This window comes from Nesoenas mayeri (assembly GCF_963082525.1).
Source record: "Nesoenas mayeri genome assembly, chromosome: 11".
Classification (NCBI taxonomy): Eukaryota; Metazoa; Chordata; class Aves; order Columbiformes; family Columbidae; genus Nesoenas; species Nesoenas mayeri.
In genome coordinates, this window is record NC_137563.1 from 7,020,783 (window position 1) to 7,163,063 (window position 142,281).

Below are 142,281 nucleotides of genomic sequence, written 5' to 3' on the forward strand. Positions count from 1 at the left end.
TTGGGTTCCAATTTTCATTATCTTTAGTGTGTGTGTATTTATATATAAAGATAATCCTTTATTAATCTTTTGAACAGAACAGTTTTTGTTCATTCAGCAAAAGTACTGTCTGAATATTCATTATCAGCACCTGATACAGTAGCCAGAAGCACAATATCTTAATAACTGGAGTTTAAGGGAAAAAATGCAGTTCTTTAAGTCCCTGTGTTAAGTTTTTGTTCATGTTAGGATTCTAAATTATTCAAACATTTTACTTTATCTCCTACACAGACAAACTCATGTTCCCTATACACTTTTTCTTCCAGAGTGTTCTATGGTCTCCTTTATTTTATACAATAGGTCAGAGTGTTTGAATGTACTGTTTAATACCGGTAACCTGTGTGCCTTGTTACAAGAAAATTTTAGATAATTTCCCAATTAAATGCATTTTCTTTTGACCTATTGCTTCTACTTAAGTCTAACATTTGGTGTCTTGATGGTCAATATTCTGTTTTATGGAAAGGTTTTAAAGGTATAGTGAAGATGAGTAAGAGGTGAAGTAGAATGTAATATATATTATTCCTCTTGCCGTTGTTAATAAAAATAGTCAAGAACAAGACATGATGGGGAAAATACAAAGAATAATGATGCAATTATACCTGCATATGCAAAACTACATGCTTGCTCTTTCTCTTGAAATTCACAGACCTCTGCTTTATGTTCTCTTTCCCCTCTGTGGACTGGGTTAGTTAATGGCAGTTACATTTTCCAAGTACTGACATACATGTTCATTCCTAAATTCATTTCATATGTTTCCAAATCCTTAGGACAACATTCCATTTAGACATACCAAGAAAAAACATGGAGTGACTGCACTGACCTAAATGTAATTACTCAGCACTGAATTAAAGGCACAGGACATCTGGAGTAACAAGAAGACATCAAAATCCCAGCTTTTGTTAGTAATCCAAATGTTTCTAGACCTCAAGACGCATTTGTAAAGAGAGGTAATAACTTCTTGTTAAATCCACTATTAAATCTTGCTACAAATCAGTAATCTTTTGGGCTCATCGAGCCTTGTTTGTATCTTCTGCTGGGTGAAATTGCAATGAAAGGTGCAGTCAGGTTTGCCACGGCAGTGATGGAGCGCTGCGGGTGTCTCACCCAAGATGTCTGGTGTTCCCTCTGCTGCTTTCATTGTGCAAAAAGCCACCACCTCATTTTGCAACAGGGCTGTACTGACAGGGTTTCCTCGGGCTGCTCCCATTTTCTCACCAGTTCACCTTCTAATACTCATCTTTGACTAAATATATATATCTATATAAAACGATGCACTGTGAATGATTTCAAGCTGAGACAAGATTATCACTGTCAATGGCTCTGTCGGAGAGAAAGAGTTTTTGTTTCAGCATGCGAATCTGTTGCCTGCAACACTTAAAGCTGCTAATTCTGGAGTTTAGATGTCTGACATGCATGAAACTGTTCCCGGCCTGAGGCTGGTGAGCTCTCCTGGCTGGATAAAGCTCCAGCAGGAGCCAGTTTATAGCAAATCGACCACAGGCAGAAAATATAAAAGCTCCTGGGAAACATCAGTCTGACACAGCAGCTATTTCTGTTCGGGTGACATTCTAATCCAAGTGTGTCCCTGATTCAGTACCACTACATCAAAAATTGATTGGACTCCACATATAACAACTGTTGACAAATATGAGGAAGTTTGTTTTGAGCTACAAATATAAGGGGTCTTCTCTTTTATGTGTATGGTATATTACAACAGGGTGATTCAGGGCTTTATCAGACTGTCTATACATTTTTTTTTAAATGTATACACTTTTAAGATTTCAGAAAAAAAAAGGCATGGTTTCTTATCATTGTATGTGGCAATTTGCTGAATAATGCATCATTTTGTCAACTATTATATAGCAATCAATAAAATGCCCTATGGTGCTACCTGCACGCAAGAGACAAGAATGAAGATCGTTATGGAAACAGGCTTGGAACTTGATTGAAATAAAAATCCCAGTTTTATACTTGGATTTCAGGAGGCCTGGGTTGTTTTTCTTTTCATTCTAGAGTAGCTGTAATTCATCTTGTTCAATCTGAGTGAAATTCATCATTTTTGCAAGGCTAATATGAAGCCCCTGTGCTTCCAAACCTCCAAGGAGATTTACCAAGAAAGTCAGCTTGCTGTTCTGCTCGTCATCTCAACTTTCCAAAGTCTTCAATTTGGAGTTAGTAGAAAATAAAAATTAGAGCCTATAGGTTGTTTTGGGGTTTTCTTTGTCCTTGATTTTGATGTGTGAACACATTATTTGTGTCATGTCTCTTTTCCCTTTTCTGATCCTATTGCTCAAACACTGAAGCAATCACGCTTTACTGGCTCATGTGTGCAGCAAATAAATGTCAAGGATGGACAGATGAATGCTTTTGGAAAATGAACTCTTAATCTTTGCAAGGAAGTAATCATGCTAGAACTTCAAATTATCTGAGTTTTAAAATATTATTAATTTCATTGCCTAGATATTCTAAAAACGGTGTTTTTTTTTTTCCCCCAGCTACATTTAAAATCCACATATTCTGAAGGTTTTGTTTAAAGGTTATAAAATGTTATTTTCTGACTCTTTACATACCAATTGTGTGATGTATTGGAAAACAGAACAATATCTTTATTTTGAAACATAAGGTTCCGTATAGCTCTCTTAATCTTGCCATACTTTCTTTTTTTACAGACTCTTGATAAAACAACGACCATCTCCCAGCTCAGCAGAACACTCCTGTGACTCTGCAGAGCGTGCTTACAGCCAGAATGGTAAGTTAAAGAACACTGTTTGCAGCTACCACCTTTTCAAAAGAGATTTTAAACCCTACTAATATGTGTAATCCTTGCACATTTCTAGTCCTGCAAGTTTCCAAGCAGCGAACGTCACCAGTACAGAGAAGTTTAAGAGTGTAAATCAAGTCACAGAACCTGCCTGTGCATCCTGTGGCTACAGGTATTAAAGTTCCTGGGAAGGTGCACATTAGTTTCTTACTTGCTTTCAAAGGTGATTTCATTAATAAGCAAAGTTGCATCATTCTTTTTCATGTAAGGAGATGTATAATACCTCGTTAGCACTTGAATAAATTCTAGTGTCTAACTCGGTACAGGCAAAATGGTCAATCAGTGGGTTTTTTTTTCCTACCATGTCCCAGTCCTCTTATAAAAGTTTGCCAAGCCAAGCAGAATAGTTTGTTACTTACAAGGTGACCTTAAAGAAAACCCAGATAATTTCAGTGGCAGAGGTTAAAAAAGGGGAAAAGAAACAGATTAATTGTTCCAAGCTCCAGTGGCTTACTAGAAGAAGCAATTAAACATATTATTAAACAATCAGCCAAATTCTTTAAGTTCAAAACAGTCTAAAATTTCAAACTGCTGTAAGTTTTCATCAACATAAGGGCTATGGTATCTTTTCCACTTTTTCTATACCTCTAAGACTGCCATTTAAGGCAATTGCTATATGTTAAATGTTGAGCCAACACAGCATAAGTACCTTGGCTGAGACAGTTACTATTCCTTACAGTTAAGATGGCAACCAGGGATAGTTTGAGATGATCTGTAATAACAGCAAAGAGCTTCAAATTTCAAAGCTCCTTAAGAAAAGTGGACTTGATTTCTCAAGAAAAATTTATGCATGTTCCTTAGTCAAGTTAATATAAAACACAATAATTAATCTTCTCACTAGGCAATAGTTACTGGGTTTTTATTTGCCTTATTGTATGCAGGTACTCAAGCAAAACTGAAATAGGGAGGTGAGTAGGTTGTTCATGAGCTCTTAGATCTAAAATTTGAGCTCAGGCCACAAGATCACGTGTACAGAAACAATACTGATTTTTTTGATGTATTGTGACCGACAAGTTAAAAATTTGCTTAAGCAAAACAGTTAAATCCAACAGAAGATGTTGGTTCCATTTCTTACTTCCATTACATCTTTATACTTCCATTATTAACTTATTTTTCTTTGCAAAGAGGAATAAAAAGAGCTGAATATTGGTTAAAATTGCTTCATTTTCAATAAAATGAAAAAGCTCTGGAGCTTGGCTTGGCAGACTGAAAGATTTTTTTCTTTACCATATGTTTGTGACACTGGTAAGAACTTGTTTCCAATTTTTCTGGGTAATAAATCTTTTTCTTTCTGCTCACAAGGTTCATTGTTGTAAACATGAGCACCATGAAAGTGCTAGCAAAATCACCATATTAACATAACATTAGTTTTCAGTGTTATATCCAAGAAACAAAAAGGGCATAAGTAGAAGTTCTGTGTGTGTGTAGATGTGTTTGCAATTATCCATTACAGGCTGGCACAAAATTCTGGATTTGTATTCCAGTTCCAGACCCAGAGCAGAATGAATAGCACGAGCCAACTGCTAGAACCGGTTTTTACCTTTGCGGCTGTTGTTGCATGTAAAAAAGCTTTAGGTAGGATCAATAATCACCTTTACCAGCCACACAGAAGCTGGTTGCACACTTAGAAGAACTGTGTCTTTAATTACATTTGTCTGTTGAGGTAACTCTGTGTCACTGGTATGAGAAGTTCGGATGCCGCACTCTTACATCTTTGTGCACGCTGCTTCAAAATCCCAGGTTTTCAGAAGTGTAAGGGAAGGTGATTTGGATCTGCCGCAAAATTGCTGTGATTTTTAATAGTGAATTCATGAGGAAGGACAAAAAAGAAAAGCAGATTGTTTTAGTAACATACTAAAAGTTACTTACAAGCATAGAAAATAGAACTATACTTTATTCAGGGCAAAGTGATGATTTCTGTGAACACCCGGTTTGGAGGAAGTTAAATGCCTACCACAAACCAGCGTGCTGTGTTCAAAGGGCATTTGGTATCCTGTTTGCATATTCTCTATCAAAATAATCCAAACTATTCTGTTTGACTTAGGGCCTAGAAAACTGTTACTGGTTTCTCCTGAAAAGTGATAGAGTTTTGGTTGAGGAAAAGTTTGGTGACATTGTGCATCTTAATATTGTTTCAGCTCCTGTTTTCCACTTGAAAAGGCAGATACAATACTTGACTATTTTGGCAAATATTAGTGTCAGATTTCTGGCCTTTCCTTTATATTTGTGTCTCCAAAGAGCTGGATGCTACATTGACACCTCATGTATTGCCAACAACGAGCTGCTTCACCAATTTTTTGGTATCCTCTGGCACAGAGGGCATATTGAGGCAAGCAGGGAAGGGACACTGCCCTGGGAAATTAGTGCACTTTTGTGTGTCATCCCTAAGGGATAATAACAACATTTATGGGAGCTGGGGAAGAAGGAGAAAAGGTTGTAGAAGGAAATAGTTTGGGTGAATACCAGAAAGTGAGGTTGTGTGCCTCTATCTGGAATTCTAGACACAGATGCAGTCACAGAAAATAGTTGCCAAATTAGTAATGGAAACATTAAGTTGTCCCACTATTATCAGACATGTGGTTCATAAAACGTGGCTGAAGTATTTGGTCTGATACACAAAGCAAGAAAACATGTTCTCTAAACCAGAAGAAATAAACTGTATGGAGGAATTTGCAGTTGTGTAGAAATGCTGAATTTAGGAGGGAAAAAAGGGGTAACTGCAGAGACAGTGGGAACGAGAATTTTGTGTTTAAACAGAGCTGACCATGGGAGATAAAAATGTGAAAAAGGAGACGAGCACTGTTCTCCTGTCTCATTAGGAAAGAAGAATGCAAACACGTTGTTACTGGTAGGTGAACAGTAAAGTTGTCTGACAAATGCCATGTACTTAAGTTCACATACATTCAATTCACTTGAAGCCAAGAAACAGAAGAGGTAATGAATACTTGTGTAAGCTTTTTCAGAGCTGCTTTAGGCCTTGGTGGCCAGCAAGCAGTCAAAACAGCAACACTGAATATGTTTAATGAGGATATTAGACTTCCAGTATTTTTTTTTTTATGACAGGCAGCAGCAATACAGTAAGAGGAATAATCTATTGTACTAGACAATATGATATAGTTAGAGAAAAATCAAGATCGGGTAACAGTTTGATCACAGAGGTTAGGTCTTGTTCAGTTACAATCTTAAACTCTTCTGGCTGGAATCACACTACTCTTACAAAGTGCAATCATCTTTTGAACGCCTGACCTCCTTCCTTCTTTTCATGTGGTTATTGCCAGTGATCGCACTTTATATATTTTTCTAGAAATGTACTTGTATTCCGGGAAAAAAACAATACAAAGGCTGGAAATTGAACTTCTCATCTTGGTCCTTGCTGTTCAGTCATACCTTGCAGTGTCAGCTGAAAATACTGACATAAGTGCTTTTGCTGTGCCCTACTTTTATCTAGTTTCTGCCTTTTCCTTGGTTGCCTTTCCACTTTCTACGCTGTTGGTAGTTTTCCGAGGAGGACATCATCTGGGTTCTGTCCATACAAACACCTTTATGTCGTGTTACGTGTGAGTAGTTACGCTGAGAGCAAGAGGATTAGTTGAGCCTTTGCAGGGATCTGAATGGGAAATGGAGTTGCAGAACAGGCTTTCTGCTCTCTGGAGTCTCTGCAGACCAGAACTTCAATTCTTCTTTTTTTTTTCTTCTTCTTTTTGCCCTCTTCCAGTGAGAGACGGGATCTGCGGTTTTCCTCCACTATTGATTCCTTAGCTGGAGGCTCCTATCCTGTGGTAGCTTTCTGCAGGCCACCACCACCCCTTCTCTGAAGCTACAAGCCAGTGAGTGAACTTGTGCCTTCCTCCCCTGCTCTCCTGTGTAGGGAGGTCAGCTTTTCTCTATATTTTTAAAGGAAATACATCTCTTGGCTCAAAATAATTTATTCTCGAGGACACTAATGAGTGATTCTGTTCAGTTGACCACCTACTTCTGAATTTCAGAACCCAGCTCAGGAGGTCGCTGCTAAAGTCCAACTGCATGATTTCAGTGCCAGACCAGCTCCTGAAACCTTCTATCATCATGTCAAGCATTGCTGGTTTAATTGCTGCCATAACTACCTATGCTATCAGTGTAAAAAAGGAAAAACAGGACACAGACAAAACTGTGCTTTCAATGGAATAAGCTGTGCAAATAAAAGGAGAAAGGCACGCATATCATTCAAAGTGACTGCTGAAGTATGTAAGTATTAATTATGCTGTTCTGTCAGGTTTGCTGGGTGTGTGTCTTGCAGAGGAACATCGTAACTGACTGGCTGAGGACAGGCCTTTCTGACAGTGACAGAGAATGTGGGACATGCCTCTCTGTCCTGCTATCTGAAGTGGTTTCTGTGGCAGCAGTCAAAATAGGAGACGGTGTCCTGGTGAGGTTGGCATACAAGACAGTTTCTATGGTGTTGGCTAAAAAAAGCACTGTACTTAGTTTTATTTGGGTGTCTGTGGTGTTTTTGAGATGCGCTAATGAGGACTGGGCTTGATGCTGCAGACAGAGGTCCTGTGGTCACTCTTTCCACCAGCAGGGTTTAGGAGCAGGTTGAGAATGTACAAGGCAGAGAAGCCCCGGGCAGCCCAGGACAACACAACAAGGGGTTTTGTGGCACCACTTCCCATGGTGAGGTGGAGCTGATGCCCAGGCCTGGCTGCTGGGTGAGCTACTGCACATCAAGGGCTAATGAGAACCGAGAGTCCTTTTGTGGGAATGGCAGCGAACTGGGCAGTTAGGTGTGCCAATTTAGGAGGTTTTAACCTCACTGTAGACCAGTGCAGGCTGAGGGATGAGAGTTCTGAAGCGTGGGCTGGAAGGTGGTGCTCAGACCAAGACGGGGTCACGGCTGATATGAGGCGGGGTGGAGCTGGGGAAGAGGTGTCTGCCCGACCCAACACCGCCGGCGTGCTGCCCCCGCCGCCCTCCTGCTGCTGAGGGGACACTTGGGAGGGCGGGGCGGGGCGCGAGAAGGCGGGCAGGAGCCAATGGGGAGCGGCCGGCGCCGCTCGCCAATACTCGGCGGCGGAGGAGCGGCGGAGCGCTCAGCCAATGGGAAGCCGCGGCCGCCGTGCGGGGTGGGGAGGTCGAAGGAGGGCGCGGCCAATGGCAGCGGTGCGCGCGCTCGGGTGGGCGTGGCGGGACCAATGGGGAGCGGCGCGGGGCGCGCGCGCAGCCGCGGGCGGGGCGTAGTGTGTGTGTGTTGGGGGGGAGGGTGGGGGGTGCGCCGTGCGCCGTAGGTAGGGGGGCCGGCGCGCGGGCCCGCCCCTTCCTCGCCGCAGTGAGTAGTGAGCGGGCGGCCATGTTGTGCGGGGGGAGGGGAGGAAGGAGTTGAGAGGAGACGGGAGAGACTCTCTCACACACGGCACAAGATGGCCGGGGAAGCAGCCACTGCTGCTGCCGGGCTCCCGGGTGCCTTCCCCGCCGCTCGGAGCGGGGAGGCCCGGCGAGCGCTCCGGGTGCCGGTCTCGGGGGCCAAGTCGGGCCCGGCACTCTGGGGGTTCTGGGGCGACGGAGGGCGGCGAGCCGGGCTGCCGCGCGGGGCTGCCGACGGGCGGAGGGCAATGGCGCCGGGCTCCGGAGCTCTGCCCGCGCCTCTCCGCCGCCAGGCGGGCGCGGGGCCGCCCTCCGCCGCGGCCAAGGCGAGGAGGGGGAGCAGCGCCCCGTTCTCAGGGTCCCCGTTGCCTGCCGAGGGGCTGCTCTTCGCCGGGTAAGTGCCTGAGTCCCCTCGCGTCTCATTGTCCTTTGTCCTTGGGAGGAAAAACAAAATGTCCTTGGAGCCGGGAGGGGGAGGGGGCGCCTGCCTCTCCCTGCTGCCCCCCCCTTGCCCCCGCTGCCTCAGGGGGGTCTCGGGGACCCCCGTGTGTCTCCGTCACCCCGTTCGGATGAGGGGAGAGCCGCGCGGTTTCGAGGAGGGAGCGGCGGGAGAAGCGGTGCCGCCGCGGGAGCCCCAGCTCGGCGGCCGCCCCGGTGACACCGCTCGGCTCCCGGGCTGCAGAGCGCTCCCCCTCCCCCCTGCCCCTGCAGCACCGAGGGGGCTCCACTCACCCCGGCCCCCCAAAACGCAGCAAGGAGGATGGGGGCAGCGCCAGGCGGGTTCCCCAATGCAGCAGTGGGGAAGGGGGGGGCTGCAGACCTGCTCCCCTCCGGTGCAGCAGGGAAGGGGGGCATCTGCAAACCAGCTTGTAACTCCAATGCAGCAGTGGAGGGAGGGGGGAGAGGTGAAGACTCTACTACATCACCAGTTAAATGTTTAGCCCCAAGTCCGTATCTGTTTAAAGAGCATTTGTTGCCCATTGCTGCTCGGATGGGGATATGTTTTCGTAGTTTGTTAAGAACAAAGACGCCATGTCCTTTTCTCTTAAAAATAAAACTTGGTCCTTTTTTTTTTTTTTTTTTTGGGGTGTTGGCTTTTAACTCTTTCTAAACCAGTAAGAAAAAAACAGGCTGCGGATGAGACAGCTTAGTACTTTACTGAAACAATAGATAGAAATTTATTTCGCTTGAAAAACAGCAGTTCAGGTGCAGAACTTTAAAGAAAACTCTGAAGAATTACGTGCAATATGATTTTGCAATTAAAACGGCAATACAAAAACTTACAAGCATTAAAAAAACAAAGCTCGGTCATGCCAAGTCTACAGTTTAAAGTTGGCAAAATACAGTTATGATTTAGACGACACTACGAGAAGAAAAGGTAGTTACTTAAGTACGAATCACACGATAAGGAAACGAATGAGTTTGTGTGTCACATATAAAGCTTTCAAAAAGCATTTATCGGGTGTCAGTTTTGATTTTCGTGTTCAGTTTATGCATTTTTGCAGGGAGCTTGGAATTATTTCTGTTTAGGTAGCATTTTTATCGTTGTTTTGATGTTTAATAATTTAGAAGTTGTACAACACCTATTGCAGGACTTTCTGAAAATGCCAGTTTAAATGGAATGGCTGATGTTTGCATTGACTCGCATTCTGCAATTACCAGTTTAAGAGTAAAATTGTAATTCCAAATATGTAAAAAGTCACTGTAGTAAAGAAAGAGATAAATATTAAGGACTTCAGTTTTAATTGGAGACTATGTGTAGTCATATTTGTTGGATTTATCCTGCTTGTACAGGATTATAAAACTCTGCAGGTTTTAAATTTTGCAATTGGAGGTAAATCTACGTTTTTTGGTACTTTCCTCTGCAAATACAAATCCATCATTACAACAATGAAAGTTGGCTTTTTGTGGAAATATAAATACAAGTTTCAGCAACCATTGGACTTCAGTCACATTTATGGAAAGGGCTCGGTATCTTTATTTTAGATTTGGATTATGGTGGTTTTATAACCCCAGCAACAGTTCTGCAGTGTAGAACATGTTCTGACATACACACTTTTCTGAAAAGAAAGTTCTAGCTTTAGGTGGGTGTCTACTGTATTTCTTCTTTTTTTTTTTTTTAAATATAAGGGGTTAGTTTTTTAAATAGCTTTTAACTTGCTTTAGCCTCTGAAAATAAAACAGCAGTTAAGTGTCTCTGAAAAGAAGTTGCTTGTATTCTTAACATATTTTATTTCATTGTTCTGCATTTATATATATATATAAGGTGTAGGAATTTTAATTTATAGTTGCTATCTTTTAATTTTTTTTTTAATTACCCACGTATTTACAGAATGATTCCAGACTTGTCCTAGGGTATCAAATAAATGGTGATAAATATAACTGCTGTAAAATGTAATGTTAAGCGTTTTCACCAAGGGCAAGAAAAGTTGGTTAGAGGTAGGGCAAATATGGTGTTCCTTGTGTTAAAGAGCATAGTTTGGGCTCTGAGTAAAGGTAGAGAAGCTGAAGGTTTTGTAACTATTCTGAAGGACAAAAAGATGTCTTTTGGAGGAATCGACTAACTTATGACTAAAAATGCAGAGAAGCTGATAACAGAAGCCATTTTAAAATTACTTTCCTCTCACTAGAGGTTTTATTTAATTTTGCATAGCATTTTTTAAAGACTTTATTGTGAAAAAAAGTATGAGGAATAAGAGGTATTGTATGATAAATTGCTCTTAAGAGAAAAAAGTCTTAAATAGGTTTGACTAAGTCATTCACAATTGAAGTAATGGGAGACAGGAGACTGCAGTTATTCATGTAAAAATATAGATCATGCATGTTGAATGTCAGTCACTCTTCAGTATTTTTCTTCAGCCAAGTATGTACAGCCACCCGTACTTTTATTTTTAGAGTTCAGTTATAAAGATACGGTTACTGCTATCAGAAGTTTTCCAAACTTAATAATTACCTAAAGATCAATAAGGTTCGAGCATCTGACTTGTTCTGCTTTTCTAAAGCAAAATGCTGAAAATTTTCATACTTTCTTTTTTAGGTAGAATTCCGTGAACAATACCTTATTTCCTGACTGGCTTCCAGAAGAATTGTTCGTACGTTATTTTCTTAGGTAAGAGTGGTTATAACTTGTGGTAGTATGCTCATTTCCTTGTTATTTCTGTGATCTTGGGGTTTGCCTTTTTAATACTGTGCAGACGAGAGAAAAAAAAAAAAAATCTCATTTTTAAATTGGAGGGGACGCATTTTATAAATTATCTGGACTTCAAAGTTTGTTTGTTTTTTCATATATGGGTAGACTGCCTTAAAATAATGTGATGTTAGTGCTGCTACTTCTGTATAAATTTTAGTTTATTAAGGCTATTTAGTAAGTGGATTTTTTTTCATATATGTATATACATTCATATGCATTGTGTTTGGTGGGAAATTACAGTATTTTTGTGTAAACCTAGAAGTTCTTTATGTCCCATTTTGCTAGTGGAAATGTGAATTGAACCTTAAAAAATGTTTGTTTTTTCTACTTAATAACTTTGTAACATTAATGCTTGGGGATATTGTAGAATTTGAATGTGAGAATAATAACCCTAGACTTCAGGAGTTCATACACAAGGAGATTTTTTGGGCCTGTTTCTCATTTTTTGAGACCTGAAGGCTAGTGCTTGGCAAGGATAGAATATTACGGTTTTGTACCGTAGGTGAAATTTGTATTAATTGTAAGATACCTTATGTGTTTTGAAAAAGTTTATATCAGTTGAGAACATTAGAACTGTATGTAAAATCTGTATGTGCCTTATGCCTTTGTTTTCAGACAAACCTGTTTTTGTGTGTATGTTGGTTTTTTTTTTTCTTTAAAGGCTATTACTGGATATTGTTCTTGCTTCCAAAAATTCAGATGGCTGGTTGGATAAAAGACCTTGAGCAAAATGCTGTACTGTGCGTACCAGGTATGTTACACTGCATTAGTGTTTGTTTTGTTTTGTTTTTTTTAAATTATCCTGTAAATATATTTTAGCAAAATAAACATTGAATATTTAAACTACGATGTTTTACCTTGTTGAATTTTCTTTCAAGTTTTAGTGCATTTAAAAACTGTTAGCATGTACTAAATACAGTAATGTTAATATCTCGTTACACATCATGTAAGATTTTTATGGTCACTCATAAATAAGACTTTTTTTTAAGAATCTGAAATGATCGTGTCAGCACATCGTAAAATAAAGCTGTGCTAATGAGGATTGTCATAGCCACTAAGGACATTCAGTCTAATAAAACTTCAGAAACGTTCTTCCTTCAGTTCAAGGTATTAGTTCATTAGCAAGTGACACTCATAAGCTTTTCCATTCCAATAAATTGTTTTTTTACAACCAACTTAAAAATACTCTTTTCAGTCTAAATTTTACTCTAATAGGCTAAACCTGCACCGAGTTGTTACGAAGTACCTTGCTGTTCCTTGCAGTATAAACAAATAAGCTTACTTTTGTTTTTACACTTTAAGGTTCTGCATTTAGAGACAGAGTAATACGTTACAATTGAGTTATGCTTTCACCACTGTGTAATTAAAAGTTGGGGATCTCCTTTGCCTGTATTAACTAGTTGCTTTTCACAGCTTACCATGCTAATGTACTTGAGTACATTCAGGACCTCAAAGCGTAAGGTGTCTTCATGAAGACGTGTATCGTGAATCTCAAAAGTAATCTTGATAGTTGGTTTTTTAAAATTACATAGTTTATCATGATAATTTAGAATACAGATCTTGTGAACCCGCTACCTGAGTGCAACTGTTCTGTTTGGCTGGGATGAAGGCTTCAGTGTGTTCATGAGAGAAGTCATATACAAATTTTGCACAAGCTTTTCAAAAATGTCTCTTTAAGTTGTAAAAAGTGCTTTATCTGCAGTAAGGCACTGCTGATGTGCAAGACAAAATCTAGATAATATTTATAGGTACTAGACATGTACTGTACACCCTGGATGTCTTGCAGCAAAACACAACTAACGAACAAGGTTGTTAGGTACATTCTAGAACTTCATTGTGTAACTGTCTGATATGAAGTCTGAGAATCAGAAGTCGTGATCGGTACCTTGAGAAGAACAACAGAACGTATTTGAAATCCCCCATGAATTTTCAATTTAGAGAATTAAAATCACCAGATATTGCACAGTTTATTGCGAAAAGACAAGACTAGCCTTATTCACATAAAATTCTCATAGTAATTGTGGGGCTGAATGTGTCAAACTGAAGACTTGTATTCCTAATATGAAATCTTTAAATGTCTACAGCTGCAAATTTTAATTGACCTGCTCTTAATAAAAAAACCCGAAAAACCAGTACTCAAGAGCAGAGTGATCTTGATTGACCTGACCGTTTAATGATGAATATGAAATTGAGTACTGTGATCTCAGTGGTCTTACATATTTCCTGTATCGTCATGATGCTGTTTGTGCTGAATAGGTATTATAATAAAAACAGTTTTAAATGACCCTTGTTACTGTTGTGAGCTCTTCAGAACTGCCTTTTCTGGTAAGAACAACATGTTTTCATCTAGTAAATGTCAGCTTGATCTTTAGAATAGGTAGACCTCAGTAGGCTAGGTGCGCACTGCTGGGGAGTTGAGGAGAGTTCCAAGTTTATGACCACCGTGCAGCACGCTGAGGATTGATGTGGTCAGAAGAACGCTCTTATTAACTATGGTGATATAAAGCCATGTTAAATAGTCTCGTAAAATTAATTCGTAGCATTGACAGCTTATATGGAAAAACATGGATATGGTGATATGCATATAGTTTAGTTTATCCCAAGGAAGAATCTGATGTCAAGTGAATAGCTTTAAAGCGCCTGGCCTCATGTCATCCTGTAGAAGGAGATACACTCTCCTGAATCTTAGGGCTAGCAGTGCCAGTATTCTGGTGAAGGAGTCAAGGACCTATGATGCAAGGCATGTTTTTTGTAGGCATAGGCTGTGCTGTACTTAAGACATCTCATTCTATAGTTAAAAAAAAATATAAGCCACAACTGTAAGACTACCTAAGGAAAAAAAAAAAGTAAATCCATGTGTTTACTTTAAATTGGGCATTATTTTTTTAAAATCACGTGGCCTACAGCAATTACTGTGAGTAGTCTGATTAAAACATTTTTTAGCTTGACACCTGTTAAATGAATTGAATGTTAAATAGGAAATACAAGTGTTAATCTGAAAGGCTAACTTTTTTTCAGCTGAAACTTGTATTTACCAGCTTTACAGTTCATGGCTTTTGGCGTAAGCCTTCAGTTTTTGTGATGCATTCAGTGTTTTGGGAGAAAATGTCTTTCGTATACTAAAATTTGAAAACTCAAAATATAGTGGTATATTTGAAAAAGGTAGAAAAATTATCCCTGGTGTGATCACATGAATGAAGTGTAATACGTTATTAACATCTTGGTGCTGTTCTTACAAAACTCTTTGGTTCATCCATTCACTTCAGAGTAGAGAAGTCTTAGTACTAGTATGTGACACCACCCGGACATGTATTAGATTCCTCTGGCAAAATTTTGCTGAAGTCAAAAGAGCACATTCTGGTTGAGTCTTAAGTTTTTCAGTAGAGGAAGCTGTTCCTCTGTGGTTATACAAAGCCATATTAAATATCCACATTAAAGTTTTTGTGAAATTACCATAAGTGGATGCTAACTCTAGAATTAAAGAAAACAGGAACCAACTTGAATGCAGATGATGTTTAACTGTGCTGTAAATTACTACAAAACGCAGAGAGCTGTAAGCTGAGAATCTTTCCATCATTAACTTTAGTCTTTGAAATCATAGTTTCCATGTGGCTTTTTTTTGTTGTTTTTTGAGTGAAATGGTACATATAGGACAGAAAAAGATGTAAAGGGCATGAGTAACCCTCTTTGCCTAGTTCATGTCTTACACTTTGCGTGACTGGTAGATGCCTCTTTGATCATCAAGTCCAGCACCCATGTTGCATTTCCTCTATGGAGTGCCTGCCCACCATTTTGGACTTCAGTTTTGTGCTTCCATTTAATAGCAGCTGTTGGATCACATTTTAAATGCATATTTTCAACCTCTAAATTTCACGTTCGTTTGGATATTCTGCATGATTGTGCCAGTTTACTACTATAATTTTTTTACCTTTTCTCATTTCTAAAGTAATCTTTTTCCATATTAGTCATTTCAAGTAAATTACATGAACAAAGAAATTAAAGTTCTATTCATCACAGCTTGCTTTCTACACATCTGAGCAGTAGCTATCAGTTTGAAGAGGAGAATTTAGAAGACTGTAGATAGTTCTGCACAATATGATGTCACTGAATAGATTCATTAATTTGTACATATTTGAGGCCCTATTCCGATATAAGTACATTCTGAGGTTAGGTGAATAACTTGTATGCCTCATGATCCCAGATGACTTTATGCACTTGAAATGTACAATTAAAAAAAAACGGGGATTCATGACCTGTTTTGAGTCCTATTTTAATCTCACTACATCTGCTTAAGGTGGTTTTGATTGAACGTTTATTGATGTGGATTGCCAATAAGCATTTTCAAATTTAGGCGTTGCCCATATACCGGTAACTTTGAGATACAAAGCAAATAACTTCATATGAACTTATTAAATAATTTCACTGCATCTGATACCACCTCTTAGTAAAATGTATTTGAATTGTTTGTATGCGAAGGGCAGATCAATTGCTTTCAGCATACTTCCTTTTGATGTCTGATCTTTTTCAACAATTTCAAGAAAGTTGTGGGGTTTTTTTGCGTTGTTTCTCAAGGGATTTGCGTACAGGAACGGATCTGAATTTGAGTGGTTTGCACAGGTTCTTGGATAACAGGTTGCCTAGAGATACTTAATGTTTTTTATAAAGTGTTTTGTACTGTATGCTGTGTTTTGCTGGGAATTTGTTTTGTTTTGTTTTCATTTGAGGATAGGGCTTTTTTAATAGTCTTAGGCTAGTGCTCTAGTCTTTATTTTTCAATTTTCTTTTTATACAAGTGTTTAATATATAATTTTCCCTACAGATATGTTGAATTGATTTGCTCACTGTAAGCAAAATAACTTCTCTTGGTTGAAGCACTGGTAAGTTGCTATTCCTAATAACATTTACTTTTTAGCTTTAAAACAAACAAAAGTACTAGCACACATGGCTATAATGTTTAATTTGGTGAAGTTTTTGGCTGAGTACATCCTGAGGTTCTTTCAAGTGTGTCTGTGTGTGCGTGTGTGTTTCTAGAAGAGTCAGTTAGAAGGACACAGGAACATTCTTGCTGGGCTCTTGGGAAATGAAGCTGTACTTGGATAGTACTGTCAACCTGTCTTGCTGGAGAACAGCTTTTGTATCTAACTGTAGTTCTTTGGTCTTCTGCTTCTGTGATTGGAGTCCATATATTGTTGAGAACTATTAAATCATAGACTTGCTTGTTCAAAAGGGCTTGGTGTACAAATGTCTGTCTCTACAGATAATTACTACACACAATTTGGATAACAAATAGTGTGGACAGTATCATGGCAGGAAGAACTTGTTTTACAACCAATTGATGTTGTCCTTTTGTGCCTCTGTCAGGATCAGTGAGGGTCTATGAGCAGATAGTAACTGTCTTCTGTTCTATGATTGTTCCGTTTCTGTTCTTCATTCACAAAGCTTCAGCTCTGCAGGCAATGGCATGTAATGGTGATACAGTTTCCTGTATTAAACGGCTAGCTGGTAGACTTAATTTGGGAACCATTCCTCATATAGTCAAAACGCAAAATTGGCAGACTTGAGTAGAAAAATTCATTTGGTTCTGTGCTGGATGAACATGAGGATAAAATTTTATCCCGTTTCCTTTACTAAAAGAATTTGGTTTTGATGACCTTTTTGTCTCTAGCACATTCCATGACTCTCTTGGGAGTTGTCTCTGGAAAGTCCAAAGTCCTCCTGATATCCTGTCTGCTTAACATTCAGATTCCTTACTTATACGTTTTTGATTAGGGATCCATTGCATTTTATGTACATGATTAACTTTTTTTTAGTGGGAAGCTCTATTCCTGTAGGTCTATACTTTGGAATAGATGCTTTAAGAGACAGTTTCTTGGAGACAGTTCTTTCAATATGACGTGCTACCGGATTGAGTAATGCCTGCCTTAGATTGCAGACAGCTTGAGAAAATGCTGTTCCAAGGTGCAAATATCGCCTTGCATCAGTGGATAGATGATGATTACTGATTTTTACCTGTCCAGCGGTGATGTGTGTTTGCAGACACATGCAGCTGCGCTCACCTTGTACAAACTGCCATCTAAGCTGCCTTCAGGTGGTAGAAAAGCAGTTACTCCCAGTTTGTACTGCAGAGTTCCCATGCTTGCTTCTGATCTACTCATGATGTAGAGACCAGTGTAGGTCTCTTTTGAAAGTAAACAGGAGTGTGTGAGGGTAAGGTGCAAACCTCACCAGGCCATGTTATCCTAGCCTTGTGCTCCCTTTTGGTATGTTTCATTTTGAACCAATTTTTCAGTCCTGAGGCAAAAGAGTAGAATTTATGAACTTTGAGGAATTCAGTTCTTATTGTGTGTTCACGTGCTCAGTTTTGATGATCTTTGATTAGTGCTTTATTGCTTCTACTGCTGTGTTCTGTAAATTTTACTACTTGGTTCTTTCAGAAGTCTTAAATTACTTTTCACGTTACAGATGTGTAAACCAGCCTATTTCTTACTATGTTAGGAGGAAATGTTACTCCTTTCAGCTATTCCTCAGAACTTCCTATGCTGTCCACTGTTACCTTTTTCCCCAGTCACTTGCTATAATCTCTAAACACTTGACCCATGTTCCATTTTTATATTAATTTTTATCTGTTTCTACATCTTTGTGTTTTTTCTGTTTTCTCTCCTGGGTTTTTAAGTTAGCCGTTGTTGGATCTGGTTTCTTGAGCAGGAATTTGGCTTTTCAGTTACATACTAATTCTTTTGCCCTTCTCTGTTTTATAATCCTTATCTAAAGGAAGGGATGAACATGAAACTCTTTGACTGAAAAAGAGTTGCTGTCAAAAGAAGTTGCCTCGAAATATGTTTTTAAAAACATCCAAATGTATGGATCTTGAAAGATGTAATGTTACCCTCTCTGGTTAACATAGATAACGTTTAGTTGAAGCACTGATTTTTATTTATTTCTTTTTAATAGAAGGGAGGAAATACTTGAAAACACCAGGAACTTTATTGAAGTTGGCATACTTTGCATTAATGCAATAAATTTATTATTTAAAAGTAATACCCACAACAGAGTGCATCTGTGAATAAAGTCAGATCTTACCTGAAATTAATCTATGAGAAACCTGGTAAACAGCATTTCTTAGATAAAAATACCTGATCATACATGACTTACGCTTTTACTGCTGTGCTTACTGCATATCTGATAGCAGTGAAAGTGTATTTAGGACTGCCCAGAGAACTTAGATACTTTTAAAAATTAGATAAAACATCATTATGAACTTTAGATTTCAGTGAAGGGCACGTGTGCTTTTTCCTCTAGTGTAAAAGTTACCAGAAGCATGTCTTTGAGAATAAAATCTTGCTTTAATGAACTTTGAAGTGTAGAACTTCAGATTTGCTTTGCTCGAACCTCATTCTGTCCATGCTTCCTTCCAACAGAGGGAGCTGAAAATTCCCTGGCCTTGCAGTTATGTCACCTTTAAGTTTAAGCCTCAGAGTGTGAGAGATTTCACTCTGGAAAACTTTGTAAATGTCTTGGTGTCTCACACAGTCTCATATTGAAAAACTGCAAGGTTTCAGTAGACATGAAATTGCTCAGGCCATGGTTTTGGCCATGAGGGATGTCTTTTATTGCTGTGATCTAGTAATAGTGCAACAAGTAAGGAATTACAAAAAAGAAAAAAAACTGAAGAGAAAAACTTTGTAAACTCATGTTTCCAAACTGTTGCCTTAAGCCTTGGGGCGAGGTTGGGAATAGTTTGCCTCTGTTGATAGTGTCAATGTACTGCAAGAGCTTTGAAGGCAACTTTGAAACTACTACATGATTATTCAGGTACCTCATTTATCATGACCAGAACACTGTGTTTGGAAACAATTACAGTAAAAAGTGGATAATAATGTTTGCAAAACAGGATGATGCCTGACTGGTGGTATAGAAGGAATTAAGTACTCATGCTATCTAGTAAAATAATGTGAGCTATTCAATAGCTACCTTAAGTGTAGGATCACTGCATATGTCTTGGTGGAGAAGGAGTATATTTTTGCAACATTATTGAAGCTTCTTAGCAAAAAGTGCCTTAATTCATAAGTAAACAAATGCTGTGAAGTCTTAAAGCAAATGTAGATTTCACATGAAAAATAGTACAGATTGCTATTAATATTTTGGCCATTACTGTGGCATCTTTTTGATGTATGAATAACTTTTAGAACAAGGGCTGTTGTAGCACGTTCTTAATTATAATGTATCATCAGTTCTGTTTACTGTTAATTAATTTACAAGGTCAAGAGAAGAGTTTAAAATGAATGTGGTGGGGTTACTTGCAAAGTTTTTGGTACAGCCAAATGTAGGTGAACCTAATAGGGAAACTTGCCCTTAAATTGCTTTTGGCAGATCTCATTAGCGTCCAAGGCGGAAAGCTAACCCAACTGAAAGGGGCCTTTCAAGGTTGACTAATATGTAACTAAATTATGTTTTTGAAAGATGGGTAAAGCTGATGCCAGTAATTAAATTTACTTACGTTTCTTATGAAAACTATAAAAAATATTTTAAAGGTCTTATTTATAGGGTTTCCACTCCACTCATGTTAGTACTTCTGGATATTTGATAGTGACAATAATGGAAAGCTTTGTGGTGTTTTATTTTTCATATCTTGGTACCTCAGTCAAGGCATTAGCATTAAAAAATACAAGAAGTTTTAATTTTTCTTCAGGTGCCCAAATGGATTTGAAATTAGGATTGTATACCAATAAGGATTGGGGAGGGCAAAAAAACCCAAACCAACAAACCCACAAACAAATAAAATCTCCAAACTTTCTTCAGTTGAGTGTGGGGAAGAACATCTTGCAAAATATTCAATTCCTGTCTTAACTGAGGAGTTGAATGCTTGAAAAAAAAGAACTTCTGCAAACTTCAGTGTTCAGTTTCTGGTTCTGAAAATGTGAAGATCCCATAATTAAATACTACTACAGCTACACATGTTGCACAATGCAAAGCAAAGTGAATTTCCAGATCCTGCATTCCACTTCTATGTGCTGTACTTACCTGCCACTGCCATTGTATTTAAAGCAAGGAAGTCTATAGAGAAATGTAGAACAGGACATATGGGCAGTTGTCAAAGTCAAACTGAGGTTTGTTGCGCTGGTGCCATCGCTGTTTGCTTTGCTGTAAGTGGTGGTTTTGAAATAGGGATGGGGAACGTGGGATGTTGAGGCAGAGACCACTAGATGGCTCCACTGATTTTTGCTGTACTGTGGGTAATTTCTGCTTCACTTGTGAGAATCTGGCCAGGGTTATTGGGGAACAACAGTGGTGGAGTTGGCTTTTAGACTAAAATGAGGTTAGAGCTATATAAATGCAGAATAAATTGATGTTAGAGTGTAGATACTCAAAACCATAAAGACATTTTAAAACTTTTTTGTATGTCAATCTCTTCTGCAGTTAGCTTTGGTTTAAAATGAAGTTCTTAACACTTACTAACTTCCTGTGCTCCATTTTTGCATGTTAGGAGAAGTAGTTTGTTTTGTTGTGGGTTTTGTTTTCTTTTTAAAAATATATGAGCTTGTTTTTCTTGGAAGAAAATATAAAGATGGGGACATTCACTTCTTATCTATCCATGTGGAAGTCATTTGATTAGTTTGGTTTGTCACTCACCTGTGGGCTTGGTTGCTGTTACATGAAGAGTCAAGTTGGAATATGGATCAGGAGTAGTATGGTCGCCTTGCTAAAGGCAGCTAATGTGACTTGTTACCATTTCATCTGACTTCTCACATGTCCTTTCCACCACTAACTAAACCAGTCACTCTGTTTCTAAGTGTGTGCTTGCTGTTGCACTGTATGTCTTTCATGAGCTGGAAAACTAGGTTAAGATGGTGCAATGTCTCGTCTCCAATCACCATCTGAATATAGGAAACCAGTTTTCATGCCTGTTACATTGGTTTTGATGCATCTATGCCTTTGAAGAAAGGAGCATAGACAGTAGTTAAAAAAATGTAGCTTTATTATAATAAACTTGGTTTTCCACTAAGCAGTGTCAGCTCTAGTAGATGGGTCAGTCCAATAAAGATGGTTGCCAGAGCAAATTTGTCAGATTTCTCACTATTGGTTTCTCTACTGTTTTAACACTATGGAGAAATTTCAAATGGAATTTATGGAGCCTGAAAAGGTTCCTGAACTTCTAATAATTTCTCCTCTACTTCTTTTTAGGTTTTGTTAACATTTATCTTTTTGACTTTTGACTGATGATTTGACCTGGTTTGTTCATGGTAAAAGTAGATGTTCTGGAATGTGTAATACAGAATGAAGCATCAGTTATATGTTTAAACTATCTTCAAGGTACAGTAGTTGATTGTCTTAGTTTAAAGATATGATCTGTATTCCAACAGCATTTTTCTTTTAATTTTCCATAAAGAATCCAGTGAGATGAAGAGTGTCAAAAGGAGTCTACGAATGAGACACCAGGATGGCAGTTCCACTGTTGATTGAGAGGTTGAGGAAATGGACTAATGCATGAGTGCTGTGATATGTCTGTCCAAGACAAGGATGTTAAAACGTGGACTCTCGTGTTACTAAACCAGAGAAGATCTGGGTTGTGATCATCCTATCAAAATGGACTTTGCATTTGAATTAATCAGGGGATTGTATCAGTGTCTATCCAATGAGGGATCTGTTTGAGGACTGGGTGACAAAATTTTGCTCTGGGTTTGTGTATGCATAACAGGCAGATTCATTTGGTAAGAGATCTGTTGCTACCCCTTTGTAGAAAAATGTAATGTTTTTTTAAGTGACTTAATAAACGGTTTTGGTTTCTTCCACACTTTGTCTTTGTCCTTTCTGGCTGAATATTTTTTCTATTGTGTTGATATTTAAGTGGGTTACATTTTTGGTTACTATTAAAGTGAGAAATACTTTAGCTGCTAAGCACTAAAGGCAAGGTAAAATTTTGTGCTATATTCGATTTTAAATGTGGTTTTCATTTGCAAATTATCTTCACTTTACCATGACTTCGAATGAATTTTTATTTGCTGGTTTGTTCATTCAGGTGCTTAATATTAGGGGGTTTTCAGTACTTGGCCTATTGTCAGGGTACTTCTGCTGAACTTTCTGAAGTTATTTTAAGATGAAATTGATATCAGTTGAAGGCTGAGCAAATATGACAATAAAGGAGTGCTTGAATGTTTTGTGTAACTTTTTTAGATATGCTTCTTCAGTTGTATGTGGGTACAGAAACTTCTCAACAGATTTCCTGGACAGCACACTTCCTAAACACTCTATTCTGCCTTAAAATTGTTCTGTACATGTGTTCAATCTATTTCACCACTATTTAATGTAGACTTGGCTGCATGATACTGTACCATGTATTTGATGAGAAAAAATGGAGTTATTTTTGATATTGCTACAGATGTTATATTAACCTTTACAAATGAATTTTAAAATGGTTCTAATGTTCGAAAACCAATTTCCTTTCAAGTTCCTTGTGGATCAGATAGTTAAACTGTAGCCACCTTCCTGTCTATGTTTCACATGAAAATCATAGTTTTCTTTGTTTCATGCTGGAGGGCCAGGATGACAAACCTGATGATGAGATAATCTGAGTATTTTGTTTTAAACCCAACAAAAACTGAACAAAACCCTGTTGCATGTTTATTTGGCTTGCTCAGACTTCTTTGTAAATACCCATTTTTACCATGATGAATTGTTGGTACCTGTTTAGTCCAGCTATTTTGTTGATGCGCGCTTGCTTGCTCAGGTTTGGTTTTGCCATGTGTTGTATGGTGGAGTTGGATCCTGGGACAACCTAAAGGGATCTCCATTGAGATGGGTGGATTTCCTTGGTGTTGCCCAAAATTGCTTGGAATGGTCTTGCATTTTGTTTTCTTATAGTTGAGGTATAAGGGATCTTCTGTAAATAATCGGTAAAGTTGAATTCTCTAAAATAGACTGTGGCCACAGAGTGCATCTACTCCAGCTTCTTGGTGTGGAAGGTTGTTGGAGGTTGTTGGAGGATGTGAGTAGCAAGTGTGTGGAGCAGTTGATGAGGACTATCTTGGTTCTGCTGGTAGAAGCCGCTGTTCCCAGGCTGTTGGGATGCTGTGCCATGGATGTCCCCATAGGAGCCCAAACTCACCCATTACCTCCTTCCCCCCCTGCAGTCCCCCAGGGTCTCATTCCACTGTCATGTTGTGATGCTTATGAATGTGCAAGATGTCCTTGCACTTTATAGGGGGTTGTTGCTTGTGGGAGGACAACTGGTAGTAGATGGAATACAAGAGGTTGGGGGATGCTTGGATCTCCTCCATGGTCTGTCTTCTCAGTACTAGGATGTTGTATTTGAGATGTCGCTTGATTTCCAGTTCTACAGCTTGGCTGTTGTGCAGCTTTAAAATTAATTTGTTGTGTTAAAATCTGTTAACAAACATGAATGGGTTAAGAATGGGAATTCAAAATAACCCTTTTAGCGGTGTCAGACTCATTTTATGGTAGTGCCTTCGCAAAACTGATGAAAATGGTGCAGCTTTTGGATTTTTGGTTTTGGGGAAGACCAGTAGGGAGGCGCTGTCGAGCTGGTGGGGCTGGTCAGCAACACAGGGCTCTCCTCGGAGCGCCTGACGCTCTTCTCCCAAGCTTTAAGTGCCACTGTTGGGTGACGAATGGAGGAGCTATTGTCTGGGGATACTGCCACCAACCCCCAAAAAAGCTACCCCTTGGGTGGGGTGAGCCCCAAGGTGGGTTGGTGGTGGCTGCATGGCTGTCAGCTCCACTTCCATTCTTTCAAAATGGCTTTAACAGCACCACTTCCTGTCCAGGGAGGAAGTAATTTTAGCCCAGGCACTGAAATATTTAACAAATCTTTAAAACAAAAGGCACAAATTCCATTTCTTTCTGGTTTCAAAAGGGTGTCTGAGCCACATGGGGTTAAGGTGCCCCTTCAGCTGGGGTAGTTGGAAGAAGCCAGGGCTGTGGGGGGTAGCAGGCACCCTTTAGGTGGAGGCTATCTCTTTTTTTGGTAGAAATGAAGGGGTGGGTCTATGGTACATCACCTGAGTTGTGGGGTAAATGTAGAGAGTGTCAATCAAAGGCAGAGCTCAGAGCTGGGAAGGAGCTCTAGATGGCGGCTGTGCCTTAGAGAGAGCGCGCTCAGCTCCCTGCCTTCCCCAACACTTTACGCAACTTTCCCTAACTTTTGGGCAGCCTCAGGGGGCCCCCACAGCCCCTTGCCTCTCCTAGGCACCGATCGGGGGCCGAGCAGACCTTTTTCGGGCAGAAAAGCAGCTTTTGAGGGCTCCCTTTTCGTGCCTTGCTGGAAAGAAGAAGCCGTGGAGAGAGCCCAGGTCGTTGTTTTTCCAGCTTAGAAGCCATGGCGTACCTCCATTTTTGTGCGCTCTCCTAATGAGCTTTTTCCCCCGGACATTTTTGGTACTAATTATCGCTTCTTCTGCTTTATCGACAACATATTTTTGGGATTAGAAGATATATTTTTTTTTCATTCTCTGAAATTTGTATTTTATTGTTATAACGCTAAATATTTTGGATCTAATGTTTTTCCACTACCCGAAACTAATATCGACTTGGTCCTGGCGGCGGTGCATGGATCAGGTAGGTGAGCAATTAATAATAATAATTTTTAGATTTCTGCCGTTTTTAGCACTTTGATTTTTGACCGATTTGAGCCGTATTGAGATGACGCAATAAGATACAGAGATTATTTCCATTCAGTGTTACTTTGGGAAAGTTTGCAGGATGCTCCTCTACTGTGTTTATTCTCGGATTTTTCTTCTAAAACGATTATTTGTTTTAAATCTTCGTTTTGCCGTGTTGATCAGTGTTGTATATTGTTATAACAATATCATTGCAGCGTCAGGACTTTGTTCCTGATAATGAAAGCCCGTGAAATGAACTGGGACCTTACCTTTCTTTCAACTTTTGACAGTAAATACCTGGGCACAGGACTTCAAAGCACACAGACACCCCCTGATCCCCTCTTAATATTTAAGAATAAAAAGATGATGAGAAATAAGGACAAAAGCCAAGGAGAGGAGGGTTCAGTCCACAGCAATGCATCGAGGTATGATCTATCAACTTACTTTTTTTTTTTTTGGTAAAACCTGTGAATACCCTGTTTACTTTGACAGCCTTGGGTTACTGTCGGTGCTTAATACAAAACATTTTACTGATTTTGCTTCCTTTTTAAGGAATGACCTTGAGATTGTTAGCATGCCACACCCTAATTTTTTTTTGGTAGCAATTTCTGAAAGTTGTGTTGTGACTTTAGGGCCCATGTCATAGTCAAAAGGTACTGTACCTTTATTCAGGGGAGCCCTTTCCTCTGTATTATGTTTTTCCAGCTTTTGAATTTCAGTTTTTAGGTTTTTTGTGCTGTGAAAAATGACCTTGTCGGTTTAGCCATTGCTGCATTGCACCATTTTACATACAAGGCAAATTTTTCTTTGAAGAATCTCAGAAGTCTAAACTTTAACTGAGGGCCATACAGAAGCCTGGTGTAGTAGTAAATTATAGTAAATAGACACAAGAAAAAGTTACATGAATGAAAAAAAGCTCATTTTAAAATATAAACTGGAAAGTGTCTGTTTGTCTGATACCCCTTACTTCAAATTTTATTTGAGCTTGTAGAACTTTTATACTGTTTAGGTATTTTAGAATATTTTTATACAATTTAACCAGACTTTCTCTTGCTGGTGATAGCATTTCGTATCACAAAATACACACTGGGTCTGTTAACAAGATGCTCCAAATGCTTTGCTTGTTTGTTTCATGTATTTTTGCTCAGAGTGTTTTTATTTACTTTTCTCAAGTGTTGAGATTCTTTACAGATTTTTAGAAGCTTAACCTTGATATGGGAAAAGTATGAAATATTGGAAATGCTTGTTTGCTAGGAATGCAGAAGTATAATTACTGAATTGCTCATTTTGTATTTGAAGGGTCGGCTTTTTCAAAAATTGGAAATTTAAACTATATGCATTTTTGTTTTCTGGTTTGTACATACACTTGATTTTTGCATTTTGTTAATTTTAATTGAATCGTGGCCTGTTTATTTTTCTCTGGTGTTGTTTTCAGTAATTTTTAACCAATATGAATAAAAAAGAATTCTGAACTGTCTGTTGTATCACATGTGCTCTATGTGATGTTTGCAGGTGTTTGAATAGTATTCTTGATGCCAAATATTTAACCTGCCTTAAACACATGAACTTGAAATACTGTGGGAGTATATATAATTAAATTACTGTAACCTGGTAGCATAAAACTTGGATGGTATTCTGGATGTATTAAAATTACAGTCAAATTTTAAATCCTAAAATGGATATGGGTAAGTTTGTTTAATTTGAAATTATTATTAACTAAATTAGCCTCAGGGACTGTTGAGGCATTAAATATAGCACCTATACAGGGCTTTTATAATAATGCAGTTTAAAAACACATCAGATTTTCAAACCATGCTATCTTTATATTAGTGTAAATGCTGCACACAAGATATTGCTTTAGAAATCGATTGAAAAAATTACTATTCAGCTCAAGTCCTTGTGCTATTTTAAAAGTACATATTATCAACGAGAGCAATAATAGGTATGATTTGTTCAGGAAATCTAAATTAAGGTATTTTATCGACGTTATAAATATTATGCTAAATAGGAGATGAAATTGGAGACAACCAGCAGTAGTTCCACAGAAAGACCTTTGGGGTTTTTGTCCTCAGGGGTATTACATTTGCATAGTGTCTCATGTGTGCTTTTGGTCTTTCCATTGAAAGGTTATTTACTGTAATTGATCAATTTACATGTAACACCTGTTGTGTGAGGTTTTCCTTTCTCCCCCTTCACAGTTTTGTTTTGGTTTTTTTCCTCAAAATACACTTGCTGTGGGTAACATCCACTCACCTGAAGTGTGGGAACAATCGAGTGCAGGATATTTGTAAGTGAGCCCTGTCGAGCTTATTTTTGAGCTGTGAGTCAGACGAATGTCGTAAAATGGGCTTTACTTCCTGAGGTTGACTTGAAGTTGTAGGGGAAATGATTTCTAGGAAGTAAAGCCACCACTTTGCTTTCCTGTAGCCCACAAAGGTGCTGATGTCTGCACTTCATGTGCTGCTGCGCAGCTTTCTCCTCCCCAGGTGTGGGACCAGCTCGGCATCCCTGGGAACACGTGAAGTCCTATCACATAAACATGGAGACAGGTGGAAAAGGTGGATGTGGCCGGTGCCACTTACCTGGGCTGGAGAAGCACAAATGCAAGAATAAAGGTGTTAAAGAAAAATACAATTCATATACAGCTCCTTAGTGTCCTGGCTGGGAAATTTGTTTGGAATTGACTCCTACATTTCCAGGCCTAAGGAAGTGCAAAGGTGTATGCTGAATAAACAAAAAATACCTGAGAATTATCCCAAAATGCTTATTCTTAAGGAGGGAAATGGTGTTAACTCTTTACAGTTTGTAAGCTGAGGAGTGTACCTGGTGCCTTTCTGTAGATTGAACAGCAACACCTGCCCTTTGTGTATTGATGGTAAATCCTTCCACACTTGGAGCTGAGTGATTTCATGTGACTTTCTCCACCTGGGATAAAAGTTGGAGATGCTGCAGTTACTAATACCCACCACCTGCCTATCTGGGACTTGCATTAAATAACAACCAAAACCCTGGTGTGTTTTCTAGCATCCTCTTTGCTGCGTTTCTGAAAAGCGGGTGGTATGAGAGGGTCACATCCATGGTGCAACCCAAATGTGGACTTAAGTGGCCAGAGGCAGGCTGGGGTCCCCCTGGGGTCCCCCAGTGAGTTTTGTAGGGGATGGCAAGTAACACATGGTGGATACGTTGTTCCTCTTGTTTCCCTGGCCTGCAACTGTTGTTTTTGCACCTCTCTTAGTGCCTTGGTGTGGAAATGGTTTCTGCTACAGAAGCTGTGCATCTGTATCCAGCTCTTGGTTTCTCTAGTACTAAAGCATTATTTTTGTGGGGAGGAAAAGAAGGGGGTTTCAGTGGGTTAGATCGCGGAGCCGTCAGTGTGGGGTCTGAAATGGGGTTGTTGCTCGGTGGCCACCTCAGAGTGCTCTGCAGCGTGCGCCGCAGCCTTGGTGGAGCAGAACACCCTCGTTTTACGTGGCAGCCATTTTATGAAGATGTAGTTACATACGAAAGAGGATTTGCAGGGAGGGGAGCAGGGAAACGAAGGTGTTAAACACAATCTGCCCTCCTTGGCTGCTGATAAAAGCAAGGGACATCCCTTTGTTGTTTCGGCAGCGCTCGGGAAGCCCCGATTCCCCGCAAAACGCGCAGGGAAAGCCGCCCCGCCTGGCATTTTGGTGCGGGTCCAGTTCAGTCACAAAATGGCTGTTCCTTTGTGCCGCAGAGCTGACAGGCATACTGCATTGCACTGGGTGTACGCTGGGAACAGCAGGAAGTTGCTGGTGGGGAGTTCAAAGGCCACCGTGTGCGGCTGGGGCCGGGCATTGGCTGCGCCGGGCGGGGACGGGCGGGGGCAGAGCTGCGCATGCGCGGAGCGGCGCGGCGGCCCCGGGCAGCGCCGCCCAGCGCGGGGGCCCGGGCTGTGCGGGGCGGGCTGGGCGGACCGGGGGCAGCGCGGCCGCCGTCCCTCGCTTCCTCACATCTGGCGGGCGCGGGCTTTCATTTTATCCGTATTATTCTTATTGTTAATAGTTCAGGCTATTTTGAGAAGCAAGTTACTTGAAAAGGAGCAGGGCTATTTTTGGTGTGCTGTGTTTTTTTTTTTAAAAAAATTTTATTTTTTCTTTTAACTTTGAAAAGAATTGCAGAATACTGTAATATTCCTGGAACATCTGGCCTTTTTTTTTTTTTTAATAGCATTATGTCTTTCAGCATCCTTAAACCACTACACCCCTTGCCTTCAACGTGCGTTTTGCAACTGGTTTTCTTTGACCTGAGTGGAAACGTTAAACATAATTATTAAAATGCTTCTGACTATGGTTTCCAGCTTTTCATCCAGGCTGATGGGTTATTTTTCAGCTGTTGCGGCCATCTTGTATGTACCGAGTCTTTCAGTTTCATTTGCGCTGCTGAATTCTTTAACATGGATTTTTCTTTTTCGCTCCTTTTTTAAACTAACCCTTTATGAAACTGTCCGGAGGCTTTTTATTGAAAAGGGAAAAAACGCTTGATCAGTTAGGAACACAAAAGGAATAACGTGCAAGGAATTCACATGCATAATGATGTAATCTGTGTGCAGCACAAAGGAGATTGTTCTTGTTTTGCTTTGTTACTTCTGTTTCACATTACCCTCTCCAAGGAAATGTCTCATCTAATTACTAATGCACGATTCTGAGGCTTTCAACTTCTCTGTTTCCTGTCTCGTGATTGCTGCCAGGAGTGGAGACAATATACGGTGCTATAAAAAAACCACTGCGTTGAGCTGAAATTGAATCTCTTGATTGTTCTTGTTAGTTAGACATCTTAAACCAATTAATGGGATTTTACATGTTCTCTAAATGCATGAGCGTTTTGCTGAATACAAACGGACTAAAGAGCTCACCTGGGTGATGGGGTAACCCTGCCAAGACGCTGCTGTGTGCAGCAGGCACGTGTGTGCACACAGGCTCCCACAGCTCTGCCTCAGCTCCTTGGTGCCTGCAGCCAAGGGAAGCTGGCGTGGTTGAGATGGCAGATTAGAGCCTGTTCCGCTTTCTCTTGGGTTGATGTTTCACCTGCTGTACTTGAGGGCAACAGTTGCCCTTATCTGCACCTTCCCCCATTTCCTAGATGAGCTGAAGTCAAAGTCTCCCACGGCTCGGGGAAGAATAACACGGTGTGCCACAGGGTCACTTCTGAGAACATGGGATCTCATCTGTGTGTGTCTTGGGAGCAGCGTGGCTGGCCGCACGTGGGCTACAATAATACATTTTGCAGTAAAACAAGCGATTCTGCTCTTAGCTTCATGTTAAACCTTTGAGAGGGCTCAGAGGAAGGGTCAGGAAGGCAGTGATGTTTATTTTTAATCTCTTCAACTTGATATAGGGAGAAACCAGTCTTTGTTTTCGTGTTTCAGCCCTTGTTTTATAAAGCTGTTCATGCAATTAGCAGGTTACTGATTTGCTAAGCCTGTCTCTGAGGAATTTTTATACCGGCATGTCTCTTTATTCAGGCTTATCACAGCCAGTTTTAAGGAGCAGATGAGGATGCCAGTGCCAGATGCAGTGAGGTCAGCGCTGTGGTTAAGTACCTGAGACTGTGAGCAGGCGTGTAGGGGTGGAACTGAAGCTTCTGGTACCATGGCCTTGCTTCTTTTGAACTCGAAATGGTTACAGTAAACTTACTTTGGGTGGATTTGACAGCTTATGCTGAAGTGGCATCTCCTGACATACAACCTGGAGGTGTCTATATCCACTGTATCTCCTTTTGTGTTGCAGACAACAGTTCCGGCAGGAATTGCAGTGTTGAATTAGGCTGTTAAGTTTGCCCCCAGCTGAAATCCAGCTCAGAAAGATGGCGATGATGGAGAAAGGCTGTTCTGCGTTATCTCTTCTCTCCTTCAAGGAAAATAAATACAAACAGAACAGCACTGGGGGAGGGGAAGGCCTGGATTACCCTAATTAGATATAAGCAGCCTTCTAGCAAAGGCTGTAGTGTTCTACTGATATGGTGTCTAACACAAATTTTTCTGGTGTATTTTTATTAAAAGACGTGTGCTAAAATGCTTTTTGAAGATGTTCTTTCAACAGGTGGTGGTGCGCTCATAAAGTCTGCCTTTATATCCTGTAAAGTATCCTTGAAATGAAAGCAAAGAAAAGACTAGATGAAAAAAATCACATCGAGTGACTTGCAGTGAAGTCTGTTGTGCTCTTAATGCCTCATTTTCTGGGAATAGGGAGCGTCTTTTGGGTATAATCAGAAGCAAAATGTGGACGAGTCTTTCCAAATATGCAGCAGCTCTTGCTACATCGCTGCTTGTGCAGCACTGTTGCTAAATTATAATTTTCAATATACAAATGGCTTTATATTTACCTGTGGGCTGAGGTAATCGATGCTGTGTTTTTCTGGCCTTGACTTCTAAGGTTAAAACAATAAAAGCTTTGAAACAGTGATCTCAGATTCCCATCTGGTATTGTGCTGGTAACGCTCGCATGGCCTTTGGTCTTGGCAGGACTTGTGTGCAGCGTGTTTGCCAAGCTCCGGCTGCTTCCCAGGCAGATGCTGAACACTTCATTGCCCATGAGCCTTTACCCTGGTATGAACAAGCGTGTTGCAATGTCAAGAATCCACTGACTCCAGAACAACTGGCTCCTTAGGAAAAAAATGTGTTGTAACTATTTATGTTTCTTGCCAGTTTTATTGCTAGGTATGGATGACTTAATAGAATTGCTAATGTATTAATTATAGGAGTAGTCTGCATCTCTTTCATGGGGAGGAACCTCTGTTCTTAACAAGAGTTGTCACTAGTTGAGAGCTTTGAATGCCATGTGCTGTCTGTAAAACGGAGGCTTAATGATGAGCCTTAAATCTCTCGGTTAAAAACAGCTTTTAACAGTCACTTGGAATAAAGCCCTCAGGCCAGGTCAGGCTCCCCTCTTCTCAACTGCAGGTCAGCTGGAACCAGAAGGGAATTTGTGTACTTTCATGTTCTTGTTAATGATTTTGCATCCATAATTTCCATATTGCTGCATTTCTTTAATCTGTTAGGTCTTAAATGAAGTTTGCAAATGATAAGGGAGAAAAAACAACCACCCTTTCAGTACAAATTTAAACCAAAATTGCTGGTGTGTACTCCAGTCCCCCCCCCCGCCCCCATGCATCTATACACCCTTTACAAAAAGTGGGATGCTGCCTTTGTGCTGCACTGAGCTGTGGCCTGACTGTCCCCTGCTGTGACAAAGCCGGGGTGGCAGAGGGACAGGGCGAGTTAACCCCTGCCACCCCCTCAGGCTCCTTCACTGTGGAGTGCGAGGGGGTTCTGGGCAGTGGGTGCTGGCAGGAGCCACCCAGGTCCCCTCACGAGTGGTGGATGTGAAGCCCCAAAACCTCCCTGCCCTCCTGGGGAGAACAGGCCCCTCTCAAAGCCTGAGAACCTCGCTTGTCCTTCCCTTTCTGTGCAGGGAAGGGGGAGGATGTTGCCTTTGGAGATTCTCAATGGTGCTCCTTAATCAAGTGGACAGGTTTTGACTCCTTTTGTCCCTCTGCTGGTTTTCTTTTCTTTTTTTCCTTTCTTTTCCCACTAAACATCCCAAGCATTTTCAGCCTCTGGCTCAAAGATCAGAGAGCAAGACAGCCAGCTCTCCCAATCATGAATGAACTGCTCGTTTTGCTTGCTTATGCAAGCGTAATGTGGTGTCTTTGTAGTGCAGAAAGGAAAAAAACCAACTCTTTTAGAAAAGACTTGTCATTCAAGATAGCCTGTACAGAGAGCCACAGTAAGGGATATTATTTAGCTCACTGTGTGCTCAGGATTCCTTTGCCTTTGGCATTTGGGAGTCCAGTGCTGGGGCAAGTAGCAGTGGCCAGAATGTGTGTGAAGGTTTTTCCCTTTGCCTTCTCCCCTTCCCTTCCTTTGAGCCAGGCTGGAAACCTCCATGACCCAATTCAGATGGTTATTTAGATAGGATACCTGCTGAGTGCATAATCCCTCCCTTGTTATAGTCGCACCATGGCCCTGTTGTGCCTAGTGCTGTGTAAATGTAATTAACACCCAGCTTCTGCAAGCAAGGTTTGCAGTCACATGTGGAAAATATGTATATTCTCCCTGCTAACTCTTCTCACTTGCCTATTTAAGAAAAGTCGCCATCACAGAAAGGAGATTGGGGAAATATTTTTCTTTTTTATTTTCTTTTTTGAAGGATGTGTTGATTATCTGTTACCCTGTAACCTTGGGAGTGTTTGTTGTGCCCAGAGTTGGCCAAATTATATCACGAGTATTCAAAGTTGTTCGGAACTCGCTTTTAAACAGTATGAAGAGCCTGGCTATGTGTAGTATATTCTAGTTGAAGTTCTTGCTTTGAGAGAGATCATTGTTAGAAATATGTACTGTGCGTGGCTGCCAATAGTAGAGTAACCGGAATATTTTTCTTCCCTCCCTTCCCCCCATTTCCACTTTTGCCTGCAGGAAATAAGTTGGGACAAGCTTTGTCACCGACTGACCCTTTCTCATCACTTACCACTCAGAAAATCTTTGCCTTGTGAGACAGGAAAGCACCAATCACTCTTTTTAATAGACTATCAGAATAAAATATAGGGAACTCAAAAAGCGAGGAATGAATTTGTCTTCAGTATCACAATCTGAGTGTCACTTGGCTCTCCTGCAAGCTCTGTGTACTGTATATATGGCTTTAGTTATGCCTACTATAGCATTTACTCATGTTTATTTCCCAAGGCAAAGGGATAGGTCCCATGAAGTTCTCAGTCCTCTGTGGTCCCACCCGTTTATCAAATCTTATCCCCTCTTCATCAGATGGTCTATAGCCAGAACCAGTCTTGCGTTTCTTTTCCTGGCTTGTTTAGCCTAGAGGTGGAATTTAAAGTGGTTTGGTTCTGTTTTACAGCTACTGTGTGACTTGGGTGCATGCCTCAACATTAACTTGACAGTGCTTGTTTTTATTTGCAATATATGTAGACATTTCATATATGTTTATATATAATAATAGGGAGTACAACATGTATGGATCAAATATTCAAAGGAAATGTTTAACCGCAACATGGTACCCCGTTGAGTTGGTGCGTTAGCATCTTCTGTGGTTTGTCACCGTCTCTTTGTGTGTACAGCAGTTTGTGTGTAGGTCACTATGGGAAGACACATCTGTTTAAATAGTTTTAAACTGGTGGGCTGCACTGGCTTTGCTGATCTGGACTTGGGAGTAAATCTAGGGCTGGTGCTGCCGGTGGACGGGTGAGGCTGGCAGCCCTTGCTAGAGAGCTGCGGGGGCTGAGGAGCCTCTTTTACTGGTAGAGCTGGATCTAACGGACACACCTGGTCTGGAGAAGACATCCCAGCCCCTTCAAAGAGTCACATCTTGGCTGCCGACGGCTGTGCCATGAATCGGCAGTGCCGTATGGCGCCAGGTCTGGTGGGCTGCCTGATGGTTCCAGCGCATGACCCTGCTCCTGTCCGTTTAAGGGTTGCCATGGAATTGGAATGTTTGGGCTGCTCACAGACAGTTGGCTCGGCTCTGCCAGAGAGGGATCCTGAGGACACAGGGGTGGCCAAACTGAGCAGCTGGCTCACACCTGGCTTGCTGCTGCCCCAAAATTGGGGTCATGCTTGCCCCTTTTGTCTTCGACAACTTGTCTGTGCTACCCAAGGTAGTGTACTTGTACTGTTCCTGGTTCCTGCAAAGGCTTGGTCCTGATCTTACTCGCTAAGCCAGCAGAGAACTATTTTGCTGTTTCTCTGGACAAGTCTTGGTGTGTTATCAAGTTCAAGTGGATCATGGAGGAGCCCAGCACCAGTGCTGGTGTGACCACCAGGTGAGTACTGGGAACGTGGGTTGTTGTGATGAACGCATAACGGTTAGGTGTAGGTTTGCTGGAGGGGAACAATAAACTTGGTTTCTGATATTATCCAGCCCCAGGATTTAGTGCCAAAGACCTTTTTGAGCCTGTACGGGGTAGTTTTGCTGGTGCTGAGTCCCTGCTGAGTTTGCGATGCCCAGTGGAACATTGCTGTTTAAATTCAAACTTGTTTAGATTAAAAATGTTCATGACAGTTCTTAAAGCTAGGAGGAGCTTGGCTTGTGGGAGGGTCTTGGGTCATTAATCCTCCTTTATCCCCCTGGCTGAATTCCTGTTCTGCCCACCAAAAACCAAATTTTGAAGGCTGGGGCAGGATGGTCCCAGTTAGAGCCATTTCCTTGTCAGCTCTTGGTTCTAGAAACGTGTATCAGGTCATATTTTTCAGCTTGTCTTGCACCTTCTGGAAATACATCTACTGTTAGTACTTGTTAAGAGCTTAGGAAATGATTTGTTGCTGTTAGCAAAGATGATCCCCTATAAAATGAAGTCATATGTGAAATATTAAATGCTGAGGCAGGAGGCTTCAGGCACGCTCTAATTGCCTTGTAAACTTAGATGCCTGATTGTAAATGGTCTTATCGCTGCCGTTCAGCTACTTATTTCTTGGAAGGAACATACCCTTCTTGGTAAGGGATGATGTGGTTTTCTTCCTCCTCAAGTCAGAAGCAGGCTCTTAATTAAAACAGAATCATAGCCTCAAGTATTTCTTAGAAACCAAGAGAATGTATTTGGCCAAGTCTTAGCAGATCTCAATTTTTAGAGGAATTTCTCACTTCAGGGGAGTTACCAGCGGTCCAACTGGAGGTTTCTTGATGTTCATGGGTGTTTCTCTGCTGAATTTGGAGAGGGGTGACCTGGTTGAATTGTGATTTTTGCGACAGCTAATTATAGCTTATCCCGCACTTATAGTTTAATTGAAAGTAGGTCTGGTTTAGATGTTAACTTAGGGGTATTAAAGCAGGGCGTATCCAAAAATAGCTTCTGAAAAGAGGACTTAAATATCCAGTTACATACAGCGTAAGGTCTGACTTGACCTATAATACTGCTAATCCTTTATACGCTACTGCAGGTAGAAATGCTTCCTGATTGTCTCAGTGATAGGTAGAAAGGATTACTTTATTGAATTAGCCTTCCATTATCTTTTTTAATTCTATCAATGTAGAAATAAAGACAAACACATATCCTTTTGCCTTGATAACAGGTGGTTTATTAAAATATAATTACTTAATAAAACAACAAAGAAATATTTATTTTAAAATAATAATATATTTATTTTAAAAGAATTACTGAACACAGTTCACATCTTGAAAAACAGAATTATAGTGTCCAGATGATGTTGTGGATAAAGCATATGAATTATGGCTATTGATGTGTGCAGAAGGGTGGTGCCCCTGTGTTCTTGGAATAAAGCTTAGGGCCTGGAGAAACAAAAAGTTCCAGAGTGGGAAGAGGCCAGTAATTGCTGTTCTGCCTTTAAACAAATACTCCCAAAGCTGTCTGGCCTCAGTCTAGCCTGGGTTGTTATAATTTCTTCCAGCTATTGCTAATAAATCTAATTGAAGAAAAGTGTCTTCCTCTCTTGCGCGTCCCCATGGAACATGGGACGCCAACATGACTCAACCAGAGCCTGATGCTGTCACTTCCCATTGTGACAGCAGAGGTCTGGATGCCTCCACGTCCCATTCTTTTGCGGAGGTCGAGTCCCCGTCCCCGTGGGAGGCTTTGTGGGACGGCGTCCCGCCGAGACCTGCCCGTGGAAACCGGCTGTCCCCAGAGCTGCTGGCGCATTGTTTCCTCGAGTGGTGTGGCAATGCTTCCTAATAAATTCCCTTGGTTTTCTTGAAAAACTCTTGAAAACTCTCCAGCGGAGAGAGGTTTCATCGCTTGCTCTAAGTAGACTCAGTCTCAAAGTGATGTGGTTGAGCAGGGCAATGGGAGCAGATGTCAGTGCATCCATGGCCGTGCTCGATAGGAGTTGGCGGGGAGAGCTGTGGAGGTGGCAGGCGAGCGGGGGCCATGGCGGCTGGCAGCAGGGTGTAGCTGGAGAGCACGGCCATGGAGGGCCAGGCTGGAGAAACGGCACTGGAAGTTGCAGCAAAGGGAGAGGAACGGCCAGGCGGCAGCAGGGTGTAGCGAGACGGCTGTGCCTTTGGTTGCGGTTGGGAGCAGGACACGCAGGAGTGACCGGACAGCCTGGAAGGGTGGTAGTTCAACCCGAACTTCCAGCCCTGCGAGGAGGGAGCGATGCGATACCCGTCCTCTTCAAAACGAAGCTGGGACAATGAAACCAGCAACCGTCTGCGACATCTCGCCCCGCTCTCCGTGCTGGAAAGGCTCCGATTCTGTTACTTCAGCCTTAGAAATTCTCTCTTGCTCCCGTGTCGTTTCTCCCTGTGCCTACTACGCTCCCCCATGTCAGGACTTGGTGAACAGGCCCAGAGCAGCAACCGCCACCGCCCGCGAATCGCAAGATGGTGGTGAAGGAGGGATGGCTGTAAAATGGCGGCCGGGAGCCCGGCCGAGCGCCGCGGGATGAATGGAGCCGCTTCCCGTCCCGCGGCGCTCGGCTGCCGCCCTCTGCCCGCTCCCTGGGGGACGGCAGCCGGGCGGGCGGAGCGGGACAGGCCGGAGCGGAGCGGCCGGGGCCGGGCGGGCGGAGCGGGACAGGCCGGAGCGGAGCGGCCGGGGCCGGGCGGGCGGAGCGGGACAGGCCGGAGCGGAGCGGCCGGGGCCGGGCGGGCGGAGCGGGACAGGCCGGAGCGGGACATGCCGGAGCGGAGCGGGACAGGCCGGAGCGGAGGGGCCGGGCAGCCCCGGGCTGGGCAGGCGGCAGCGGCGCTGCTGGTGCATGGGCCCAGCCCCCTGAGATTTCACCAAAAGAGCTTTTATCTGAGACCAGAAAACTTACTTCATGGTGTAAATTTTCCCTGGTTGCATGTGGTTATACCTATGAATATCAGCTGAGTCTGCAGTGATCCCAGCTCTATAGCATGCGTTGTTTTCTGTAGATTTGTATGTAATTGTACACATGCTTTTGCCTTTTTGTCTTTGTATTATTTATTTATTGCATTGTGAAGTCTGAGCAGAGCCTTTGATGTATCATCTTACTTCAGTATTTTTGTACAAAAGGAAAAAAAATTAAAATCTGGTTTCTCTCTGCAAGGTTTTCCTGACTCGTTTCCTTCTGTGATATTTGCAGTGTGCCCTTAAATATTACAAAATCACTGAACTACGGATCAAGAGTGGAAAAAGCTGCTCACTTGTTCAAAACTTTGTAGTATGCCACACTGCGTTTTGGTTTGTGACAGTGGGATTTGTGCTGCTGCCTTACTAATGTGTATGTTACATGTTGTAATGAGTTTTCAGTTTTCTTTAATTGGATTTTAAACAAAAAATAGATGTTGAAGTGATTGAACAAAAGTATTTGAGTGTTTTGGCTACCAAAAATAGTTTGGCCTCTCATTGTTTTCTCGAGGGCCCTACATTTAATTTAATATTTTAGATATTAACCCATTATAATGTAAAAAATAAATAAATATGCCTATGTGATGTTCTGTTCTCTCGTTATTGGCTATTTGGGAAACGCAGTCTGCACAGCATTGCTGCAATCCTTTAAACAAGAACTGCCCCAGCCATGTGCCTGTATAAACCCCTTTCTGCTGCTTTTTTGCTGAATTTATTTGTTTTGCAAGAAACATGGTATTTACTATACTATACAGTATTATGTATACAATGTTTAATGCTGGTCTCTTTCAGAAATTGGATGTCAGGTTTTTGAAGCACTGGCCATACCTAGGATGTAGTGGAGAGCCATGCTGGAGTACTGATTATCTTGCTATAGCAGGATGGTTTCTGGACACTCCAGCTCCAAATATTGATTATTCTTGCTCACTCTGAGCAAGCAGAACCTGTGCTGCTGGTATTGATAATGCTTCTCTTCATGGTGCCACCACTCTTTGTGTTCTGGCTGATGAGCTGGAGATACTGGACAGTGATTTTTGAGGCCACACTCTCACCCATGTGTTCAGTGCCTGTCCTGGGACAGAACTGCTGCTGCTTCAATATGCTGGTGCAAGGTGTTTGTTTGGGACCTGCACGGTTCACACTTGCATTTAGGCTATTCCAAACCTATCGTTGTAGGCGCAGGTTTGCTCGCTGCATATTTCAAAGCTGTGACAGTACAGTTAAAATATAATCTCTTATTTCTTTACCATCAGTCACTCGGCATCCGAAGAAGCCTCTGGCTCTGACTCTGCAAGCCAGTCTGAGAGCGAGCAGGGCAGCGAGTCAAACAGCAGCTCGGAGTCCTCTGAAAGTCAGTCTGAATCCGAAAGTGAATCCACGGGTTCAAAATCTCAGCAGACCCCTCCTGAAACCAAAGAAAAACCAGCCTCTAAGAAGGAAAGGATAGCAGATGTTAAAAAGGTATTGCCCTCACTGCTCTGCACAGCCGTGTTACCTCTGTACCCACCACCAAAGGGCAGACAGCAGGCTTTAACGAAGCCAGCTTCATCTTCCCTGCCACTTTGCACATTGACCAGGCAGCCTCCGGCTTCTGATGGCTAAGTTGCTCGTTGGCTGTTTGGTTTGTCTGTTTGTGCCCTGCTGGTGTCATCCTTATGAGCAGGAGCTTGTGTGTGTTTGACAGGACAACCCTTTGGGCACCACATAGGTACCGATGGGGCTGATGGGTGCATTTGGGGGCAGGTGCTTGTCATCAGTACATGATTCTCACTTCATCCTCTGCTTTTGCACTCCTCTCTCCTGTATCTCCTCTCAGCAATAGTGAAGTTTCCCTATGTGATGTATAATCAGGAAAATCCTTGTCTGGCATTTGGGCTGCTTTGGTTTGTTTCCATCAATGTCTTCCTCTTTGAAAATAAAAAAGGAAAAAAAAAAAAAAAGGAGCAGCAGGAGAAAAGCTATTTAACTTTTATTATTTATTAGGTCCAGAATAGTGGTTCTTTGCTGTGGTTTGTTTGTTTTTTTCTGAAGCTTCCCAGCCACCCTTTAGCAATATTCCCCCCAAAATAGCCAGCTTTGCCTTCTACCTGTTGCTACACAGGAGGTGAAGGGATTGCAGGTGTCTAATGCATGTGGTGTCCCTCTGGTTGGTGAGCACCTCCCCAGTGCAGGAGCTGTGCCTTGGGCACCTGCTTTACACAGGGGATGGAGGTACCTGAGTAACAGTGTAGTGTGAGGTGAGAAAGAGGACCCAAAATACCCATTTGGAGACAGGACCTGGGTGACCTGAGTTTACGTGGAGGGAGGAAAATCAGGTTAGGTCAGTTTGTTTGTGGTGTGTAACTATCCTGTTTTTCTTAGCCGTGGTTTGCACTTCACACAGCTTGCTCCTGAGAGTGAGTTTTGTGGAGAAAGTTGCTTGGTACGTAAAGGCTGAGAATGAAAGGCAGTGCTTTCAGCCTGCCCTCCCCACACACCTGCGAGGGAGAAGCGGAGGGTTTTGTTACTGGCTTCTCCATCTCACAAATCTCTAGGCTGCCGGCTCAGGTTGTGGCTAAATCTCCTGACTGGCAGGGAATGATGCATTCCTAAGGCAGTTGTGGTAACACAATATTCAAATTCCTGTTTTATTGTTGATAGGTGGGGACTGAAGGAAGATTTCTCTTCCTCTGTGGGCTTCTAAGAGCATGTCCCTAACAATGAACATTGAAATTATCCTATGCGGGAGCGATATGTAGGGTGATAATTAGAATGGATGAAACATGACAAGGTCAGGGCACTCTCTAATAAGGAAGCCTCTCCCTTCCCTAATTTCTCTGTTAATGGGTCTTTTCCTTAACGAAGCCTGACCTAGGCGTGTTGATACCTGTTCCCCTTGATTATCCAATGCAATTAGTTATGATATTGTTGTTTACTTTGTATTTCTGTCTAGATACACCCGTGAAGGTGAGGTTAATTTGCATTAATAAGATTTGTCATGGGAGCTGATCCCTCATCCAAAAACTATGCCATTTAAAAGATGAAAAGACAAGTTCTTCATACGGTTTGGGAATTATTTTGAGTTTTTCTTTCATGTGCATTTATCTCTCTGTATTCGCATGCCCAACAGATATACACCTTCATAATCTGTCCATTTCAGTGTCGTTCCATTACCACTTTACCAATAGCAGAAAAATTGCTCAGCTGCAGCCTTGTATTCATCACACCCTCAATCCCAAGTCGCTGCTGCATCTGGCAGTATATTTTTAATTTGTTTTTCTCCTGCCAGTGGTTTGCAGAGACATTTGAGAACTGGAGGGAGAGAGAAGCAGGAGGAGAATGAATAGGTTTAGAAAACTGTTAGAGAATGAGTTCTGCTGAGGTAGAGAAGGGATTGTTGGTGTGGGTGTTTGCAAGGTGTGTTGGTGATTTGTGTCTGCCCTGTGAATCTCTTGGTGTCACCAGCACAGCTCTGCATTCATGTCCCTCAGGGCATCAGTTCTTGTCTCCCACTTCTCCTCCTGTCCATCCCACAACAAACACATGTTGTTATACAGTGTATTTACACTATATAGGATCTAGTTGCAGCAAATAGGGCACATCCATTCCCAGCAGATGACTCTGCACATCCTCATGTCCTGCGCTGCCAAACTGCGTTCACATCAGTGCATTCAGGAGGAGAAATGGCAGCACCACCGCCTTGCCTTGCCGAAGGACAGGGTGCCCTGGTCCATTTGCCATCCAGGCTGGGCCACAAAATTCAATTTTGAAGTTGCTGCTGATGACATCTCATCACTGAGCTTTTCAGGCAGTCGGTGGGGTGTTTCCTATGGAAAGGAATTGTGGTGGAAGCTGTTAGTGGCAGTGAATTGTCCTTTTTGAGTTGGTAGGTTCATTTATTCCATGTGCAAAGTGTTGTCTCCTGATCTTCAGCACCATAGCTTGCAGAGGCTGCTATCTGAGTGCTCTGTCCTTCAGCCTGAGTGACCTGGAGAGTAATTTGTACCCTGGCAGAAAGATGGCCCACTGTAAAGATAGTGCTGAGATTAAAACACGCTACTTTAGACTGGTATCAAATATCCCAAATTACTCATAATCCTCTTCAGCCAGTTTTTTTTAAGGTGTTCACCCACTGATTGCTAATTCCCTAATGGTTTTATGTTTTGTAAAAACATCCAACATCAAACTTCTCTAAAATGTCAGAAATAATTGGGGTGAAGCAGGCCTTCTGATGGTCTGTTTATTTTGCAGATGTGGGAAGAATATCCTGATGTTTATGGGGTTAGGAGGTCAAACCGAAGCAGACAAGAACCATCGCGATTTAATATAAAAGATGAGGTAAGAAAAAAAAAGAACCAAGGATGAGGGATTATTGAACATACAAAACCAACCAAACCCAAAGAGCAAAGGCAGGTCTTGTCTGCATTGCCTTGTAAACACCAAGTTCCAGCTTGGTGCCTGGATGTTGGAGCTCAGAAAAGGTCTTGGTCCTGCAGTTGGATCCACTTGACTGGAGACCTCAAGTTGGTGGGACCCTGCTTGGGCTGAGGTCTGCGGGCAGTGGTCTGAGTGCTGGAATGGGGCATAACGCAAGTCATGCCCTGCAGTAGAAACATCCTGGAGAGAATGACACTGTGTAAAACAAACCAACCACACGCACACACACAAACAAAACCAGAAAAAAACAACCCAAACCAAACACCAAACCAAAACCAAACACAAGTCCAACCAGGAATAAAGGAAACTTCCCAGAAACACCACAACAACAAAGCAGTCATTGTTACTCATCCTGGAATGCTGATAAATGCATTTGTGTGTGTTCAGCTTTATGAACCATCACTTCTCTTTGGTTGAATATTGGGGAATCTTTTATGCTTCAGCTGGAGATGACAGTGGTCAGAGCCTGGCAGACAGACCTTCCAGTTGTTCAGAATAATGTTTGTTTGTCTGAAGATTAGCTGCTTCCTTCGTTTACATCTAACGGGCTTTCTGTATAGAGCTTTTCATCTGCAGGTCTTCAGGAGGGCTGAGTAGTTACAGAGAAGAAAAGCAGGGAGAGGCTTAGACTGAAAGTAAAGCTTGGGGCTTAGGGCTAAGTACAGAACCATGCAGTTGAGAATGTGAAGATAAGTAGCCACGTTTGCAGCAGAACAGGAGCCCAGTGGTGCTATTTGTGTTTCACTGCCGAAATGCGCATTTGGATGCTCGAGAGGTCTGAGTCGTGCAGCAAACGTGGGTCTCCAGCTCCTTGCTCTGGTGCGTTATTGAGGCTTTTGGCACCCTCGGTGCCACCACCTGTGCTCCCAGACTCCTGTGCTGGATGTCCCGCAGAGCAGCAGGTTAGGAAGAGGCTTGGGGCACGTCATTGACTTAGCTTTTGTTTTCCTTTTCAAGTTCGGCAAAGCCCAGGCTCGCTGGCCGCCTCTCTGTGCGATGCCCCGGCGTGCACTGTGCTGGCAATGCCACACAGCCCTCCACTGCAGACCCCAGTGTCCTGTTAGGGGCTCAGGTAAGTCCCATCTTTTTTTGTTTTACAATATTACGTGGTTTTGCAAATGTTGTTTTCTTTTTCAATATCTTTATTTCCTACTACTTAAGGTATTATAAAGTTAAAAAAAAATCTGAGATGTGAAAACTTTGCTATACCACAGAATATTGTAAAAAAAAAAACAACAATCCTTCAAATGACCCCCCTGTGGCTTTTGTGAAAAAGAAAACCAAAATTAACAAAATTAGACTACCCCCTTCCCCACTCTCTCCCTGAAGCAACGCTGACTGGTCCCTATACGACAACTCTCACCTGCAGCAGAGTCCGATGGAGGGTGTGACGTGCCAGGAGCACAGAGCTGGGGCCTCGCAGAGAGCAGGAGGACGTGGAAAGTCTCATTTTTGGAAGACCTAAATGCCAAAAGAGAGGAAATAGTGTAGCTGGGGCTTGCATGGTGCTGAGCACTCCTTGCTGCTGCTGGAGCTGGCAGAAGCCCAAGGCGCTTGACACCTCTTCAGATTGCTTTTTGCCTTTACAGGGCTAGTCCTATCGCCAGTGATCTGCTCTTGTCACTTGCTGCTGCTTGGGACTTCCAGCATAGAGTCTAGGGGCTTTTAATTGCCTTTTTCCCTAACGCTTCTCTGCAGTATTAGCACACAGCATCGCCCAGGCAGCGCGACAGGCTCAGAGAGCAGAACCAGCGTCAGCTACGGCACCTCCCCGTGTGCTGCCCCAGGACTCACCCTGCTGTGGGGAAATGATGCGTAGGTGGAGGAGGTTCAGTTTTTGGGGCACTGTTCAATCACTGGTCTGTCCTCTGAGACCAGCAGCTTGGGCCGGGTTATTTCTGTGTTGGAAATTCTTACCTTCTGGGAACTGCCCAGAGGTCAGCGAGCACCTTGTGCAGGTCTCCGAGATGCTGTCAGGGAGGGTGACAACTTGTGATCGATACTGAGGTGTGGGCTGAAAGATCAGGAAGCGAAAGTGCGGTTTTGCATAGGGGTACAGAGCTGCTCCGAGGACTAGAGCTGTCTCCAGGAATAAGAGCACATGTGAGTATTTCAGTAAAAACAGTACTTGCCCCACGCGTTTTCTTTGCAGTTAATAAGTCAGCTTCAGGTTTCCACCAAGGGAAGTGAGACATGCAGAGCCAGGTGCCTTTCAGAGTGTTCTGGGGCTGTCAAAAAATGAATGTGCCCAAAACAGATACAATATTTTTGCTGTAAAGAGGATGGTTTGAGATCGGAGTTAGTAATAAATGGCACGGTGCGTCTTTTCTGTGAGACAGACCACAGGTCATGCACCAGAGATCTTCCCAAAATACAGTTGGTTTTATTATTGAAAAAAAATCTGCTCATTTGCATTTTGATGAATGCCTTGCCTCACATCATTGCTGAAAGTTCAAATGCTGCTGGTGTCACTGGGAGGGAGAACTTCAGTGGACATAGTAAACTAACCTGGCAAGCTGAGATTCTCCAGCTTTTCTGGAGCACTAGAGCTTGGCCACTGTTAAGCCTGGAATGACCAAATCCTCACTTTGCCTTTCACCTGCAATATTTTTTGCCTCTGTTTAAGAAAGCCTTCATCTCTCCTAGTAGGCAGCATGAGCTTGGGAGTCTCACCTGAACCGTGCCAGTGGCCCTGGGTCTGTGTCTCCTGCCCCGGGCTCACAGTGAGGACACTCGTGGGCAATCTGTAGGACCAGAACTTCAAACCTGCTGCTTAGTGCTACGTACGCAGCATCATACAGCACTGTTCCACAGCAAAAAGAGTATAATTAATCTAGTAAAAACCTGTGGGAGAGAGAAGGAATAAATTAGATGGGAAGACTCAGTGAGACATGGAGAGGGAAGTCTGATCCCTTCAGCTGGAGGTGGGGAAAGTGAGTTGTAAGAGGCCAGTTCCCAGTCCAGTTGGAAACAGTGGTGCAGGAATTAAGTTGGACATGTTTATAGCGTTTGATCGGGGAAGGGGGATCCAGAGCATGCGAGTAACCTGTCCCCTCAGCCACAGCAGCAGCCCCGAGGGGCAGCCTGAGCCCAGCAGAGTTTTGCCAGTGCTGATACTGGAGCTCCTATAAAAAAGGGTTGTGCAGCTGGCATCTCTTGGTGGGCTGACAAAAACCCTGGTGAGGGCTGGAGATGGATTTTTTCAGCTTACCTTGTGGCATTCAGGGAGGTGATGTTACTAAAATCGAAGTTGCATGCAATGCCGGACTGCTCTGTGTCCCGAGGACGGTTTGTGGCAGGCTGGATGGGACCTCAGGGGCACACTCAGGGCCTGGCGTGCTCCCAGCTCCCTGGTTATCATCAGCCCAGGCATTTACCACCAGCCAGACTCTGTGGGTTGGTGTTGATAATGGGGTGTCTCAGCACAAGCTCTGTTTGTGCTGCAGAGCCACAAATCTCACCCTGGGGTTGGTTTGAGCAGTGCAGTGGAGGGTTTTGCAGCTGGGTCCTGAAATGTGGATTTAAGCGGAATTAAAAGGTTGCTGAAACATGCTTACACTTAAAGTATATATATATATGTGTATATATATATACACATATATATTATTTATGCATAAAATGGTCGAAAGCAAAGCTGGAGCCTGGCAGCTGAGGGTCAGGATGCCAGGAGGAGCTGGTAAGAGGAAAACGGGTGGGTGGAAGGCGGGGGCCAGAGAACCCGAGTCCCTGGTGGGCGCAGACACGGCGCTTCCCGGCACTAGGGAGGATGTGGGAGCACAAGGCGGGCGGATGACTCAGGCTGGGACTGGCTGTGTCAGAGGAGACAGAGCTGGGCTTGACGCGCATCCAAAAAAGACAATGGTGTCTTTGAAAAAATGTAACCGAAGGCAGCTCAATTGCAGTCACAAGTTGATTTTTTTCAAGGCTGAAAGAGATGAGGAAAAGAGTAGTTGTTAGAAATGAGTATCAGCTTTATAGAGACAGCAACAGAGCAGAGGAAGAGTAGAGGCATCAGGAAAACGGGCACTAGGAACTTGGAAAGCGGGATTTTGGTAAAGAAGTGGAGTTAATTTCAAAGAGCCAGAAGTTTTATTTGGTCTTCTCCAAATCTGATCTTTTCTGACATAGAGCAGAAGAAAAATCCACCTTTCTTGTGGCTTGCCATAGGACAGCAAAAAGCAAGTGTGTGTTGAGGGGCAGCTCTCAAAAAACACACCAAAATTGGGCAACATGCTTGAGAAAGTGGGTAAGAGATTAAAAGAGGAAAAGAAAACTGAGGACTTCTAAACTTTGCTATGTCGAAACTGAAATCTGTGCAAGGCTTGGCTTATGTCGCAAGAGTAGGCAGGGCTCACCAAGGTGTTCACCACTCACTTGCTTCCTGGACGCTTGGTCTGTGAGACAGAGGTTTGTTGCAGGGCTGTGAAACAGGTGGATGAACATGCATTTGTAGTGAGATATGGTGCCAAAAGATGTTATTGTGTCAGTGAAATTCAGCAAAGCTTTTAGTCTAACGTGACATCCGGTATTTCAGTATATTTTAATGGAAACACTGATGCAGGCAAGAACCAGATTTCTCTTGGTGGAAGGGAGGCTGGAAAGTGGAAATAAAGGATGCAGAAAGAAAGCGGTGGGGTGGGCCAGGGCTCTCCAGAGCCTCGACTTCTTCATGTTGCAGCTCACACCATTTCACGAAATTCTTGTGTGAACAGCTCTAGGCTGTAAGCTTTGTGAGCTGTAGGGTGGTGTGTGTACCGGGAGATGCGAACTAAGATACGTGTGAGATGGACAGACTTCACCTAGAGCCAAAGCTGAATCCTGCAGCAGAAGGCAGTATGAAATGGAATATGACCAGTAAATGTGTAGATCAAGCAGTCTTGGAGGCTACTTCTGTCATTTTAGTGCTCCTTTGGAAATCTCACATTGGTTTCTTCAGTTTTCTCCCTGCTGATTTGTGTTTTCTGGGGCAAGTGTATAAGGTGAAGTCATCTGTTGGTTGAGGGGTGTTATTTGTGTGGTAATTTGTTTTTCTGAAAATTAGCTTGTGTACAACGCACCTAAAGACATATATATATATATTTTAGCTATCTTGGTCTGTAGGAGTTAATGACACCCACATTTAAAATAGTACATCAAGCGGTTAGAATATCTCTAGATATATTTAGCCAGAGAGACCTCACTGGTGGAAGCTGGGGATGAGGGGGAAGGAAAGCAGCAGCGCACGGTCTGCGCCAGGCAGGTCCTCAGCGACTCAGGAAGGCAACGAAGCTCTTGTGAGGAGAATATTGTATTTTTAGAAGAATTTCCTGCCTTACAGGAAGCCTCTCTAATGAAGGCAGAGATCATAACGCATTTGTGTGGCTGCGAAAGTTTCTGCAGTCACAGAAACTAAGCTTGAATGCCCCCAAATATTGCAGGATTGCTGCTGAAATAGCAAGTATGGACACTCACAAATGTACATTCAGCCACTGCACTTTCAGTTAAGAATTTTGTAAAAAGGCTGAGCTGTGGCACTGTGGCAGGACCTGGAAGTGCTGCCCAAAAAGCCCAAATTCCCGGTGCTGTTTTCTGGAGCGCCAGGCAGGAGCGATGCTCACCTTGCACCACAGGCAGGGGCAGCAGCAGCGGGAATTTGGGCTTTTTTTGGGCTCTCTGGAGTACGTTTTGGCTGCAACACTGGGCAATATGAGGTTTGGTGCATTAAATTCCCCCTGTGGTTTTGTAATTCATGGGGTTTCACACACACTGCAGGTCTGTCTGGCCACTGTCCCCGCTGAGACAGCATCTCCCAGGGGTTGGAGGTTGATGCTGTGGGGTACGTGGGTCACAACCTTCTTCATCCCAAGCTCAGGGGCTCCAGAACAGATGTTGTAGTAGATCTCTCCAGCCTTTCTGCAGACTTATAGTATCTTATGCTGAGAGCACAGCGGCATTAACCCTGCAGCCGGGGAGCTGGCTGCTCTTTTGCAGCTCCATCCCACCAAAGCGTCCTTCCAGCGCAGACCACGTGCATGCCTTTCTGTTGCGTCCTTGAGGAGACAGTCCAGAGTGAAGCCTACAACCTGATTTTCTTTCTTTTCAATTGAAGGCAAGTAGTGAATCTGAAAATGAGAGCCCAAAAAGAAGAGGCCAGAAGCAAATGAAAAGAACGTAAGTTTCTAGGGAAAGGGTTGTGAATGGACGTGCTTTGTGGTGTCTTATTTTTCAGAACAGTAGTATTGGATTGTTTGATAGGCACTGTCAACACAGCTTGTAGAATAAATTATTTTACATTTCCGTTAGTAATACTTCAGATTATTAAAATTGAAGTGTGAATATGGGTCTACAGATGAATGCAATTTCCAAGCTTTTATTTTGTTTATATTTTCCCACTTTGCCTGTGACAGAATCTGAACAAATCAGGTTCACTTTCTGTTGTCAGTCTTCTCCATCAGGTTACTTACTCTCCTTCAGAGATTCTTAAAACAGTTTAATCCCGGCTCGTCTCCCCTTTTTGATTGATAGAGAGTAAAATACCAAAGCATTATCATATTTTTTTCTTTCATAACCCTCTACTACAAAAAAAGACCTTCCCTAAAGGATGTTCTGGATGTCTGATCACCATAAGTGAGTTCACTTACAGTCATATTTTACTGCCTTTTTCCACCTAATAAGTACCTTTTAGTTTTTCCATACACTGGAGGGAACTACAAGCTGCTGGATGGAGAAAACTTAAAATGCAGCCAGCTGATCCAGCTCCTTTTCTCGTCTTTCATGTCTTTTAATGTTTCATTCAGTTGTACCCACCAGTGCAGAACAGGAGGGGAGGTAATAAAGCTCAGGGAGGACTGTGGTAGTACACACATCTCATGGGCAAGGGGAATAATCCATCCTCTCCTTGGAGAGGGGAAAAGCTCCTTCAAAGTGCATTTAACAGCCGTAGCTTTGCTCCAAATTGCCCACAGAGAACCTGCCTCCTTCCACTAATGGTACAGCATGATTTGGCTTCACACTTGGCAACTTTAATTGCCTGAATTTAGATGACAGGAGACTTCTTGCTCCATTTTCTGGGCTCCAAGGAGCTCGTGTAGCTGTGCATGTTGGGGCTTGTGCTCTGCAAGTGAAAGCGAGCACTTCTCAAGATTTTTTTCCAGCTCATTTCAGCAATGCAGAAATGGATGTGAAAAAGAAATAAATGGAAGCACTTGCCCACCTGGTTGTAAGAAGTACAGCTCTGCCACAAGAACTGTTGTAGTATATGTTAAGAGCCACTGTTGCTCTAGATATACATGAACTAAAACCCAGGTGACGGATGTGTCTTGCTAAAAGCAGAGAATCACACCAGAAAATCCCCCCTGCATTGCACTGAACAACCAAGAGTGCAGTTTTGAACTTTTTCTCCTATTTATAGCTTGCTAGTATTAACCAAGATGACTTGGATGTCTGCTTAGCCAAGTATGTGTGTTGAAATATGATCGCCCTTCATGACCTACGTTTCTGACCATAGAAATAAATGGAAGAGAGAGGTCTCTGGTGAAGAAGAGGATGAAGATGGAGGGGAGCAAGGCACTAGTGGAGACAGTGAGCCTGAAGCGAAGAAAGTTAAAGCAAGAAGACCTGCCCAAAGGAGGTAAGGAGTGGTTGCTTCAGTCTGTCCCTTTTCTGCATATGTTCTTTCTGCCTGTGCTAGGCGGGGAGGTGATCTCTATTTGTTGCTAAAGAATGTTTGCAATATTACGCTTGTTTACAACCTAGTAAACCTAGCACCTAGTTACTCTCTTGTCTACCCATTTCATGCTCCGGTGAGTGATGCAGTGGTTTCCATGGTAGTTAGAGCTGACTAAATCCCTAGGAGTCTAATATTTGAGATTTATGGTTTCTTAAAGACTTAATAAAACTGATGTTTATGTAAAACATGCTGTACTATGGCTTTCTATTAATTCTGATTTTAGAACAGTGGCCAAAACCAATGTTAAAAAGCCTCACAAAACCCAGCGTGGGAAGAAGAGAAAGAAACCGGACTCAACTGAAGAAGATGATGATGATGAAGACGATGAGACCCCTAAGAGACAAACTCGACGAAGAGCAGCCAAAAATGTCAGGTATCAAGAACTGGGGTGTTGCTTGATGATGGGAGCTGGCTGGGGAAGAGGGGGACACTAGAGGACCTAACTCCCTGTGTGATCCTGCAGAGAGATTCTCCACTGCCCTGAAGATGCCTGTTGGCTGAGATGTGGGGTTTTTAAGAGGTCCATGCTTCAAACATTTGGGTTTTCTTATCTTGTTTTGCTGTCTGTAGAGGAAGGAATATTTACTAGTCACTCCTAGAGAAACACGAGGAAGTTTGCATAATGTTCCTAAAGCACTCTCCAATAAGATTAAGAATTACAAAAAATACCTAAAGGAGTAAGAGGGAGCAGCTGTGCTAGATTGGACCAGTTGTCTTGAGAGTGGCTGATAGGGGATGCATTGAGACAGAACATTGAGACGTGGTGGAGATAAAGCATTATCCGTTCCCCGAGGTACCTTCACACCTTCTGGCAGTCCTAATAAGGGACTTGCAAAGAGCCACCCAAAGAATAATTTTTGGTGGTTAAATGTTCATCAAAGATGAGGAGTGTATTTCCTAGTGCAGCATAGGCACCCATGCAGCCTTTTGGTGCTTTGCAGCCTCTGTTGTTGAACATAAAATAATCTTTCACTCGACAGAGGAGACTTTCTTTGTTGGTGATGGTGTCGCTTCTGCTGCGGGGATTGTTCCACCTCCTTATGAAGAATCTGGTGTCAGCCATGGTCAGAAAAAACTATATGGACAAGACAGAGTGTTAGTCTGATGAAGTGTAGCTATCTGAGTGTCTCAGGGAAAAATTCTGAATGACTAACTTAACAAATGCATGTGCTGAACATGCACAGAACTTCAGGATAAATGCACACCATCCTGTGTGTTCCTGGACTGAGTAGAGTTTTTTGTTGATTTGGTTTTGATCTCATTCAGTTACAAAGAAGATGATGATTTTGAGACGGATTCTGATGACCTGATAGAGATGACTGGAGAAGGAGCTGATGAACAGCAAGACAACAGTGAAACTATTGAGAAAGTCCTGGACATCAGACTTGGGAAAAAAGGAGGTGCGTAGTTCTGGAAAAAGCCTTTGTTTCTGATGCCAATCATGTGCACTCGCAGCTTCTCTTGAGTTTCTGCAACTTCTAAGTAGGGCCAAGGGTTGTTTCATTGCTCTTCACCCTTTTGTCTCTGCCTCTTATTTATGTCTTCTAGCACCTTTTGTAAAATCTAGCATTGAAAAACCTAAAATGTGAATCTTATGTGTTTGGCAGCTTTCATTTAATGTGCATGTACTTCAGAGATGTAGTCACTGTTCTGCAATTCTTGCTTTTCTCTTTTTTGAAATATAAAATAGATCTTCCAGTAGAGTCAGTTTTTGTAGCTCCATTGACAAAAGCCATAATGAAAATAAAACTGATGTTTTGTTCTCATAGCCTTACAAAAGTGTTTTTGTAAAACTGAATAGCTGTCAACATTCTCAAGAGACCTTTGAATTATACTTAAAGAAAAAGCATTTATGAGAGATTTTAAAAGATTCTGTTATATGGAAAAGTGTTGTGTCTCTGCCTTATTGGGCTGCAGAATCTGTAGGATATTCTTGTGCTGTCACAAAAGATCTATTAGAAAAATAACTTTCTGCTCTAATGCAGTTCATGTCCAGTGCTTGATAACAAAGGTACCAACCACAGCCTGATTTCTTTTGCAGCCACTGGTGCTTCCACCACCGTGTATGCGACTGAAGCCAATGGCAACCCCAGCGCCGACTTTGATCCTGAAAAGGATGAGGGAGAAGTTCAGTACCTGATCAAATGGAAAGGCTGGTCGTACATCCACAGCACATGGGAGAGCGAGGAATCCCTGCAGCAGCAGAAAGTGAAGGGCCTCAAAAAGCTGGAAAACTTCAAGAAAAAGGAGGAGGAGATCAAGCAATGGTACGCTTTACTTCAGCCAGTGATTTGGCCTTGAGCGATTCTGTTTTAAGCAGAGGTTTGCAGAGTGGTGACTGAAAACATTTGATTTATTCTTGCAAAGCATATTTCATCCAAAGCAACTGTTTTCAGTGCACAACACTCACGTCTCTCTTTGCCTACTGATGAACATCGCCCCTCATAGAAATTATGTCTGTGGAGGAAGAGGCATGAAATCCACAATATTACCACTTGCAGGCTTAAGAATGGGGTAGCTGACAGCAAATAAATGGTGAACAGATTCACCTGGCGCAAGAGGTGACATGAAGGCTTGCAGCCTTATTAACCCGGGTTAAATATGGGTTGTCTGTGTGCAGGATTTTGCATCAATTTATGTCTGACCTCCACAGGAACTATAAGGGAGCTGTGGTGTGTTTCCAAAGTAGTAAGACTGGAGTAGCAGCTTCTGTCTCTGATTCTGGTTTTGAGGCTGATTCTTGCAGCAGAACAAGGCGTCATTTGACAGGGAGACAGTATCAACATTTATGACATTTGCTTCTCAGTAGTGATTGATAATTATAGGAAGCTTTAAGAAACATGTCATATAAGCAGTAGTCTGCCTCAGTGACTTGTCTGAATGACAAAACTGTATAGGAAAGTAGAATTTCCATATGTGGCCTCCGTGAGTGTTGTGACAGAAGCATTACAGTGTTTTTTTTGTTTTGGATTATTTTGCATCTAGGTTGGGCAAGGTATCGCCTGAAGATGTAGAATATTTCAACTGCCAACAAGAGCTAGCTTCAGAGCTGAACAAACAGTATCAAATAGTGGAGAGAGTAATTGGTAAGTGAAAACGTTTATGGATTTCTATTTACAAGCCACACATAATACAAATCGATCACTGTCCTTGCCTGGAGTATGGGATGATACACTGGTTTCCAAGGGCATGTTGGAATTGCTGCTGCTGACGTTCTTTGACTTCAGCCCTTTGGATGCGAGGTGTTTGCATCCAAAGCAGCAGTACAGGCCTGGCTGTTGTGAGAACCACTTTCCATGAAGTGGCTGAGGATGTGGTTAGGCTGCAAGGCAGCTCAGGGCTTAGATTTTCATGATTATTTATTAAAAATAAAAAACAAGACTTGCTGAGCACTTCAGTAGTATTATGATCATATTAGTCAGAGGCGCTGGCATCCAGTTGTTTTGGGAATTGGCTTGGAGAGCTGTTTAACCTACTTTTCTACAATTCCTACAAAAGTGAGTGGCAGGGACAGCCCTCCTGCGCTGCTCCCCCTGCTGGCTGCCAGCCCTCCAAAACCTTCCTCCCCTTCTCTCTCCAACCACAGCCATGAAGACCAGCAAGTCTGCGACGGGACATTCAGATTTCCCAGGTAAAGGAGCATTTTTTTGATCCCTCTTAAGCTTTTCCTACCAGCCAAGACCTGTCTTGTGGTTGTACGGGTGGTTCAAACTCCCCTTGTGAGCCACGCTCGTGGTTCAGCCACAGAACCACAGTTGCTGAGGTTTGGGCTTTTTTTGCATATTTTGCAGCAAACAGTCGCAAAACATCCTCGAATGACCCTGAGTACCTGTGTAAATGGATGGGGCTGCCCTATGCCGAGTGCAGCTGGGAGGATGAGGCTCTGATAAGCAAGAAATTTCAGCACTGCATTGACAGCTTCAACAATCGTAACAACTCCAAAACGATTCCTACCCGGGACTGCAAGGTTTGTTTGCTTCTCTTCTCTCAAGCTGCTGGGCTTCTCCAGACTGGGTGATGACACAAAAAAGTGGGAATGTGAAGTTTTGTCGGGATAAATGTCAGAGAACGTTTTCCCATGCTCCCACCAGTGTTTGGATGGTTGTTTGCTGCACTTGTAATGTACTTTATGCAGAGGTGTGAACCCCTTTTGTTCTCATTTACTCTGTGCACTGTGAGAATGTTATTTCTCCCTGGGGAGTGGGAGGCTTAATTAATCCTTGCAAAGTGCTTCCTCCTCAGAAGGTGCTGCAGCAGAAATGCAAAGTTTTAATATCAGTTGGATGAAAAAACAGCACACCTGGGAAAAGAGGAAACCTGCAAGACGCTGATGTAGTAGAGGAAAGAGACAGAGATAATGGGTGAAAAAACAAGTGGAGAAAAATGAAGGTGGAGCTGGTTCCATCTAGTATGCATTATGTACAACTAACAGCATTCCTGGGGGGATTCACAGCCCTGGTCATCAGAACCAGAGGACAGCAGGCAAACCACGACACTGTGGGGTGGCTCTGAACTGCAGACATGAGCACTGGCTAGGAAAACATGGATGGACTTAAACCAATGAACAGATATACATTCATTGTTGAATTTTTAACCTTACTTTGTCTTTTTCTTCATTGGGCTAACAGCATCTTCTTTTCCAGGTTTTAAAGCAGAGACCGAGGTTTGTTACCTTGAAGAAACAACCTTCTTACATTGGCAGTGAGAACCTGGAGCTGCGGGATTACCAGCTGGAAGGCCTCAACTGGCTCGCTCACTCATGGTGCAAGTACGTACAGATTTGTTTTATCTCCTGATTTTTGGCCCAGTGATATGTGGCCCTCTTGTTTTCAAATGAGGCCTCTACCTGTCCTGTTTCTGCAGCTTGAAGGATTTCAAATATTGTCATGCCCAGTTCCTTCGTTGCCGATACTGCAAGCAGGAACTATCTGGAGCATGAACTTAAGAAACTATGTGTGAAAAAAAAAAAGGTTGTTCCCTGTCTGGGCATGTTCGCATGCTGGACTTGGCTGCTGTGTGAGCCTAGAGCATATCAGCCTTAATTTTCCATTGTCCTAACTGGAAAAAGAGTTTTTAGCTTGGCGTGCTTACACACTTGTTCAGTTCTTTGAGAAATGTCCTCAAATGAGCCCACTTGCTCCCCTCTCCCTTTGCCTTTGTACTTGCTTGCCAATTTGGGGTGATCAAATTCCTTTGCTGTTCCTTTTTGCAAGTTATTGTGCCACACACAGGCCAGATGTCCCCAGGATCCACTTGGAAGCATTCAGATACATGTATTTACAGTGCCCCCTCTCTGCCCTGCCGCAGGTTGCTGTTTGTGCTGGTGCACAGTCAATTCGTAGTGGCAGAAACGGGCTTTTTGACAAGATTTATGTTTCTCTCTTCTTTTTCAGGAACAACAGTGTGATTCTGGCTGATGAAATGGGGCTGGGCAAGACGATTCAGACAATATCGTTCCTGTCATACCTCTTCCATCAGCACCAGCTCTATGGCCCTTTCCTGGTGGTGGTGCCCCTGTCGACTCTGACCTCGTGGCAGAGAGAATTTGAAGTGTGGGCACCCGAGATCAACGTGGTGGTTTACATCGGAGACCTCATGAGCAGGAACATGGTGTGTAATCAGAAAGCAAGGGATGTGGGGCTGAGTAGAAACGGTGGGTGCAGAGCAGGACCTGCTGTGTAATGTGTGAGATACAGTCTGCTGGAGAGGCTGGGGAACAGTGCTGGCAGCACTGTGGGCAGCCAGAGCTGCTGTAGCTGAGCACTTGGGTATAATTCACTGCTGCGGGGACTTTTCTACCTTATTTCTCCCCTTAGAGTGAGCACAGGGGTGCTGGCTTCCCTCAGAGAGTCTGGAAACCACTTCTGCACTAGGCTGAAGCATGCTGCAGTAAGGTTTACAGCAGTGCGAAAGTGCTGAACTCCTCTGTTCTGAATTATTCAGGCAATGAGGCACACAAGTGTTGAGTCTAGTGGTGTCAGCAGTGAGGGAGATGATGCATTTGTTTGGCAGATGACAGTGTTGTCACCACAGCAAGTTGTTTGACCTTGTTTTGTTATCTGTGCAAGGGCTGCTGAACCATGTGTGCACTAAAACAATCTGGTCCTTGGGCACCCTGAGCTCATCAGGTGGCACCTTGAACTACAGGGGTTTGGACTTGGTCAGAGTCTCTGGCTATAGCTACATTAAAATAACAACTGTTAACTCTTTCCTTGCAATAACATTGGTTGAAGTTAACTTTTGCCTTCTCTCACAGATACGTGAATATGAGTGGATCCATTCTCAGTCTAAAAGGTTGAAATTCAATGCACTTATCACAACATATGAGATCCTTCTCAAGGATAAGGTGAGTAATGGTCCAATTATTATTTTTATTTAGGATTTTTCTCTCTTGAAAGGGAGAAGCCAGCCCCCAACTGGTGGGTTTGCCCTCTCTTTCCTGTGTGGTGATGGAGATCGTGTAGCTACTATTTGGTTTTGTTTGACAGTGATGCAGAGGGAATGCGAAACACCCATTGCAGTGTCTTCACTCTTGTACTATGGCAGTTGTGTTGTTCTTTATACTTGTAAGACACCAGGCAGGGCAGTAGTTGGGTTTTACCTGGTTTAATTTAGGCTAGTTAAAAGGACAAAACATTACACTAAACCGCAGTGTTAGGAATATCTGGATTTTTACACTTAGAAGAAATCAGTCTCCTTAGGAAATGCTTATCAGCCCTGTCAGTGCATCACTGAGTCACAGCAGAAAACAAGAAGCTTACTACTAATGAAAAAAAATAATCAAAGCTCTCAGCTTAAGTGCTACAGCAGCGCCCAGGGGCGTGGGGAAAGGAGGAGCAGGAGGCTGGGGGAGGACTGTGTTTTCAGGTTAAAGCAAAAATGGATTAAAATAGGTGTACTTGCTAGAAGACCATTCAGATATGGCAGGAGCGCTCTACAGCAGGGCTAATTTTCACCTTTCCTTTCTGAGGAGGCAAAATGACTGTAGGCATCTTGATCCTAAGGTTTTGTTAACAAAAAAGTCTTGTGAACCCAGCTCCCTTGGTGGTGGGTTGGGCACCGGGGCTGGGGCAGGACACCCTATGATGCTTTCTGTGCAAGGTGGTGGGGCTTGCCTGACCCAGCATCTCCTTGGGACCTGTTTGGTTTTTATTCTTCTTTTCCTCCAGGCTGTTTTGGGAAGTATTAACTGGGCCTTTCTAGGCGTGGATGAAGCCCATCGTTTGAAAAATGATGACTCTTTGCTGTACAAAACGTTGATTGATTTTAAGTCCAACCACAGGCTGCTGATCACTGGCACCCCACTTCAAAATTCACTCAAAGAGCTCTGGTCCCTGCTGCATTTCATCATGCCGGAGAAGTAAGTCTCCTTTTGGTCCTTCAAAAAGCACGTCTGTGTGTCCGTTCTTGTCTGTGAAATAGGTTTGAGGGAGTACAGAATGACAGAAATCCCTGAATGAAATCCCTAAATTAAACTCAGTGGACTTAAAGCAATGAAAGGGAAACAAATATTGGTGGGGAAAATCAGAGGTTAAATGACTGTGTTGGTATTTCTGGCAGCCAATTGAATGGGGAAACCTAATACGTGCCTTCTAAATATCTTTGCTGTCTTAGAGCCATCTCTAAAAAAAGCTAAACTTGTTTTAAACCATCATCTCAACCATTTCTGAGGTTTCCAGTACATTGTGGTTCAACCACCCTCGCCAAACATTTTGTGGCAGTCTCTGGGAGTATTGCTCAAGGATGGTGCTGTCTAGCTGATGGTTCGCCTGTCCACATTATCACAAATGCTTTGTTTTCTTTGAAACAAAATGGGCTATGTGTATTGCTAAGGCTGAGACAAGCATGTCCCAAGGCTCACTAAAACGATGTTTGACTGCAAAAAGGGCTGTCCCCCAAATTCATTTTGTTGGATTATAGAGTGAAGGAGATGTTTGAGGTGTCCCCAATGGAGGAGAAGAGCGGATCTTAGCAATCCAAAAGAAACTTCAGAGCAGAGTAAAACACAGTCCAGTTGTCAAAGCTTTGCCTAGAGGAGCGCACTGTGGAAAGTTCAGAAACTGCTGCCAGGAGACAGCAGAGCAGAATACTGGAAACCCTGGGATTTTGGGTCCTGGGAGTCAGTGTGGAGCTCAAAGATAATGTTAGGAAGGCACCTAAGCCCAGAGAGCTTCAAGTTTTACCACCAGTCTGTTTGGTTAGCCAGAGCAGAGTGAACCTTTGATCCTCCAGTGTATCTCCATCATGATCTTCTCTCCATATCCAGCAGATGATGTTTGGTGTGATAAGACAAAAGGTAATGACCCCGCTCTGCTCCTCGTTTCTGTTGCTAGGTTTGAGTTCTGGGAGGATTTTGAAGAGGATCACGGGAAAGGTAGAGAGAATGGCTACCAGAGCCTTCACAAAGTCCTGGAGCCGTTTCTCCTACGCAGAGTGAAGAAGGATGTAGAGAAATCTTTGCCAGCCAAAGTGGAGCAGATCCTCCGGGTGGAAATGTCTGCTTTGCAGAAACAGTATTACAAGTGAGTAATTTATTATGTTACTGGGAGTGCCAATAGAAACGGGCATGTTTTTCTGTGTGGGAATGTGTTTCAGTGTACTCTGTCCTTCATAACACAATGTGACAGCCATCGGTGTAGCACCAGGGGCTTCATGGTAGGAATTTGAGTTACAGTTTTGTGGTATCTTTTCCTCTAAAAAAGCACCTCCAGTAGCCTGGAGATGCATTTTTGAAGTGATGCAATTCAACTGGCCAGCTTTGCAGGACAAGGGCTGTGTCTTTCTTGAGGGAATAAAGCTCTCCACAAAATTGTGATGCTGTTTAATGTTCACCTGTAATAATATCTAGAGGAAAGTAATATCAGGGTTTCTAGTGAGGAAACAGCAGTATCCTGAAGAAGGGAAGAGAGTAGACTGATGCCATAACGAGATATCTCTGAAGGTTTTGTGTGGGAACAGCAGGATGTGCAGTTCCAGCTAAAGGGCCTTGGACAGATTATACAGAAGTATGTTTCTAATGGGTGTAAGAAGTGATAGCCCAGGCCAGTGAGAATGATATCTTGGGTCGGAAAACCACCCCCATATGTACGACGTGTGAATGTTGGGCCTGAGTGTGTGAATGAGTGGGTCAGAACGGCGCCCACAAGATACGCATGGGAACGTGACTGAAAACAGTCACAGCATGAGTGTGGTGTGTTTAGAATAACATTTTTTGAAAAAACTGTCTAACCTCTTGGTCCAGCCCTATATCTGTAAACCTATAAATTGAGAACTGTTGATGAAAGAGAGCTCAGCTTTGCCTGGCCCTGTTCTTGCTGCTAACGAGAACTCTGTGCCTTTGTGTCTCTGTCTGCTCTGTATGAATTGCTCTTGTTGCCACAGTTTTGTTCCTCCCAGGCTCCTGTGTGCCCACTTCACACTGTGAAATTACCTGAACTTTTTATTTTCCTGCCTGCAGGTGGATTTTGACAAGAAACTATAAAGCTCTTTCGAAGGGAACGAGGGGGAGCACGTCTGGTTTCCTGAACATTGTGATGGAGTTGAAAAAGTGCTGCAACCATTGCTACCTTATCAAACCTCCCGAGGAAAACGAGAGAGAGAATGGCCTTGAGACCCTGCAGGTGGGCAGTGTCTTTGGTTACCACTGGTTTTCCTTAATTTTCCCATTTCTCCTGTCCTCACACCAAGATAAGATCTGATGAAGCTTTAGCTTCTGCTGCTCCTCTGTTAAAAATAGTTCTCACAGCTGAGCTGCTGAATCTCCCGCCCTCTCCTTCCACTGTGGGCAACATTTTCTGGCCATCTAGAGTGGGAGGTGCGTGTAATAGAACATCTATTTTGGATTATTCATTTTTTTGTGTGGCCTCTGGTGTGTAAATCCAGATGATTTGATTAGAGATATCCAGGAGAAGCATGGCTCCAACAGAACCAGATCTCTGTGTGTCTGTGCAGTGTGCCTAAGGTAAGGTTGGAAAGCATCAGCTAGAATGATGGTTACTTCTTCAGTCTCTGATCAGGAGCAGTGGAAAGCTAATTCTCTTGGACAAGCTGCTGACCAGGCTGCGGGACAGAGGCAACAGAGTGCTAATCTTCTCCCAGATGGTGAGGATGCTGGACATCTTGGCAGAGTACCTGACTATCAAACACTACCCTTTTCAGGTGAGAAACAGCAGCGTGGAAAGCAGTTGGGTTCATTTGAAAATTCAAGAAAATGCAGAGGGAGCCTGGGCAATGGGACTCACTGAGTTTCCCAGAGACTGGTGGCTGGGATCACAGGTTACGCTCACTGAAACACACTGGAGGGAACTGGGAAGTCCCTTCATGCCAGCGTGGCCTCATCGCCACAAAACGGCTCCTCTGACAGCCCCCTGCTTGGGGCTGTGTCCTGTGACAGACCCTGAGGAGAGGACAGCGAGCACGGACACCCTGGCTGGGAGCCTGTAACGGGAGCTGCGCTGTCACCCGCCGTGTGACTGAGCATTCCCCTAGCCTGTGGGCTAAAGCAGGCCAGTTATTTTTAATTGGCGGCTATTTTTAATGATTAAATGCTGCAGGCAGGGAAAAGGGGCTGTAGGGCTCCCAGAACTTGGATGCAGCAGTTCCACAGGGCTCCTTCTTTCGTTTATCATTATTGTTGATTTTTCCAGCGCTTGGACGGCTCGATCAAAGGGGAGATCCGAAAGCAGGCGCTGGACCACTTCAACGCTGACGGCTCCGAGGTACCGCAGTGGGGCCGTCCCGCACAGGAGGGGCCGGGGGGGCTGCCCAAAGTTAATGGATGTGATTGCCAACAGGGGATTAGTTCAGTTCATTTATTTTTACAGGAACCCAGATACTTTTAAAGACACAGATATAGCAGGTTTTGCAATTAGCCGTATTGCTTATTTTTAAATCCCTCGTCGAAAGAACAGTCTCCAGAAAGTCCCAAAGATGCTGGGAAGAGTCAGAATTTAACAATTCTCCCCCTGTGGTCTGGGGAATGAAGTGGTTGCTAAATGATTCCTCTGGTCTGAAGCTGGTTTTGGATATGAAGTGGCAGAGGCAAAAGGAGGATTTTAAGTGTCGGCAGGCGGTGAAGTCTGGTGTTGGAGGAGAACGTCTCCAGCGTAATAGGAGAGGGTGTCTCAAGCCTCTCGTCTGGGCTTGCTGACTCACAGTGACTGGTGTGAGGCACTTGTTTTGTGCCACAGTCAGCCCAGTCTTGAGAAATACGCGTCCTCGCTCCAGAGGCCTGGACTGGGGAGGAATCGTGGCTGACCCAGGAGATACAGCCAGGTGCTTCATGGCAGTGGGAAAGGTAACAAATAAAGATGAGGAGGAGACAGCAGAGTGGGTGGGAAAGGAGCAGGAGTGTCCACAGAAGCTGCCCTTTCCCCTCTCCTGGGCTCATCCACGGGGGCTCAGTCATCCTGGCTCTAACCTGGCACCCCGTGCCCTCGGGCCGTGGCTCAGATAGTCTGTTAGCTGCTGATCTCACTCCCTGCAGGCTTCAGACAACAGAAAGCATGTGTTCACCTGCTGCCTTTGTAGGAGTTTGGTGGGCAGTGGGGTCTGACCTTCAAAAGTGACTCCGTGGTGCCCTTGCCCTGAGCTGTTTGAGTTTGCTCTCCAAGAACAATGCGTGCCAGGCCCATCTTGGAACAGCACAGCTTTCACCCCTGCCAGCACAGCCGCACCTTCTGCTTCTGCTTAGAGACAGTGGTGTGTGGGGAGGAAATCCTATTCCTGCTTTCCTAAGGAGCATGAGTGCAGCAGAGCCCTCCCTACATCTTGCATAGCTTTAAAGTCACCACTGCTATTTTGTGTCCGCAGTCACAGGCTGGTGTAACTCATGGATGCTTTGCTTCTTTCTCCCAGGACTTCTGTTTCTTGTTGTCAACACGAGCTGGAGGGCTGGGAATTAATCTGGCCTCTGCTGATACTGTTGTTATCTTTGACTCGGATTGGAACCCTCAAAATGATCTTCAGGCTCAGGCTCGGGCTCACCGGATCGGACAAAAGAAGCAGGTCAGAGGAGTGACCCTGGGTTGTTTTCTCTTTTGCTTCAGTGTGTACATCTAAATGGGCTCCCACCTCTCCAGAGCTTCTGAAAACATGGTCTTTTTGCCCCCAGTCCTGTGCCAGAAAGTACTGCCAACCCAAGGGAAGCTCATTTAAAAGCCAGGAAACAAAATATCAGCTCAAATTTGCCAAATGCCAGGTCTTTCTGTTGGCTTTGGGTTCTGGAATGGTTCAAAACCAAGAACCCAACCAGTGGCATCACCATTCTCAGCCTCGTGAGTTCTGTTCTTTCTTGCCCTGAAAAACTTAGGAAGTAGAACATCCATCTTAACTAGGGTTTTATTAAGTATGTGAAAAGTTTGATGCTAGTTTGGATTTCAAGTGATTGTTTCGCAAGATTTTTATTCTGTGCTTAGGCACACTGCAAGATCTGTGTTAACCAGCCTCATTTTAACTGGTTCCCCTGAAATATAAAAAGAATGTGCTTGTTTTTCCTCTAAAACCCCACATCTGTACATGAAGAGACAATGTCAGCAGACTAGTATTCTGTGAAACAACTGAGGGCTGCTCTATAAGCAGAGCATGTTCAGCTCCAGGAGACAGCTCTGTTCTCTTCTTGCCGTTCAGGTGAATATTTACCGCCTGGTCACAAAGGGTACGGTAGAGGAGGAGATCATCGAGAGGGCCAAGAAGAAAATGGTGCTGGATCATCTGGTGATCCAGCGTATGGACACTACTGGACGAACTGTTCTGGACAACAACTCTGGACGATCCAAGTAAGTGATCATGTCAGGAGACAGAGATGTCTGGTATAGCATGTGGCACAGCCAGCTTCACCTGCTGGTATTTCCCAATATTTATTGGATAGGGTATGGGGCAGAAGGCTAATAAGTAATAGCGGCATCCACTGATCTGGCTTATGCAACTGTTAATTTCGACACATAGGATAAAGATGGTTAGAAATAAAACCCATAATTTTAGTGTATTACCTGTTTTTCCTTCTGTGTTCCTCCCAGAAATCATCCTGGTCTAGGGAACTTGGTGGTAGAAGAGCTGCAGTGACCTCAGACTCCCCCCATTTTTCCCCTACTTTACAGTAGTTGTCAGTACTAGTGCAGGAAAGAGAAGAATGAATAAAAAAGCTTTTTTATAGTGCTGGGTAGAAAACTTACTTCTTGCTTTAATTAGGAAAAACTTTGGAATGTTTTTGTGCTGTAGCAGTGCTGACTTAACAGCTCAAAACACATTTTCCTTCTCATTTCTTCTTGCAGCTCAAATCCTTTCAACAAAGAGGAGCTGACAGCTATTCTGAAGTTTGGAGCTGAAGATCTCTTCAAGGAGCTTGAAGGGGAAGAGTCAGAGCCTCAGGTAGTTTGGAATTGAAATCACGGAGCTGCTTGTTGACTGCATGGGGGACTGTGTGTGTTTCTTTGTGTTTGGCCTTTGTGTGAGAGCAGGTGAGTGATAAGTGCATGAGTGAGTCTGGAGAAGCTGCAGTAGGAGAGTTCTGGGGTTGGGGGATCAGGAGGTTGAGGAGAGCCTTGTTTAAATAGTAATGGTCACTACGAGAGTCCCTTGGCTCCAGAGAATTCATTAGCTGGTTACAGCACAGCCTGCTGAAGGCTCCACTCCCTGCCTCCTCTGAGCACGTCTCAGCATCCTTTTTGGGTTATTCTCACAGGAAGGCAGGAGTCAGCACAGGGAAGTCGAATAGGCCACTCTCTTCTGCCTCAGTGCATTGTTGCTTGACAGTTTAGTGCTTTGACCCATTCTCTTAATGGTCAGAGTAGCAGTGCTTATCCTGAGGGAATCCACAGTTAATACTGCTTGGAAATTTGCCCTGATGTTCCTTTTCTACTGTCCTATCACCCTTATTTATACTTTTTTTGTACCACTTGAGATAGTTCATCCCTGCCCTCAGTGATGACACCCTGCAGATATTTGCACTTTATTTAGCTCCTGTCAGCACAGTGCGTGTTAGTCTGTTCTCAAAACCTCTCTATTTCCCGCTGTGCTCGGCACCCTCCACTTCATTGCTCTTTCTTTCTGACTGGTAGGAGATGGACATTGATGAGATTTTGCGTCTGGCTGAAACACGAGAGAACGAAGTGTCCACCAGTGCCACCGACGAGCTTCTCTCCCAGTTCAAGGTATGGACCCCCAGGCTCTGTAGTGGGGTGTGGGAATGTGGCTCCCCACATCTTGCCACGGTGGTAAGGTCAGGAACAATCAGGACAAATCAGGCCTGGTGAGAGGTGACCTGTACAAAGCAATCTGGGTTTGATAGCTGGGGAGATATATGGGTATTAATTTCATTTCAAGTAAGTGCTTTTGAAGGCTGTGAATAAAATGCAGAATTTACCAAATTTGGAAACAAACCCAATAACTTAGAGAGGCTCAGCAGTACTTCTTAAACTGCACGTACTTCCTCAAAAGCTGTTAGCCAAAGATGTGGCAAGGAACCAGGAATGTAGTGACATAGGGATCAATTATAAAGTAGTTATGGAAATGTTGGCAGAATTCCTATGGGGAAGGAGTTGAGGCTTAGCAGACAGCTCTGGGATATTCCTGCCAGGAAAGGGAATTTCTAAAAGTGTTTCTTTGCTTATAAAAGGTGGCCAACTTTGCAACCATGGAGGATGAAGAGCCAGAGCTGGATGAGCGGTCCCAGAAGGACTGGGATGATATTATTCCAGAGGAGCAGAGGAAAAAGGTGGAGGAGGAAGAAAGACAGAAAGAGTTGGAGGAAATCTATATGCTGCCTCGAATTCGGAGCTCGACTAAAAAGGTACAGCCTGTCTCGAGGAGCTGAGAAGCTGGAGGCGAGAGCTGGCAAATGAAACACTCAAGGGAAGCCTTCTTGGCATCTGAGTGCTTCTTTCCCTCCTCCAAAGCTGGTCAGGAGTAAAGCACAGAGGCAGCACATGAACCTCTTGTTGGCATCGTGCATCGGGCCCGTGGTTTGTAATGCAGTGTGAGGGCTCTTCGTGGATCTGGTACGACTTGTCTTAGCAGAAAAAATAAAGAGAACATGTAGTGAGCACAGGGCAAAATATCCAACTGTATAATGCAGATTTTACTGCAGTTTATACCGTTTTGTGGCTGTTTCTCTTCTTTGGGTTCTCTAGCTCCCTGGGCTGCTTTTGCTTAAATGTGTCTCTTGCAGGCAAAAGAGATGGCATCTTCCCAAGTTATTTTTTAGGTGAAGGGATCTACCCCAATCCAACAGAAAACAGACTGTACAAGGAAACTGTTCTGGGATATGGGACTTTAAGGGGTTATGAACTGTTCTCTGGGATAAGCTGGGGAAAACCATTAAAGTGAAAACTAGAGAGAAGGATAATTCATGTTGGTTGATTCCAGATTTCTGAGGAGCCCTGTTGTTTGAAACAGCTTAAGAGACTGTGGCACAAAACCACGGTAATCAACGTGTTTTAATGGATCTTATACCTTAGTAAATCAGAATGCAGTTGTGAAACTGTTCTCTAGAAGGCTCTAAAGGGAAGACCACCACCAGAGCCTTAGATAGCTGGAAACTGCAAGGGTGTGCAGCCTCTTTGAGTTGGTTACTTGGGCTTCTGCATCTTCAGTAAGAGACACCAAGATGTTTTACAGTCTGGACATGAGATAGTGTCAGTGCTTGGGAGGGACAGAAAAGGTTGGCAGATTAGCGGTTGTTAACTGTACTGTTTTTTTTCTGGTGCATACAGGCTCAGACAAATGACAGTGAATCAGATGCAGAAACTAAGAGAAGGCTCCAGAGATCATCTGGATCAGAAAGCGAGACTGATGATACTGATGACGAGAAGAGACCAAAGCGCAGGGGGCGTCCTCGGAGTGTTAGAAAAGATACCGTGGAAGGATTTACTGATGCTGAAATCAGGAGGTCAGTGCTGTGCACAAGAGACAGTTCAGAAAACAAATATAGAAATTCCATGCAGGTGAAGAAAACCACAGCCAGGAGGCTGTAAGCACGTCAGTGGTTTAGCTGGGGCTGGTTCACTGGGCCAGCTTTTGCACCTTTGTAGAATTCAGTTTGCTCCCAGCTGATGACCTTAACACTCAGGTCCTTGCAAAATGGACTGGATTGTCTTTAGTTAGGCTGCAGCGAAGCAGTTACCTTCCCAAATTAATCCCTCTGGTAACTGCCCTTCCTGGAACAAGTGGATCAAACTAATTCCAAATTACATGTGAGGTCTTAGGTGCCATGAGACACAGAGCTGGAGAAGCCAAGGACTCTGGCCTTCCTGACGGTTTTTTGGCAGCTGTTCTGCTGACTTAAGCTTTAAGTGAAAGCCAAACTCTGGCAAACTAACCCCATGAGAAGCACCAGTCCAGCTGATCCCAGCAGTTGTGTATCCTCTTCTGCACTGTGTCCCTGAAGTCAGCTGGGGGCTGAACTCCAGAGCATTATTTTCTTCTCATATCTCCTAACTCTTGAGCCTTTCCCAAAGATCTTTGTCTTATGGCTCTGCCCAGATGTTCAGCTGAAGGTGGAAAAGAGAGGGTTGTGAGTTTTCCTTGACTTTCTCTGGATCTGAGTTGATGTATTTTTAATACAGGAGATGGTCAGGCTTTTCAGATTGTGCTAGCTGCCCCATATCCAGGCTGAAACCATAGAGAAGGAAAGAGGGGTTGTGATGTGAACTATAGCAGCCATTTAGCTTATTGTGATGCAGCAGAAGGAAGCTGAAAGAGCACAAGATGGAGAAAAAAAAAAGGAAAAAATAACTCATATTAAAAATAATCTGTAGTTGAAGCCATTGGGTCTGCTCCCAGCACAAGGCACTGTTCAACTGCAGCAACGGTGTCTGACTCTTGCCCTAAAGTCGTGTGTTAGCCATGGCAGTGATTTTCACAATAAAAATAAGACATAAAAATAAATAGCAATCCCTGTCTGAAAACCTCAGTGATGGATTGCACCACATTTGGCTTTTCTGTTATGGGTTGTTACACTTATAGCCTGAGCATTAAAATTACAAATGACATTGATTTAATGCATCTTTTCTTCTTGGAAAAATGAAGTTAATAATTACCAACATGTTGTGAGCCAATGCTTTCTTTCAAATTTATTTTTTTACACTACACTTACAACTTTCCTCTTCTTTTTTCCTCATCTGTCAAACATGCAAGATTCATAATAATGCTGTGGTGTTCTCCAACCAAAGTCACAAAACTCTTTGTGGAGGCTAATGAATTAGGCTTCCCACTCCTGAGTGATGCTTAACTAATCAGTGTGGAATGCAAGGTTGATAATGTGGCAGGCTGTAATTAATATATTCAAGCGTATTTGTGATATTGGATTAGCTTTTTTGGTGGTTGGTTTAATTTGTTGGTTTTTTTTTCTTTGCTTAGGTTTATCAAGGCTTACAAGAAGTTTGGACTGCCTCTTGAACGGTAAGTCCTAACCTGGCCCTGCTCCAGAGCGTTATCGCGGGGAGACATCATATTTCTAAGCACAGACATACACTGTGGGTGTTGGACACAACCTCCGCGGATGGCACAAAGCCTCGCCGTCATCTGATCAGTAACCCAAGCGCTGCCATACAATCCCTCACATCTCAGTTGATGGGCATAGATGAACGCTGGCCAAAAAGCAACTTAGAGCAGCGGTGACGCTGGGCCGTACACAGCATCATCGTCCTGGCAGAGCCTGGCCCTTGGGGCATTTCCACTCTGCCTAGAAAGGAGAGGGAGCAGCTGCCCAAAGCGCTTGCCAAGTTTCTCTGTGCATATTAGCTTCAAGACTGAATTCAGAGCATCTTTCTCTCGCTGTTGTATCCCTCCTGAAGGGAAGGAGAGCTGCACACAGTGTCCTTGAGCGTGGGCCTGCAGAGCCGCTCTATGAGATGGGCACATGTGCGGGGTCTGGAGAGCTGTGCCCCTTCACTGAGGTCTCAGAGCCGAAGCAGGGATGCCTGCATGTGATAAATGACTGTTTTTTCAGCTGGTTGTACTCTTCTGTTGTGAAACACAAGGCTTGTGTGTGGGCCTTAACGTTACTAACTTCAGCCAAGCTAAAGGGACAGCAGATGGCAGCTTTGGACCATCAGAGGAGGTTAATATGGAACTGGGAAGGCACAGAGAGTGCCTGTTGTGCCCAACCTTAGACAGTTCTCACCTTTGCTTTAATAGTAAAATATCCAAAGGATTTGAACAGTTAAACTGCATCTGCACTGTTCTGCAGCTGTTAAATCTCAAAGAAGACTGTGTTGTTTCCTGCACAAACTCAACTCTTGGAGGTTTCATATGTTCATAAATATACAGCGTTGACTAACAAAAGCTATGAAACAACTGCTCGGGAAGCGTCTGAGAGCAGATATGCTGTATCAAATCCAAAACTTGCAATTCTTTTTTCCCCTTTCCCAGGCTGGAGTGTATTGCCCGGGATGCTGAGCTGGTGGATAAGTCTGTGGCTGATCTGAAACGACTAGGGGAACTCATCCACAACAGCTGTGTGTCAGCAATGCAAGAATACGAGGAGCAGCTGAAAGAAAATCCAGGTGAAGGTAAGCAAGATGACTTTCAATAGTCCCTTCCAACTCAAACTATTCTATGATTTTGTGTGTGGCTGTTCTGTGCTGTTGGTTTGGAGATAAAGGGGACTGGGCTGGATTTCCTGCTGGGTCTCTGCCTGTTGCAGCTGAACAAAACTACTAAAGCAACAGCATCGGTGTACTTGGATGTGTTTTTAAGAAAATGATAGAGAGCTGTTTGCATTGCAGATCTAAGTGAGCTACTGAAAAAAACTTATATTTTGGGCCTGCTTTAGCAGACAGCCTTATGTTTAAATAAGAGGTTGCAGAGGTTGTGTCTAGACATTTTTCCTGAGACACTTCTTTTCATAAGAGTTCACTTAGTTGCTGTGTTTTATTGTTGAGCAGGGAAAGGACCTGGAAAAAGAAGAGGCCCTACTATCAAAATTTCTGGTGTCCAAGTCAATGTGAAATCAATCATCCAACATGAAGAAGAGTTTGAAATGCTGCATAAATCCATTCCCGCAGATCCTGAAGAAAGGAAGAAGTGAGTTTGGCTAAGTAGGCAATGCGAAAAGAGGCTCAGGGAATTTGGATTTTGTAGTGGAAAGAGAATAGCCTAGATATGTGGATTTGCTTTATCCTCCGCAGCATTAAAAGTAGCTCATGTTTGAAATGCCTTCAGGTACCGCCTGACGTGCCGTGTCAAAGCTGCCCATTTTGATGTAGACTGGGGAGTGGAGGAGGATTCTCGCTTGTTAGTGGGAATTTACGAACACGGTTATGGAAACTGGGAGCTAATTAAAACAGATCCGGAATTGAAGTTATCTGATAAGGTAGGTCACTTTGCTTGTTGCTTGCATTGGGTCCATTGCAGTGATCATAGAGAGTATGTTTGATTTACTCCAGAAACAGAGGCTTACGTTTGTAACCACTCCAAAAATAATAAGAAATAATACTGAGGAAAACAATGACCTCCACAGAATGTTGCATGCTTGATGGAAAGCAGAGTTGTGTTATTTGATTGGCAGTAAATTTTCTCTGAATATTACCATATGAGCCACATTGAAATGATGCAGGAAGAAAATGGTAATGCTGACGTGTGTGGTTACATGCACAATATAGAGGGTGCATTGCATAATTGTGACTCGATATTTCCTTGAGCATCTCACAAGAAGCTGAGTCTGAATTTCTGTGTGGAAATAATATTTCACAGATTTCAAACTGCTTATGTCAAGACGGGTCTGTGTTAGCTTTGAGGGTCTAGTTACATGACTGGCTATGGCAGCGAAGCCAACTGGAGAACCTCCATCTGGTTCCTCTGTTCCTCAGTCATTCCCATCAGAACTGTTTCTGGGGGCCGCATTGAAATAATCCAGGCTAAAAACAAGCTGCCGTCTGTTGTGTCAGCACAATGGAAGGAGAGCGAACTGCAGCACAGGGCCGAGGAACATCACGAATCTCTACACCAGCTTTGCTGCCAATATGTTACATTCCCGTGACATCCCCATTAGTGTTTTTAGCAAAGATTGGGCTGTGGCTGAGAGCCCTCCTATGTGGAGGTCAGAAGAGCATTTTACAATGGAAACAATTGCCTGAGACAGGCCACCCAATTTCCAATGAAGTATAAAGATAACCTAGTTGGCAACTGATACTCCCTCCACAAAGTGGCACCTTGCAGCTGCCTTTTCCCCTAAAAATTCTGCATCTGTATCATGGCCGTAGCAATGTCTCAGGTTAGCAGAGGGACCAGCCTGCTGTGACAAGGCTGTCACAAACAGATCTGATGTGTCAAGGAGAGTGGAATCAGTTTTGCAAGTCAAGGTCCCAAATATAGTTTGCAAAGGTTTGTTTTTCTTCTTTTTGCTCACCTACAAGAAAGATCATAGAGAATGTAGAGAGCTGCCTTCTGCAAGAGGCCAAGGGGAGGGATGCTTGCTACGAGCTTCGCTTTTGGCTACACAGGGAGAGTCTGTGTGGGACCTGCAAGAAATGCTTGAGCCTTCTTGTTCCCCCAGAAGATGCAGCATCTCCAACCCTTTGGTGGGCCTGAAAGGACTGTTACTAGTGTGTATCTCTCTTGTCAAACTTTGGTAGGTTCATGTGGGTGTATTTTTTTTCCCCTTCTTTGTCAAAGATTCTGCCTGTTGAGACAGATAAGAAACCTCAGGGAAAACAGCTCCAGACCCGAGTTGATTATCTACTGAAACTGTTGAAGAAAGATCTGGACAAGAAAGAAAACATGAAAGATGGGGAAGAGGTGAGTTGTGGCTTCTGGATTCTGGGGGTTTTGGGATGAGAGGTTGGCTGATGGCCGGAGACAGTCTGTGCTCCCAGGTCACTGAATATCATCTATGTGAAAGAACAGGGACTTATCTGTTGTCTGATTGCATTGTGATACTTTAATGATAATTATTAAGGGACAGGTAATTATTACACTTACTGAAGGACTCAGGCTCATGCGAGATGTTCAGGAGATGTATGTCTCCAGGAAGAAGCTGTAGCTCTTTGCTTGCCCTGACTTTTTCTGTTTTTTCACCAGGGCAAGCTGAAGAAGAGGAAACCACGAGTAAAGAAAGAGAACAAGGCGCCCAAAGTCAAAGATGAGCATGGGAATGAACTGTCTTCTCCTCGGCACTCTGACAACCAGTCAGAAGAAGGTGAAGTCAAGGTGAGTCAACTTGGTGGGTAACGGCTCTTCCAGGTCTCTCTAAGTGATGTTGCTACTGCAGAAACTCAATTTGAGAAGCACCCCTAGCAAACGCCCTGTGGAACTGGGGAGAGCTACATGGTGCTTCTCACAGGAGATTGGCAAACTCACAAAAACATATATACAGCTCTCGGGGTGAAACAAGGACCTTTACCAGTCGCACTTTTAGTACTTTAAGTGTTTTGGGAGATCCTAGAATGGCCACACACATCCACATATTGACTTGGAGGAAAGGTTGTCTCAGGACAAAGCCTGTTGCCCTTATACAGGAGAGAAAGAAGAATTGTTTCCCTCTCCTTGTCAGTACGTCAGCCAGTGGTGAAGATGGAGTTCACCAAGGTCATGCTGTTGCTTAGAAAACCTTCTGTCTTTGAGTGGTTTGGCTTGTAGTCTAAGGGTTTTTGTTCCTGTGCTGATCAGTATCTACCTTAGGGGCTGAGTGTTCTTGAGCGTGGCTGGCATAGGAAAGCAGCACATCTAGTTTGCCAGCTTGTTACAGATTGGGGCTCATCTATTTTTTATATCCTTTTGTCAAGGTTTGGGTGGATTGCAGCTGGTTAAGCAGGGCTTGCTCTCTGCTTAAGAAGGTGTGAGGGCAAACTTGGATGGAGCTCATAAATTGCCTGCATTTTTTTTTGAAGAAAGTGTACATGAGGTGAGGGACTTCGGTCTGACTGTGCCATGACTGACTTTCTAGGAGGATGGCTTGGATAAGAGCCCTGTGAAGAAGAAACAGAAGAAGAAAGAGAACAAAGAGAACAAGGAAAAACAGACAACAACTAAGAAAGAAAAGGAAAGCGATAAAGAGAAAAAGAAGACAAAAGACAAGAAAGAGAAGGTATGTGGTAACTCTCAGGAGTGGTTTAAGAGCTAGGGAGTTCTCTGAGCAGAAGGGCAAGCTATGAGACTTATGATTCATTAAAAGCCCTATGTGAAGAGACATCAATGGAGCACTGTGGGGTGAGGTGGTATCCCTTTTTCAGCCCTCCTGAATTCTTTTTCTGAAGAATTGCAGCAAAAAGTGGAAAAGGCAATGTTATCCTAAAGCCTGGTGGAATGTGGGCAAAAAGGAAGAAATTTTGTCAGACTGCCTTTAAAATACAGCTGTCCCTGTGCCAGCGATATGGCCAAATAGCTAATGTTAAGGAAGAAATTGGGAAGAGCCTGGAGCACTCAAATCAAAGTTCTGTTCAGCTGTGATTTATCACAGGGTTGGCAGCTCCTTGTCTGTATTCTCCTCTTATTTAAATTCACTCCAAAGAACCTAACTGTCCACACCATCGAGACTGTGAGTTGTCCTTGTGACTGTTGAGGACTCACCAGAATGAATGTTTCATCATCAATGGTATGTTGTGGACTAAAATGACCCTTGACTTTTGGGTACAACTGCCCTGAGGCTGGGTTGAGATTGGAAGTGGGGTAAAGGCTTCTGTAATAATGACTTGAAGTACCTGTCCAAGGAACAGGTATGTACTACATGCCCAGTGTGTTTTGACACTGAGGTCATAAGTGCAAACCAAGACATTGTGTTGCCTATGTAGGGAAAAGTTTGCTTTCCTGTGATTTTTGGTGTGACTTTGACTCTAAAGGGCTCTGACTGCAGATAAATAAGTCAAAATTTACACTGACAGGCTGTGATTTGGGGTGACTTTCCAGAGGGTCTGAGGACTAGTGACATGACCTGAAGTTGCAGATCCTCATAGACATGAGGCTACTCTGAGCTCTGTCCTTTGCAATGGATATATAATCTTTAGCTTAACCTTGCTTCAAAGTCTTCAATGTTGGTTTTCTCTCCTTGAGTATGAATATTGTATTAGTGTCCAGAATGTTGGCTCTGATTTCTCTCAGCTTCGACAGGGATGACATAAAGCTAAATAGAGACATTGCAGCTAAACAGTTTGAGATCTTGGGAGGAAAGTTGTAGGAGCAGTGCCTGGGATTTAACAACTCCCAGTAGCAATAGTGTGGAAGTTTTTGGTTGGATGGCTTGGGATCCTGCAGTCTGGCTCATCATGTGATGTGTGTGATTTGTCCTTGTAAAGCCAAAAGGTGGTGAAGCCAAATCTGGAAGTAAAGCGAAGAGATCGCAAGGTCCTGTCCACATTACAGCAGGGAGTGAACCCATCCCCATTGGAGAAGACGAGGACGATGATCTGGACCAAGAAACATTCAGCATAGTGAGTATTTTCCTCGGGAGATGGGAGAGCACTTCCCTGGTTGTGTAAATGCTCTTGCAGCAAAGGTGCCTGCAAAGCTTGTTGTAAAAATAGCCTTTTAGTAAAAGTTGTCACGGTAGACTCTCCTTGGCCTAACTTGCACAGGGAAATACTGAAATACCGCTTCTTAAAAACAGTTATCTAAATTCAAATCTCTGTATTTGCTGCAGGTCCTGTGTTATTTTTTGTCTTTTTTTTTTTTCTTTTATTTTCCCTCTGTGATGTGTGAAAGGTCCAGTCAGGCAGCACAAACCCGTCTGATTTATGTCTGCGCACAGTATTGATGCGTACAACTGAAAAAAGATGGTGCTTTCATCTCATGTCTTTCAGTTTGGGTAAAAGCAATAGATTAAAGCGACCGCAGATGGGGATGGACAGGGAGGCTATGGAGTGAGCACTTATCCAGCCAGGGCTGTTGATTCAGCGCGCTGGTGCTCGGTTACGCTTCCCCGCCTGCCGTGGGATCTGCACAAGAGCAAATCACAGATGATGTGCAGTTACAAGTTGTTTCCTTCTAGAAGGGGTGGGCAGTGGGGGTGGGGAGACTCTTGTCTTTTCCTTATTGTTTTCTGCAGCATGTCTAACAAATTGCTGTTTTCATAGCTGTTTTCTCTTTGCCTAATGGTCTGATAAAGCTAATGTCTCATGCTAATGAACTTCTTCGAGCTCTGTCTGATTAACAAGGGAACAGTGTAGAGCCCTGTGCCAAATGAATCACTTTCTGCTCTCTATTGCTTTTTCAAGTGCAAGGAAAGGATGAGACCAGTGAAAAAAGCACTGAAGCAACTCGATAAGCCTGATAAGGGACTGACGGTTCAAGAACAGCTAGAGCACACACGAAACTGCCTCCTAAAAATTGGGGACCGCATCTCAGAGTGCCTTAAAGCCTACACTGACCAGGATCATATCAAGCTATGGAGAAGGTGAGGGATCATTTTGGTTTCTTTGGCTGGTCTATGATGTTTTAAAATGGTAGTCAGAGGCTGCTGGGTTTCATGTGGATGAGTGTGCCACTTTCCTCTTATTTAACCTGCAAAATCTTGCATTCTCTAGCCCACTAAGTCCATGACCAGTCTCAGGTGCAGGTCTTATCTGCAAGCTGTGCTGGTTTCATTTAAATTGATTTCAGAACTAGTTTAGATAAACCAGTGCAAACCTCTTTATTTTACTTTGAAGAACTTTGTTCCAACTCTCCTGATCATCCTGTCCTGAGCTGAGACTGTTTTCCAGAGAGGACAGAACTGATCTGATGTTGGTTTGAAAGCAGATGGCAGCTGAACTGCTGATGTACCAATTAACAGAAAATGTTCATGTCCTTCTAGGAACCTATGGATATTTGTGTCAAAGTTCACAGAATTTGATGCTAGAAAACTGCACAAACTCTACAAGATGGCTCATAAGAAAAGGTCGCAGGAAGAGGAGGTGAGATCTGAAGTGCCTTCCCTCTGGTTGTTGTCTTTAATACTTGTTGCACATGGAGTGTCAATAGTTTTTCTCTTATCATGGACTTTCTTTATTGTTGCTGGCAGTCTGTGATTTCTCGTAACATCTAAACAGTCCTGGTTGCCTTTGCCTCCTCTTCCATGTGGCATTTCTCCCCTCATCTAACAACACTGAACACTTTGTCCTGGTTGTTCTAACCCAGAGTAACCATTGCTTGGTGTGGCACGTTTCGTTGAGTTGACCTTTAAAGTGAGAAGCCCAGGAGTGCTGCCCTGTAGAGTTGGGATGTAGAAGCAGAGCTGCGTCAGAGCCGTGCCCATCCTCCACCACACTTGTACTGTTGGTGTTCATCCCACACTTGGGCACAGTTGATCCACAAAGCCCTCACAAAGGAGTAGGTGACCCATAGCGCGGAGAGTCTTCAGACAAATCCAGAGCCTGCCAGATGAGGCCATTGCTCACATAGTTTGAATGTTTTGGTGGAAGAGCAGTTGAGCTGTAACCCTCTCTTGCACCTTGCAGGAGCAGAAGAAGAAGGAGGACATGTCCAGCATGAAGAAGCCGTTCCGCCCAGAGCCTTCAGGCTCCAGCCGCGATTCTGTGATGTCCCAGTCTCACATGCCTCACAATCCTCATTCCCAGAAGATCCACCTGCCTCCTTCCCATGCCCAGCAGCAGATGCATGGACACCCACGCGACAACTATGGCCATCCAAACAAGAGACATTTCAGCAACACAGGTGAGCACTGAAAAACCATTCTAACCTCATGGCTGTTTGCTCTTGGACACAAATCCTTCTGGCACTTGCGACTGGTCAGATTTAAAGCTGATGCGATGGAACATAAATTATCACTGTGCTTATTGCTGGACTAGGAAACAGGACGGTATAGTGATGAAAAGAGTATAAGAACAGGACAGAATAATATTTGCTGGCATATTATCTTTCTTTCTCATAAAGAAATTCAAAGAATAAAATTTGGCCTGCATAGTTTAGGGAGGAGAAAGCTAAAGGGACACAGCAACAGTTTTCATTTTTTAAATAATTCAGCGAGGTAATGGGCTTAAACTAAAGTATGAAAGACGCTTAGTGGTGCTTTCCTCATTGCAGACCGAGGAGAATGGCAGAGGGATCGGAAGTTCAACTATGGTGGCAACAGCAGCCAGATGTGGGGTGGGGAGCGGCACCACCAGTATGAGCAGCACTGGTACAAGGACCACCACTACGGCGATCGGCGATCTCGTGGAGATCCCCACCGGAGCTCCGGGAACTACAGACCAAATAACCTCTCCCGCAAGAGACCATATGAACAATACAACAGTGACCGAGACCACAGAGGCCACCGGGATTATTATGACAGGTAATTAATTCATTTTCATCTCAGAAAGGCTGGGAGGAGTTTGCAACGCTGCGAACTGTGGTGGCCAGGCTTTCCTTGGAGAGCTGATCTCCATCCGTTCTTTCTCTCTGCAGGCACCACCACGATTCCAAGCGTCGACGATCCGATGAGTTCAGGCCTCAGAACTACCACCAGCAGGATTTCCGACGCATGTCTGATCACAGGCCGCCCATGGGATATCATGGCCAAGGACCTTCGGACCACTACCGGTCCTTCCACACAGACAAATCGGGAGATTACAAACAGCCACTTCCTCCACCTCACCCTGCGGTGTCGGACCCTCGCTCGCCTCCCTCTCAGAAATCCCCCCACGATTCCAAGTCACCTCTCGATCACAGGTCACCTCTGGATAGGTCCTTAGAACAAAAAAACAATCCAGATTATAACTGGAACATTCGGAAAGCATAAAGTGACTGAGAGGGGGAAAGCGAACATCTGAAATACCTGGTTTGATGCAACAAGAAACTTTGAACATGCTGCTATCATCTTGCTGGGTCAAGGAGGATTTTGGAGGAGCAGTTGGAGGAAGATTTTCGTTAGTTCTTTGTTCTGGTTTGGATTCTCGTTTCCTTTCCCCTCTTCTACTATTGAACGTTTGGAACCAGCCTTGCTGCCTCATTCTTTTGTTTTGTTTTTGTATTGTTTTTGTTTTCCCCATTCCAATGGACCCAAGGGAATTATCCCCAACCAGTGTTTCCCCAGACCAAGAAGGCGGATCGATGCTGCTTAGGATTGTGCAGAAGGCTGTGTGCCTGCTCTGACTTAATCTTATATGACAGATGCTGCTTTGGGATTGGGGATAAACTGGTTGGGCTGGGCTTTGTGTGTAACCAGCACAGGGCAATGGGAAGATAGTCAAAGAGGGACAGAAGAGTCCCTCAGCAGCCAAGCTTGGTTAAAGAAGGGACAGGAAAGTCCCTCAGCAGCCAAGCTTGGTTGAAGGAGGTACTTATGTCCCTACAGAGTGACTCCAAAGGAGTTGCAGCCATGCTGGTGACGATCCATTGCTTTTCTGGCCACATTATCATTTCTTGTGTCTTTATCCATTTCAAGAAGCTGGCTCTGCTTTGAGTGCTGTTGTGTCCCCTGCAACAGAAGAGATGCAAGATGCAGGGCATCTTCCTTCCCCCTCAGGGCTGGAACTGGCAAATCTTGACTCTGGGGGTCTTTGGGATATGTGAAGAAAAGACCCCCTTAGCAAAGGCTTAGTTCACTTCTGACCAGTAGGAAAGAAACTGAATTGAGAACAGTATTTCCCAGTGGACAGGGCTCAGGAATTCCTAACAAAGCTCCTCTTCTTCTTCTGACATGGACAGCTTGGATGGCCCAGGAACTAACAGATGCTGGCTGGGAGCTGCAAGGTCAAAAGGTGGCTCTGGGCATCTGGAGATCCTGAAGCTCCTCATCTCCTTGCCACTGAAGTGCTCCAGTCTTTGGGCAAGTAATTCCTCTCTGCGCTTTGTGAAACAGTGACAGCAAACCTTTACTGCAACCAAAGGATAAGGTAGTGCAGACTTAAATAGGAATCCAGTGGCCTGATCACTGTTCAGCCGACGGTCACCTTCCTGCCACCCTTCCAGCAGTCAGCAGGAACTCGGAATTGCTAAAAGTACCTGCACTGAACAACCTTCTGGCTAAACTGGAAATGTGCCTGAGGACTTAGCACCTAAGTTAGCAGGGAGAGAATGAGGAATTCGGGACTGAGTCCTTAAAAATCCTTGGAGCAAATGTTTTAAGAGCGCAGCATGGCAGAGGGAGAAGAGGGGTCTACAGCCCAGCTCAGTGGACTTCAGAGCAAACACTCCTCCAAGTATTCGAGCCACAGTGTATGATGCAGAACAGCGTCCATCCTGGAGACTGTGGTGTGGTGGGAGGGGTTGTGCACAGATTTGCTGGCCAGAAGTAGCTTGGGTGATGATTTTTCAGGTCCTAGGCCTTTGTTTGTAGAGTCACATCCCTGGAGACCACAAAGCTCTCCCAGCAGCCGGGCTGCTTGGAGCGTGGTGTCTGGGGATGCATCATCTCCCAGAGCTCAGGGTTAAAGATTGGGTTGTTCCAGACTCCTGGTTTTGGTGGGGGACAGGACCTGGGCCTCATATTAAGATGCCAGTATCTGACCCGAATAAGCTGTGATGTCCTTTCCCCGGAAAGTCTGAGGGGAGATGGGTGTTCAGGGCTGGCTTCCCAACTCCAGCCCGTGCCTTGGGAGGCGCACACAAACCAACACTAATACCCCCATGTCCCCAAATCTCTTGCCGTCACTCACTCCTTTCTGAACCCACTGCTTTAACGGGACACGTGGGAAGTGGTTTGCTCCCCTTTTGTTTTTATTTTGCAAGATTTCCACCAACCGCAGGGCAGTTTTGCTTCCTTGGAGGGCAGAACCCATACGGGCAGTGTTGAATTGCCCTGAGAAAGTGTTACCCTTGTGTTTACCTGCCCAGGAGGAGACAAGTCTTCCACCGACCCCTTGGAGCTGACGGGTGATGGGAGGTGTTGAGATAGAGTGTTTTTTGCGACGTTTCTCACTAAGCTGTGATTGCAGGCGCACTTGCTGTGGTATTCGACAGAGGTCCTTTCTTTTCAGAGGTATTAGCTTTTAATGTGAAAATGGAAGACACCTTGGAGGGGCAAAGAGAATTGCTCTTTTTGTTCACCAAGTGGTGCTATTGTGCTGGGAAGTTTGTGCCATACACTTATAGCAAAAGGCAATACTGGCCAGACCAGTGTTACGGTTGGTGCAGGAAAACTTTGAACCCCAGCAAGAAGCATTTTCTGTGCCCAGATGTGGGGGTTTCTGCTCATCCTGGGTTCCTGGTATGAGGTTGGTTGGGGTTTCCTGCTTGTGGAACAGCAAAAGCTTTACCCATGTCCACTGAAGAGCTGTTCCCACTGTCACATTAGCCTGATACTGAAGTCACATAGTTTTGTTCACTCATGGCAGGTGGGTCTTCGCTGGCGTTGGCTTTAATGAAGCTGAAGAACTAGATTTGGGAGAAAGTCCTCCCTGAGCACACACACACGCATTTGATGTCCCCTTGATGTAGGGACCATAACCAGACACAGTCACTTGGGTGTGAGTGGGATTGGAGGGGACAGGTCCACAGCCATAAACTTCACTGTGGTGTTTGTGTCAACATCTGGTACAGCTCTTCCTTCCAAACCAGCTGCGGGATCCCCTCTAGCCTCTTTGCAGGAAAAAGTAGCAACTTGCTGGGTTTTTATTTAATAATTATAATAATTTAAAAAGTAATTTTTCAGCCTGACCCCTTTGGAAATGGTGTAAAGTTGTGAGTTCACAGGATGGAAGTCCTGCAGACCAAAACCTGCTGTGGACAGACAATGCGGTGCCCAACCAAAGTGGATTCTTAACATCTCTCTGAAGTGCTTAAGTGAACAGTGTAGGTGATCCACACAAAAATGCTATTCTGCTTTCACCCGTTTCCTCCCGACCTCCGCCTCCCCTCCGGGGAGAGAAGGACTCTTACTGTAAAAATGTGGACTTTTAAACCTGTTGACTAAAAACAGTAATTAATATTAATTTATATTTGTGAAAAAATGCCACTGTCCTAGTGATTTCTGATGTAAATATGTTGTTTATATAGTATGTATTAAATTTTCCTACGTTGTAAAACTGCTGTACTTTTGATTCTTGTATATTAAAAAGTGTTACTGAGATTTTCAGAACCGCGCCAGCATGGTGTGTCCGGGGGGTCCTGCAGCCCCTAAAACCGGGGCTGTTGTGGGATCACAGGGCATGCCAGGATGGATATTTTAACTGAGCAGGAATAAGCATGTTCTTCTTGGCTGTTTCACATAGTTTCACAGTCTGTGGTGATAGAGACTTGGAAACCCCTTTGGATGGGAATTTCCACCCCACCAGGAGAAGCCGTGCGTTTCCTCACCCATTTCCACCAGGACTTTACTGGAACGATACCAGCATTTGCGTGTCTATCCAGTCTCCATGTTTTCTGGATCTCTGGGGGTGTGTAAACTTCTTTTTGACCCTTTCTGGGGAGAATTCCCCTTTCTGTAGAAGTGCTGTTCCATTGCATCGGTGTTCTCCGCTCTGTTGGGCAGGACTTGCCTCTTCCCAGGTGGCATGTGATGGCATCTTGGGGGCTGCTTTGGTTTTTGGTTTTTCCCCTCCACCCATTCACACTGAAGCCCACACAACATGACACATTGCAGGATTAAAGCCATTTCTCCCAAGTTATAAGGGCTCATTGTAAAAAGGGCTTTTCACACCTGCATCCAGCCCTTCCCAGCCTCTCTGCTGCTGAGCCAAGTTTCAGACTAGAGTGAAAATTTCACAGCTGAGTTATTATATATGCCCCTGAAAAATGGGATTTCCTAATGGAAAGATTGACTGGCTGGTAGCTGTGGGGCTGCGTCAGGGAGAGGGGGCTCGGCTGGGGGGAGACGCGGGGGCTATGGGGAGCTGGTGTGGGTGTCCCTGCCTGCAGCACGGGGGGGTGAATTGAATCTGTTTGAGGCAGGTGATGTTTTCAATTCATCTCTTACCCAGGGGTACCCACAGGAAAGCTGGAGAAGCGAGGGCCTGAGGAACCAGAGCAGTGCAACAGGTAAGAACGCCGGTGCCTTGATGCTGGAGGACATCGGCATCCCCACGCCCGTCGCATCTGCAGCACCACAATGCAAATGGTTAAAACCTGACCCCCCATGAAAGCTGATGGGGAAATAACCCCTTGGTGTGATGCAACCTCCTGCATCTTTGTAGAATAGTTTGGGTTGGAAGGGACCTTCAAAGCTCCATCCAGTCCAACCCCTGCCATGAGCAGGGACATCTTCACCCAGATCAGGTTGCTGAGAGCCCTGTCAAGCCTGGCCTGAGATGTTGCCAGGGATGGAAATGATTTTTCATCAGGGTGGGGATGATCTTCCCATCAGGGCAGGTCCAGTCGGTCCCACAGGAATGTCCCCTCCATGAAGCCACGGAATGCTGTGCAGGACAGGGTGCTGGGCAGGACAGGACCAGGGCTGGACTGTGTCCATGTTGCACAGGCTGGATCTGCGGTCACTGCCACTGGCTTATCCCATTGTCCAAAGTGGTCAGGGCAGCCACCTCACAGCCGTGGAGAGCAGGACCCACAGCCCTGTCTCACACCCGCTCCAGCCAGGGATGGGGTGATAGAGAAGCCCCCCCTTTTTGCTTTACGCTGTGCAAGAGCGGACCCTCTAGAGGGCAGCCGGTTCCCAGCAAAACCCCATCTTTTGGTGAACATACTCTGCAGCTGTGGTTATGCCAGACAGGCTGGAGTGAAAAGCGGCTGGGTGGCTGCAGCTCCGAGCAGCCAGGGCTCTGGGCTGGGGCCAGAGGATGGGCAGGCAAAGCCTGAACGGGGCTTGAAACCGAAGCTGAGACATCAGGCTGTGGCACTTCAGCAGCCAAACATCACAGGACCATGTGCTTCAGGCAGAAGGGTAGGACGGGACCTTGGAGCCTCCAGGGGCTGCACCCTCACGCATGACCTGGAGAGCAACGTGAACCTCTTGGATGTGCCATAGGGTCATTGCTGCCATCACTGCCCTGGTGTCCTGGCACAGCCTATGCCTTCCCTGCTCACCTCCTGGGGAAGGTTCAGTGCTACACGTGATTGACAAGGACAAGGACACCCCAGTCCCTCAGGGATCACCATCCCTTTACATCCAGCTCTTTGCCCCACCAGGAGATGCAGATGTGCTCTTGCTGCCTGCCCCCTGCCCAAGGCTGGTGAGCAGGGGACTGTTAGTGACCAACAGAAGGCCCCTAGAGCCCCCATGCTCTGGGCGGTTTTTACGAATTCACAGATTTGGCTAAAGCCGAGCTCTTGTGAGCTGGTGCAAGTGGTGGCAGAGAAAGTGGGTTTGGATCTTCCAGGAAGCTACTGGTTCTTCAGGGCTCTGAAGGATGGGGAGGTCAGGTCTCACATCGCTGTCGCTGGGTGTCTTTGGGTTGATTTGCCCAAATAATCTGTGTTCTCAACTGGTGTCAGCGCCCTGCCCAACCTCAGCATCTCCCTGGCCCCAGCTGCAGGAGCAAGGAGCCCTTCAGCTCTTCAAGGAGGGAAAATGGACCAAAACAATTGCAGTTTTAGTTTCCTTCATTAGAGGGCAGTAACAGACCTGACTGGGGCCAAGAGCAATGCCCAAGAAAGGGGAGATGAGGGCGCAGGGGAAGGCCCATGGTACCCGCTTGGACTCCATCGCTGCATGACTCCTTTCCCACCGATCCTCCAATGCTTTATCATCTACAAGGTGTTTCAAAAAGGTGGACGCAATTTCAAAGATATAGTGATTTCAAATTGCGTCCATCTTTTTGAAACACACTCTATATTTCCTCCCCCTGTACCCCCCCCCCCCCCCCCCCTTTTTTTTTTCTCTCATTTGTCTGTAGATAAATAAAACCCCAGAGTGAAATTCTCAGGAAAATTTAGGACTCAAAGAATCCTTGGGTTACAGACAGAAGGAGTCTGCTTTAGTGAATGCAGAAATGGGGTGGCATTTGCATCCTCTGTGGTGAACAGCATCATCCAGCACACTGAGAACAGAACGAGACCCACTCATTTACTGTCAAAAAAACTCAAACTTTACTTGTGTTTTTCTCAATAAATAATTTACAGTATATACACATGGTGACACTCCCATGGGTCTCAATGCAGGGAGGAGGTGGGGGGGGCCTTTGTTGTAACACCCCCCCCTTTGCCTACGTATTTCTTTTGTTTCCAAGAATTGGGTCTTTCTTGGCCACACTTCACCTTTAAACAAAACTGGGTCAAACACAACAAAATAAAGTGCTTCACTGTTTGCTTCTAAAATAGGGATACCCCAACCAGCGTACGACAGCTGGCCACCACTGGACGCTCACCTGGACAGTGGGACTGAGCCACCCCATAATCAAATAGACTTTCCCTGGCTGGAAATTACCCCTAAACCACAGTGCATTGTGCCCTAGGGTGATTGCTTTATAGGAAAAAGAGGTCTTAAGGGAAGTATTGACTTGTTGGCATATTGTGGCTTGGCCAGCTAAGGCCGCTTTCAAGAAGGTCCGTGTTTTCGGAGCGGTGATTTGCACAGCCGCTTTTTATCTATGGGGTAATACAGCAAGAAAAAAAAGAAGTTTCCTCTTCCTAAGTGACAATTTTTGACTTTCAAAACTTGTGTTTTGAATTTCTAGGGAAGACTAAAACTTTATTGTTTAACAAAGGAAACAAAAAGTCCAAATCAGCCTGGTTGGGAAATTAGTGCATCGGGAAGATAAACTGTCCTGTGCTGCAGTCCAGTGGTTGCTCTCCACAGCGCTTCCAAACTGTGATATCCTTATTTCAAAATCTCCCTAAACAGAATACCTGGGGCACCAGCAAACAAAGCAAGGAACAAAGTAGTAAACACATCTTTTTGTTTCTTTTCTTTCCTTAAACATTTAAAAACCAGTTACATCTCTTCATCTGTACAGTCACACGAGATCAATGCCAGGGGTCTATATATTAAAGAGACAATATAAATTACATCCATTGACACAATTTTGCATTTCTGTGCTGCTTTACAAATGGAGCTCTAGAGCTGTTAGGACACAATGAATAGTCATGTTGAGTATTTACACCAGGCTGCTTCTTGGCACCAGTTCAGACTGCCAAACATAGCCTGTTCCCACCTCTTTGGGTGCTAGCTTGTCTCATCACGCCCAGAGACCTCCCTTGAGAGCAGGAGGTGCGCCCAAGAGTGACATGTGTTTTTGGGGCTGTTTTCTGGGAACTTCCCCCCGAAGGAAAGGAGGGAAAACCCATCAGGAGGTCTCCAAAACGCAGAGCAAAGGTGGTCTTGCTGTTTGTTCAGTGAGCAATGAGGTGAACCACAGAGGAACACGGAGGAGAGGAAATGGGCAGCACTACATGGTGGGGGAAAAAGATTATCAGCGGTTTTGAGGCAGGGAACAGACATTTGGGGGCAGTCAGGGGGTCCTCTGCTGCATCCCGTCTCCTGGCTGGATTTCTAACATTGCCCCATTTCCAATTCAAGCCCTGAAGGACTTAAGGTGCAACTGGTCTGCAATGGGGTTGTAAGTCGTGGCCCCAGGAGGAGGAGCGGAGCAGAGACCTAGCAGCAAACAAACAGAGCGTGATGCTCCTGCTCCACCCCAGGACCCGGCCGAGCCACGGGCAGGGAGGGGACATGGGGCTGGAGGGGGGTGTGGATCAGGTCTCCCACTGAGCAGCCTCCCTGCTGCCATTTTTAGGGGACTGGACAGCAAACGGCACAAGGAATTAATCCAACGCCAGGCAGAAGTTACAGAAACTGCCTGAATACTGGCCAGGTTTCTCCCATTGCCATTGAGAGTCCTCGGTGGGTCCGGGCAGAGACAAGGGAGCCAGGAATAAAACCACTGAGTGAATCAGCTCAGCGAACTGGCTAAAACAGGAGATGCCCTTTAAACCACAGCAAACGCCAGCCGAGGCTTGAGGAACGCGTCCCGCTTCCACCCAGAAGATGCCGGGTACCAGCGGCTGGGTAAGTGTGGGACCATTCCCCACCATTTTGGCCCCTTACACCACTTTCTGCAACGACGAGGCTTTGGGGAGAGCGGGATGTGCCCACAAAGCAGAGCACGGCCCCGACGAGTAGAAAGCCCAGCCCTGTTGTGCTGGCCAGGCTTGGCCCCGTCTCGCTGCTCTGTGCCCTCCTCGTGGGCACCACTCCACAAAGACAAAGCCACACTCATACACGCCAATGTCACAGTCACCACGTGCATTTTTGGGACCTGAGGGAGTGCTACAAGGACATGGGGGCTCCTCGGCACCCACACTACTGTGAGGACGGGGAGGAGGAGAGGGGGAGGTGAGGAAGGTCCAGACAAGGTACAGTCCAGCAAAAACACCTGACTTGTCCCACTGTCAGCATGTTCCTCCTAAGTAAGAGCTGTGAAGGTAGAGGACCTGGTGCCAAAGAGAGGGGCTGAGGTTTGAGGACAACCCGTGTGGCTCTGATATCCAACCTCCCGTTGTCCAGCGCCGCCGTCTCATCCCTGGTCCCCTCCTGCTCCACTTTCCCCACTCTTTGTGGTGTCAAGGAGCAAACCTCTATAACAAGCCCAACCAACACTGACTCAAACACAGCAGTGCTACCCAGAGGGCAGGGGGGGTCCCCGAGGGAGCCGTGTTGCCCGGGGCCAGGTCCCGTGTCCTTTCATAGAGGTGCAGCTTGTCTTTGTTGGAGTGAAGCATCTTCACGTCCTCAAAGGCATAGTAAGCAGCCAGCATGAAGTTGACATCCCCCGTGGTGAGGAGGTCAAAGACGCAGGACTGGAAGTAGAGGTCCTCCACGGGCAGCTTTTCCCTGCACTTGGCCGTGGCCGTTTCATACGTGAAGGCCTCGGGGGGGGCCGGCAGGCTGGGCCCCTTCCTACGAGCACGACCCTCTGTGGCCTGAGCCGAGCGGATGGTCTGGAAGTCAATCTGTTGGTTGAGTGGACAACCACGGAGGCACAGGTAGAGGCCCTGACTGTCCCGGTCCTCCACGGCGTTGACCACCTCCTCCGGCATACGCACAGCGAAGGTGAGGTACCGGCCCACCTGCCTCACCACGATGGTGGTGCCAATGTACTTCGCCTGGATTTCGATGTGTTGGCCCGACACCTTCTCAGTGATCTTCAGACTGTTGGCTCCATTCTTGTCCCCACCATTCTTGGAGCCGTCTGCAAAGGCAGCAGGGAGCTCGTCCATCTCTGCCTGGTACACTTTCTGGTCTACACACTCCTGAAAGCTCTTGAAGATGATGGTGAGCTGTACGGGAGGAAAGAAAAGAACAGGGTCACAATCAGCGATGACCACCTGAGATCACAGGGCCACCACCAGGAATGGCATGGGAGGTGGAGGAGCTGTCTGCTCAGCCCCGCCAGGAGTATGGCCTTCAGCTCATGGGCAGATGCTTCTTCCTGAGAAGCTGCCCCAACTTTTAGGCACCCAGACAAGGATGTTGCCCCAACTTTTAGGCACCTAGCTGAGGACATCCTGCTTCAGCACAGGGATTAAGATACCGTGAATGGAGTCAAGACCCCGAACTGAATGAATGTACTGTCTGCTATTCCCATGTCTGATACAGGAGTTCAGTAGCTGGAGCTGGTTGGATTATCACTGCTCACAGGCTTGTGGAGGCATGCCCGTGCATGCAGCACCGTCTCACCTCCAGGGCCTGGCAGATGGCAGAGGGGGAAGAGCCCTGAATCTCACGGAGGTGGTTGGAGCTTCTCCTCCAGCTCCCACAGCATTTGCAGGTTGTATTTACAGGTTGTAACCCCCACAGGTTGTATCTCTTCCTTTCTCTGGCCACTTGCAGAACAACAGTTTCTTCCTCTGGGCCCCAGGACACATCACGCCCCATCTCAACCACAGATACACACGTGTTCAGCATGTTGAGTGGGCAGGTCCTCCCGGAGAAAACAGGCGTAGACTGAGCCCAACACAGCTGCCCATCCTCAGCTGGGCTCAAACGAGTCCCTTGTTGGAGGAAGGACCTCACAGTGCTTGCTCTTCCCTTGCTGACCTGGCTTTGGCAGGAAAGCTTGATGAGGAGGAGGAAAAGTAGAGTTTGCAAGTTGCTTTTTCTCCCATGCAAACTCTATGATTCCTCTTTCACCTCCTGCAAACTTGCTCTTCCTCTTGCACCTCCTTCCATGACGGACAAGTGGTAAGGAGGACCTCCCCACAGGTGCTCCCCATGGACAGACAGACTGACACCCGGCCAGAGCGGGGCAGGTCTGGAGGAGAGACAGCTCCAACAGCTACAGGGCAGATACACTCAAGAGCTGAGTGTGAAAGACTGAGGCTCCCCTAAGGACTGGGCTAAGCACGGTGGTGGCCACCAGCACCTCTGCTCCCAGTGCTGCTGGTGAGGAGTCCAGAGCTGTCCAGAGCCCTGGCAATGTCCTCTCTCCCACTCATGCCTCCGCTGAGTGCCCAGATGCTCCTAGCCCTGCTGTACCCTCCTCACCCATGTCATGAGGCACCACCAAGCCCTGGCTTTCAGGCTGCACTTCCCCTCACATGGACCTTCTGCTACCTCTTCTTTGTCCAGCCCTGCCTCTGGCTGGAGGAAGAAGGCTAGATCAGAGAACCTCATGCTAAAACACAAAGAGCCCCATGAACTGAGCAGCTCCCATCCTTTCCAGCAGCACATGGTCCTCCAACAATGACCCAGTAATGCTTTCCACAGCTCATGCTACAGATCTCATGACTAATCCCTCCTCACCACAAGCCCGTGAGGCAGATAATGGGTGAAAAGGCTCAATTAAGATGGTGATCCTGCAATCCAGCCTAGAAATTGGCAGGTTCCTGGTATCCTTAGGGACCACTTTCCTCAAGCCAGACTTCCTTGCAAGCTTCAGCAGGTTTTGATGTTTTTTGGTAGATAAGGAGTTAAGAGCATCATTAAGTATCTTTAAGGAGGTTTATCAGAGACAGGTGAAAACCAAGACCAAAGGTCACATCCAGAGCTGAGAAGCAGCCCCTGTCCTACGTGTGCATCTCTCCTCTCCCCACATACAGGGAGAAGCAAATCTCCAAGACACGCCAGGACAGGACATCTTCCAAAAGCAAGAGGATGCCTCCTGCTGAACCTCCCTTTTTTTTTGGCACAAAAAGTGAGCCGTTAGCTTTAGAGCTTGGTGCACCACAGAGTGACATGACAGTTCATCAGCTCCAGGTCTCTCCTGAAACTGAGGCCATGTCGCACAAGTCCTGCTGTATCACGGCAGGACATTTTTCACTTGGGTTTTCTCAGTATTTGCCCTGTATCTTCAGGATATTTACTTAGGCTGTCAAAGCACCACCAGAACAGCCTGTGCCCCACAAAATGACTCAGCCGCAAACCAGAGAGATGATTATGAGCCTGGGCAGAGGGGAAGATGGTGTGAGGAGCTCTGCTTCCTCCAGGCTCTCCCCTGCAAGCTGGAGCCTCCCTGGAGGTGAGTCTGAGGTTTGCTCGGACCTCAGGTGCCTCCCAAAAGGTGCCACCATAATTTCTGGTCCAGCTGTTCACAGCAACCTGGAGTCCCTCAAATGGGAGTCCTCATCCCCAATCTTGGCCATGACTGCCCTCTGAGCTGCAGCATCTCAGCCTGCTAACCATGATGGGGCTGGATGTGCTCAGGAAGAAACCACAGGCCATTTAAGTGAATGTGGGGACAGAAGGAGATGGGCATCTGATATTTAGGGCCAAACACTCAAATTCAGAGGAGCTCCCACCCAGTCTTACCCTCCCCAAGGAGATGTGCAAATGGAAAGAGGTGGTGGAAAGAAAGGCTGTTCAAAAGCACCTCTGTCTTGTCCACCTCTGCTCATGGGGATGTGACCAAAGCTCACCTTGCTGGTGGCGGTGGCTGTGGAGCCAGGCAGCACCGGTGTGTTGGTGACCTGAACGTTCAGGTAGTTATTGTCTATGAGCGGCCAAGCCCCTTGCACCTTGCAGGTTTGGAAAGTGTCTGTGAAAGTCCTGAGGTGGGGGTCCCCGAAGAGCCCGCAGTGGGTATAGTTGGGGGCAGCTGAGTGTTTGTGAAAGCTCTTCTCGTAGTGGCAGATTTCGGGGCTGTCGGATCGCTCCTGGCTGTCCCCGGGGGGCAATGTCCGGAGGCGGGGCTGGGATGTGGGGCCATCCTTGGAGCAGTTGTGTTGCACCATGAGATCGTCTATGCCATGCACGGCGGAATGGTAGGCCAGGTCACCTCTGCAGGTGCGGGCGGTGCGGCGGGTGCAGTGGGCGTAGGCACGCAGCGCCGTGCAAAATTCGGGTGCCTCCTCCGTGCCCAGGTGGTGGGAGCCCGACGTGGCCGCCCAGAACTCAGAGTTGCACTTGAGGATCTTGCATGGAGACGTCACTGCAAGAGGGGAGGAAAACGCAAGGTGGTTAATGCTTGAGTGGCTACGTGTGGGACATGCAACTCTACACCCACCAAGAGGGTGGTGTCCTCCTCCCACAGCCCAAACTCATGACATGGGCTCTACCGCGTGATGGGGCTTCACTCATCGGACATGACCCTCTCACATGACCCAACTCTCATGCATCAAAGCCAAAGAAACCAACAGGATCTGCCCCAGTTCAAGGCAAGAGAGGAAAACGCATCCAGCCTTTAGATGAATGCTCCTGGGGGAAAACCAGAGGCTGGAAGAATGGGACACATTCATTAGCAGGGATAAGGCAGGACCATTAATGTGAGGGGCGATGCAATGGGGTTTTTATCGCCATTTTAAGGTCTGACATTCAAAACTCTGTGTGTCATGCCCAGATCAGGCTCTACCAGGCAAAAATGTGCTTTCCTTTTCCATGGGCACGGGGTAGCCCATGTCTGGCTGTGCCCTGGACAGATGCCGATGTGCAGCGGTCAGAGCAGGATCTGTGCCATGACCAGCCCTGTGGCAGAGCCAGCGGCCACCCCAGCACCCTCGTGGCTGCAGCGGTGCCTGGAGCAGCGCTTGCCCGTGTCCCCGGAAAGAAGCAGGAGCCAAAAAACCCTCTTTCTTGCCTGCTGTGTGCCTCTGCCCAGCCCTGGGGAGCCCATTCCCCGCCACGGCTCACTGAGAGAGAACAAGAGGTGGAGGAGAAAAACCGGCGCGGCAGGGTGCGGGGATGCCAGCTGAGCCCCCGCCTCGCCTTGCCCCTGCGGAGGCGAAGCCAAAGGCAGCAGAGCCTTCGCCAGGCTCAGCCGCAGCCCCGGTGCTTGCTGGCAAGGCAGAGGAAGGCAAAAAAAGTATTCCAGATCCTGTTTTTTCCCCCCCACAACGTCTGCTCCCCGCGGCAGTGCAGCTTCCCTGGAGCAGACTTGAAAGCAGCTGTGCGAAATGCACATGGCCATGGCCGAGCATCGCACAGACACCGCTCTGCCCCTGCCAATCTGGAGCTGTGCTGCGTGAACCCAGGCTCACATCGCTTAAAATTCATGGTGTTTTCCTTCCTCTCCTCTTAATCGACCCCCTCAGAGGGCTTGGAGACAAGATGGGCTCAGGCACAGAAGGCAGGAGGATGAGAAGAAAAGCCCCACCATTTCCAGATGCTTTTGTGGTGCCTCTCGCAGGCACACACATATATTCCTGTCTCGGGTTTGTTTAGAAGGAGGCTGGCAAGACATCTGTGCCAAAACCATTTCAGATTTGTTTAAAAAGAAAGTTACAAAACCCAGTATTGTTTCAGGGAAAACAGTGTGTTTTAGTTTTAAACATTGCAGTGCTGGAAACCTAAACATAGTTGGTGCTGGAAAATCAGAAAGGGAGACCAGGGCTATAAAACACTAAGCAGTCCGGCTTTAAGAAACAAGCCTGTCTCCTCTCCCCTTCCAAGGAGAGTGAAGTGCAAATAGGAAATGGTGACAGGTTCCTTGCAGTTTTAAAATTCACATTTAATAAACTCAGACGCTAGCAACAGCACCAAGAACCCAGGAGCTGTTTCATCTTGGCAGCATCCCATTTAAACCTGCAAGACACACTGTGGAAAGTCTTTAACTCATCACTGACCAGAGATGACCTGATAACAAGCTTCTGACTGCTAAGCCATCTGCATTATGGGTCAAATTTAAATATATTCATTATTTTGTGTCCCTTTCTTTTCAGCCCCAAGAGTGTGGTTTTCCACCAAACACACTTTGCTTATCAGTGGGTTTCCCATCACAGCCACTGGCTTGCAATAGAGCATATTGCTCAGTGTTTTCTCCTAGATTAGAGACGTGATGCAAATAATGTCTTGTTACAAACATACAGAAAAGCCTGGCTTGCTGATGCTGCCTACCTTGGCTCTGAAGACTATACATTCAAACACGGCTGCTGCAATATGCTATAGTGAGCACAGTGCTGAAACTCCCGAGGGAAAAGCAAGGGACAGTATTTAGTGCAGGCAATCGCACACAATAGTCAGAGTGACAGGAACAAGCAGGTTTTCTGGCACAGGAAATGCAAGCAGAAGCGTTTTGGGGCAAGATACTTGTGGTGTGGGTGTGGGTTTATCACGGTGGAAAATAAGGAAAATGCACCTCATTCCCTCTGATGAGGGGCTGCGAGCGTAGCTTCACAGATCCCCCAGGACTCTCCTGGTGAAGTTACAAAAGCATGCAGGAGTGTGACCAGTGCCACCATCGCCAGTTATCCCAAAACAGTTGTGGCATCAGGCAATTAAAATCATTGCTCTCCTAGTAGTTATGCTAATGTACAGCTCGAGGATGCCTTGAGGTTGCATGCAGCTGAAGGAACGGCTGCCACTGCAGACAGACTTGCCAGCACAGCCCCAGGAGGAGCTGGAAGACACGTTGAAGCTGGAAGACATGTCCCTGGACATGCAGGACCCACACACCCCTCTTCACCCGACAGCTCGGTAAAGCACCAGGATGCACCGTGCAAAGCATCCCGTCCAGCGGGCAGCTTGCAGAGCCCGGGCTGCAGCGCGCTCTGGCTGCTCCAGCCCTTCAGCTGCTGTGTGGATGGGATTTTTCTAGTAGAAGTAAAGCCACAGCCTGTTGCTCTTTAAGGAGATGCTTCATTTGCTTGGATCGGGATATGCAGTCGTGAGCTATGGCAGTCTACGGACAGAGCGGGCTGCTGCAGAACACTCCTCTGACACTAAACACATCCCCGTGCTGAGCATCCCTCACCACCACACCGCTCCAGGGACACGCGTGACTTTATAAGGTACTGATTAAAAAAAAACAAAAGAAAAACACAACAAAACCGAGGGCAGGGAAGCCCATCTTCTTCCTCCCTGGGCCTGAAGAGGGAGCGTTCTTCTTTAAGATGTTATCACTCTGGTTTTGGCACCCGTTCCCTTTGCGCTGTTTTGCTCAGGGCCCCATATAAGGCCAGATTTCCAAAGCCAGGTGCCGCAGAGGCGGTGTGCGAGCAGGGCTGCGCACCCTCCCGCCTGGGCTTTCCCAGAGGTGTTTCTCCAACCACACTAGTGGCCAGTGGGTTTGGCAACCCCTTGTGCCGCTGGGAAGGGACCATGGCTGATAAAGGCCAAGGAGAAGAGCAGACACAACCCTTTCCCCCTCCCACAACAAGCACATCTTGCCTCGTCCCCTCTGGCAGCAGCTTTGGCACGGTGGTGCAGGCTCATTTGTACCCAAGCCAAGAAACTATGTTTATTCAATTTCGCATAATCTATTTTCCATCGACTCACAATGGATCTGTTTTTCAACCACAGATGACTTAGCACGGAAACAAACCCCTCTCAAGCAGGAGCCCAGCAAGGCTCTCCTGGGATCTGTGTGACACTCCCAGGTCTGGGTGATGCCACCACCCTGGTGGGTCCCTCATCCCTGGGGACAGGTGACTTCAAGCCCTGGTAGCCTGTGCACCTCCTCATTTTATTCTCGTTTCAAGGGGTTGGTGCCACTCAAACTAGGGACAAAATTTCCTTCTGTGTCTTGAAACCAATGGTTTAGGAAGGTTTAAAGTCAGAAGAAATCATTAAATCACTTGGACCAAGACAACTTTCCCTGTGCACAGCCCACTAAGACAGTTTTCCCTGTGCAGAGCCCGGTGCCCTGTGTTTGTTCAGCTGTATCTCCCATGAGGACTCCTGCGTCTGCGCAGTCTGAAAAGCCACCCCTTTCCCATTTCAGGAGTTTATCACCTTTACAAAATGCTGAGTCTTGGGTCTAAGTGGATTTTATCTGACTTCATTGTAACGACATAAAAAGAACCAGCAATTTTCTCCAAAGCAGTAAAAGGTCCGTTAGTAACCGGTATGTTTCCCACAAAGATATTTACACACTGCAATCAAATCACTTGTCAATCCCTTAGATAAGCTAAATGGTTTGCACTTTTATGTTCTCACTGAAAGGTGTTTGCCCAGCCGCACCATCAGACCTCTTCCCGGCAGGCTTGTTTCCTGCAAAACCTCCCTGCCCAACAGGCGAGATCGACGCAGGACACACGCTCGTGGCTCTCCTGAGGTCACCCCTTTCGCCAGGACATCGCACTGCAGTGGGTACCAAAATGTGCTATTTGGCTGTGACCCTTCCCAGAGCTTCCAGTTGGCAAAGCACTGGTTCTCCATCCCGTGAGCATCCCCTGGTCCACCTGCCCCAACGAGCTCCCAGGTGTGCGGGAGCACGGGGGTATCACACAACCCAGGTCCTCCTGCTCTGCCCTCATCCTTGGTACATTGTATGACGTGCTGTCAAATTGAGTGTTCAAACACTTTACATCCACGCATCTAACTTTGACAGCCTTTTAATTATCAGTGCCCCCCGTTTTCCCTTCAGCCAGTGTCAGGTTACCTGGATTTCATTTACCTAAATTATGCTTTTGCGGAAAACTAGCACAGCAACTCATCTGTTCTCCTGTAATTTCTCTAGCAAAGAGAATTACTGGAAATTAATTTCAGTAAGGAAAAGCCAATTCTTTTAAGACTCTTGGGTGCATGTTAACCAAACCCGTTAATTTTAAAGTATTCACTGCTAAGAGATGTTGTTTAATATCCTCTTGGTTACTAACGGGCTGGAAAGTATTTCATCACCCACATGTGATGCAAATACATCATCTCGCGTCTTTCCAAATATATGGATTGAAGTGTAGATGTGCAAGCCTCACACATGCAGTAAAAGGCTTTTTTCGGAGAACACAGTAAAATGTAATTATCTTTGGCCTCAGATCTGAGCACCTAGACTTGGGCTCCTAAACACATATTTATTTAAGTAATCTAAATAAGCATATTTATGCTGACACCTCAATAGGAAAGGTACGATTCTTGGAGGCACTTAATACCAGCAACATCTACTAGCTTCCAGGAGACACGGGCTGCTCAGCTCCTGAGTGGACAGCAATCACCACCAGCACCAAAATGACCACAAGAGTTAAAGAAAACCACGTTGCTCCTCAAAAACCTGGCTGACAGCAAGGTCTTGGGAGTCCAAAGCAACACCAGAGGGGATGAACGACATCAACCCTTTGCATCCAGCCCCTCCCATTGTCCCTGTCCCAGTGGGGAAAGTCTACAAGAGCTACCCCACATGGTAACCCTGGTGGACCCATGTCTTGGTGCCCAAATGGGCTGCAAGGCTGACACGCATCGACTGGTGCCTTGTCACACCAGGGAGAGCACTGATGGATGGGTGTCCTGGGCGGGGGCAGCTCTCCTGAGCCCCAAAAGGTACAGTGAGGTGAAGAAGACCCAAGGGCCACCTGACCCAAGCTTCGAGAAAGGATTTGTGCTCTGATGGCAGAGCTGGGCACTTCCAGCGAGCCCCTTTGAACTGTTAATCAAGCACAATCTTGCAGAATAATAGCCTGGTTATTATTGCCTTGTTTGCATAACAAAGAGGCCCCAATAAAACTGATTTGACTGTGCTCAGAGGGGGTGTGAAAGATCAGCCCTGAGAAAAGAGCTGCAGGAATGCAGCAAACTGCTCCAAAGCCTCAGCCCAGGAAGAAAGACAATGCAATTTGCCATCAAGAAAAGCCCAATAGACCAATAAATTACCCATGTGCAAAGGGATTAGATCAGGTTTCAGTTGCACTGAAGTGGGGGGAGGAGAACCAGGAGGAGGGAACTGAAGGAGAAAAATAAACCTGACTCTCTTAAAGAGCTGGAGCTCATATTTTGCAAGGGTGTGCATGGGGAGGGTGGCTCGGAGCGGCCACCTTCCATGCTGGGGTCTGGGTTTTGTGCTTTCTTCTGCTGACAAAAACAGCAGAAGCATTAAATCCAGGCAAAGGATGTGTTGATGGAGTGACACTGGATGTACTGGAGAACACACCTCAATCCATGCAGCTTGTGTTAGCCCAGTCCTTGTCTTGCTCGAGAGGATGCTGGAGAACGGCTTTCTCCAGTTAAGCCAAAAGAGGGACACACAAGGAATTTTCTCATTTCAACTTGTGTCCACCTGGAGGACCTGCCACAGCCAAGTCCCTTCTGTCCTTAGTGCTGAGTTCACAGCCCCCCTGTCTCTCCTGGAGTGGTGAAGACACTGGGTAAGCACGGGCAGGGAAAAAGCAGGGTCCAGCTACAGCACGAACTGCTGGATGCTGCCAAAGGAGCCCTTGATCGCTCCTGTCACTGAGTCAGCTCTTTTGGCTCAGAGAGTCAGCTTACCGCTGACCTAGCATACTTAGCGGGGGCAAATGTGTCTCTCTCCAGGCCCCCCCAGCCGGCATTGCTCCTCCATGCTCACCTCAACACCCCCGTGCAGGTAGAAGGTTGAGCAGACACAATCTGAGAGGACATCACGCAGACACAATCTGAGAGGACATCACCCGTGGAGCTCACAGCTGGGGCCACGAGCAGCTGACGATGCTGCTCTGAGAGTTACTGGCATATCTTGGGAAGTTCAGGAGGCACCATGGGCTGAAAGGAGGAAACGGCGTTTACAGCCAAAACAGCAACAGAGCCGCAGACCTTGCTCTTAAAACTTCATCCTGGGATTCAGGCTTCAGCGTTGTCTTTGCCACAACTGTTGAGGTTTCACCTGCTCGAAGGATGGTTTGGAGGACGTGGGTTCTGCTCCATGGACACAGACTATGAGCTGGTAGATGGAGGACGAGGAGGGAGGAAGGGAAACAATCTCCTCTGATTCTCCATCTGCAGAAGGGTGCTAACAAAGCTGGCTCCCCGCCACGGCGTGCCGCAGGCTGGAAAGTGGTGCTGGAGCTGCACACCTGGGTTTTCCCAGCTGGGGAGCACTCAGGCACTTTCACCGACAGTTCTCATGAGCTGGCAAATCTCCTTAAGGGGAGCGGTCCATTGCACAGATGAGGACGCTGAGGATGTGAAGGGTTTCACCCAAGACGAGCCCAGTGGGAAGAGAGGTGGATTTGCTCTCTCACCCCCTGCATGAAGCATCACCCTCAGCTTCTTCCCCCAGCCAACACCACCTATGTCCCCATCCCTCTAAAACAGCGGTACCTGGACAAGGCCACCTCCGCCAGCCACCCCCATCAGCAAGTGTTCTGGGTTTCCAGCAGACATCGCTCTCCCCATGCTGAAGCTGTTTTCCCAGGGTGCCTTTGAAGACACGGCTGCCACCCACCAGCGCCCGCGGGCCCCCCAGGTGTGGCAGCGGGTCCCTCGCCCTCCTCCCCCTCGCCCGGGCCGCGGCAGGGCTGGCAGGGAAACGCTTTCTGCTCGCAGGTGTGGGTTCCCTCTAGGAATAATCATCCCCGCCATGCTCTTGTGAAATTTCAACCCTTCAAACGCAGAGGTAAATGAGACACGAAACGAGGAGATGGAGAAAAGCCCGGAGCACATAAATCTGGATGAGGCAAATTTATACAATTAAATGCCTGCCAAAAAAATTGCGGCATCTCAATCAGAGGCGTTGGTTTGCGCACAGGGCGGGGGGTGGCAGCTGCCTGGCTGGCAGGCAGCAGCCCCATGAGCCCCCCTGAAAATCCACGCCGGCACCCAACTGATGCTGGAGCTGCACTCAGGGGATGTGCAGGGATCTCCTGGATCCCTCCTGCCTCCCACCCAGCACCAGAGTCGCTCCCCATCATTTGCACCCCCTGGAAACCACAATATCTTTTCTTCCTTCACAGTCACAGACCTTCAGAGGTTTATTTATTTTTAAATGCAGCTGTTTGCTGCCCACCCTGGGCTGAGGTTTTGATTTTAAGAGAAAAAGCATCTTCCTAACTGGAGCCTACCCCTCCAGTCCTGCTGTCCCGCACCCCCCCTCCCCAGCATCGTGATGCTCACATCTGATGATGGTCACATCACTGTGGGCTGGCAAAGCCCAGAGCCAGGATCCATCCCTAAAACATCCTGCCACATGTCCTCATCATCTCAGAAAGGGCCGGCTGGAGTGTGTCAAACAGCAAGAAAAAGAAAAAGGTAACTTGTCCAAAAACCAAAACGTCTTAGATCATTACTAGGGCTTTGGGGACCCAAGTCAACAGCTGTCCAGGAAGGAGAGGAAACCGAGGGAGGAGAAAATACTTCAGGCTCAAGTGAAGGTTGCTCTCCGCCTGACCCATAAAAACCTCATCTATGCAAGGATAGCTCTGCTTGCTGGGAATTAAATGGCCAAACTCCCCTGGATGCTCATGCAGCGCAAAGTGGGATTCGACACCCTTCTGGTGCTCCACCCTGAAGGACTTACTGTTCTCGCATCTGCAAGGACATCAGCCTCCGGCTGCCCCGCACACCACGGCCAGGCCGTTAGACAGAGCGGCTCAGTCTGCGCCTACGAGGGCTGCGTGTGTGTAGGAGCCAGCTTGTTCTCCGCAGTAAGAGCCTGATGACTTCATCAAGGGGATGGCATCTGGTTTTGCAGTTGGCCATAATTCAATTCTCCCCCTTGCTGCAGGAATTTCAGCTGGTGAAGCAGTGATTTACTCAGCCAGGCTGCACTTGAGTGCAAAGCAATCTTGAGGCTACAATCGAACGCCCTGTTATTTTGAGAGCTCATGGAAAAGGGAATAAATATCCTCTTCTTTTCATCCCAGTAGCTGCCAAGTGCAAGGTACAAAGCTTTTTAAAGGCATTTAGAGGCTCTCCTCTTACAAGTGCACTCCTGGTGCTGTACACAGTCAGGCATGGCCCTGCCTGCACAGATTGCTCCTGATCTGCAGCATCAAGACAGGATTTGCCAGGACACCCAGAAAAAGGCCAGGCACCCCCTCACCTGTCCCACCACAGCTGCATCTTCGAGCATCTCCCACCCTTCCTGAACCCCCTTTCTCATCGCTACAGCACACATCACTCCTGCCTTGCAGCAGCCCCAAGTCCACACCAGCCCCCTTCAAACCACCTGCGACCCTAATGCTCTTTTGGTCCTGGGTTCCCACACTCCCCCTTACTCCAAGTTTGATATCTGCTCTGATGGACAAAGCAAATCAACCCCAACCAAATCCATCCAGATGAACCAAACCCCATCATGTTTGACCTTTGCTGTGCTGCAGGACTCAGCAGGGGGATCTCCCAAAGGACTGATGGGCTGAGGAGGGGCTCACTTGGGTCTGCCAGAGCCTACAGCTGCTTTACGGGATGTGCCCATCAGGGAGACAGAAGAGTGACCACAAAACTTGTGCTGGGGGCTGATCCTGCACTGCAGCCCAGCTCTCCAGGGACAGCAGGTTGGTGCAGAGACCGAGCAGAGCCCCCAGGTTAGGAAGTTTTTATGGCTGCCCAGCCCTGTGAGCACTTCCATATGCACAACCGGCTCAACACAGCTGTTCAGGCCACTAAGAAGGAAACCTCAGTTGCTGCCATGATAAACCCAAAGTCACCCTTAACAGTCCTCCCTTTCCAGTAACCAAGGTCTGGGAATTTCAGGATTTTCTATGGAAAAAAAGCAAGACGTCCACCCCATCTGCACTAAAAAAAAGGCTCCTCCTTCCAGCCCCACAACGAGCCTTGCTGGCAATCGCAGAGAACTCCCTGTTCCAAGTATGAGACCAGCTCCGAGCGAGCAACAAAACAGGGAAGCCAAAATATTTCCAGGTTTACGTTTGAATCCCTCCCTTCTTCTCTGCCCCGACAACAACCCGCACAGGCGCGCTCCTCCCCTGCCGCCACCTTCCCCGGCCCCCAGCCCGGCTCCCCGTTCCCAGCCTTGGGGAGGTGTTGTTTTAACAGCCTCTAAGCCCCCCTTCTCAATTTCGGCTTAATGCTGCGATCACGTCCCTCCCTGCCGCTGAGACAAAAGCCATTTATCAACCGATCCGATACACCTCCAGAAGGGACGGATCCTTATCTGGAATCAACCGCATTGCCTGGATGGACCAAGGGCAGTAGAAGTGTATTAGAGCCAAAATGGTAAAGCTGAAGGCAAACAGGGAAAGCCAAAGCAAACCAGAGTATGAAGGGGAGAGCAAAGCTTGACATCTGATACAAAACAACCAAGGCCATATTTTGAAAGTACAAAAGGATTTGCAAGAAAACTCAGCGCAGCCATAGTGGGAGGCACAGGTGGGGGTCAGTTGAGCACCTGAAGAAATCAGGGTCCCAGCGGGAGGGGAGAGCACCCATGAGCATCTGACACTGGGACTTGGCACAAGCCTTGAGCAGGACTCCTACCAGGGAAACTGTCAGCAGTGGCCTGCTCTGCCCAAAGCTCCCTCCCCAGCTGCCCCACGCTCAGGGGTCACCCTGACCCCTGCAGGGGGGACCCACGCCAGTGCCCCCAGTCCAAGGGTGCTCGATGGTGGGGGCTGCCCAGGAGGCAGCGAGGTGAAGCCATTGGGTGTGAGAGCAGCACAAGTGGGAATCCAGCCCCGTGTGTGTGCATGAGGGGGGGTTAAGCAAATAAATAAATAGGGCAGGACTCGGCGAGGCACTGATCTGACACGCCGAGCGCTGGCTTGGGCAGCCTCCAGCGGCCCCGCTCACCCAGGGCTCTCAGGAGGGGTGCGAAGCTTTTCTCGGAGCTAGGAACCTGCTGAGAACCCACAAATTCCCAGGAAGCACATGGAAAAAAGAGGCGAAGCGTATGCTAGCGAATAAATCCCCCTTTTTCCTACCTTCCCACCCCAAAAAACTTTTAATGAAAGCCCCCAGTGTGCTCCCAGCCCTGTGCACAGGGAGCACCGTCTCTGCCTGCGCCCCGTTCCCGCGGGCTCCGGATCGCCTCGTTCTGCCAGTTCTTTGCACCTTATTTGACTGCTGAAGGGAGAATCAAACAAAGCAGCCAGATCTCCTATCAAGTTCTTTCTTGCACCGTAAATCTCACAGCCTCAACGCTTTGCAACTCAGACGCTCCGAAAAGGGCATTAAGCAACACATATGGGAGCAGGTCCAGAGTTTCCATTAAAAAAAAAAGAATTAAAAGGGGGTTCAGCCTCCAGCCTGCCGGGATGCTGGGAAGTCCCCTGGGGAAAGCGGGGTTCCGAGAGACACCTCAGTGCTAAGGGCAGCCCTGAAAAGGCTCGTTTTCCTGCAATAGGGCTAAGAGGGCAAAGGGGGGAGGAAGGGCGTAGAGCACTTATCAGTTATTTATTTATTTACTGCATGTGTGTGCAAGACTGCTTCACCTACGGTTATGCAAAAGAAAAGGCAGAGGCGATTTTTTTTTTGTTGAGAGGGAAAGTGTTGCTAAACTAAAAAGATAAACGGGGAGATTTAAGCATTAGGGTTTTCCTTTCTCCCTCCTGCTTTCTCTCTTTTTTTTTTTCCCCCCCTTGTAAATGAAAAAAAAAAAAAAAGAGGAGGTAAAGAAACTGGAGAGTTTTGGAAGGAACAAATCCGCCTCTGTGGACTGGGTTTCCCCTCCCCCAACAAAAACAAGCACTCAGGGCTTGAAGGAATTTGCAGGCAGAGATCTGCCAAAAACATTGTGAAAAACTATGGGGGATTCATTGGAAACAGATGGCGTTTTCAGCTGTATTTCTGAAATTCTCTCCTTTTTCTGACACAATACAAACAAACTGGGGATGGGGAAGGGGGAGGCAGAGCCCAGCGATAGGTGCGAGCGGCCGGGGGGGCGCGGGGAAGGGCCGACGGGCGAGGGCTCGGCCGGGGCAGCCGATGCTTTGCGGGACCATTTGGTTGCCATCCCGCCCTCGGACATCCTAAAAGCTCCCTGCCCGGCTCGGGTGTATTTTCCAACGAAATAATGGTGCTGAGCCTAAAAAACCCCAGCCCGAGGCCGAGGAAGGGGGGGCGCTCGGTGCCGCCCGCGCATCCTCCGCCGCGCTGCCCGGCCCAGGTGCGCCCCGGGGCCGCGCTCCCCGCTCCGTGGGGCCGTGCAGCCCCCCCGGGACACACGATCTTCCCGAAAGCACAAACCAACGACCTTCCTTACCCTCTTCGCAACCTCCCTATGGCTTTTCCCTTCGGGGGGGTTCGGGAGCGGGGACCCCCCGCTGCATTTAAGGGCAGAAATTTGGCATCTGGGGTGTTAGTGTGTGGGTCACCCCCCTCCCCCCCTTTTTCCTTTCAAGATACAGAGCACACCCGGGAATGGGAGAACAACGCAACCTGCCTGACGCTGTCAGAAACAACCCCTGGCTGCCTTCGCCGTGAATTGCTTTGATTTCGACCATCTCCTTCCTTGTGGGATGAGGCAGCGGGAAGACAAAGAAGATGAGGTCAAGGAAAAACACCCACCGCAACTGCTTGGGGGAAAAGGGAATGAGGGGAACACACGCACCAAAACTGAGCCCCACTTGCTTATTTCAAACATGTGGCAAACTGCTGCAAGGAGAGGGAGAGAGAAAGAGGCCCAGAGACAGGGGGGACTGAGGCGGCTATCCAAGGGCTGCGAGAAATACAGGAAAAAAAAATTCTTTAAAATAAAGAGGCTGTTCCTTACCTGAAGGGAAGATGCAGAGAAAGACAGGGAGGATTTGGAAAAGTCCCAGGGCTGTGGATCCTGCCCCTCTCCCCATACCCATCCATCCAGCTCGAGCTTTAACCACTATCCTCTCCCTGGAAGAAGAGTTTAAAAAGAAAAAAAAAAAAAAAAAGGAGAAGGGAGGAGAGGAAGAGAAGAACAAAAGGGGAAAATAAATCAATCGAAAGAAAGAACTGGAAAAAAAAAAAAATCAAAAGCCCCACATGGCTCCGCGGAGCGATGCAGGGACGGGCGGCCCCAGCTCCGGGCTCCGGTGGCCTCCGCACTGCAATATTACACAGACTTTTTTTCTCCTTCTCCTCCTCCTTCTCTCTTTCCCCTCCCATTACAAAACAGCTCAAACCATCAATCATCCAGGCTGCCTTCCAATGTCTGCATCCTCTCCCTGCGCCTCCTCCTCTCCCGGCTCACCGCCCGCCTCCCCGGCCATGCTCCTCCGGCGGCGTGGAAGGGGCGGAGGAACGAGCGCCGAGCCCGGCAGCCATGGAAGGGAGAAGGGGGAAGAAAGAGCCGGGGAGACCCGGACAAAGGGGTTATTGCTGTGGGTCGAGCCACCAAACCCTCCCATGCTCTGTGGGGAAGGGGATCGGGGGGGTGGGTGGCGGTGGTCCCACGCAGGGTGGGCTGCGGGAGGGGCCGTTGTGATTTTGCCCCGTCTTCCTGCTGTCTTGCATCGCGGCTCGGTTGTGATTTGGGAGAGGGGCTTCTTCCCCACCCCCTTGAGGTCTCGACACCTCGCACGCCCTCCTTGCTGCTTTCCCATAGGCCTAGCAAGACCGCTTTGGGTTTCCCCCACATTAAGCAACTTGGGGCAAAGGAGCCATCGTATGGCAGAGGGGGGAAACTGAGGCAGGGAGACACCAGGTAGCTCATGTGCAGCAGGGATCGCGAGAGCGCTGCTGTGGCCTCCAGCCTCCTGTGCCATAGCCCCCATCAGGAGCTCCTGCACACCGCCCCAGCCCCGGCTGCGCAGGAGGTGTGAGCCTTTCACAACCTTTCAGGTCGTTCACCCCGCGCTGGCAGCAGTGGAGTAAGGCCAGATGACTCAGAAAAAACAAATCTCATAGATCCTTATTATTAGGCTGACACTCCTCGGAGAGAGGGATTGCTATTGGGGATCCCTGAATCTGGTTGCCAGGCCCCCAAAGACTGATGGAGAGGACTGACGTGTATCTATGCTCTTTCAGGACCTCCAGCACAGCCCAGTCTGCACCACCAGCCCGCGTATAGACCTGGATGTTCAGCTTTCTCCGGGGGAAGGTCTCACCAGTTGTACAGTTGTCCTGGGGGTCTGACTTAGAGACCCCTTGGGCAGGCCCTGGACAGGTGGCAGTCCCAGGAGCCCCTTCCCTGCTCGTGGGCCATAGGGGTGGAGCAGCAGCTCAAAGCACGCAAGCATTTGCCTGCTGGGCTTCAATATCCTGCCCTTCTTCACCTCCTGTGATGCCACAGTGTGAGGAGGTGAGCAGGCTGGATCTGCAGCCCCACCATCCCAGGGGCTTCTCCACCCAGGAAAGGGCTAAGTTGGGGGGAGGCATCCCCTTAATAGCACACCTGGATCTCTTTCAAATTTATCTTGAAGGGTGTTTTAGCCACCATGAACTATGACAACTTCACTCTGAGAGTGCCCACGAGTGTAATATTCTTTATTTAATATGCTTTAACTTCCCTGTTTTAGATCATTAGCCCTCCTTTAGCTGAATGTCCCTTTGCTATTCTAATGTTTCACCTCCTTTCTCTTGGGGATCTTATACAAATAATAAAAGGATGCTGGTTGTTTTACAAAACCCTTCTCCCAACTCTGTAAATGCCCTTTAACAATGGATCTTTCCTCCTGCAGCTTGGTGTAGGTCGGGGATGTTCCTTGACTCTACATCTAGTTGTCCTTGGAAATCTCCTTCTCTTCCACCTTGCAAACAGCCTTAAGGATGCTTTTTGGAGTGATTGTAGCTTAAAGTCTCCAAGAAGAGTTTGTGAACTCCTCCTGTCAAGGACTGAATCTGTGATTCAGGTACAACAAATATCTCACGGAAGGTGAGCTTCAGAAGAGGAGATGGCAGTAAACATCCAAAAAGCAAAAGCATCTAACACCACCTATCTATTTCCTTAGGGGGTTCGAGCCCCCTTGCCTCCAAATGAAGGAGGAGTTTCACTGGAGCTTTATCCAGTCTGCAACAGGAATTAAAATACTGAAGCTTTTCCATCTGGGACCCAGATGGGATCCAAAAATTCTGAGGCTTCGCCTGCTTGACTGGAGATCTGTCTCGGTCCTGATTCTCCTGCAGCTGCACTCAGATGATGTCCACTAAAGTCAGAAGGAGCTCTGTTGTGCAGAAAGAGCTGCCAGACCGGGCTGAGCTGGGCAGGAGATGAAAGCTGGCAGGCCGGATCCAGACCTGTAGCAAAGGCAGTGTGGGAGGAACGCCTACTCGAAGCACCTCTTTGTGGGGGGATGTCAAACAGGGGCAAATATGTCCAAACCCTGCCAGCTGCTGCTACCACCCAAGAAGAAATGCCTGCTGATGGGCTGTGTAGGCAGCTGGAGCTGGAAGGGGCCCGGAGGGAGGAGGGAGAGGGTCCATGAGCTGGGAAGAGCTTAGACAGGGGGGAGAGAACCAGGGGATGGGGTTTCAGACCTCAAATCCCTTCCTCTTGCTCCAACCATGTCCTCTTGCAATGCAACTTTTGCTTTTGTTTCAAACCGAAAAACATCACTTCTGCTATTATCCCGGCTGATGACATATAGCATGATTGATTTATTTTGCACACACACACAAGAAATCTGAATTATGAACTTTTAAAATGCAGCTGCTGCGGGGCTGGTTTGATTGTTTGACCTAAAGCGTCACTTCAGTATTGCCATTTTGTGGCAAGCTGACACATTGCAATGATGGACTGGAATCTGGTTTGAAGCATTATTTTTAAAATAAGACTCTTGTTGTAGCTTCTGCCTTCGGTGTAGGGAAAACTGCGCTGCCACAAAGCAACGGTCCAGTGCCCCTGGATCCAGTTTGTAAAAATTTCTCCTTGATTTTGCTCAGTTGCATCATGCATTGCAAATGGGATTGCTGTTTTTGGCACCGATCAAAGCAGCGGATTTTGCTGGAGAAAACAACAGATGTGTCCAAACCGTAACTGCAGAGCAGGAAAAGGCCCCAAATAAGGTGTGTTTCTGAAATCCTGCTCCCCCTACCACATTTTTCAAATAACCTCCCCCTTTCTGATTAGCTGAATCAAAGACCTGGACTTTAAATCACCTACTGAAATGCAGGTCGTGTGAAATTCAGATCTCTGCCTTGCTTAATGGGGATATTTAGGCTTGGAAATGCGGAGTGACTGCATTTTGCCCAGCTTCTTTCCTTCTCAAAGCCCGGCTGGGGCTCTCTGTTTAGGCATTGCTGAGCACGATGCTCTTTGCAAACACCATGTGGGAAACCACCCACCGCTAAAATGCAAACACCTCCCAGGCACAGCGGAGTTACACTGTGCAGCGGCTCAGCTCCGGCGGCAAAGGCACCTCTGTGACCACATACACGTTGACCCTTGTGTTTGGTGTCCTTACGGAGGGGAGACGCGCATCTGAATTTTTTGGGGGTGACACAGGGAGAAATCACAGCTGGGGTTAGCTGATAGCATTCCTCAAGGTATTTGCTGGAAGATCGTAGTTCCCAGGGGAAACTCAGCTGGGATCACTGGTCTGAATTTAATTTTCTCTGCCCTGTGCCCACATGGCTGTGGGCTTCAGTGGGGCTGAATGAACGTGCCTAATTTGAACCCTCAGGTTTACAGATGATACCTCCCCTTACAGCCTTCTTAATGGAATTATTCACTACCTGTAATTATATGGCTAAAATAGTAAACATGGGTATTTCTGAGGATTGTTAACTCATGGTTAGAGGAATGGATGTCAGGGCTTCTGGTCTGCTCCTGGCTCTCCCATGAACTTTCTGCGTGGCTGTTCTTCACGCAGTGATCTCTGCATGGCTTTGCCTGCTCTGCCTCAGGGCAAGGCGTTCAACAAACGCTGCTCGTGGCCTGGCCAGGATAAGCCATGGCTGTCCATGCAGGAAGCTAATTCTGAAACGTTCTCCAGTGATATGTGTTGGGGGTGAGCAGCAGAAAGCAAATCCCTAACGGAGGAAGAAAGGAAGCTTGGAGTGGAAACCCCCCAAACTGTTACCTGGGGAGGTTTAACAACTGATTCCAAAATGTTTGTGGAAGTAAAACCAAACACCTGTGCTATGAATGGTTCCCTTATTAAAGAAAAAACCTTCTGAATAACGAAAAAACCCCCTTCATCTTTTGCAGTAACAGCCACATCTCTCATGTTTGCAAACTGGAAAACAATGCATTTAGTTTCTTAGACACTCCTTTTACTCATAATTAAATTATTTTATGATTTTATAGTCTCCTTGGTTGACAGCATGAGTAGAGCCTCTCCCTGAGCTGTGCACCTCAAAACCACCAAATGTGCATCTAAACCCCTTTCCCTACTAACCTGTAGGGTTACTAACCTACTAACCCTACTCACAACACTTGGTGAAGCAGCTGACAGGGAAAGCGTCCCCACCAAGGCATCACTAGTGCCCTGCGCTGCTTTGCCAGGAGCTGAACGGGGCAGGCGGAGGTGGTGGCACAGAGCTGGGCTTCGAAGATCGACCCGCTCCTGCACAGCAAAGTGCAGAGAAGAGTTTGCTGCTTTAGCTAATCCACAGCTGCCCCTGTGAACATTAATTAGACTCACCAATCTGGCCATGTAAGAATAGGCCAGTGGGTTGAAGGTGGAATAAAACACAGCTTTGTAACAGCAATAAATAAAATAGTAAGAATGCTTGGTTGACCGGCATCTTTGCATCCACAGATTAGCAGATTAATGGGAGCCCCAGCTGAAGTCTCTGTGGGGTATCCCTGCTGTGGGCTCCCTCTCCGAAATGCCTGCTCCAAGCTCACAGCCATAAAAGTCATGTCTAAATGCTCGCAACCAGCCAGGCTGGACAAGGGGAAGGGAAGGTGGGCTGGTGGAAAACTTCCAGTCTCACCCATTGCAGCAAGCAAAACAAGCAGGGATATTTTCAGGCAAACAGAGTTCATCACGTCAACTTTTTTTTTTGACTGGTGGCATTCATTCGAGTCTCTCCCTGGCTTGCAAAGCCCTGTGGGGTAAGCCCTAACTCCTCCACATGGGAGCTTGTAATCGTCCCTTGTTCAACAGTGTTTGGAGGGCTGGCTGGAATTCACCATCTGTATATTTAGTTCTCTGCAGGGAGATGGTCTTCCTGGCTCAGTCTCCTCTTTGGGGTAAATATCAAGCAATATCTCTTTAGTATATATTCTTCACATCTGTGCTCCCCTCTAAAAAACAAACAAACAAACAAAAAAAGGTGGGCTGGGAGGTACCTAAGAGCAAGTTTGAATAGCCAAATATGAACTCAGCAGAAAAGGTGGATCAATCTGAACTCCCAAAAAATAAAAAAACAGGGAAGATTTCCAGAGAACTCTGCGTTTAACAGCAGAGACAGAAACCTATCTATGTTATGGAACAGTCTTTGATGCTTTTAAAAACTTCTGGTATGTAGAGAAAGTACAAACACAGGTCCCTAATTCCCCCTTTCCAACCAACAGGTCAGCTAAGGACATGTCCTGGCTCTTATTTAAAGGTGGGAGATGACATGGAGTGTTTGCAAATCTACATCTTCAACTCCTTGAGAAAGTGGTGTTTGAAAGATCCTACGGAAAAAGCTCAGTGAAAAGCAGCCACCTTGCCCAGGTCCCTGTGTGGCAATTCCTGACAGCAATATCCAGAATACGACCCCAGTGCAGGACACTTTCCTGTGCTGTCAGTCATGAAACAATAAATGACAGTATCATCCGCTAATTTAAAACTCTTTCCTGAATATCTGGGAGACATTCCTTCTTAAGAGAAAAAGCAAAAAAAAAACCACCAAAAAACCAACTTTAATCCAGCACCTCTTTAGGTATTTTAGCAAATTAAACTCGGAGTTTCTGTGGAGAGGCGAGCAGCTTGGAAGTTGCACTTTGAGTCCTCTTGAGCGAACCTGACTTGGCCTGGGGATGGGACTGGGGCTGAAACTGAGGCTGGGCTGGGACTAGGGCTGTGGCTAGGACTAGAGCTGGAACTGGGATTAGGGCTGGGACTACGTCTGGGAGTAAGACTGGGACTAGGACTGGGACCAAGGCTGAGGCTAGGGTTGGGACTAGGGCTGTAGCTGAGGCTGGGACTAAAGCTAGGACTAGGGCTGGGACTGGGGCTGGGCTGGGGCTGCGGCCCCACTGGGTGGTGCTGTTATCCCTGTGCCGTCTGCAAAAATAGCCAGTTTATAAAATAAATGCAATCCAACGCCGCCTTAAACCACATGACATAACAGCAGCTTGCGAGCTCCCATTAAAATCTCAATTTGGGGAAATTGATTCTACCTCTGAGCAATTGCGATGCAATTACTCCAACAGGCAGCAATCAAGAATCACATCAAAACAACACCAAACTTTCATCTCCTGCCTCGCAACCACCACCACAACAAAAAGCACCTGTCTTGCAAACACAGCCTGGTTTCCTTAAACGTATATAACACTTAAGAAGGGCAACGTGCAAGGTCCCGGTGTGGAAGCAAGCCTCGACAGGGGTTGCTCTGGCTGGTGCCTCCGAAATGTCCAGACCGGGGGCTATATTCTGCCCGCCTCCGCTCCTGGCTGAGGTTACGGGCTATTTACAGACCCAGTTCATCAGAAGCAAAGTCTCCCCCGGCCAGACACACTCCAGCTGCCCATCCTCTCCCTGCACACAGATGTGGCCATCCCTGCCCACATCTGTCCAGCTGTTACCCCCTCACCCCGTTTCCCTCAGAGCTTGCAAACACCCCAGCGCTTTGCAACCATGGGAGTGAGGGGAAAGCTTTGTGTCCTGGCAAAAGAAGCGCTCCTGTCGCGATAATCACGATCAGCCCCGTCATGAGCTCCGCAACGGAAAGGGGAAAATATCGGGGAGGATATTTTCCGTTTTCATCAGTGGTCTGCAAGGAATTATTCGATTGACTTAGCCCAGCAGGGTGCATTTTTAGTGGTAACCATCAGTAGGGAGGATAAATGAATAACCGCATGCACGCCAGGCTGGTATCGAGCCGGATAGAGGGAGCGAGGTGGGCAAAGAAAACGGGAAGAATCGAGGTTTCTTATGAAACCGGCTCGGAAGGGAGGCGGCAGCCGGGGACCGAGAGCGACAACCTCAACAGGTCCGGCGGAGGAAGGGCCATGCAGGGAGCCGGGGGCAGGATGCGGCCGGGGGGACCCCGCGCAGCCCCCCCGCCCCCGCTTACCTTAGCGGCCGCATCAGCCTCTCCAGCCCGCCGCGGGGGTGGGTGCAGGGAGCGGCGACTTTTCTCTCTCTTTTTTTTTTTAATTTCCAGGCAGGGGAGATTAAACAAAAATAAAACCAAATAAAAGAAAATCAAATAAAATACAACCAAATAAAATAAAACCAAATCAAATCAAATAGTTAAAAAAAAAAAAAAGCCCAAGGGCAGAAGGGGCGGTGGCGGGGGAGGGGGAAAGGCCAAGCGCAGGGCGGCCCCCCCTGCCCTGCGCAGGGCAGCCCCGGCGGGGAGCAGCGCGGCCTCGCTCAGCGGGACGCGGGGAACCGCATCGCCCTCCCGGAGCATGTGAGAGGCAGCGGAGGAGATAGAGCCAGATAGGGAGGTCCCCTCCCTCCCTCCTCCCTCCCTCCCTCTTCCCTCCGCACTCGCTGAGCAGCGTCGTTCGCATGCAGCGGCGGAGGGAGGGCAGGAGTGGCCCCTGGCCAGGCGGAGGGGGAGCTAGGGGGGGTCCTCGCTGCAATCCTCCCCTCTACCCCAGCACCCCCTTCCCTGTGCAAGGCTGCCGGGGCTGGGGGAGATGGAGGGGGGCTTGCAGGGTACACCTCCTCCCGGAGGGGTGGGGATGCTCCACCTGCAGCGGGAGGGTATGGAGGTGAAGGGGGGTCTCGGGGGAGCACCCGCTGTCCAACAACTCGGGCACGTATAGGCGCTGAGAGCATCTTTCTGTTGACTGGGGATTGCAGTGAGGACTGAGGTTGGGAGAGGGAAGAGGACCCAGGCAATGAGGAGGGATGGAGACCCCAGGCTGCCTTAACAGACCCTTGGTGTAGCCCCCCTCCACCCCAGCTGCCCCAGCACCCTGCATTGCCTGGAGCTGGGCAGTGTGGGGTGAGCCGGGGGTGAGCACCCCTCTGCTGTAGACCCCTGCGGGGACTGATCTTGGCATGCGTGGGTGCCAGGTTGCCTGCTTTTCTGCCACTGTGATGGGAAAGCTGTGGGTGCAAGGCTGTGCCAGCCAGAGTGTCAGACACACAATTAATTACTGCAACCCCAGAGCCACAAACGTGCTAAATATGCTGTCGTCGTAGTGTGCGGATAATAGCAGCCCTTTGCAAAGTGTTTTTTTCTCTCCTTTCTTTTTTTAACCAGCACAAGAGACAATTGCAGAGAGCACACAGCGGCTCTCTGCTGCTTGATTAAGTCAGCAGCGAAGGCAAAATGTGCCTGTACAGCTCAGTCTTAAGGAGGGATTTGAGTGTGTGTTAGGTGCAAATTAGAAAATGGATGTGATTTAATCACAACAAATCTAAACAGCCCTGCTACAGAAACCCTGCCATCAAAGAGGTCTTTTTCTTAAATGTGGATAATACGGGTGTATAGTCCTGACAAAGGAACAACGTGTTTGGGAATGGATTGCAAAAGCAAGAGCAGAGCAAAGACTGGGGAAAGTCTGATGTATACCAGATAAGTTATCAGCTATAGAAGGAACAGCTTCCTTCCGTAATAATTATTTGCAAATCAGTCCACAGTTCTGGATACTGTGGTGTCTGGATACTATAGGGCAGGCAGAGCTGCTTCTGTCAGGCCTGAGATGTTGCACAGGCAGGAAACCAGGCACAAACCCTGCCTGAGAGAAGTAAACTGCTTGTTCAGAGAAGCCCAAGTGAGCACAGCAGACAAAGAGGAAGGTGGGGGGAAAGTGATTGCAAGCTCAGGCCTTCCTGCAGGTGTGCACCATGGGTTGGGCTTGAGTCCCAGGCTGTAAAATACTGTACACTGGAGCGTTACTAATCTGAACACTTGGGGACTGTGCCACCACCGTTTGTGGGGCGAGCTCACCGTCGTAAACACACCGTCTTTTGTTGTACTGTGGAAGTGCTTCTCTGAGAAGACAAAGCACAAAGACAGAAGAAATGCTAATGCACAGGGTGCTGGAAGTGCCTTGGTAACAGTGGCAGAGCATCGCGGCGGCAGCGAATTGGTGCTGAGCCTGGTTCCTGCTGGGAACCGGCAGCCCCGGAGCTGGGAGGCTCCCAGCAAAGTGGAGCTGCGCTTGCGGGAACTCTCAGAAGTCTCCGCCGGCCACTTTCCCTGTCTCTTATCAGCGTGACGTTAATCTTTGGCATCACAACAGGAGTTGGCACCTTCAGTTCCAAGTGCAAGGTGCATGTCTTTGACCTTGCCATTTCCTCCATAAACACCCAGCGAGGTGTAGAGCGTAGGTGGAGGTGTAACAGCACCTCTCTGCGGGCACCCTTCTGCAGGAGCTTCGCCCCTGGGGCCAAAGCAACACCCGGTGAGCAGGGCATTGCTGGAGATGCAGCAGAGATAACTGCGGATTGTGAGAGAGGAAAAGGACTTGATGGAGAATGGACTATGGCCTTTTAGATATGCTCCAAGAGCAGTGTAACTTTTCCCCTGCTCTGTAAAGTACATCCAGGTGAAAATTAAATCTAGAATATTTGGATCTCCCTTTTCTTTGCTTGTGCTGGGAATCCCCAATTTAGTGCCTGTGACCGGTTTCACCTACTTGTACCGAAACTGAATTTTCCCTCCCTCCCTGCACAGGGACCTGCTTGGCCACGAACCAAGCAAAGCAAACAGTGCCAGTACACTTTGTCCTTCCAGAAATGATTAAGACAACACGACGGAGTTGGCAGTTAAAGGAGGAGCTTGGCCATGGGCAGTGCAACATCCCTCATCAGCAGGCAGGTGACTGTCCTGAGGAGGAGAAGGGTGCAGGTGACCTGGGGAACACTGATGGGTTGAGACATGTGGCAGAGATCGCTCCACAGCTCAGTGGAGCTGATGGAAGTCATCTTCAAGGGTTTGTGGGCATCACCAGTTCGAGATGCAGGGGCAATAGATATCTGGGACACATCAGCTTTTAATTTGCCATGTTCATCCATGCACAAGAGTCGCCTAAACCTATTATCTTGAAGGTGTTTTCCACACTGCAGCTATCTTCCTTGACCTCTAAAAGATCTGGCTGATTCTGATCTCGAGATGAAAGATTGCCACCTCACAGGCCATGAACACCCGTCTGTGAGATTAAGCTCTGAATTATTAATACAATCAATGACTACCTCTTTTCATCCTAGAAGAGGCACAAAGGAAAGCTATGGGGGCCCTAAAAGGGAGGATGGATTCTGAGCAAGGGGGCAGAAGTCACCAGTCAAAACTGGTTTTCTTTGGGTGGAAACACCTCCTGTGCCTGTTTTATTCTGGAGGCAGGCACAATGGCACCATTCAGGAGGTAGCCTGACCTACCTATTTGGGACATTTCACTGAAATTGGTTCCTTTCTGCTCCTTTCCCTGTTGCATTTGGGAGGAAGGTACCATGGCCTCAGTCTGATCCAGGACCAGGGAAAAGGCACAACTCCCCAATTCTGAGCCTCATGTAGAAAACGAAGCCAACTGGAAACCAAAAATAAAATACTATCTTCACTCAAGTTTTCAAGAAGTTAAAAAAAAGCGCGCTATTGTGCTAATAGAACTATTCTTTCTGGGTAGATAACGCAAAGAATTGCTTCAGAGCTAGCCAAAATGTCTCAGAAACTTTTTTTCCTCATTGTCATTAAAATTCGTATCAACATTGCAAATAAGAAAAGAAGCATACAGTTACAATTTAGTGCTTTGTGATCGCAAACAGATTCTGTAATCTCTACTCAGGGGGGTTTTAGAGCTGAATTTAGCTTATTTCAGAGCATAAAGTTGAGCTCAGCCAAGACTGCTCTCCTGCTCTGTATGATCCTCATCTGCGCTCTGGTCACACGAGACACCCGTGGAAAGCCAGGCTGCACAGCCAAATCTCAGACTAAATCTCACAGATGCATCAGCTTCCCTGGCCAGGGACCAAACTGCCTTTTCTTCATATGCAGCCATTTAGTAATAATTTTCTATCTATTGCTTTTAAACCAAGGTTTGCTTTAAGTATCAAAACCCAATACCGGTTCAACCACAGCCTGAGTAGTAAATGCACAGCATGGCTATTGAGAAACACCAGAAGTCCTTTCTCTTCCCAGGTATTGCTAGAGAAAATGTTTAAGCCTCGGTTCAACAGAGAACATGCCAGCAGTTCACCACTGCTGAAAAGCTGCGTGTGGGCACATCGCTTGTCTGCCAGAGTCTCTGGTGAAAAGTGCAAAGATTTGGCAAAGATACTGTGGAAGAGGCTGTTGAGCTTCACATCTCTGGGTACAGTGGCTGCAGCCAAGGAGTCCTCCTCGTCATGGCTAAACGTGAACATTTATGGGCTCTGATCTGGTCAAGGGGTGGCCTGAGTGAGGCCACTGCCCATGGGCAAAGGCAGAATCCTGAGCAGATGGAACTATTCCTCTTCCCTTGACTGTGCTTCTAAACCATCTGACCTCAAGGTATTTGCAGCAGGCATGGGAGTAATCCCTTGGGTTCAGCATGGCCATCCCACATTTAAATTTAGACAAGAGTTGAAATACCTGGCCTTAGGATAACATTTATAGCAGGGCAGCCTCTGTCAGTCAGATGGACTCAATGGAGTGATGCAATCCACAGGAAACATTAAATTCAGTGCCAGGCTTTGCACAGATAAAGCTATAGAGACTGGGAGATGGACAGGAGTCAAGTGCATCTGGGCTTCTGAGGAGCAACCCCAGCTGCTCATGGCTTCTGCTGTCATTTCTCAACTTTACATCATAAAATGGGAAGAGCAAAGGACATAAGGTTAGTGGCAAGAGGATGCCCCCTCAGCAAAAATAATCCCTCACTGTGGTACAAAGCTCTACCCCGATTTCCAGGCAGCTGTTAGATTAGAGAAACATTTTTGTCTCATCATGTCTCCTACAACAGTCTGCAAAGAGTAGCTTGGGGAGACATTTGGTTTTTATGTGAATTTAGGTTGCAGTTTGCAGAAGTGCTTAATTCCTAATGTGCTGGTTAGATTTCCTGCAGATACTAGTGCTTTAGAGGCAAGTGTGGTGAAAAGGTCTATAAAACGTCACCTACCAAGCGGTCTGGAGAACCTAAGCCTCTCTAGATAATTCAGTTCCATTTGATGCCTCAAGAGACCAGCCTGCATAGTCTTCATTTCAGAAGGCTACAGCTGAAGAGACAGTTGGGGAAGAATTAAATTCAGTTGAAAAACTCAGGTAAGGATTTTGGTGTTATTCTGGAGAGATGGTGTTAACTTCAGTCTCAATCGCTTCAAGAGTTGATGACATAGCAATAAAGAGCAATGGAGGTTGAAGCTCCAAAAAGGAAAGGGGCTGCGTGGAGGCGTTCAGTGCCAGCAAAATGGCATAGAAACCCTCAAGAAGCATTAAACAATTGACACTGCTGGGTGAAGACCCTTCTCACCCAAAGCAGCTTATTTCATCCTGTGTGCTGCCCATCCCAGCAGAGATACCAGCCCAACATCCCCAGCCTGTGCATGGCTATGGTGTCCCCCTCCCTGGGACCAGCCACCCTCCCCTCACTGTTGCTGCTGGTTCACTCTCGCTCGCTGCTCCGCTCCATCGCCTCCTCACCAGGGGAATACAAATTGGGCACCACTGAAGCATATGGAAGGGAAGAATGCTCAGCTGTGAATTTTGGGGCTGGGTATTATACAAAGCCAGCCAGCAGCACATCACCTTTTCAAAAGCTTCAAATCCACTGCAAATTGCTTCTGAATGATAATGGGAATTTCTCGCCCTTCACAAAGCCCCCCATATTAGCATCTTTATTGGAATAAACTAGCTAATTTCTCCAGTTGGAGGGGTGTTCTGGAGAATTTCTAATTCCAATTAGGTGGGTATTCATCAGCACCCTGACGCTTGTGGGGCACCAGGGACGGCTGTCTGGTGCAGTGGGTCCCTCGCCACCTGCTCAAGCCCATATCAGAGACAAAGAGCAGGGGAACACTCGGTCCCTAGGGTCAGCAGCAAAGCTGGACATCATGGAGGGGGGGACACCACATCTGAGGGGTCCTTTTAATCCTCAGTTCCTTCTTTGTAGCATTTGGCAATTCCCAGGCACAGGGTGGGGAGGCTGGACCTGTGCTTACAGGATTAATGATAAATCTGTGCCCTTCGCTATCCTTCAGGTCCCTGTATGACAAATATACCTGCGGCTAAGCCAGGCTGACTGACTGCAGCTGGGCTGAAACACACATGGGCTAGAAGGAGATATAGTCTGTCTGTCTATCCATCCTGAACAACCATATGGCAGCTTGTCATTAGGTTCAGCATTTATCTTGTAAAATGGTTAATGGGATTTCTCCAAACCAAGGGCTGATGCCTTGCAGTTGGCAGTGTTGCAAAGATGAATTTTATTCTTACTAGCTAGTGATGAATTCCATAAGGAAAAAGGAAAAAAATAAGAGAAAAGCCAAACTCTGTAACTATAAGCATCCCAAATTTAAAACCTGATGATCTCGCAGGTAAGCAGAGCTCATTTCTCACTATGGATTGAAAATGCGAGGACTTGGGAGGGCTATTCCTAGATGAATGCTCCTCAGAGCAGGGTTTATTTGGGCATTCACAGCGTAGCACTGGCCTGGTTCATAGCTGGGGTGGCTCAGGACTGTCCCAGGACTTTACCCACAAATAAGCATTAGCTATAGCCTGGGTACCAGCCATGCCGTAGTAACTGCAGGGTTATTAGAGGGATCAAGGAGAATGGGCGATGTGCCTTTTTGCCTGTAGCAGGTATCATTAATCTCTGATCTTTTTAGCCAGAAGTGGCTCAGATCAGTTGGATTCAGTGGTGTTGACTGTCAGCAGGACAATATTTCCCCTTTGTTCTTATGTTAAACTCTTGAATTTAACCCATAGGGCATGGTTGTCCAGGAGCACCAATGTCCCCATAGTGTCAGCTGTGGAGGACAGGTCCTTTGGACTTTATTCTCTTACAAGGTCAGGCTCAGTGGAGGAATTCTGAAAATGTCTCATCTCTGTGCTGCATAAACACAGCTCGAAGGCAGAGAGGGGCTAGTTTTGACACCGTCTGTCTAATTGTCACAACAGAGAAATGCCTCCCAGATGTGCGACATCAGAGGCAAACCTGGGGACTTCAGAGTGTTATCAATGCTCTGTCTCTCCCTGTGTGCTGTGTACCAAGCAAAGCAGCAAACCCTCGTCAGGCTGCCGTCCCCACACTTCCCTCTTCAATAAATATTGGCTCAGCCTTCCCCTGTGGTGTTACCCTTCGTGCGGAGCACCCACCGCCCAGCGCGATCTCCCTCCCGTCTCCTCTGAGGGTGAATGGAAACAGGAGATGAGCTGCCAAAATGCCAGTAAACAAAGCTCAGCTGTTAGGGGCAGGGAGAGGGTCAAAGGACAAAAATGAGGACAAGTCTGTACACAGCCACTGCGGCTGCTGCTGCCACCTGCCCCAGCCCCAGCATGGAAATTGCTGCTTGACTTTGCCTTTCTCCCATTGAAGGCATCACCTTTTCTCCAGCCTGTGTTTATTTGGGCTAAAAAATATTTCATTATATTTGCTAGAGGGTTTATTCTCCCCTTAACAGGTGGCTCATGAAGGTCCCACGGATGCAAGTTGTATTATTCTGTGGTTTTTTGGAGACAGAGGCACAAGGGTTCCTATAGGGCAGTGTGCATTTGCTGTCCACCACCCACACCACTGGGCCACCTCCCTGTCCAGTGTGACACACGTTACACAGGCAGCTCGTGGAGTCTGAACCACGGTTTGTGGTCATGAATGAGCCTTGCTGTGGGCTTTTGATGGACAAATTATATTTGAGAATTGCTTCACTGATCACTGATAGGCAGCCACTGCTCGGGTGCGATGTGGGAGCCTTGATAAGACTACAGGCTTTCCTACGCCTTGCAAGTGCTCCTGTCCCAATCACCAACCATCTTTCAGCAGTGCCCCTGGTGATGGGATTAACGTGCATTAGGAGTTTTTGTTCTCATCTCTCCCAGGGAGGATCAAATGCAGTGAAATATCTCATTTTGCTGGTTGCTTTTTTTGAAAAATGTGTGGTATGTGTTAATGTCAGAAAGGCAAGGTCAAAGGAACAGGACCATGGGACACAGGGTTGGAAAAACCCTTTTAGCACATGGAGTTGGTCCATGTCATCGTAGCCCTGTTTGCAGTGTTTTAAAAGCAGTGCGGTTGTTTACCCTCAGCACATGTGCTCCGAGGCTTGATCCTGGGTCACAACTGTTTTCTGGGAAGAAATGCAAAAGAAAAGCTGTGGCTCTTTGTGTCTCTTGTCCTTCAATGAAAGACCAAACCCTGCACCGTCTCTGTTTCCTGCATCCACAGGCATTTATCCTTCCTGGGGATGTTTCCACTCTGCCCAAGGAACAAAAGTTGTTGCTGATATTAATCCCAGAGTTTTATGTTGGACATTTAGGCTGGAGGAACATGAACTTGAGTTTGAGCAGCAGAAATCAGCACTGGCTGGAGACCAACTTCAGTTTACTGGAGACAACCGTGGGATGGTTTTGGAAGGATGTTGAGAACATCATATCCAGCTGAAAGAAGCATCAGTACGAGCAGGTTTAAACACCAAAACCCATTTAGCTAGTATGACTACATGAAGTACATTGCTGCTGGCATCAGATACAGCTGTTAACTAAGCCCCCTGATGGAAAAAGGGTCTAATGTGACATCCCTACCACCTACCTCCTGCACTCTTGGATTCTCCACTGATCTGTGACCCATTTCTCTTATGGGGATGATGCCCAAAGCGTGACCTGCTAGAGCTCAGTCACCTCAGCCTGAAACTATTCCTCATGTAGAGTCAAAAGTGTTTTTAAGTCAACTGCTTGGGAATTGTTTATGCTATGCTACTTCTAGTTTGATACATATGGTACAGAGAGCTCTGGAGAAGTCCCCTTGTAATGGTGCCTCATATATCGCTTTTCTTGGCTTTTCCCTTGTGAAGTTCATTCTCCTTCCTGGATAACAGTAGTGCTGGGGTGAACCAGTGTCCAAAGAGGCTGCACCTTCTTCAAGCAGACGTGACACTTAACAGTGACTAGAGGTGACCACCAAGTGGATCTGGGTCATGTACCTCCCATGTGGCCTGAAGCAAGTCCCACACTGAATGGTGCAAACGGGAGGGTTAGAAACCCTTTCCAGAAACATATACAAACACAAGAGTTGTTTTAAAAGCAGTGGAGTGAAATTAGTGGTAACAATGGCAGAAACACTGTTTTTGTGGTGAAGAAAACATTGTGTGGACAATGCCAACAAAGCTCGACCAGCTTCCTGCAAGACTCTTCTGAGCAGTGTCTTTCACTTTGCCGCTGGCACCATGTCCCAAACTTGTTTGGTTCTCTAGTGTTTTTAAGCTGAGTTTTCAAAAGCCAGGCCTCCAAACTCAATGTTGTTGCTGAATAAGAGGTAGATTTGCCCAAAATGCCTGAACTCTAACCTGACTGTGAGCTCTTTCCAAACTGTCCTGGACCAAAGCTGATGTCCCACCCAAGTCAGCAACCATAGATGGAACAACGATGGCAAGGGGCAGACCCTTCTCCAGGCATTTTTTATAACAGTGATGCACTTCATGTGTCTTTCATGCTCTTCACACCCACAGAGCCTCTGCTACACTGGAGGAGTTAAAATTCCCTGGGGTGGAGAGTCCTTGGGGAGATGTGACCTGGATCTGGTGCACCCCAGCAAACTGCACAGGGTTTAAGGGGATAAAATGGAGCTGGTGTTATTGTGGGGATGGAGTACAGCCCCCCCCAAAAAAAACCCTGAAGGCAGATGGGGCAATGAAGGGAAGCTACTCACATCGGTGTTTGTCAGGATGCTGTGATTAGCAGCCATGACTCTGCTCGTGGGAGATTTCCATTTACAACATTAGTAATGCACTGACAGGAGGGAGCAGGGAACCAAAAGCTGATTTTTTCAGCTCTTAATTATCAAGGTCACATTGCATTTATGTTGGGTTTTCCTGCAGTTGTGTTGTAATTTCATTAGTGTTTGCTACAGTATAGCTGGTATAAGCATGGATGAGCATGGAGAGAATGCTCCCTGCAGAACATGTTCTTTTCTCTGAACAAGCAGTTCATACATTGCTTGTTCACAGCAGCATATTTCTGGAAGACAAGTAATTTTCTTCCTTTTAAAAGGACTTGGGGGAAAAGGACCATCATTTCCAGGCAGAATTTTTTCTGAGGAGGATATTTTTGTGCCTGGAGAGACACAAAAAGGTCAAAGAAAATTAAAATCACATGCTCAGAACATTTCAGGGCAGGTGCTTTTCCTCAGCCAGAATTCAGTCTTTGGAAGGTGTAACCCAGAATTTATGCTCCTCCTAACATTTCACCTGTTGTTCTAGCACTGAAAGGCAAATGATTTCATAACCCCAGCAGCCTGGTTTCCCTGGATCCAACTCAATAACTTCGCTTTAAACACATTGCAATTTCTGCAGCTAAAACGAAGCCTCAGACAAGCGCTCCAGTCTGGCTTGCTCATCGCTGCATTTCACTTGGCATGTAGGCTACGGATGAGGAATGCACAGAATTTCCTTTTCCACCCTGTCAGATCCTCTGTCTTGAGCCTGGCCTAGCCCCAAGAGCACAACGGATGCAGCTGGAGAAGGGCAGGTCCAATCTTGCTGCTAAGCTCTAGTGACACTTAACCTCCTCTGCTGTGCAAGCAGCCAGCAGCTGGAGGTGGATGCTAATAAGTGGCTGAGCATCAGCTGCTGCCTGTTGAAATGGGTCATTTGTGAAGGAAGATGAGTTTATTTCCCAGGCTGGAGGAGGTGATGGAGGTTGGGGCTTTTGTGGGAGAAGAAGGAGGTGACCTTGAATCTGAATGAAGGTGGTTTTCTGGTTTTGCATCTTGATTTTATTTTCTACTTGTGCTGGTTTACTTGAGCAGGTAATAGGACTGTAGGCTTCCCCTCTCTCTCTTTTAAAGATTGCTGCTAGCAGGCTTGCTCCTGTGTGCAAATCTGACTGCAACTAATTATAATTTCTTAGTGTCAGCACTAGGTGGGAATCAATAGGGAGCTTTGAGCTTTCAAATAATGAGACCAGTTAATCCCTTGTGTGGCTCCAGGAAAGGAGTTAGGGAGGAACGTTGGCCCTTTGGGGCAAGTTGTCTTCTCAGGAACACCTATGCTCTGTAAGACAATGAGCTTTTCCCACAGGTCTGTTAGCTTGGCCTTGGTTGCAATGGGAGCTGTAAACATGGGATCAGATTCTGTCTTATCTCATCCCTAAAAATTATTTTTCTTGGCCTGGAATGGAACACTGACTGGCTTCTTTCCTAAAGCAGCTGTACAGCAAAGATGGGATAGAACAAACCTCTTTCCCTTGAGATTAGGATCAACTCAAGATGGGTAGAAAACTGCTGTTGTATCAGTGATACAGAAATAAGTATAGTTCACACCATGTCCAAAGATATCAGAGTCTGATTAGTAGCAGCAATGGCTGTAATGGTCAAAACTATCTTTATTGCATCAGGAAAACAAGTTTTATCCCAAGGATGCTATTAAATAAGAGTTTTGTTTTATTTATTTATTTTTAAGGCATTAGAAAATACTCCTCCTCCTCCCTGGACTATAGATCTCCTTTATTGGAAGAACAGTTTCCTGAAAACAGCCTGTAATGAAATTTGTTGTTTAATTAGTGTTCATTTTATTTATGTATTTAATTTTGCTGCTCTGGTTAAAGACTGCTCAGGTCGAGCAATTTGTTTTTCTTTGTATTTCCTTATCTTAGAATTTTTAGGACTGTCAAACATTCTCTTATGATTTTGCTAGGAGGTCTTCCTTGGCTATGTAGAGGCAGGTTTGCCAAATAATGTTTATTAACTTAATCAAAATATTAACAAAGACCTCTTTTAAACAAAGTGCTGGCTAGGCACTGGAATGAAATAACTGTTAACAAAACCTACGAGTTTAAACTAGAAAGGAACTTTCCTCAATCATTCAGCTTTGTGTTCCTAATGGTGTCATTATTTTGCTATTCAGTAACCATATAGAGCTCAGTTCTCACTTGAATTTTTCACATCAAAAATCAAAGAGAAATCAAAAGTCATTTCTGGGGAGAAGTTTTTTCAGGCTTTTCTCTCCAGCAGAAAGGAATCTAATCTTAATTCTCCTATATATTACTGTCTCTGGCCTCTTGGCCAATTATGTTGGGTTGGATTTAGTTTAACCTGAAGTAATCATCAGGTCACAGTGACTCTGGAAACAATTTTTACTTTTTTTAATGGAACTATTTTGTTCTTTTCTCTTCTCCGCCGCCCCAAGTTGCTATAAAGCAAAAGCCTTCAGTTTTCTCCAGAGAGAACAGCAGCAGCATGTGGAGCAAGTGCTGTGATAATGAAACCCTGTCTTGGTTTAATCTAAACAGGGTTTTTGGTTAAACTCTGTCTGTTCAGTGACCCCCCAGCACAGAAATGCCCGGGGGATGGCTCAGGGTATGGGCTGGTCCTAGAGAGATTGAGTCTGGGGGCTGAGCTCAAGTGATGATGTCCCAGTGCTGGTGTTATCCCCAGCCCCTGATGCTTTGCTGGCTATGATGGGGATAGAGCAGGTGGGAAAATGTATCTCTGTTCCGCTTGGGCTGCCATCCTGTTGCTTGGCAGAGCATCCCAGGACCCCCAGCAGCTTGGGTAGGTTGTATTTGTGTTGTACCATCCTGTGTGCAGCTGGCAGGTAAGAGCACAGCCTCACCTTACCAGTGCACGGTGTGGAAAATTCACTCCCAGACTCTGAAGCATGTTACAGTGATGCAGGATGTACAAAATGGACAGTATTTGAAGTGTTTCCTTATAGGATAATCAGAGGAAGTGATTGTATTAAATATCCATTTGTGTCATTAGCCTTTTATTTGGTGCTTTGTCCAGACATCCTGTTTGCTTCCCCTTTGAAATAATGAATATATTTCCTGTGTGCCAAGTCTGATCCAAAGTTCCCATGTAGAATTGAGGCACCAAGCTGATATCAGGTGTGTTCTCAGTGGGGAAATACTTGTCTAGACTCACTTATGTGAGGAGTTTGGGGAGTTTTTTGTCTAAAGCAGCATTTACTGGTTGCCCTTAAAACTATGTTCTTTGGGCTACCCTGTCCAGAGGAGGTTCTAGGTGTCCATTTCCCATGGTGCGGGGTGAAGTTTCTGGCATTTGAGACCTCACACCACTGTGGTGGGACATTGCAGCAGTAACACTGTGTCATCCTGACTGGTTCAGAGATCTGGTCCAGCTCCCAGGGTGCACAGAGCAAATGCTGAACCAGAATTCCTTCTGCTAGGAGGTATCAAGTGTGAAGAATGGGGACCTTCCTGTATTTAAACCTAGATAATGGCAAAGCTGCTGCACATCCCTCTCCCCTCCTGTTCCCAGTTCACACTGAAGAAGCTCTGACTGCCTTTCATGTGGGAAGGATCAGTGTCCAGCTACTTGTTTCCAATAATTACTTCATATTTGCTACCATTGTCATCCTCAGGGGTTGAACCTGTGATCTCCACAGCTAGCGGCAAAGGTTTCTAAATCTGCATCTGGGAAAGGAAATGGAGGTTTGTATATAGGGCCTGGAGGTGGAGGCATGCCATATGGTGATGAGTAGGTTATGGCCACATCCAAGGTACTTATTAAATACCATGAGAAACGCTGTGCCAGCATGTGGGATCCTGCCCCAAGAAACAGCTAGAGGAGCTGCATGACCCCTCAAAGTGCCGCTTCACCCTAGACTGTGGTGGGGAGGGTAAGAGGGAGGGTGACCAACTATTTGTGTCTATCAGACAAGTGCAAGCCTCTTTTGCTGCTAGGCTGGGAAGGGTTAATCAAGGAAGCACAGCCCTTAAGGACCAGGACTGTTGTTCCATGCAGATTGGCTTGTTCTTGTTTCTTCTATTGATCGTGATCACTCAGAGCTGTGCCTGTAACAAACTGCCTTAAATCATTGCAATCATAATAAGCACACCTTGGTAAATAATGCATGAGATGTCCGTAAGCCTATATTCATTAGAAGGAAGGTGCATATAGAGCATGGTAATCATCTGGGCTTGAGTAGGGGCTTGGATGCTGGATTGAGATATAGTGGCTGCTGGGGATCAGCCCTGGCCTGAGCTGGGTTTCAGACAGGCTCCCCAGCCCTTCAAGATGTTGGAAATACAGACAGGCTCCTTTTCACGTTCATGAATTTTACACGAGGTGTTTAAAATGCCTCCAAGGTTCACAGCATAATACAGGTTGGGTGGAAGTGGGTTTGTGGCAAGTCTCCAAATAGCATAATAGCAAGGCATCACAATTAATAGTATTTAATGTATCTTAATGACAACAAAACACATAGCGGGTAACAAGTTTTGCTGTGAAAGCCTCACAGCCAAGTTAATGGTCTGGATATTAGAAGCTTTTATTTTAAAATGCAAATTAAAAATGTTTAGTTTTCTATTTATCTTGAGGAGCAGAGTGGTGGTAAATTGTGGAGCTTCTTTAAGGCAACTTTGCTGGGGCTGGGGGTTGGTGTAGTCCTTGGCCAACCCCACAGCAGGGCAGGCTCAGGTGTTGTAGCCTTCATTAGGAGGCTCCCAGGGCAAATTGCAGGGAAAATTAGTTAGGCAGCAATTTCTACTTCCCTTTCATCCTAAGGCAGTGATTTTTATTTTTTTTTTTTTTTTTAATGACAGTAGTAAGGACAGTTTGGCTTTTGTATGGCTATAAGAGATGGAAGCGGGGGCAGGAACATTCCTGCTTATATCAGACAGCTGCAGATGGCGATGGGTCATTTCACTCCATTATGATTTCTGGCAAGTGAGTATTAAAGGGTGCGCGAGGGCATCGCTTCTCAGTGATGACTTCATTTGGCTGCCTAAACAAACAGCCGTTCCTCGCCAGGTGCAAAGGGCCTTGTGTTTGTTTTTTTCCTCTGTGAAGGGAAAAGAAATACCTGAAGTGAAAATAGCACCGGTGGATTGTATCTGCTTGACAGCCACGGTGGTCTGTACCTCCTGCAAAACACCCGTGACGTGAGTCACGGCAGGGAAAGCTCACTCATCTGTGCTCAGCCCGTGGGGTGCCTTCATGGCAAGATGAGTGGGTTCAAAAGCTCAGACCCCCAAACTCGCAGAGCTTCTGTTCACACTGGTTGGCTCTAGGTGTTCTGTATCCAACATGCAGGTCTGTTGAGTAGGACCCTCTGTGGGTGAGTAAGGTCTGGTAGGAGCAGTTGCTAAGACCCTGGAGATGTGTGCTGGAGGTAGGGCTAAGCCTCCGGTGTGCTTGATTTGTCTGAGACTGACTGGCTCCTCCTGAAACACAAATGTGGGAACTGATCTTGTGGATGGTGGCTGAGTCTGGGCTTGAGAACAGGTCAAAAAACAAACCTGGCTGATAACTCAAATATGAAGCCCACTTCTAGCTGTCCTCCTGCACCTCGGCTTTCAGAGCTGCAGCCACCTGCATCTGAATTTTGTTGGGCATTGGAACAGGTTGCCCAGGGAAGTGGTTGAATCACCATCCCTGGAGGTGTTTAAAAGACATGTAGATAAGGTTCTTAGGGACATGGTTTGGTGCCTGAGTTAGGTTAATGGTTGGACTCAATGATCTGGAGGGTCTCTTCCAACCAAAATGATTCTGTCATTCTATGAATGTTTACCCTCATCATGCATCAAACCTCAGAGATCCTACTTATCTTGAAGTCAGGAAACAGAAAATTTGGAAGTGTCAGCACGTCTGCTATCCCTGGAAGGAGAAGTCCTCTTTGACAGTGCCAGGGCTGGTTTAGAAGAGCATCTCTGCTTCATTTCCTTCTGAACTAAACCAGAACATTTTATAGGTGCAAACAATTTAAACTTACTTCAAATCCCTAAGTAGGCCACATCTCAGATAATTTAAAAAACCCAGCTCTCCTGCTGGCAGCCACATTTTAAACTTTCATTAAACTGTTCTACCTTCATCTCTAAAGCTGAATTTCTGTCCCTGATACTCTTCCTGGGAGGCTGTTGCAAGAACACACAGCTGGTGGTTACGCTTAAATATAAGGAAGAGAAGTAAAACTTTTCCTCTCTAAAAATACATTTCTGAGTGTCAAGCTCAATCTTATCTCCAGGAACAGTCTGAAGAGCTTGAGATGATTTCTGGGTCCTGGGTTTTTTCCAGAATCAATTATTTTTGCTTCCTTCCAGTGTAATTAAAGAAATAAATCCCTCAGCAGTTTAGTTCCACATAGAGCAGAACCCCCCAAAAAGTGATGATCCTAGCTATTTTATAGTTAAACTATTTTTTTTTTTCCTGTACTTTTACATGAATTATCTGTCACAGAGAGAAGCGGAGTGACAAAGAGATAAAGGGTTAGTAAATTTTAAGCTGGTCAAGTTAGACTGGAGAAGAAGGATCAGCTAACCCAAGGGAAAGCAGATAGATGGTGAAGTGTTTCCCAACCTGGCTTCACCTTCACACTTCACACAAGAGATGTGGCAATTTGTAGCCATGAAACTATTAGTCCTGTCCATGTCCCCTGGAAGTGGAGCTCCAGTATGAGCATCCTATGCAGGAAAATGGGATGTTGGGGCTGAGTGCCGTGCATGACACTTCTGTGCTGGGGGATGCACCTTCACCCTGCAGATGATGCTTACAGCCCATCAGACTCACTTTCTTTGGAAACCTGAGCCAGGATGTGAGCTGGGGCCTCCAAAGGTGAAAGGCTAATGCGCTTGACTCCCTCCCTGCCACTGAGCCCCCTTGCTTTGTTAAGACGATGCACTAACTTTGGGAAATCATTCCTGCAACCCATAAATGATGAATGAAATGCGAAAGCCCCGCTTGGTGTGCGGGGATAATGTGCTGGCTGCTGGGCTGTTTGCTCGGTGATGTTCAGCAAACAGGCCACAATGAAAGCTCAGCAAGATCCCAGACAAAAGGAGAGGGCAGTCAGCTGAAAAACTCACTGGGTTCAATTATGAGCTGGAATTTGATCCCAGTAGGTTTGGCAGGGCTTCTCCCCCAACCATTTGCCCCCAGGCAAAATCCGTCTTGCAAGTAGGTTTCTCTGAGGTCTCAGGACAGCGTGCAGAGGTATTAGGCTCATAAAGGGCTTCTTATTCACAGAAAGCCCTGTAGATACCACAGAAGCTTGTACAGATTACTTGTGAGTGAGGCCATAATGCTGGAAGTGAAAGGGCTTGGGATGTTCTTGTGGCTGGGAAGTCTAGGCTGCAAAAAAGAGAGGGGTGGTTAAAGCCCATAAATAGTTCTCAGCTAATGAAATTGCTGGGTGGAGAAAAAGGGGAAAATAGCTCCTTTTTAAAGCAGATGAGGCAAACATGCCTCCCAACATATTTTCTGCTCATAAAACTCAGTCTGGGTTTCTAGGTAACTAGTGGAGATACCCCAGGGAGAACATTCTAAGGGTTTCCCACAGTTGCTAGGTTTGAATAACTGAATGGAAGTGCTGAATATCAACCTTCTCTGGCCAGATGGCAGCTTACTCCATCCCACTTCTCCTGGTGCTCACTTGTGTATGATGCAAACCTGAAATCCTGGGAGTCCTTCACACTGGGAACCCACTGTTGATATCTGACATTCACCAAATGCAAGACCAAGAGGGACCTTTATTTTACCATCCAGTCCAGCCTCCTGGATATTTCTGCTTAAATCCCAGTTTTGCTCTTGATGTCCAAGTGTCATCCTGGATTCCTGGGGCTGCCCATCCTGTCACAGTCATTTCCCTTAGGTGGTTTGTTCGCCTGCTGAATGGGGATGCAGAGCCTGATGAGCATCTATATGGTACTGATCCTGATATGGCTCTTACTGTTTGTTTTTTTTATTTCCAAGTATTTTAACTTTATTTCTAAGCCATGGTTACTTTCTGGAGCTCAAATTCTCTACTGGTCTCAGGCTCCCTTTCAGCTCTGCTTATGGCCTCCCTGTGCGTTGTAATAAGGCAATGAGTCAAATTAGTTTTCAAAGGCACAGAGAGGTTCATGTGTTAGGATGGATGTTTTTCCTTTGCTGGCCATGCTTTTCTTGCAGGACTGGACTGTGTTTGCAAACAGTGCGGGGGTAAGCAAAGGGAAAGGGCTCCTTCCACTGTGGGGAATGGAGCTGGGAGTGAGCAGTGGTCCTATTAAAAATGCTTTTGAATGTTTCTCCCTGAGTCTTGAAGATAGTTAGGTTTGCCTAATTATTATTGCACTGGAAATAAACATTTGGATCTCAGCTAAGCCTTGTTATGAGCAGAAGCGTTGCGATGAAATAAAACTGGATGCACCTTTGGTTTACATGAGTTTTTTTCCATACTGGCTCCCTCATCTTTAGTGGAATTCAGACCAGTTAATCCAGCATGTGAATGATAAACTAGTATGGTGCTGCAATCCAAGGCAGTATAGCATTCTTGCCAGCTATGAACTGAATCTTTAGTCCAGAGAAGCCTTGACTCAAAAAAGAGGGAATCCAGGTGGGTTAAATGCACTAGTGCTGTTTTCTGCACAAGGAAAACTTGAATCTAGGTGACAAACTTTACATGTTAGTCACTGCTGTTTAAAAAGCAGCTGGAAAGAAAGTAAACAGCCATCTGATAATTCCTGCAATATAAGTGGGCCTCAGGTTAGAGAAGATGCAGGTGCTTTTCCCTTTGGCAGCTGGTGCTATGGTGAGAGGATGGGGATGCTGAAGGGGCAAGGACACAGACGTGGCTTAACATTGTGATTGAATTCAGTATTACTTGTGCCTATGCAAACTGGTGGCCATACACATGAAGGTGTATGTCATCCTTCCCACCATTCGGAGGAAGGCGAGCTGCTCGTGTGTGGAAAGGATAATTTCGGAGGAAGGAAATGGCAGGTGTGCGCTTCCAGGGGGCCAAGTCTGCGCGGGTGGGATGGCTGAATATGGCTGTGATGAACTCTGGTGATAAGTACATTAAAAGGAGGGAGTTCTGCAGATGCAAAGGTCAGGTGTGACTGTTCTCAAAGGCTGAGAAAACTCGCAACATCTCAGGATTAATTAAGGCAGGCTGCCAGTCTCTGCAAATACAAGCTGCTGTTGTGTTTGCAGAGTAGAAGCAGCTGTAAATGAAATACAGCAAACTGTGTGGCTAACAAGTGAAGAAAAAGAATGGATCTTTTGCATACTTTGATTAATAAAACATTCAGTAAATCAGTTTCAGACCAATCTTGCCAGGCCTGGGACTAGCCAGTCCCTGTTGCTGGCAGAGATTTTGGGCAATCCCACCAGTTACTCCTGCCTTTGCAATGTGCTGTTTGCTGTAGCTGTTCTCCTGGATGTCTCCATCCTAGTGGATGATTTCTACACCCTGATATGGCTGTTCTTGTCCCTGCTCCCAGCCAACCTGCCCTACCACACTAAACTGGTCTTTGTTGTACAGTGTCCCCCTCAAAAAGCCAGGCATCTTGCAGGATGGTCCAGTGTGACCGAGCCTGCCCCTGACCTGGTTTTTCCTTTGGTATACCTGCCCTGTCTCTGGTTTCTTGACTTTTGGCATCCCTAAGCATCCCTCTAGCCCAGGCTTGTGACTTGCTATGATCCCAGATTTTTCAGTTTCCTAATATCTGCTCCAAAACTAGTTCTAATTGAGCTCTAACCAGTTAGGCTACATGCATCCTTTTCTAGCTTAACTGATACTTTGGCGCTCACAGGAGCTGCTAATGTCTGTTCAGGTATTTAATAGAGGCTGACGTGTGCTATGAGGAGAGGACTATATGTTCTGTACATACCTTCTGCCCTGAAGCCAGAGTTTTATCTTCAGATCTATTTTATTTTCCCCACTAGACACTCTTTGGGATGACAGATATAAATTAAAAGCAAATTATGCAACCTGATACCATCAGTCAACAGACACCTATCTCTGCCCACATATCCTGAAGAAATGAAACCACCGTCATATCTGACTACAGACTATGGAAAAGCTGAGGAGGGGGTTTCAAGGTCAAGCCGGTCAGATGCTGCATCCATCATGCATTTGGGCAGAATTTCAATAGTGCTGCATCAAGCAACTGCCTTTCCCTTCGTGATCGTGCTTGGAAACTGTGGCAGTTTCAGGTGACAGCTATTGGATCAAAGAACAGAAGCGGTGGCATGAAATTCCCTTTGGAGGAAAGACAGATGATGTGTGTTTCTTTTCACTGTACCTGATGTAATCTGAGATCTGCTTCCTGTTACAGGGAATATTCTGTCCTGTAGCCACTGCTGCAGGTGCACAGACCTTTGGAGAGTGTCAACAACCAGGGAGGAGATCCGGATGACGGGGTGCAAGACATCAATTCTAGGAGTTGGACTCAACGATCCTTGTGGGTCCTTCCAACTCAGGACATTCTATGATTCTATAATTCCTCGCTTATTGCAGCAAGGGGGTGCAGGATGCCACTTTTCTTTGCATTGATGCCAGGTATGTAACTCTTCCGCTCCCCAGGAGCTCAGCTCCATCCCTGCTGGGGATCAAACTTGGCTGCATCTCAGATCCAGCCACCTTTTGACCAGTGAGAGGTCTGTTGCCGCTGGATCTGTCCAATGCCACATGCTCCATCCAGCTACCCCCTCCTCTCAGCTGCAGTTCACCATCACCTGGGTAAATGATTCTCCCTGTTAAAGTCTGCTTGCAAAGCTTTAAAAGACTCCAGACACTGAAACCTGACTGCTTGGGGTTGTGCTGCAACCAGCTGCGTGCTGTTTATTGCCCCCCCAAGGCTCTCTTTAATTGCAGGAGCTCAGGAGGCAGTGAAGGACTCAGCTGCAGGCTCCTGTTTCGTTGGAGGTGGCTGAGTGTAGCAGTTATTCTCCCTCACTTTCTTCCACATGAGGATTTTGTGTCTTGGGATGAGATACAGGTCTGGCTGCTCAGTGGGAGCTCTCAAAGCTTGGATGAGAGCTCAGGTCGCCCCACCTTCTCTGCCTGCCTTTTCCTGCTCCAGCTGGTGCCCTTAAAAGAGATTCCCCCATGTTGTGCTTCTGTCCAGTTCTCTACAGACCGGGAGAGTTAAATTTTCCTCTGGAAAGCCCCTGTTCCTCTGGAGAAGGGTGAGGCCAGGCCTGTCCTGAAGCTGAATGCTCTTCTGTGGTGGAAGGTAAGGCATAAAATTAGGTGTCCACAAGAGCTAATGGAAGATGGGTGAGCTGAGGGGTTCAGCTTGAGGGTCCCATGGAGGAGAGCCCTTGGAACAGATCTCCAGGGACAGCCTGCTGCATGGTCTGTTCTCTGTCAGTACCTGCTAAGCTCCTCTGTTACTGATTTAGTTTGTTATGCACCAAGAAGCTGTCTTTGGAGCATGTCACCATTTCTGGGGATGGCGTTCCCTTCCTCACATTTGCTTCTATGACTGTGCAGTTATAGCAGGAAGGAGAAAAAGCATCCAAACTACTGTCTCCCTCATATGGCTGAAGAGTGCTGATGAACGTAGTGGGTGGGAAGTGCCCAGATTTTCTTTAAATCACCAAATTCTCTGCCCTCCGTGACATCCAGGTAGCACTGCAGCAACTGCCTGTGCAACACTGAGGGACCCTCTGACCAGAGCTCAAACAAACCCGTTGCATTTTGGGTTGCCTGAATAACTTCTCAGATGACAAGCTCAGCTCACAAATAAGGCTTGAAGGATATTACTGCATTTCCCAACAGCACCCAGCTTTTGAAATGCCGTTTACCCCAGTATTAGGAGTTCTGGAAGATGAAGCCAGCCAGATCAGTATCTTTAACCGTATCATGAAGAATTCTTTTGGGAAAAAGCATCTGTGTAGTGAATTGTCATAGGCACATGAATGAAGTGTTGAAAATCAGCTGAGGGGCAGAGCTTGTAGGGGAGGGTGTGTCTCTGGGTGTGCTGAAAGGGGATGTTATCTCCAAATTGCTCATTAAAAACTTCATTTTAATGTCCTGATTCAGATCCTGTTTATTCCGGTGCAATCAGGAGTAGCTCCCCAGAAGCAAAGCCTGTGCCCAGTGATTCAGCAGCACCAGCCAGCGGGGTTGCGGCAGGAGGAGGAACACAAAAGCAGAGTCAAGCCTCACATCTTGGATTCCTTATATTTTTGGAGCACCGAGTGCTTTTAACTTGACCTCCAGAAAAGCCCTGTTTGAGGGAATTTCTCCATCAACGTTGAATATAACCCTCCCTCTTGATTTTTTTGGTCTACCTGGCTTCGACCGTCAGCCAGTTAGTCCTGGGTCTGTTCTCCAGATCCAGTAACGCTGCTTTGGCAGATTTTCGAGGCAGTTCATGAGCAGTAATTCAAATGCTGTTCAAAACCCTCATCTAATAAGCTAGTAGCAAAGCAGCTTCCAGCTGCTATTCCAGCAACTCCATTTGCCAGCTAGAAATTGCACTATTTTCCAATTTCATTATTACTTCTGTTTTTTATTATAGCATCATTAGAGTGAGAAAACTGGAAAGGAAGTAGGGATTGTATAATGCAGGAAATAGTGAATTAATACCTCTACCATATGATGGAACGGTGCAGAGCTGTGACAGTGTCAGGAAAACATAAAGCAAATAAAGCCTGTGCTGGCTGGATGAGGATGAGGCTTCTCCACTTGCTCTGAGGAGTATTAACTTGCAAAATGAATTATATCTTAGAAATGCAAGATCTGCATTTTCTTTTTGAATGCACATGTGCCTGTGCGTGAATAAAGCCATCACAGAGATATGGAATATGGAGAAAAAAAACCCCAACACAACAGCTTTTATGGTACATAGCTGGGTTTTAGCACATGGATGAAAGAAAGTTGATTTATTGCCTGAAAAATTGTGTCAGGGCATTTTAAGGGAAGGGGCTAAGTACAGTGATAACAAAGAATTGCCTATTCCTTACCATGTGTTTTTCCAGTGCTAAACCCTGCAAAGTGTTTATTAGTTCTTGAGCATTTATAGCTACTGGCTTCAGTGGGCTGGGGTCTGAATAGGACAGCGCAGCTCATGGCAGCCAGGAATGTGGAGGGGTTGTCTTTTCTATTCTGAAGGGGTGGGCAGCACTAAATAGTGAAAAACACCCTGTTCTTTTCCTTTTTTTATTTTCTGCCACTTTTCAAATGGCGTCTATATTTTCAGGCTTGGTGACCTTACACTGACATACACAAATCAGACAAATAACCTGCTATTTACTGTGCAACCTGAAATTTCTGGCGGAGCATGGCAATTCAGTTGGTATAATACATGGAAATGCCAGTGCCCGCAGTTTCCACGGATGCTCGAATAAAAGCCTTTGTAAAACAAATCCCTTAAAACCCCATTTTGTTTGTAGTAACACCAGAAAGTAATTAAATAGAGATATGTATCATTTTTATTTTGACGCTGTCTTTTGAGAAGTAAAGTGATTAGCTGGGATAAACAACTCCGCAGCAGAAACTGTATGTGTTTGTTGTGCAGTTGTCAGACCTCAGCAAATGTGTTTTTAATAACGGCTTGTTATTCAGTTCGCTGGGTTGCAAATAGATGCAGGTTTAAGAAACAACTTCTTATTTATATATCTTCTGATCATTTTGAACGCCTGACAGCTCTGCAATAAAGATGCCTCTTAGCTGAGTAAATGTCTTCAAAGGCGCTGCAGGCAAACCAATAGCGAAGGGGAAAACACGAATATCGGTTGGAAAGCATCAATGGGCAGGGAACTATGAATGTTAAAGTATAAAAATCCAGATTATACATTGCTAGAGCCTCCTGAAGCTTTAAACTCTTTACGGCCTGTTGAGAGCAGAATGATCTCTGGCTTCCTACAAGGAGGCCAGCGCCAGGGTGCAGAGATGCAGCTGCTTCCCTGGCACCGAGCAGCTGGGCAAGGCCAGAAAAGGATGCGAAGAAGCATTTTTGCATCCACCTGAAAATGCAAGGGGGAGGTGGAAGGAAGGCGGTGGCGGTGACTTAACCTTGCACTTGTCTGCAATGAATCCTTGGAAAGGCAATGGCTGTCGGGCACGTTCGTGCTGCAGAGCCCAGTGCAGCAGGCTGGGGCGACCCCCAGCAATGCTTTGAAGGTTCCAAGAGTTATATAGGAAAATTATGGGATGTGAAATAAAATACTAGGCGATCGATGAAAAACATGCATTTATTGAGATGTAACAGTCAATTGCGCGGCTGTTAAACAGCTATAACTATGTATTAAATAATCAGTTCAGCTGGTATTTATTTAATATAATCGCAGCCTATTAAACCTGAATTAAGTACAGAGTTAAGTGTCTCTGGGACACACAGCTGAAATTGGTGCCAGGAACATTTTATGTTGCCTGAAACCCTTCGTGGAAAACTCCCACAAACACAGGCTTTGCAAAATTGTCCTTCATTTGTTGGGGGGAAACACAAGATAAGATTTTTAATTTTGACCTGAACTGTGGCAGAGTTATCTCACAACTTTTACCTGGATGGAAAATTAATGTAGATGCATAATTTCTGTAGACCAAAAATACTTGACTGACTTTTTGGAACTGTTCCTTTACAGATTTTGTATCGTTTATTTTGCTTTACTTGCACATCTTTGCTCCCCTGATTGCCTGATACTTATGCAGTTATTCACACCAGCCCAAAGTGAGTCCAAAGTAAATGTAAAATGCTGCTAAATCAACACAGAATTTGCTCTGACCTGGCTGGACTCACAAATGGGAGATGTGAATAAGGAGCAACTCTCACTCTGGAAATGCGAGGTCAGAGGACCCAAAGGAACATATGATCCTCAGCCCCCAACAACTTCTCATTTTCTTTCTACCAGCTTATGGAGGTTGGTGCCCTGGCTCAGGGCACGAGCCATCGGTGTGGTGTGCTCGATGTGTGTTCAAGTGCCGCTCTGAAGGGGACTGGTGCCAAACACCTTGGAGCTAGCACACTTTAATATCTAAGATTAAACCCATATTTGGTTTTTTTTTTTTTTTTGTAAAATTTGTGCCATTGATGTTCTGGGTTTGGGTCAAAGCTTTTCTATTTTTGCTTACTTTATGCCTTTTATTTCTCCTTTTTTATTGACGAATGAAACCGAGCAAAGATTCTTGTCTTTCAAAATAAATATCCAGCTTGAATGCCACATAAATTGCATATGGTGTGCATTATAGATTCATTTTCATGAGAGCCTGCAGAGAAAAGCTGCTGAAGTCAGGGGCAGACCCTCACTCGTTAGCCCTCAATGCCAGGGCTGTCTGCGGTGTTTTACATGGAGGTTATTTGTGTTTCTTTTACTGGGCTTTGTGCCTTTCCTGGCTTCCTGAGCCGATATGTCATTTCATGATTCCCGGGGTGTGTGAGGGCTGTGGAGAGCCGATGGCAATTTATTTTCCCCATCAGAGATGGCTCCCCGGATAGTGGCAAACACAAGGGGAGAGGATGTGTGTGAACCCACATGGGGTGTGATCCCATCTCCCCAGATCTCTCCCGTCTTGCAGTGGGGGCAGAAACAAGCTGGGATTGCACTAACCGGGCACATCCCAGTTCCTGTGGAACCTGAATGCCTCTGTGTAATGAATGCTGCCACTGCAATCCCCGTTCCCCTCCCTTCGGCTAATTACCCTGTGTTTAACACCCAGACAAAACCTCGCTGCACCTGCACTGCCCTGGGAAGCACAATGCTGGGGCAGCCAACAAAGCGGCATGGCAGGGACCCCAAAGGGCTGAAAGCCCCACCATTCCTTGCAAGCCTTGCTGTGAAAGAGAATGATAGAAAAGGCGGGGTGGGAGGGGAAAGAGGAGGAGGAGATTCACTCACTTGGACTTTTTCACTATTGGAGAGAATAGGTGAAAGCCCCACAAAAGCGGCTTAAATAAAGAGGAGAGGGAGAACAAGGCAAGAGGGGAAGTGCAGGGCAGGCTGAAAGGAAGGAGGGCTTGCCAGGTTGTATTGTCCCCTTCTTCTGCCAGAGAGCCTTAGTCAACGTCTCAAAAGCTGTCGATGACATCAAGGTGATTGGTTTTTCTGCAGCCATTAAAAATAACGTCTGGAGAATCGATGCAGCCATCTTCGGCACGGGACCTACTTGTTAGGAGGACAAAATGAGTCTCATTCATGGGCACTACAAAGGGGTGAGCTCTGCTTTGATGTGGTGATGGATGGCTCCTTCACCTGTTCCTTCCCTTGGGAGGAAATGTGCGATGCATTTTTCCCACTCTCTGGCCAAGTTCTTCCAAGAAACATCTGCAGTTCAGCAATAGGTGAAACTATTCATTTTTGAAAAAAATACACAAAAGAGTCTTCAATGAGCACATCCATGTCACCTTCACAACATCTCCAGGCACGTCAAGGCGTCACAGACACGAGTGGGTAGTGTGTGTCTGACCAGTTGCAGGGTGATGCCCATGTTGGTGGGATGTCTGGCATCTGGGACTTCAGGACAAATGGTCAATTAGGAGATTGGTCATAAAAGCAGCAGTAACAGTCATTACAGGCTTCAGGCATAACATGTTTCATCTTGAAACATGAGCAGAATACATTCAGGCTTAAATAGGAGAGTGATCAGAAGGTCAGTCCCAACAAGAATCCCTAGGAGTCTAATAGCTGGACATAAATTAGTATCATCAGTTCAAACACCTCGAAAATTGGAAGTAAATTACTTCAAACACTTAAGACAGATGGTATCCATGCACCATCCCATCTCTCAGGGCAACGGCAGTTCCTCCCTTTCCTGTGAGCTGGAGTGCAGCAGTGAGATAGTGGGACTATGACTTGATGCTCATGTGAATTCCCTGAACCTCCTGGAACAGCAGATGAGAGAAAGGGAAAAGAAAACGACCGGTGCCTGGGAATGGATGATTTTTCTGGAAGTATTGCTTCAGTTTCATCCAGAACACGAGCAGCAAAGAGAAAAACTAGTTCACTAACCCAGTCTCCTGCTGCGTCCTCCTACAGTGATATAAATATGGCTGGAAAATGTCTGTACTGTTTATTACTTTAAAGTCAAATGTGCACCAGTTATTTTCAGAAACTTGGGAGAAGTAATGCCTTCTGGCTGGCTCTGACTTGCTAGGTCATCTGACAAATTTCCCATTCCCTGTCCCCCTGCTTTTATATACACGTGGAAATGCAGACATGGATATTTTAATGTATATATTAAATCTAGACCAAACGCTGGTGTGCTGTTTGGAGATGTGTGGCATAGAAATAAATCACTGAGGAGAGCAAAGAAAGAACATATGCAGCTTTGGTTTGCTGAGGGCTGCACAACCGAGTAGGACACAGCTCCTGAACAGGCAGGTGGATGCAGATCAAACCCTATGGACAAAAAATCATCCACCATTTTCCTGTGGGTTGGGCAGGGGATTGAAGGTGTGTTTAGGGTGTAGCTGGAGCAGGTTCAGAACAATGTTGACAGGTTCAAGTAGGCAGAGGGTTTGCGGCAAGGAGAGGGGAGAAAAAGGATGGTTTCTCCATTTTCTAGGGCTACATGGTTGAACAGGGGCAGCAGCCTTGGGGGGCCTTGCAGAGGAGGCTGGTATGGAAGTGGGTGAGGAGAGGACACAGGGGACAACTGGGCCAGCTCCCCACATCACCCAACTGTGTGAAAGTGTTCCAGCACATGAGCTCCAAATAGCCAAAGTGAATCAAGACTTTAAAGAAAGTACAAGGTTATCAAATTCTTTTGTTTCCCATATGTTGGGTTCTTGTTATTTGCTTTCTGACCCTTATGATTAGCTAAAACAAAAGACAACCTTGAAAAGGTGACTTAGATCTACCCAGGACAATGAAAACTGAGGGTGCTGTTCTCACAAACAATGAGAATTTGGATCTAGCACAGAGCTGGCAGCACCAGGGACTGATCCCCCACCTGGTGCCACCAAGAGCAAGCTCTGCTTTCCCCACACTTTCCAAATCCCTCCCTTTCCCCAAAAAAGCTGGTGTCCTGTCTGTGATATAGGGATAAAGCTAATTGCAGAGCTTGAATGCTAGAACAACTGTGTGTTAAGCTCCATGAGAACATGGCCTGCTCATTACACTCATTATCATCTTCCATGCCTTCCCAGACATGTGATGGATGGACAACCACATGGCCTCGAGAGGGTTTTGTGCACAGACCTGTGCACTGATAGGGAAAAGAGCTGTAATAGGGAGGAGGGCAGGGCCTGGGGTTGTCTTAATTGAGTGTTAATGGGTCCCGACTGGGAGACAGGCTCAGCTGGGTGTCAATTACTCTAATTGATAAGAGGCTCTGATTTGGTCCTTGGAGGAAGCTAGTTCCTCACTGAACTTATTAAAGGAAGGTTAGAAAAGGGAAGAGCTGTTGCTTAAGAAGGGGGAAGGTGTTGTGTTTTTTTGTTTGTTTGTTTATTTTGTTTTTTTTGTGTGTGGGTTTCTTTAATTTGTTTTTTTATTAATTATGATTTGGAAATTTGCTGTGAAGAAAAAGCGGAAGGACTGAAAAACAAAACAAAAGCAAGGTACCTGTGTGTGGTGGGGAATGAGGCTGTGGTGAAGCAAACAAAAATGCTTAGGAGAAAATTTCCCAGGCCAAGTAGGAGAAAGGAGCCTTGGCTGGGCTTCCTGATGGGCGGCTGCTTGTTCAACTACTTGTAAGGGAAAGCTAGAGCTCTATCCCTGTGCTTCTGCTGTGGTGCTTCCCCAGTAAGCAAGTGGGGCTGAAAGGGGAGTGTCTGAAAGCTATGGGCTTTGGGGAAGGTGGTTTTGTGGCTGTGGATCCCTCCTTGTTTGGTTGGAACTGCAAGATGCAGAGCTGCCTGCACATCTTGCAGGGACTGAGGTGTGCTGGAAGGTGGGGGACCCAGAGGTCTGTAGTGAGATATGGTGCATCTATATGTGAAGGTGAAGATGTGTATTTGAGCTTGGGATAGCTCTGTACTTCCTGTTCTATGAAGTTTTGAGCTCTGTGTCATTGCTAAGTGGAGAAGTGGGGTCAGGGGAAAGCAGCTTTATTTTCCTTTTTTTCTATATGTCTCTGAGCATGCTGGCAATACTGATGTGAATGACAGGTTTTGGCTTCATGAGATGGTTTCCTTCCTCCTGGGACAGTTGGATTAGATGGGTCCAAAGGAAACAGGAACTTCTGTTTGAGTCTCTCACGCTAAACCATTTGCAAACAAGAAGGAAACTGAGGCACCAAGAGGTTGTGTATCAAATGCAGTCCAGCAAGTCTAACCTGGCTTCATTCTGCTAGATGACTCAAGGCTGTAACCACACAAACTCAGCTGGTGGTGGGGAGTCTATGTTGTTTATTTTGCTTTTATTTTGCTGAAAATACTGATTTTTTTTTTTCCTTTGTTTACCAAATTGAGCCTTGGCCTTGAGTCTCTCTATAGAGATGGTACCTTCAGTGTCTCAGTTGGAGCCATTTAGATCCTTCACACAAAGGGGTTTTGTCTCCTGTAGGAGGTAGGAGGCAGCAGCCATCATACACTTTGCTGTAGTGCCAGGCACTGGAAATAACCTTGTTAGAGGATCCTCTCTTCCCTTCTTTTTCTCTCTAGGACCATAAAGCACTTGCAGATGTGAAGGCAGATTCCAAGCTGTGGCTCACCTGCTCTTTGCAGTTCTTGGTCTTCATGCAGCTCCAGGGAGCTCTTTAAAAAATGCTTGTAAAAGTATCAAAGGGATGACTGGATGTTTTTGTTAGGGTGGATGTATTGCCTCTCATTTGGATTTCTGGCCCAGGCTTTGTCATGTTATTAAAGCTTTATTCTTCTGAGCAACTAAGGTACCTGGATGGAGCAAAGGTCTAGTTTGCCCAGTACTCTGCCTTTCAGGCTATATTTTGTACTCACTAATACTGGATGTGTGCATTGAAACAGTCAGTGAAGCATCTGATCTGGATCACTAGTTGGCATGAACAGAACTTGCACTGGTTTTACATTGGTATGCTGAGGAAGCAGGCATGGAGGAAGTCAGATGCTGTTTAATGCAGCACAGAATACAACAGGCACCTAATATCTCAGATTCAATCTGCCAACATTTTGGAAGCTGGAAAAATGAGTTTTTATTGGAATGGTCCTCTACACCAGCTTTTTTAATTGTCTTTGAGCTATAAGTAGGCAACAAATGTTGGGCTTGATTTTTTATTTTTTTATTTTTTTTTTTAATCATAGCCTTAGATGGTGATTATTAGATTCTTTGGGAAAGAGAATCAGAAGTGGGCAAGTAAGGCGTGACTCTCTTCATACTATTCTCTCAGATTATGTTAATCAAACCCGATTGACCATAACTATATGAAATTTACTTGCCTCTGCTGGTGAAAAAGCACAACAGACATAAAGGAAACTGACAGTCTCATCCCAGAGTGCACACTGCTGACTTATCAGCTTTTAAATTGCTGACAAATGACAAGCTCCTGTAATGATCCAGTTCAGAGGGTACCTTCTTGGAGAAACACAGGGATGCTCCTGGCAGGGTCATTACTGGAAGTCGTTAATCACTGATTTGATATTCAAAGCTGATGGCAAAGTCAAAGCAGGTCAGCATGCTAATGGTCATCAGCGGTGGCAACGACCAATTTCCACAGAATTATTGTCAGTGCAAGCAGCAATAAGCAGCTCAGAAGAGGCGATCTTTTATTTTTAAATGGGAGCCAGTATGGGGTGGGCTGCAGGGGTGGAATGAATGGCTGCCTGACAGGAGGCAGATTTGCTTCTAATTGGGAGAGGGGAGCAGTCAGGAGAGATGCAGCTGTAACTCCAGAGGCAAGCGGCATTCCCCAGCTGAGACCATCTGCTGTCATATTCAACAGAGAAATTAAACAAGGTGATGCTTCTGGTTAGCAGGAGGGAGCTGGTGTGTGTCATGGGTGAGTCTGTCCCGGGGACTGGAGATCTGTCCTTCCTCGACTCTAGTGTGGGAGCTGGGCAGAGCTGTGTGTTGCCCAGTTTAAGAATGGAAAATAAACGCTGGGAGCTCTTGAAGTCATTGCTCAGCCCTTGTCTGGGGGCACACTGTCCAGGAAGACTACAAAATGCCTTTTTGTATCTGGTATGGCTGTTTTCTGACAGCTCTAAGGACACCCTGGGAGCAACTAAGGTTCATGGTGTGTGTTCCCCTATTTACAGTGGTATGGAGGCACCAACTGAAGCACAACCAGTGTGATCTATTGGTTTGCTAATGTGGATGTTTTGCTGTGGAACCTCTTGTTTGTGTCCCATAGTTTCCTGCTCTGTTAAAGCAGCTGAGTCATTTTTCCATGAATGTGAGTTTACAAGTATTTTGATATTTAGTTAATTTTTTTTTTGACTCCTTGGTTGAGTGGACTTCCCTCAAATGTTTTCATTCACGTTCTTTAAAAGAGAAATGAGAGCACAGATTCTCGCTGGGAGCCAAAAAGGGTGCTGCCTGCTTACAGTTCAAATCAGTGAGAAGTTCTGCAGTCTGCACTTATTCCTGCACTTGTGGGTCTCACCCAGGAGCTGCTGTGCTGATGGGCTGTGCAAAATGGAATGAAAAGACTGTCCCTGCCTTATAAATCTCCCTAACTCCATCCTGTTACCTCAGACATTTTTCTTTGGGAAAGAAAGATTCCAGCATCGTGTTAGGGATTACTCATTACTCTGAATTATTGACTCAGAGTATGTGGATCTGAGACATCTTGAAATTATTTCTCTATGAAAGCATATGTGGTGTGAGAACAATACCTCTGGAAATGGAGAGAGCAGGACATCACCCTTCACTTCTCTACCCCTGTGCTTGAGCGGCCTTTAGATGGTGCAAGTTTACTGAAATGGACACACATGTACTAGGAATTGGACTTGAGACCAGCAATTAATTTCACATAATACCTTTGTTGTCCCTGACTCGGACCAGATTTGAACTGGTGACCTGGAGATAAAAGTCACCATAGTCCCTTAATAGTCCCCTGAGGCAGGCAGGCAGCCTCGTTGGCTAAAAAACCATGGCCAGGCTATTTCCCTGCCTCCTTCAAGTTTAACCCTCTCACACCCATTCCTTCTCCCCACCTCCTCCAGCTCTCCTTTTCCTGCTGGGCATGACCAGGATAAAAGGAAGAGCAATGAGAGCCATATGTGAAGCCTTTTAACCCCTCTGCAGTGGGCTGTGGTGAGTCTGGCTGGGGGTTGAGTTGTCCTGTGGTCCTCTGTGTTGCTTGAGCCTCCAGATACGACTTTAAGAGGAATGTTCAGGACTCAAAGACCTGTAACTGGCATCTGGTTGTAGAGCACAAAGCTCTTCCTGATTACTTTAATTCCTCATCTGATGCTCAGTCTTTACCTTGCTCTAGTCCCCTGCATCTCCCCATGTGCTGGCAGTTACTGGTGGGATGAATTGGAAAAGCGAATTTCCAGCATCTGTGGTATTGCAAGTCTGACTGTAAGCACAAGAAATTACCCTTTCCCATAACACTGTCTTCAATTGTCTTCCTAATGTAGACCAGGAAAATCCCTCTGGCCTTGCATCTTTCAGACAAGAATCAAGATCACCCATTTTCCTGTCCTCCATGTTGCTGAGCCGTAAACCTGGAACTTCGGAAGCTGGTGTAATACTGACATGCCCTCAGGTGGAGACGCAAATTTAGTGTGGTTTGATTTCACTCTTTCCTTAGCCAAGAGGTTTACAGCTGAATCTATTTTGCCTTGGGGACCTTCAGAAATAGGGCTTGAAATGTGTTTCTAAAAGGGGATTAGCCGAACCTGAATGTGTTCCCGAACAGCTCCAGCTGAACAGAGCAGGCAGGGAGTGCCTGTTTGCTCATCTTTGGCCTGTCTACTTGCCTTCTCTTTATGTCTCAGGGTTCCTTGTCTGACCCTGATTTTGCAGGGGAAAGGCTGGAGCGTGATGCCCAAACTGAAACCCGGGCTGGGTAAGGAGTAAATCAAGGCTGTTCCCATCTGATGGCCATGCAGCTGCCCTCATGGAGTATTGATAGCTGTCATCTTGTTCCCAGCCATGTCCAAGCCTCCTCTGGGGTGAGAAGTAACCCTTCAGCACTGATGTGAGTGGTTGCGCTTCCACTTGCGGCAACGATGCCATGTTTTGGGCTGCATCCTCACCAGTGAGACCTGGATCTGCTAAGTGCCAAGTCTTGTAGCTGTGGTTGTGTGGTGGGGAGGTGGGGTTCTCTGAGATGTATTTTATGAAACCCAAAATCCATGTGAGAGGAAGGAAAAGTCAACTATATCCTAGGAAAATATCCCGTTTTGGTGCTACCCAGGAAGTGTCTTGCTGTGGTCTGGTGAATACCAAGAAGTGACAGGCGTGCTTTGGCAGCAGAAGGCGGCAATGAGGTTTGTGCTGCAGAAAACTCCCACCCTGGAATGCAAAGGATTTTATGGGCACTAATAAATTAAACCTCATGTGTTGACTCTAAAAGTGCAGTGGTAATGAACCAGCCTGAATTTACAGATAAGGAGAGTGGAGCAGAGAGTAAATGTGCTCGTTTTTCTGAGGCTGCAGGACCGTCCAGCAGTATGGGTGGGATGACACCTAGAAGCCTGTCTCTCCTGCACAAAGGCCTTTCCTTCAGGCTCTTGCTCTTCTGTAACATACCCAAATATTCTCTTCCAAAAATCTCCCTCTGATTTTTAACTAGCAGTGCATGGGATCCTTGTTAATTTGACAATTGTCTTAGAAAACCAGGCTTGTTGTCATTAACCAGGCACTGTCTATCCAGAGGAGTGCCCCTCCACTGGAAAAAAAGAAGATCTGAAAATTAGAAAAATGCTGAAAACTCCATATGTCCCACTCTATCT

At 45.9% G+C, this 142,281-nt stretch overlaps 2 protein-coding genes and 1 long non-coding RNA gene across 12 annotated transcripts; 1 reads left to right on the forward strand and 2 right to left on the reverse strand.

Moving 5' to 3' along the window:
* The first annotated feature begins 8,190 nt into the window (after positions 1-8,190).
* On the forward strand, positions 8,191-79,810 carry CHD2 (chromodomain helicase DNA binding protein 2). 8 transcript variants are annotated; one of them, XM_080351365.1, is made up of 42 exons: positions 8,191-8,594; positions 11,238-11,309; positions 12,052-12,141; positions 16,210-16,267; positions 25,297-25,431; positions 39,064-39,271; positions 42,041-42,127; positions 48,315-48,376; positions 49,713-49,835; positions 50,158-50,307; positions 51,201-51,334; positions 51,976-52,201; positions 52,920-53,020; positions 53,521-53,565; positions 53,726-53,901; positions 54,578-54,702; positions 55,328-55,544; positions 56,191-56,280; positions 57,104-57,294; positions 58,268-58,456; positions 59,392-59,554; positions 59,940-60,092; positions 60,581-60,652; positions 61,791-61,940; positions 62,562-62,710; positions 63,206-63,302; positions 63,992-64,084; positions 64,549-64,722; positions 65,645-65,820; positions 67,290-67,331; positions 68,304-68,443; positions 68,819-68,957; positions 69,096-69,246; positions 70,548-70,670; positions 70,953-71,081; positions 71,818-71,958; positions 73,163-73,297; positions 74,081-74,259; positions 74,659-74,758; positions 75,302-75,518; positions 75,888-76,137; positions 76,251-79,810. In XM_080351365.1, the coding sequence occupies exons 5-42, from the start codon at positions 25,370-25,372 to the stop codon at positions 76,582-76,584; spliced, it is 5,493 nt and encodes a 1,830-aa protein (XP_080207491.1). In that variant the 5' UTR covers positions 8,191-8,594; positions 11,238-11,309; positions 12,052-12,141; positions 16,210-16,267; positions 25,297-25,369; the 3' UTR covers positions 76,585-79,810. The 8 variants fall into 8 exon arrangements, with proteins under 8 accessions (XP_080207491.1, XP_080207494.1, XP_080207495.1 ...); XM_080351368.1 differs by having other exon boundaries at positions 75,308-75,518; XM_080351369.1 differs by having other exon boundaries at positions 68,304-68,437.
* Positions 42,162-45,530, reverse strand: LOC308044592. 3 transcript variants are annotated; one of them, XR_013922635.1, is made up of 6 exons: positions 45,438-45,530; positions 44,900-45,070; positions 44,359-44,454; positions 44,144-44,240; positions 43,590-43,687; positions 42,162-42,815 (listed from the first exon to the last, which is right to left on the reverse strand). It is a non-coding gene; the product is annotated as an uncharacterized lncRNA (long non-coding RNA). The 3 variants fall into 3 exon arrangements; XR_013922636.1 differs by having other exon boundaries at positions 43,590-44,240; XR_013922634.1 differs by lacking the exon at positions 44,359-44,454 and having other exon boundaries at positions 43,590-44,305.
* A 5,443-nt stretch (positions 79,811-85,253) lies between the features above and the next one.
* RGMA (repulsive guidance molecule BMP co-receptor a) lies at positions 85,254-101,981 on the reverse strand (the record flags this gene model as incomplete). The annotated part of the gene is made up of 3 exons (XM_080351242.1): positions 101,402-101,981; positions 88,533-89,044; positions 85,254-85,955 (listed from the first exon to the last, which is right to left on the reverse strand). The coding sequence occupies exons 1-3, from the start codon at positions 101,481-101,483 to the stop codon at positions 85,254-85,256; spliced, it is 1,296 nt and encodes a 431-aa protein (XP_080207368.1). The 5' UTR covers positions 101,484-101,981.
* Positions 101,982-142,281: the final 40,300 nt, after the last annotated feature.

Bases quoted from the DNA above. Each gene is read 5' to 3' on its own strand.
- CHD2 (XM_080351365.1), top strand. From the start codon at position 25,370: ATGATGAGAAATAAGGACAAAAGCCAAGGAGAGGAGGGTTCAGTCCAC. The intron at 53,902-54,577 runs GTTTGTTTGCTT...CTTCTTTTCCAG, and splicing joins TTCCTACCCGGGACTGCAAG to GTTTTAAAGCAGAGACCGAG. The intron at 70,671-70,952 runs GTGAGTTGTGGC...TTTTTTCACCAG, and splicing joins ACATGAAAGATGGGGAAGAG to GGCAAGCTGAAGAAGAGGAA.